This window comes from Python bivittatus, unplaced genomic scaffold (assembly GCF_059951505.1).
Source record: "Python bivittatus isolate LINGU-HERP-01145 unplaced genomic scaffold, Pbiv_v1 ctg000420_np1212, whole genome shotgun sequence".
NCBI lineage: Eukaryota > Metazoa > Chordata > Lepidosauria > Squamata > Pythonidae > Python > Python bivittatus.
Genome location: NW_028277061.1, coordinates 75924 through 219291, shown reverse-complemented (window position 1 = coordinate 219291; position 143368 = coordinate 75924). Strand labels below are relative to the sequence as shown.

General features: G+C 41.1%; 8 protein-coding genes and 1 gene segment (V, D, J or C); 7 read left to right on the top strand and 2 right to left on the bottom strand.

Annotated features, from left to right (window-relative positions):
• Positions 1 to 15706: 15706 nt before the first annotated feature.
• Positions 15707 to 16193, top strand: LOC107326440 (Ig heavy chain V region-like). The segment is given in 2 exon segments: positions 15707 to 15755; positions 15883 to 16193. Coding segments are annotated over 2 exon segments (360 nt in total).
• A 23897-nt stretch (positions 16194 to 40090) lies between these two features.
• Positions 40091 to 45962, bottom strand: LOC107326441 (vomeronasal type-2 receptor 26-like). Its single transcript, XM_088141968.1, has 5 exons — positions 45672 to 45962; positions 44544 to 45407; positions 42950 to 43174; positions 41705 to 41831; positions 40091 to 41004 (listed from the first exon to the last, which is right to left on the bottom strand). Exons 1-5 carry the CDS (start codon positions 45960 to 45962, stop codon positions 40091 to 40093), a joined length of 2421 nt encoding a protein of 806 aa, XP_087998094.1.
• Positions 45963 to 51913: 5951 nt separating this feature from the next.
• Positions 51914 to 58442, top strand: LOC148215862 (vomeronasal type-2 receptor 26-like). The gene is made up of 4 exons (XM_088141966.1): positions 51914 to 52204; positions 53645 to 54061; positions 56150 to 56276; positions 57541 to 58442. The coding sequence occupies exons 1-4, from the start codon at positions 51914 to 51916 to the stop codon at positions 58440 to 58442; spliced, it is 1737 nt and encodes a 578-aa protein (XP_087998092.1).
• Positions 58443 to 60834: 2392 nt separating this feature from the next.
• Positions 60835 to 68079, top strand: LOC148215861 (vomeronasal type-2 receptor 26-like). Its single transcript, XM_088141965.1, has 6 exons — positions 60835 to 60992; positions 61239 to 61268; positions 61629 to 61890; positions 62769 to 63626; positions 65232 to 65358; positions 67178 to 68079. Exons 1-6 carry the CDS (start codon positions 60835 to 60837, stop codon positions 68077 to 68079), a joined length of 2337 nt encoding a protein of 778 aa, XP_087998091.1.
• A 7336-nt stretch (positions 68080 to 75415) lies between these two features.
• LOC148215860 (vomeronasal type-2 receptor 116-like) lies at positions 75416 to 85119 on the top strand. Its single transcript, XM_088141964.1, has 4 exons — positions 75416 to 75706; positions 78914 to 79141; positions 80214 to 80340; positions 84218 to 85119. Exons 1-4 carry the CDS (start codon positions 75416 to 75418, stop codon positions 85117 to 85119), a joined length of 1548 nt encoding a protein of 515 aa, XP_087998090.1.
• Positions 85120 to 94228: 9109 nt separating this feature from the next.
• On the top strand, positions 94229 to 100742 carry LOC148215859 (vomeronasal type-2 receptor 26-like). The gene is made up of 4 exons (XM_088141963.1): positions 94229 to 94519; positions 97113 to 97340; positions 98420 to 98546; positions 99841 to 100742. The coding sequence occupies exons 1-4, from the start codon at positions 94229 to 94231 to the stop codon at positions 100740 to 100742; spliced, it is 1548 nt and encodes a 515-aa protein (XP_087998089.1).
• An 8894-nt stretch (positions 100743 to 109636) lies between these two features.
• LOC148215858 (vomeronasal type-2 receptor 26-like) lies at positions 109637 to 116475 on the top strand. Its single transcript, XM_088141962.1, has 4 exons — positions 109637 to 109927; positions 112235 to 112462; positions 113556 to 113682; positions 115574 to 116475. The coding sequence occupies exons 1-4, from the start codon at positions 109637 to 109639 to the stop codon at positions 116473 to 116475; spliced, it is 1548 nt and encodes a 515-aa protein (XP_087998088.1).
• A 7710-nt stretch (positions 116476 to 124185) lies between these two features.
• On the top strand, positions 124186 to 131762 carry LOC148215857 (vomeronasal type-2 receptor 26-like). The gene is made up of 4 exons (XM_088141961.1): positions 124186 to 124476; positions 125909 to 126766; positions 128418 to 128544; positions 130861 to 131762. Exons 1-4 carry the CDS (start codon positions 124186 to 124188, stop codon positions 131760 to 131762), a joined length of 2178 nt encoding a protein of 725 aa, XP_087998087.1.
• Positions 131763 to 137738: 5976 nt separating this feature from the next.
• Positions 137739 to 142275, bottom strand: LOC148215856 (vomeronasal type-2 receptor 26-like). Its single transcript, XM_088141977.1, has 5 exons — positions 141988 to 142275; positions 140777 to 141640; positions 139789 to 140016; positions 139393 to 139519; positions 137739 to 138643 (listed from the first exon to the last, which is right to left on the bottom strand). Exons 1-5 carry the CDS (start codon positions 142150 to 142152, stop codon positions 137739 to 137741), a joined length of 2289 nt encoding a protein of 762 aa, XP_087998103.1. The 5' UTR covers positions 142153 to 142275.
• Positions 142276 to 143368: the final 1093 nt, after the last annotated feature.

Below are 143368 nucleotides of genomic sequence, written 5' to 3'. Positions count from 1 at the left end.
TACGTTCCAAGAGACCAGACGAAAGAGGTCAGAGGGGTAATAAGGTGCTAGTCTGGCCAACTCAGTTATCTGGTTGAAAGAATTGGAAATGTCGTCAAATATACAACGATTTGGTGCTATGAACTTTGGCGTAGAATTATCAGCTTCCATATATGCAGTGTTTAAATCAATCAATAGATCCTGAGAATTGGGAGTGGCCTGACAGTCCCCTGGGGCTTTAGGAGTAATTGGAATAGACTTCTTGTAAGACCTTGGTGAAGAAAAGATCATGGTTTCTTTGTTGTTCACTGAGGGACAGGAAGTTACATTTTTTCTTATGCTTTGAAGTCTATTTTTTGTGATCTCTAACCTCTCTATGATTGTTGGTTGCTCCATGGAGGATAAGATTCCAAAAGAGTGAAAGAGATCTGCTTCTATTGAATTCTCTAGGAAATTATGAGTTGTAGAGTTCAAAACTTGGGCCCACTGTTCGCCAATAGCTTCTAATGGCTGTTGGAATTCTTTTACAGTCCTGTCTGTTGAGACCAGCTGTGAATGGTTTAATTCCCTTGGCTCAGTCAAAAGTTCCTTATTTGCTGTTTTGATTACTGACGACTGGGAGTAATGCTTTAATTGTTGTATTAACAAAGATGCGTGCTGGGAAGACCTCTTTTGACCATAAGGACTTTTTGTACTTTTGAATTAAAGGGGGCAATTTGGCAGATTTAAATACTAATATTATTTTTGGGGCCCTGTAAGTATAATCAAGGGATTCTATAGATGCAAGATCAGTGAGGTGGGATCTAATATGAAGAAGATCACGGAGATGAGATTTAGCCTGGAATTTATATTTCCAGCTTGGTATTTTCCTTCTATAGAGACAAACTGTTAAACATACCTTATTTGGTTATAAGACCAAGCTTTGAGTGTTGTCTTTACATCCTAGAAAATAGGGTTAGGGTTAGGGTTAGGGTTAGGGTTAGGGTTAGGGTTAGGGTTAGGGTTAGGGTTAGGGTTAGGGTTAGGGTTAGGGTTAGGGTTAGGGTTAGGGTTAGGGTTAGGGTTAGGGTTAGGGTTAGGGTTAGGGTTAGGGTTAGGGTTAGGGTTAGGGTTAGGGTTAGGGTTAGGGTTAGGGTTAGGGTTAACCCTCACTGCTGTTTCTCCAGGAGGCTTCACTCTTCTGACCATAGGGTGGATCTCAAAGTGACTCCTGCGTTCTTTGTTTAAGTGTCGGAGAAGGCATCTGATGCTCCTGAAATATTTGATCTATTTTTGCATGAAATTTCTTCATTTCAGCAATGAGACAAGAGAGTTGAGGTTCGATTTCTTTCATGTTCTCAAAGATACGGTTCAGTTTGTGCAGTCAGGTCAAGATGAGACTGCACATCTAACACTTCCTTTTTCTCTGTCTCTGTCTCCTTCTCTTTTCCCTCCGACCCTGACACTCCATTGGGTAGAGATATGTACTGCACCTTTAATTGCCCCGTCCCAGATCTTCGGTGTTTGTTTGCTTCCATGGTACAGACTTGGATTCAATTCCGTCCTCCAGTTCAAACAAACTCACATTTGTCTCCCAGAGGAGAAAAGCAATTTGCTTGGCTGAGGGCAAGCTCCCACTGATGAGCTCGACTTTCAACATTTGAGGTAAAAAAGTCTGCTATTTTAGATTGCTTACAAGCTGGCAGTGATATCGGCTCCTCCGAATTCCTTGATCGCTTGCCAGGAGCCATTCATTCATTCTTTCACCTTGTTTTAAATAGGAGGATAAGTATAAAATAAGACAGATAGGTATTTAAAACAGTAGATTAAAAGAAAGAAATTTTAAAAAATAGTCTTCTGTAAGAGCTCTTTACTGCGGTTGCTGCCTTGTCGCCATCTTCCCTATTGGCAAAAACCAACAAGCCATGCTATGCAATCTTTCATTATTTGACTTTCTTGGAGTGGACACGATTCTTATTGTCAACCTTTCATTACATACAAACTCAAATCTACTTCTGCTCTCTTTGGAAATTAGTTTCATAAACTTTCTGGAATGGCTCTCTGCTACCGCATATCTCTAAAACATAAATAGAGCCAAAAGTGATCCTCAAGCAAAGACCTCTGTATTTGAAGCCATAGTCAGTTGTGTGATTTTCCCATGGAATACCCTGTTCCTTAATAATCAGTCCAAAAAAGGGGAGATTAAGAAGAGGAGTGTTGTCAATCATTTTCACTTGACAGTGAAACTGGGGACAGGTTTAAAAAGAGAATTCCGTTTGGCAAATTAATTTCTTTATATAAGAGAACTGTGTACAGCATCCATTACATTTAAAGCTGGGAAGGAGGAAGAAAGAGAATAGAAGCTTTTGGAAAAGAAGGAAGGGGAAGCCAGAGGAGGAGGAGGAAGAAGAGTTTGGAGAAGGAGCAGGAGAAGTAGAGACTGTGATAACTGGTAGAGGAAAAGGAAGAGCAAGGAATGAGATTTCTTTCAGAGATAGACCTATTTCCTGAAACAGATGTCCATAGTACATTGAAACTGTGAAAATAAAGAGGGTCATTCATTCTTGGATGCAGACTACTGTAGATTGCCAGAGTTGTATCCGTCATTGCCAAGCTGACAAAAATCTCACAGGAAAGAAATGGCAAGGCACTTCTTTATTATTGCCTAAAAACCTGCCTGATTGTGTGTCTGCAGTCAGCAAGACTTAAGTTCACCTATGATATTCACCTTATATTTATACAGTTTCCATCTGGATTTATGCAAAATCACCATCACTTTCAGTTCCCATTTAAACCCTCAAAGCTCCCCATCTCATATAGACAGGTTCACCTCACAGAAGCCCTCAGAGATCCAGCCCTTCCTCCACTATGGTGTCCTCCTTTACAGTTCTCCTCACGTTGGCTGTCTTCTGTTCCCGTGCGTTCGTTTTGCTTTATTTTTTTTTAATTTCTTTAGCTTCTTTAATTCAAGTGAAGCTGTACTTTTTAACAATGGCTGTGATTTTGTAACTCTGATCTGATCCTGTTCTTCCTTCTCTGTTTAGGAGGCCTCTCCCAAGTAATCCTAACCCAGTCAGATCCAGCACTGAAGAAGCCGGGAGAAGCCCATAAACTGACTTGTGCTGTCACTGGATTCAATGTCAACAGCTACACTATGGCTTGGATCAGACAGAAACCTGGGAAAGGCCTGGAATGGCTTGTAAGCTATTACAGCTCTGGTAGCAACGATTATTCCCCAACCATCCAAGGACGATTTACTGCCTCCAAAGACAGCTCCAACTTCTACCTGCAAATGAACAACCTAAAAGCCGAGGACACAGCCGTGTATTACTGTACAAGAGACACAGTGAAATGAGTCCTAGGAGATCTCATGCAAAAATTCTTCATTGTATTAATAAAGTGTCTCCAAAGGGGTCAGAAGGGAACCACTAAATGGATTGCTCCACATTTGGAAGGAAATCAACAAGGGGTGGAGAAATAGGAAACCAAAATAACTATTCCAGGAAATTATATTATTCGTCCATATTGAATGTGGTTCAACAGCTTTCACTTATTGACGTCTAGCTAGGCTGCTGTGGTTTTCATTTTGCAATGCAAGATGGCATGTGAAACTATACTCATTTTAATCTTCATCCTTAAACCCATACTTTCATTAGGGTTTGATCTTGGTTCCTCCCCCCCTCCCTTCCCTGGGAATTTTAAATGAACAATCATTCTCTGCCTTGGAATCAGTCTTGGCTCCAGATGACAGCCAGGAGAAATCAGGGCTGTTTTTCTTGGCAACATTCTTGGAAGTGGCCTGCTTTGTTCTCTTCCGAAAGCTGAGTTCAAGCGCCTGGTCCACAGTCAACCAGATGCCTTAGTGCATAAGCTGGGACTAAAACTCATGGTCTCCCAGTGTCCAGACCTTTCCTGAAATATTTTGAATTGCAAGGAATTCCCTTTGTTCCAGTTGCTTCCAAATTATGTTATATTTCTTGAAGGTGTGTAGAACATCTGCACAGTCTAGCAAAACAAAACCTAGGAAACCATGATATGTAAAATAATTTTCAGATGGTAAACCACTTCATAGTTCAGAGACACCTGTAGCAACCATGCTTGCCTTTGAATTTTCGACTATGGCAGTTCAGTAGTTTTTCTTCTCCCCCCCCCCCTTTTTTTCCCCCATATAATGAAGATCTAATTTTTATTTTCTGAATCAGGGTGAAGTATAGTAAATGGGGCATGCGTACAGCATGAGTACAGTGTTCAGCACCCCCGGCTAATTGAGGGTGTTTTGGAGGAAGGAGGGTGGTTCAGGTTAAGGCTTTGTTCTCAGTAGGTTTCCCAAAAAGAGGTGTCCTCAGTCATTTTCTAAAGCACCAGCTGGTATAAACAGTGAGATTTCATGGAAAGCAGGAACACTCCTATGCAGTGTTCTCATACATAAGGTGTTTAATTCACAACGTTGACTTGGTTACAAAGTGGAGCAGCAACAGTACTTAAAGTACAACTCAACCAGAAGTTACTGGAGTTTGTGAACTTACTTGGAAAGCCTAGTCAAGAGCTGAGGAGAACTCTTCCAAAGAAACACTTTGACATTCTTCCCCAATGTGATCTGTGCTTGCAGTTCTTGAAGGGAGAGCAGAAACTGTCTATGAAAGAGAGAAGGTCTGTTGTCATGAGGGTAGCATGTAACATCTTTGACATGTTTCTTCCCAGCTGTGCTCCAATGTGGGAAAGGTTATTATTCTTGTATGGGTGTGGAATTAACTTTGAATCTAAGGCTTAGTATCTGTTAACTGGAGTGTGGTATCAGGGCTAGCTACAAGCCATGCTATGCAATATTTCATTATTATACTTTCTTGGAGAGCTCATGCTTCCTATTGTCAAGATTTCATTACATACAAACTCAAAACTACTTCTGCTCTCTTATGAAATTGATTTCTTACATTTGCTAGGAAGGGTCTTAGCTACCCCATATCAGTAAGACATCAGTATAGCCAAAACTGATTTTCACACAAGGATCTCTGTACTTGAAGTAATACTCAGCTGTGTGTCTTTCCCATCAGCTATCCCGTTTCTTAATAATTGAACCAAAATAGTGGAGAATAAGAAGAGGAGTGCTGTCAATCCTTTTAACCTGACAGTGAAACTGGGGGCAGGTTGAAAAAGGGAATTCCTCTTGGCAAATAGATTTCTTTATATCAGAGAACTGTATATAATCTTCACTATAGTTAAAGTTGTTGAAGGAGGAAGAAACAGAATAGAAGGAGGAAAAAAGAGAATAGAAGAATTTGAAAGAGGAAGAAGGGGAAGACAGAGGAGAAGGAGTAGGAGAGTAGAGACATTGATAACTGGTAGAGGTGAAGGAAGAGCAAGGAATGAACATTCTTTTTAGACATAGACATATTTCCTTAAACAGATTTCCATACATTGGAACTGTGAAAATAAATAAGATTATTCCTTCTTGGATGGAGATCACTGGCGATTTCCAGAGTTTTATACTTCGTTGCCAAGCTGACAAAAATCTCACAGGAAAGAAATGGAAAGCCACTTACTTAATATTGCCTAAAAAAATGCACAATTTTTTTCTCTGCAGTCACCAAGAGTTAACTGTGCCTATGATATTCATGTCACATTTATAGAGTTTTCATCTGGATTTATGCAAAATCACCATTACTTTCATTTCTCATTACCCTCAAAGCTTCCTATCTAACATAGAGAGGCAGGTTCACCTCGCAGAAGCCCTCAGAGATCCAGCCATTCCTCCACTATGGTTTCCTTCTTTCCAGTTCTCCTCACGCTGGCTGTCTTCTCTTCCCGTGTGTTCATTCTGCCATTTTCTTTTTCTATTTCTTTAGGTTGTTTAATTAAAGTGAAGCTGTACTTTTTAACAATGGCTGTAATTTCCTAACTGATCTGATTTTGTTCTTCCTTCTCTGTTTAGGAGGCTTCTCCCAAATAGTCCTGACCCAGTCAGATTCCATGCTGAAGAAACCAGGAGAAGCCCATAAACTGACTTGTGCTGTCACTGGATTCAATGTTAACAGCTACTATATGGTTTGGGTCAGACAGAAACCTGGGGAAGGCCTGGAATGGCTTGTAAGCTATTACAGCTCTGGTAACAACAATTATTCCCCAAACATCCAAGGATGATTTACTGCCTCCAAAGACAGTTCCAACTTCTACCTGCAACTGAACAACCTAAAAGCCGAGGACACAGCCGTGTATTACTGTGCAACAGCCACAGTGAAGGGAGTCCTAGGAGATCTCATGTAAAAAGTCTTCACTGTATTATAAAGTGTCTCCAAAGGGGTCACCAGAGAACCACTAAATGGATTGCTCCACATTTGGAAGAAAATCAATGAGGGGTGGAGAAATAGGAAACCAAAATAATGATACCAGCTAAAGATATTATTCATCCATATTGAATGTGGTTCAACAGCTTTCACTTATTGACCTCTAGCTAGCCTGCCATGGTTTTCATTTTGCAATGCATGATGGCATGTCAAACTATACTCATTTTTGTCTTCATCTGTGACAACCGCCCTTGGGGCTGGTACATCTCTCTCTCTGGGTTCTTTCAGTTACTGGTTGAGTGCAATGCCAAAACGACTCAAGAAACAAATGAATACTTTCCAAATGAGGGTTTTTACTCACTGCTCAAAAAAAGGATTGAATACAAAAAAATTAAGCTGCAGATTAAAACTTGCTCAATGAAAGCAAACAGTCCCATAAAGATAAAAAGCAGGAAGATAAGTCCTTTTCCGCCTGAGCAGTCTCACGTGAAGTAGCCTTCCAAGCGAGCCGTTTCTCCCTCGCAGGGATGAGATTAAGGCTTGAGGTCTGCAGCTTCCTTGAGGAAAGTTGATTCCGCAGATCAACAAAGATACAAAGCCGATGTCTCCCCCAAAGCTCCCTCCATCCTCCTTCTATAGCCCCTGGGCTTATCTTAAGTACTCTTTTCAGGCTGGCCCCCACCCTCCTTTACAGGTGACAACAATTAAGGATACTGCTTTGATTTTAATTAACAAAGGTTTCAAAAGTTACAAATCAACATACAACTGGGATTCCTCCACAAGATCTTATCTAGTTACAACAATTTATAGCTTACTAACATCTAAATCTTGCCTTTTTTTTTCTCCCCGGTGATAAAAGCCTTATTCCCATCACTTCAAAGTGAGTCAGGAAGCTTCTTCATCTACTAATTTGGACAAAGAAATATACATAAAAACAGGTTAGTTCCCATAATCCCAGACCTCCGTCACATCATCCTTATACCAATGCTTTCATCTGGGTTTGATCTGGGCTCCTTCCCCTACCCTGTTTCCCTGGGAATATTAACCGAACAATAATTGTCTGCCTTGGAATCAGTCTTGGCTCCTGATGACAGCCAGGAGAAATCAGGGCTGTTTTTCTTGGCAACCTTCTTTGAAGTGGCCTGCTTTGCTGTCTTCCGAAAGCTGAGTTCATGCGCCTTCTCCAAGGTCACCCAGCTGCCTTTGTCCATAAGCTGGCACTAAAAATCATTGGGGCCCCGTGTCCTGAGCTTTCATGACATATTTTGAATTTCAAGGAATTTCCTTTGTTCCAGTTGCTTCCAAATCATGTTATATTTCTTGAAGGTGTGTAGGACATTTGCACAGTCTAGCAAAACAAAACCTAGGAAACCATGATATGTAAAATATTTTTCAGATGGTAAACCACTTTGTAGTTCAGAGACACCAGTAGCAACCATGCTTTCCTTTGAATTTTGCACCACGGCAGTTCAGTAGTTTTTCTTCTCCCCATTTTTTTCCCATATAATGAAGATCTAATTTTTATTTTCTCATTCAGGGTGAAGTACAGTACATGGGGCATAAGTACAGCATGAGTACACCGTTCAGCACCCCAAGGTAATTGAGGGTACATGAGAGGAAGGAGTGTCATTGAGGCTAATGCTCTGTTTTCAGTAGGTTTCCCAAAAAGACGTGTCCTCAGTCATTTTCTAAAGCACGAGCTGGTATAGACAATTGGATTTCATGGACAGTAGGAACACTGCTCTGCACCCTTCTGATAAGGAAGATGTGAAGTACAGCACACTCAGTTACAAAATGGAGCAGCAACCGTGCTTACATTAGAACTCAACTTGATGTTAATGGAGTTTGCGAAATGATTGGAAAGCCTAGTCAAGAGCTGAGGAGACCTCTTCCAAAGAAACACTTTGAAGTTCTCGCCCTAAGTGATCTCTGTTTGCAGGTCTTGCAGGGAGAGTAGAAACTCCCTTTGAAAGAGAGAAGGTCTGTGGTTATGAGGGTAGCATGTAACATCTAGGACACTTTTATTCCCAGGTGTGCTCCAATGTCGGGAAGATGATTATTCTTGTATGGGTGTGTTATGGATGGTAGGAGTGGGGAAGATTCCAGAATGGAAGTTCAAGGTTGTCAGGTGGAGGAAGAGGCATTCCAGAGCAAGTTAGTCCTCAGCCTAAATAAGAGGGTGGGAGGATTAAGAGGACGAGCCTGGCCCCTCCCTAGAGTCTCATAGGGTATATCCACTAGTTGTTTTAGCACAGGTTTAGTTTGGCGAGACTCTGCCTGTTAGGTGTAAGCTAATAAAGGGATTGAACTGTACTGGATTGCCTCCTTGTTGTCCTCTGTTTGAACCTGAGAGTGTGTAATCAACTTAGAAACTAAGCCTTAGTATCTTTTAACTGGCATGTGGTATCAAGGGTTACTTCTAGTTATGCTGCATTCGTTTTCCTTATTCTACTTTCTTGGAGTGCTCATGATTTTTATTTTCCAGCCTTCATTACATAAAAATAAAAATGACTTCTCCTCTCTTATTGAAATTAGTTTCCTAATTTTTCTAGAATGTATCTTATCTACCCCATTCCTCTGAGACCTCAATAAAGCCAAAAGTGATCCTCACACAAAGTCCTCTGTGCTTGAAGCAATAGTCAGCTGTGTCATTTTCCATTGGGATACCCTGTTCCTTAATAATCAAACCAAAAAAGGGGTGATTAAGAAGAGGAATGTTATCAATCCTTTTAACCTGACAGTGAAACTGGAGTCAGGTTGAAACAGTGAGTTCCTCATGGAAAATACATTTCTTTATAAAGGAGAACTGCGTATAGGGTTCCCTATAGCTAAAGTTTGTGAAGGAGGAAGAAAAAGGAAAGAAGCATTTGAAGGAGAAAGAAGGGGAAGCCAGAGGAGGAGGAGGAGGAGGAGGAGTTGGAGAAGGAGCAGGAGAAGTAGAGACAATGATAACTGGTAGAGGAAAAGGAAGAGCAAGGAATGAGATTTCTTTCAGAGATAGACATATTTCCTGAAACAGATTTACATACATTGAAACTGTGAAAATAAAGAGGGTCATTCATTCCTGGATGCAGACCACTGTAGATTTCCAGAGTTGTATCCTTCATGGCCAAGCTGACAAAGCCTCACAGGAAAGAAATGGCAAGCCACTTCCTTAGTATTGCCTAAAAAATGGCACACTGTGTCTCTGCAGTCACCAAGAGTTAACTGCGCCTGTGATACTCATCTCATATTTATAGTTTCCATCTGGATTTATGCAAAATCACTGTCATTTTCACTTCTCATTGAAACCCTCAAAGCTTCCCAGCTCATATAGACAGGTTCATCTCAAAGAACCCCTCAGAGATCCAGACATTCCTCCACAATGGGGTCCTTCTTTCCGGTTCTCCTCATGCTGGCTGTCTTCTCTTCCCGTGCGTTCGTTTTGCCATTTTATTTTTCTATTTCTTTAGCTTCTTTAATTCAAGTGAAGCTGTACTTTTTAACAATGGCTGTGATTTCTTAACTCTGATTTGATTCTGTTCTTCCTTCTGTGTTTAGGGGGCCTCTCGCAAATAGTCCTGACCCAGTCAGATCCAATGCTGAAGAAGCCAGGAGAAGCCCATAAACTGACTTGTGCTGTGACTGGATTCGATATCAACAGCTACTATATGGATTGGGTCAGGCAGAAACCTGGGAAAGGCCTGGAATGGCTTGTAAGCTATTACAGCTCTGGTAGGAACTATTACTCCCCAACCATCCAAGGACGATTTACTGCCTCCAAAGACAGTTCCAACTTCTACCTGCAAATGAACAACCTGAAAGCCGAGGACACTGCTGTCTATTACTGTGCAAGACACACAGTGAAAGAGATCCTAGGAGATGTCAGGCAAAAACTCTTCCTGTAATTACTGAAACATCTCAAGAGGGGGTGCCAGAGAACCATTCAAAGATTTCCTTTCATAAGGAAGAAAATCACCCAGGCAGAGAGCGGTGGGATAAAAAAGCAAAATAAGTATCCAAAAAAGACAGACTATTCACCCATCATTAAAGTGGTTGAACAACTTTTGCTTGTTAGCCTCCAACTGGACTGCTGTGGTTTTCAGCAGGTTTTTCCTTTTCAGCTGCAAGAGGACATCTCATAATGTGTTCCTTTTCCTTTTCATGCTTCCACCAAGCAGTGCGCATGTCTGTTTTTCCATGTGAAGTTTTATCACTCATTCAGCATTGGGAATTACAGGATCTTTCCTCTCCTGCAGTTTCCCACTAATCAAGCTATAGTGAAGAAAAGTGTTGTGGATTGCTATGAATTATCCCCAAACCTTTGTGGTTGTAAGATCTAGATTTCTTTATAAAACATGAAAAAATGCTCGGTGTTGGTTTATAGAAATATGTTTTCTTTGAATCCTCAACTGTGGCACCTTAGTGGTTGTTCTTCTACCTATTTTCTCTTCATGAAGATGATCCCACTTGTATCTTCTCAATCATGCTGAAATATCATAGTTCAGGTCATCAGGAAATTGTTCTCCTCCCCATGTTAATTGAGGGTGGATGGGAGAAAATAGAGAGCCCAACTGGGAAAGTGACAGTGAGTGGAAAAAGTGTGTTCCTTTTGGGAGATTAAGTTCCCAGTAAGGAAAATTCATGCACCCGCACAGTCTCTATGCTATTCCATGTTGATAAAGGAGGAGGAGGAAATAGAGTAATAGAAGAAGTTTCAAGAAAACGGAGAAATAGATGAAACAATTATATAAGGAGGAGGAAGAGAAAGGAGAAAGGAGGGAGGGAGGGAGGGAGGGAGGGAGGGAGGGAGAAGAGTTAGAGGGGAAAGTAGGAGGAGAAATAAATGTATAATGAAAGGATACATATTAGATCATGTTTAATATGGTTCAACAGCTTTCACTTACTGACCTCCAGCTGGCCTGCTGTGTTTTTCCTTTTAAAAAGCAAATTCCTCTTTGCAAATCAAATTCTTTATATTGGAGAACTTTTTATACTCTACACTATACTTAATGTTGGTGAAGGATGCTGAAAAAGAATAAAAGCAGTAGAAAGAGAAAGAAGGAGAAGCGAGAGAAGGAGAAGCGAGAGAAGGAGAAGGAGAAGGAGAAGGAGAAGGAGAAGGAGAAGGAGAAGGAGAAGGAGAAGGAGAAGGAGAAGGAGAAGGAGAAGGACGGACAGTTATAACTGTTAGAGAAGAAGAGGAGGTAATGAGAATTCTTTCAGAGGGAGACATTTTTTTCCTGAAACAGCCTTTCGTACATTGGTGTTGTTCCCAGACTTATCCTAAGAAATTCTTCTCAGTTACATCTAACTTACTGGGGAGAGAAAATGGGCCCCATTTCAAAGTTGTCGTTCCCAACTTTTCCCTCTGTTTGAAAATAAGCAAAAAAGGATGGTGGGTTATCTCCTTCCATGATGAACAGCCATACCTCGGTGAGGAAGACACTGCTTGGAACAGAATAATGGGCACTGCCTGTCTGGAGAGCAGGTGGTCATTGCTGTCAATGCCAGGGAGCGCCACAACAATTTCCCTAATTGAGATTAGGGAAAAATCCCACCAGGAGGCAGTAGAGAATCACTGGATAATTTGGATGGTATTGTGAGTAAAAACTACATACAAGCAGCAGAACACTCCATATTTTAGAAAAGGAAGACAAAAGAAGAACCAAGTTTAGATGTCACTAACCCTTATTTTTTAAAGATAAAGAGTGCTCCAAGAAAAGTCCCCTCTTGGTTGCTTCTGTGGCTCCCAAGGATCAACAGCAGCTTTTTGCATGCACTCTTGTTCCTGAAATCTTGAGCATCTCTCTCTCTGAAAATATTCCTCCTTTTAAGAAGCATTTTGAAAGAAGCTCAAATTTACAAATCCACCCATTTTAACTAAAGATCTCAAAGTATCTCAGCTTCATGAGGAGATGACAATGAGGGTCTCTGGATATTTATATCATACATGCTTGGAAATTGGGATAAGTTTGTGGGTGTCTTTTGCAGGGCTGTGAAATTAAAAAGGTCAAGCCTTATATTTTTTTCGTGGAGACCACCAGAGAATCCCAGAGTTGTATCCTTCATTGCCAAGCTGAAAAACATCTCTGAGAAAGGAAATGGAAGCCACTTCCTTAGCATTGCCTAAAAATCTGCCCGATTGTGTGTCTGCAGTCAGCAAGACTTAAGTTCACCTATGATATTCACCTTATATTTATACAGTTTCCATCTGGATATATGCAACATCGACATCACTTTCACTTCTCATTCAAACCCTGAAAGCTTCCCAGCTCATATAGACAGGTTTATCTCAAAGAACCCCTCAGAGATCCAGCCCTTCCTCCACAATGGGGTCCTTCTTTCCAGTTCTCCTCAAGCTGGCTGTCTTCTCTTCCCATATGTTAATTTCCACTTTTTTCATTATTTCTTTCGTTTCTTTCATTCAAGTCAAGCTGCAGTTCTGAATAATGTCTGAGATTTCTTCTTTCTTTCTTCTTTCTTCTGGTATAATTTGGTTCTTCCTTCTCTCTTTAGAAGGCCTCTCCCAAGTAGTCCTGACCCAGGCAGATCCAGCACTGAAGAAGCCAGGAGAAGCCCATAAACTGACTTGTGCTGTCACTGGATTCAATGTCAACAGCTACTGGATGGATTGGATCAGGCAGAAACCTGGGAATGCCTTGTAATCTATCACAGCTCTAATAGCAAGTATTATTCCCCAACCATCCAAGGACGATTTACTGCCTCAAAAGACAGTTCCAACTTCAATCTGCAAATGAACAGCCTAAAGGCCGAGGATACAGCCATGTATTACTGTGCAAGAGACAAAGCGAAGGGAGTGCTAGGAGATCTTATGCAAAAATCCCTCATTGTATTAATAAAGTGCCTCCAAAGGGGTCACCAGAGAACCACTAAATGGATTGCTTCACATTTGGAAAGAAATCAACAAGGGGTGGGAGATTAGTAAACCAAAATAGCTATACCAGAAAATGATATTAGTCGTCCATATTGAATGTGGTTCACCACCTTTCACTTATTGACCTCCAGCTAGCCTGCTGTGGTTTGCCTTTTGCAATGCAAGATGGCATGTCAAACTATTCTCATTTTTGTCTTCATCCTTAAACCAATGCTTTCATCTGGGTTTGATCTGGGCTCCTTCGCCCCCCCCCCCCAATTTCACTGGGAATTTTAAATGAACAATAATTGTCTGCCTTGGAATCAGTCTTGGCTCCTGATGACAGCCAGGGGAAATCAGGGCTATTTTTCTTGGCAACATTCTTTGAAGTGGCCTGCTTTGCTGTCTTCCGAAAGCTGAGTTCAACTGCATGGTCCAAAGTCACCCAGCTGCCGTTGTCCATAAACTGGGACTAAAACTCACGGTGTCCCAATATCTAGTCTTTTCACGAAATATTTTAAATTGCAAGGAATTACCTTTGCTCCCATTGCTCCCAAATTGTGTTATATTTCTTCAAGGTATGCAGGACATTTGCACATTCTAGCCAAACAAAACCTAGGAAGCCTTGAGAGGTACAATTCTTTTCAGATGGTAAAGCAGTTCGTAGTTTAGAGACACCATTAACAACCATTCTTTCCTTGGGATTATCTACGATGACAGTTCAGTAGTTTTTCTTCTCCCCATTTGTTCTATGTGATGAAGATCTTATTTTCATTTTCTCATTTCAGGTGAGGTACAGTACATGGGGTCATGAGTACAGCATGAGTACACTGTTCAGCTCTCCAAGGTAATTGAGGGTACATGAGAAGAAGGAGTGTCGTTCAAGCTAAGGCTCTGTTCTCACTACGTTTCCCAGGAAGATGTGTCCTCACTCATATTCTTCAGCACCAGCTAGGATAAACAGTTGGATTTCATGGAAAGCAGGTGAACCCCTATGCAGCCTTCTCATAAATAAGGTGTGTAATACCAAACAATGACTTACTTACAAAGTGGAGCAGCAACTGTGCTTAGATCAATAACTACATGTTACTGGAGTTTGCGAACTTATTGGAAAGCCTAGTCAAGAGCTGAGGAGACCTCTTCCAAAGAAACACTTTGAAGTTCTCGCCCTAAGTGATCTCTGCTTGCAGATCTTGCAGGGAGAGCAGAAACTCCCTTTGAAAGAGAGAAGGTCTATTTTTATGAGGATAGCATGTAACATCTAGGACACTTTTCTTCCCAGCTGTGCTCCAATGTGGGGAAGATGATTATTCTTGTATGTGTGTGTTATGGATGGCATAAGCGGGGAAGATTCTGGAATGGAAGTTCAAGGTTGTCAGGTGGGGGAAGAGGCATTCCAGAGCAAGTGAGCTGTCAACCCACAATAAGAGGGTGGGACGATTAAGAGGATGAGCCTGGCCCCTCCCTAGATTCTCACGGGGTATATCCACTAGTTGCTTTAGCACAGGTTTAGTCTGGCGAGACTCTGCCTGTTAGGTGTAAGCTAATAAAGGGATTGAACTGTCCTGGATTGCCTCCTTGTTGTCCTCTGTTTGAACCTGAGGGTGTGTAATTAACTTAGAATCTAAGGCTTAGTATCTTTTAACTGGCATGCGGTATCAAGGGTTGCTTCTAGTTATGCTGTGTACTTTTCCCTTATTCTACTTTCTTGGAGTGCTCACGATTTTTATTGTCCAGCCTTCATTACATAAAAATCAAAAGTACTTCTCCTCTCTTATTGAAATTAGTTTCCTGACTTTTCTAGAATGTGTTTTAGCTACCCCATTCCTCTGAGACCTAAGTAAAGCAATAGTGATCCTCACACAAAGTCCTCTTTGCTTGAAGCAATAGTCAGCTGTGTCATTTTCCATTGGGATACCCTATTCCTTAATCATCAAACCAAAAAAGGGGAGATTAAGAAGAGGAATGTTATCAATCCTTTTAACCTGACAGTGAAACTGTGGTCAGGTTGAAACAGTGAGTTCCTCAATGAAAATACATTACTTTATAAAGGAGAATTGCGTATAGTGTTCACTATAGCTAAAGTTGGTGAAGGAGGAAGAAAAAGGAATGAAGCATTTGAAGGAAAAAGAAGGGGAAGCCAGAGGAGGAGGAGAAGGAGTTGGAGGAGGAGAAGGACCAGGAGAAGTAAAGACAGTTATAATTGGTAGAGGAGAAGGAAGGGGAAGGAATGAGAATGCTTTCAGAGCTAGACATATATCCTGAAAAAGATTTACATACTGTACATTGAAACTGTGAAAATAAAGAGGGTCATTTATGCTTGGATGCAGATTTCCAGAGTTGTATCCTTCATGGCCAAGCTGACAAAGCCTCACAGGAAAGAAATGGCAACCCACTTCCTTAGTATTGCCTAAAAAACTGGACGATTGTGTCTCTGCAGTCACCAAGAGTTAACCGCCTGTGATATTCATCTCACATTTATACCATTTCCATCTGGATTTATGCAAAATCATGGTCACTTTCACTTCTCATTGAAACCCTCAAAGCTTCCCAGCTCATATAGACAGGTTCATCTCAAAGAACCCCTCAGAGATCCAGACATTCCTCCACAATGGGGTCCTTCTTTCCGGTTCTCCTCATGCTGGCTGTCTTCTCTTCCCGTGCGTTCGTTTTGCCATTTTATTATTCTATTATTTTAACTTCTTTAATTCAAGTGAAGCTGTAGTTTTTAACAATGGCTGTGATTTCGTAACTCTGATCTGATTCTGTTCTTCCTTCTGTGTTTAGGAGGCCTCTCGCAAATAGTCCTGACCCAGTCAGATCCAGCGCTGAAGAAACCAGGAGAAGCCCATAAACTGACTTGTGCTGTGACTGGATTCGATATCAACAGCTACTATATGGATTGGGTCAGGCAGAAACCTGGGAAAGGACTGGAATGGCTTGTATACTGTTACAGCTCTGGTAGCAACTATTACTCCCCAACCATCCAAGGACGATTTACTGCCTCCAAAGACAGTTCCAACTTCTACCTGCAAATGAACAACCTGAAAGCTGAGGACACAGCCATCTATTATTGTGCAAGAGACACAGTGAAGTGAGTCCTAGGAGATCTCATGCAAAAACTCTTCATTGTAGTAATAAAGTGCTCCAAAGGGGTCAGAAGGGAGCTACTAAATTGATTGCTTCACATTTGGAAGAAAATCAAGAAGGGGTGGAGAAATAGGAAACCAAAATAACTATACCAGGAAATGATATTATTCGTCCATACTGAATGTGGTTCAACAGCTTTCACTTATTGATGTCTAGCTAGGCTGCTGTGGTTTTCCTTTTGCAATCCTAGATGGCACATCAAGCTATACTCATTTTAATCTTCATCCTTAAACCCATGCTTTCATTAGGGTTTGATCTTGGCTCCCCCCCCCCTTCCCTGGGAATTTTAAATGAACAATAATTGTCTGCCTTGGAATCAGTCTTGGCTCCTGATGACAGCCAGGAGAAATCAGGGCTGTTTTTCTTGGCAACCTTCTTTGAAGTGGCCTGCTTTGCTGTCTTCCGAAAGCTGAGTTCATGCACCTTCTCCAAGGTCACCCAGCTGCCTTTGTCCATAAGCTGGCACTAAAAATCATTGGGGCCCCGTGTCCTGAGCTTTCATGACATATTTTGAATTGCAAGGAATTTCCTTTGTTCCAGTTGCTTCCAAATCATGTTATATTTCTTGAAGGTGTGTAGGACATTTGCACAGTCTAGCAAAACAAACCTAGGAAACCATGATATGTAAAATATTTTTCAGATGGTAAACCACTTTGTAGTTCAGAGACACCAGTAGCAACCATGCTTTCCTTTGAATTTTGCACCACGGCAGTTCAGTAGTTTTTCTTCTCCCCATTTTTTTCCCATATAATGAAGATCTAATTTTTATTTTCATTGTGTCAATGACACATTATTTTCATAAGTGTCATTGAGGCTAATGCTCTGTTTTCAGTAGGTTTCCCAAAAAGACGTGTCCTCAGTCATTTTCTAAAGCATGAGCTGGTATAGACAATTGGATTTCATGGACAGTAGGAACACTGCTCTGCACCCTTCTGATAAGGAAGATGTGAAGTACAGCACACTCAGTTACAAAATGGAGCAGCAACCGTGCTTACATTAGAACTCAACTTGATGTTAATGGAGTTTGCGAAATGATTGGAAAGCCTAGTCAAGAGCTGAGGAGACCTCTTCCAAAGAAACACTTTGAAGTTCTCGCCCTAAGTGATCTCTGCTTGCAGGTCTTGCAGGGAGAGGAGAAACTCCCTTTGAAAGAGAGAAGGTCTGTGGTTATGAGGGTAGCATGTAACATCTAGGACACTTTTATTCCCAGGTGTGCTCCAATGTCGGGAAGATGATTATTTATTTATTTTATTTCATTTCATTTCATTTTCTTTATTTATTAAATTTTTCAACTGCCCATCTCCCCCCAATGGGGGAACTATAGGCAATTCACAACAAACGTTAAAAACATAAATATAAATACATAAAACATTAATTAAAAACATTACTAAAAAGGAGAAGGAGAGTATATATTATCCTTGTATGGGTATGGAATTAACTTAGAGTTGAACGCTTAGTATCTGCTAACTGAAGTGTGGTATCAAGGCTAGCTACATGCCTTACTATGCACTATTTCCTAATTCTACTTTCTTGGAGTGGACATGATTCTTACTGTCAACCTTTCATTACATACAAACTCAAACCTACTTCTGCTCCCTTAGGAAATTAGTTTCTAAACTTTTCTAGAATGGCTCTCTGCTACCCTATATCTCTAGGACTTCAATACAGCCAAATATGATCCTCACACAAAGACCTCTGTACTTGAAGCAATAGTTACCTCTGTATGTTCACATGGGATACCCAGCTTCTTAATAATCAATCCAAAAAAGGGAGATTAAGAAAAGAAGTGATGTCAATCCTTTTAAGCTGACAGTGAAACTGGGGACAGGGTGAAAGAGTGAGTTCCTCTTGGCAAAGACGATTCTTTGTATCAGAGAACTGTGTACAGTGTTCACTATAGTTAAAGATGTGGAAGGAGGAAGAAACAGAATAGAAGCATTTGAAAGAGAAAGAAGGGGAAGCCAGAGGAGGAGGAGGAGGAGGAAGAGGAGTTGGGGAAAGGGAAGGATAGACAGTGATAACTGGGACAGAAGGAAGAGCAAGGAATGAGAATTCTTTCAGATATAGACATATTTCCTTAAACAGATTTCCATACATTGGAACTCTGAAAATAAAGAGGGATATTTCTCCTTGGATGGAGACCACTGGAGATTCTCAAGTTGCATCCTTCATTGCCAAGCTGAGAAAAATCTCAGAGGAAGGAAATGGCAAACCACTTCCTTAGTATTGCCTAAAAACCTGTGTGATTGTGTCTCTGAAGTCACCAAGAGTTAACTTCACCTATGACATTCACCTCACGTTTATACAGTTTCCAGCTGGATTTATGCAAAATCACCCTCACTTTCACTTCTTATTTAAACCCTCAAAGCTTCCCACCTCACCCAGACAGATAGGTTACTGTCACAGAAGCCCTCAGAGACCCAGCCATTCCACCACTATGAAGTCCTTCTTTCCAGTTCTCCTCATGCTGGCTGTCTTCTCCTCCCGTGCGTTCGTTTTGCCATTTCCCTCCCTTTTTTTCTTTAGATTCTTTAATTCAAGTGAAGCTGTAGTTTTTAACAATGGATGTAATTTCCTAACTCTGATCTAATTCTGTTTTCCTTCTGTTTAGGAGGCCTCTCCCAAGTAGTCCTGACCCAGTCAGATCCAGTCCTGAAGAAACCGGGAGAAGCCCATAAACTGACTTGTGCTGTCACTGGATTCAATGTCAACAGCTACTATATGGCTTGGATCAGACAGAAACCTGGGAAAGGCCTGGAATGGCTTGTAAGCTATTACAGCTCTGGTAGCAACGATTATTCCCCAACCATCCAAGGACGATTTACTGCCTCCAAAGACAGTTCCAACTTCTACCTGCAAATGAACAACCTAAAAGCCGAGGACACAGCCGTGTATTATTGTGCAAGAGACACAGTGAAGGGAGTCCTAGGAGATCTCATGCAAAAACCCCTCATTGTATTAATAAAGTGTCTCCAAAGGGGTCACCAGAGAACCACTAAATGCATTGCTCCACATTTGGAAGAAAATCAACCAGGGGTGGAGAAATAGGAAACCAAAATATATGTGCCAGGCAAAGATATTATTAGTCTGTATTTAATGCGGTTTCAACAAGTTTCACTCACTGGCCTCCAGGGAGCTTGCTGTGGCTTTCTTATTCCAGTGAAAGATGCCATGTCAAACTGTTTTCATTTTTGCCTTCATGTTTACATCTATGCTTTCATCTGTGTTTGATCCACGCTCTTATTTTGTGTTCTGGTCCCCATACCCCCCTTCTCTGGGAAAGTTAAGTGAATAATAATTAATTTCCCCCTTCAAATCAGTCTTGGTTCCTAATGACTGCCAGGAGAAATTATGGCATTTTTTTTTCAGCAACATCTTCTAAAGGGGCCTGCTTTGCTCTCTTCCTGAGATGGATATGGTCCAATGTCACTCAGATGGCTTTGTGCATAAGCTGGGACTAAAACTCATGGTGTCCCCGTGTCCAGAGTTTCATGAAATATTTTGAATTACTAGGAATTTCCTTTGCTCCAGTTGCTTCCAAATTTTCTTACATTTTTTTAAGGTATGTAGGACATGTGCAAATTCTTGGAAAACAAATCCTAGGAAGCCATGAAATGTAAAAGCACTTGATAGTTCAGAGACACCAGTAGCAACCGTTCTTTCCTTTGAAATTTCCACCATGGCAGTTCAGTAGTTTTTCTTCTCCATTTCTTGCTCCATGTGATGAAGACCTTATTTTAATTTTCTCATTCAGGGTGAAGTACAGTCCATGGGGCATGAGTACTGCATGAGTACACTGTTCAGCACCCCAAGGTATTTGAGGGTGCATGGGAGGATGGAGTGTGGTTTTGGCTAAGGCTCTGTTCTCAGTAGGTTTCCCAAAAAGACATGTCCTCACTCATTTTGTACAGCAGCAGCCTGGATAAACAGTTGGATTTCATGGAAAGCACATGCACCCCTCTGCAGCCTTCTCATAAATAATGTCTGTTACACAAGACAATGATTTAGTTACAAAGGGGAGTAGCAACCATGCTTAGATTACAACCCAACCAAAAGTTATTGGATTTTGTGGACTTACTTGGAAAGCCCAGTCATAAGCTGGGGAGACCTCTTCCAAAGAAACACTTTGAAGTTCTCCCCCTAAGTGATCTCTGCTTGCAGATCTTGCAGGGAGAGTGGGAACTCCCTTTGAAAGAGAGAAGGTCTGTTGTCATGAGGGTATCATCTATGACACTTTGCTTGCCAGCTATGATCCAAGGTGGGAAACATGATTATTCTTGGATCGGTGTGGAATTGACTTTGAATCTAAGGCTTAGTACCTGTTACCTGGAGTGTGGTATCAAGGCTAGCTGCAAGTCATGCTATGCAATATTTCCTTATTGTACTTTCTTGGAGTGGACATGATTCTCATTGTCAAGCTTTCATTACATACAAACTCAAACCTACTTCTGCTCTCTTAGGAAATTAGTTTCATAATTTTTCTAGAATGGCTTTCTGCTACCGCATTTCTCTAAGACTTCAATACAGCCAAAAGTGATCCTCAAGCAAAGACCTCTGTATTTGAAGCCATAGTCAGTTGTGTGATTTTCCCATGGAATACCCTGTTCCTTAATAATCAGTCCAAAAAAGGGGAGATTAAGAAGAGGAGTGTTGTCAATCATTTTCACTTGACAGTGAAACTGGGGACAGGTTTAAAAAGAGAATTCTGGTTGGCAAATTAATTTCTTTATATAAGAGAACTGTGTACAGCATTCATTACAGTTAAAGCTGGGAAGGAGGAAGAAAGAGAATAGAAGCTTTTGGAAGAGAAAAAAGGGGAAGCCAGAGGAGGAGCAGGAGGAAGAAGAGTTTGGAGAAGGACGGGAGAAATAGAGACTGTGATAACTGGTAGAGGAAAAGGAAGAGCAAGGAATGAGAATTCTTTCAGAGATAGACCTATTTCCTAAAAGAGATCTACATACATTGTAACTGTAAAAATAAAGAGGTTTATTCCTTCTTGGATGGAGAGCACTGGAGATTTCCAGAGTTTTATCCTTCATTGCCAAGCTGAGAAACAATTCTGAGGAAGGAAATGGAAAGCCACTTCCTTAGTATTGCCTAAAAAACTGCACGATTGTGTCTCTGCAGTCACCAAGAGTTAACTGCGCCTATGATATTCATCTCACATTTATACAGTTTCCATCTGAATTTATGCAAAATCACTGTCACTTTCACTTCTCATTGAAACCCTCAAAGCTTCCCAGCTCATATAGACAGGTTCATCTCAAAGAAACCCTCAGAGATCCAGCCATTCCTTCACAATGGGGTCCTTCTTTCCAGTTCTCCTCACGCTGGCTGTCTTCTCTTCCCGTGCGTTCATTTTGCCATTTCCCCCACCCCATTTCTTTAGCTTCTTTAATTCAAGTGAAGCCATAGTTTTTAATAATGGCTGTGATTTCATAACTCTGATGTGATTCTGTTCTTCCTTCTGTGTTTAGGGGGCCTCTCGCAAATAGTCCTGACCCAGTCAGATCCAGCGCTGAAGAAACCAGGAGAAGCCCATAAACTGACTTGTGCTGTGACTGGATTCAATGTCAACAGCTACTGGATGGCTTGGATCAGACAGAAACCTGGGAAAGGCCTGGAATGGCTTGTTGATTATTACAGCTCTGGTAGCAACTATTATTCCCCATCCATCCAAGGACGATTTACTGCCTCCAAAGACAGTTCCAACTTCTACCTGCAAATGAACAACCTAAAGGCCGAGGACACAGCCGTGTATTATTGTGCAAGAGACACAGTGAAGGGAGTCCTAGGAGATCTCATGCAAAAACCCCTCATTGTATTAATAAAGTGTCTCCAAAGGGATCACCAGAGAACCACTAAATGGATTGCTCCACATTTGGAAGAAAATCAACCAGGGGTGGAGAAATAGGAAACCAAAATAACTATTCCAGGAAATGATGTTATTCATCCATATTGAATGTGGTTCAACAGCTTTCACTTATTGATGTCTAGCTAGGCTGCTGTGGTATTCCTTTTGCAGTGCAAGATGGCATGTCAAACTATACTCATTTTGTCTTCACCCTTAAACCAATGCTTTCATCTGGATTTGATATGGGCTCCTTCCCCCACCCCGCTTCCCTGGGAATTTTAAATGAACAATAATTGTCTGCCTTGGAATCAGTCTTGGCTGCTGATGACAGCCAGGAGAAATCAGGGCTGTTTTTATTAGCAACATTCTTGGAAGTGCCCTGCTTTGCTCTCTTCCAAAAGCTGAGTTCAAGCACCTGGTCCACAGTCAACCAGATGCCTTAGTGCATAATCTGGGACTAAAAATCATGGTGTCCCAGTGTCCCGAATTTTCATGAAATATTTTGAATTGCAAGGAATTTCCTTTGTTCCAGTTACTTCCAAATTGTTATATTTCTTGAAGGTGTGTAGAACATTTGCACAGTCTAGCAAAACAAAACCTAGGAAACCATGATATGTAAAATAATTTTCAGATGGTAAACCACTTCATAGTTCAGAGACACCTGTAGCAACCATGCTTTCCTTTGAATTTTCGACTATGGGAGCTTAGTAGTTTTTCTTCTCCCCCCCCTTTTTCCCCATATGATGAAGATCTAATTTTTATTTTCTCAATCAGGGTGAAGTATAGTAAATGGGGCATGAGTACAGCATGAGTACAGTGTTCAGCACCCCCGGCTAATTGAGGGTGTTTTGGAGCAAGGAGGGTGGTTCAGGCTAAGGCTTTGTTCTCAGTAGGTTTCCCAAAAAGAGGTGTCCTCAGTCATTTTCTAAAGCACCAGCTGGTATAAACAGTGAGATTTCATGGAAAGCAGGAGCACTCCTATGCAGTGTTCTCATACATAAGGTGTTTAATACAAAATGTTGACTTAGTCAGTCAGACCTAGTTACAAAATGGAGCAGCAACAGTACTTAAGGACAACCCAACCAGAAGTCACTGGAGTTTGTGACCTTACTTGGAAAGCCTAGTCAAGAGCTGAGGAGAACTCTTCCAAAGAAACACTTTGACGTTCTTCCCCTATGTGATCTGTGCTTGCAGTTCTTGAAGGGAGAGCAGAAACCGTCTATGAAAGAGAGAAGGTCTGTTGTCATGAGGGTAGCATGTAACATCTTTGACATGTTTCTTCCCAGCTGTGCTCCAATGTGGGAAAGCTTATTATTCTTGTATGGGTGTGAAATTAATTTTGAATCTAAGGCTTAGTATCTGTTAACTGGAGTGTGGTATCAGGGCTAGCTACAAGCCATGCTATGCAATATTTCATTATTATACTTTCTTGGAGAGCTTATGTTTCCTATTGTCAAACAATACAAACTCAAAACTACTTCTGCTCTCTTATGAAATTAATTTCTGACATTTGCTAGGAAGGGTCTTAGCTACCCCATATCTGTAAGACATTAATACAGCCACAAGTGATCCTCACACAAGGACCTCTATACTTGAAGTAATACTCAGCTGTGTGTCTTTCCCATCAGCTATCCTGTTCTTTAATAATTGAACCAAAAAAGTGGAGACTAAGAAGAGGAGTGTTGTCAATCCTTTTAGCCTGATAATGAAACTGGGTCAGGTTGAAAAAGGGAATTCCTCGTGGAAAAATATTTCTTTATATCAGAGAACTGTATATAATCTTCACTATAGTTAAAGTTGTTGAAGGAGGAGGAAAAAAGGGAATAGAAGAATTTGAAAGAGAAAGAAAGGGCAGACAGAGGAGAAGGAGTAGGAGAGTAGAGACATTGATAACTGGTAGAGGTGAAGGAAGAGCAAGGAATGAACATTCTTTTTAGACATAGACATATTTCCTTAAACAGATTTCCATACATTGGAACTGTGAAAATAAAGAAGATTATTTCTTCTTGCATGGAGACCACTGGAGATTTCCAGAGCTTTATCCTTCTTTGCCAAGCTGAGAAACCTCTCAGAGGAAAGAAATTGAAGCCACTTCCTTAATACTGCCTAAAAAACTGCACGATTGTATCTGTGCAGTCACCAAGAGTTAACTGTCCCTATGATATTCATCTCCCATTTATAGAGTTTCCATCTAGATTTATGCAAAATCACCCTCACTTTCACTTCTCATTTAAACCCTCAAAGCTTCCCAACTCATATAGACAGGTTCATCTCAAAGAACCCTTCAGAGATCCAGCCATTTCTCCACAATGGGATCCTTCTTTCCAGTTCTCCTCATGCTGGCTCTCTTCTGTTCCTGTGCGTTCGTTTTGCTTTATTTTTTTTAAATTTCTTTAGCTTCTTTAATTGAAGTGAAGCTGTACTTTTTAACAGTGGCTGTGATTTTGTAACTCTGATCTGATCCTGTTCTTCCTTCTCTGTTTAGGAGGCCTCTCCCAAGTAGTCCTGACCCAGTCAGATCCAGCGCTGAAGAAACCAGGAGAAGCCCATAAACTGACTTGTGCTGTCACTGGATTCAATGTCAACAGCTACTGGATGGCTTGGATCAGACAGAAACCTGGGAAAGGCCTGGAATGGCTTGTTGACTCTTACAGCTCTGGTAGCAACTATTATTCCCCATCCATCCAAGGACGATTTACTGCCTCCAAAGACAGTTCCAACTTCTACCTGCAAATGAACAACCTAAAAGCCGAGGACACAGCCGTTTATTACTGTGCAAGAGACACAGTGAAGGGAGTCCTAGGAGATCTCATGCAAAAACTCTTCATTCTAGTAATAAAATGTCTCCAAAGGGGTCACCAGAAAACCACTAAATGGATTGCTCCACATTTGGAAGAAAATCAACTGGGGTGGGGAAATAGGAAATGAAAATAAATATATCAGGCAAAGATATTATTCATCCGTATTTAATGTGGTTCAACAGCCTTCATTTATTAACTTCCAGCTAGCCTGCTGTGGTTATGCAATGCATAACCTTTTGCAATGCGCTATGCCATGTCGAACTGTGTTCATTTTTGTCTTCATGCTTATATCAAAGCTTTCGCCTAGGTTTGATTTGTGGTCCTGGCTTCCCCCCTCTTCTTCTTTTCCTTCCCTGTGAATGTTAAATGGACAATAATGATCTGCCTTGGAATCAGTCTAGGCTCCAGATGACAGCCAGGAGAAATCAGGGCTGTTTTTCTTGGCAACATTCTTGGAAGTGGCCTGCTTTGTTCTCTTCCTAAGGCTGAGTTCAGGTGCCTGATCCAAGTCACCCAGCGACCTTTGTGCATAAGCTGGGACTAAAACTTATGGTGTCCCAGTCTCCAGACTTCTTATGAAATATTTTGAATTGCAAGGAATTTCCTTTGCTCCAGTTGCTTCCAAATCATGTTATATTTCATGAAGGTATGTAGGACATTTGCAAATTCTAGCAAAGCAAAACCTAGGGAACCATGAAATGTAAAATTCTTTTCAGATGGTAAAGCACTTCGTAGTTCAGAGACACTAGTAGCAACTTTGAATTTTCCATCATGGCAGTTCAGTACTTTTTCGTCTCCCTGTTTTTTTCCCATATGATGAAGATCTTATTTTTATTTTCTCATTTAAGTGAGATACAGTACATGAGGGCATGGGTACAGCATACGTACACACTTCAGCACCCCAGGGTAATTGAGGGTGCTTGGGAGAAAGGAGTGTCATTCAGGCTAAGGCTCTGTTCCCAGTAGGCTTCCCAAAAAGAGGTGCCCTCAGTCATTTTCTGAAGCACCAGCTGGTATAAACAGATGGATTTCATGGAAACCAGGAACACTTCTATGGAGCCATCTGATAAGACAGATGTGAAATACAACACACTTTGTTACAAAATGGAGCAGCTACTGTGCATAGAGTACAACCCAAGCAGAGGTTATTTGAGCTTGTGGACTCACTTGGAAAGCCTAGTCATGAGCTGAGGAAACCTCTTCCAAAGAAATACGTTGAAGTTCTCCCCTTCAATGATCTCTCCTTGCAGATCTTGCAGGGAGAGCGGAAACTCCCCTTGAAAGAGAGAAGGTCTGTTTTTAGGAGGGCAGCATGTGAAATGGATGATGCTTTTCTTCCCTGTTGTGCTCCAATATGGGGAAGATGATTATTCTTGTATGGGTGAGGAATTAACTTAGAATCTAAGCCTTAGTATCTGCTAACTGAAGTGTGGTATCAAGGCTAGCTACATGCCTTACTGTGCACTATTTCCTTATTCTACTTTCTTGGAGTGGACATGATTCTTATTGTCAACCTTTCATTACATACAAACTCAAACCTCCTTCGGCTCTCTTAGGAAATTAGTTTCATCCCTTTTATAGAATGGATTTCTGCTCCCCCGTCTCTAAGACATCAATACAGCCAAAGGTGATCCTCAGACAAGGCCTCTTTACTTGAAGCAACAGTCACCTGTCTAATTTTCCCATGTGATAGCCTGTTCCTTAATAATCAAACCAAAGAAGGGGAGATTAAGAAGAGGAGTATTGTGAATCCTTTTCACCTGATAGTGAAACTGGGGGCAGGTTGAAAAAGTGAGTTCTGCTGGCAAATTAATTTCTTTATATAGGAGAACTATGTATAATGTTCACTATAGTTAAGGTTAGGGATGGAGGAAGAAACAGAATAGAAGCATTTGAAAGGGAAAGAAGGGGAAGCCACAGGAGGAGGAGGAGGAGTTGGAGAAGGAGCAGGAGAAGTAGAGACTGTGATAACTGGTAGAGGAAAAGGTAGAGCAAGGAATGAGACTGCTTTCAGAGATAGACATATTTCCTGAAACAGATTTCCATACACTGAAACTGTGAAAATAAAGAGGGTCATTCATTCTTGGATGCAGAACACTGTAGATTGCCAGAGCTGTATCCTTCATGGCCAAGCTGACTAAAACCTAACAGGAAAGAAATGGCAAGCCACTTCCTTAATATTGTTGAAAAAACTGCACAATTGTGTCTCTGCAGTCACCAAGAGTTAACAGGGCCTATAATACTCATCTCACATTTATACAGTTTCCATCTGGATTTATGCAAAATCACCATCACTTTCACTTCTCATTTAAAGCCTCAAAGCTTCCCATCTCACACAGACAGGCAGGTTCACCTCACAGAGGCCCTCAGAGATCCAGCCATTTCTCCACAATGGGGTCCTTCTTCCCAGTACTCCTGATGCTGGCTGTCTTCTTTTCCCGTGCGTTCATTTAGCATTTTTAAAAAATTTCTTCAGCTTCTGTAATTGAACTGAAGCTGTCCTTTTTTACAATGGCTGTGACTTCCTAACTCTGATCTGTTCTGTTCTTCCTTCTGTGTTTAGGAGGCCTCTCACAAATAGTCCTGACCCAGTCAGATCCAGCACTGAAGAAACCAGGAGAAGCCCATAAACTGACTTGTGCTGTGACTGGATTCGATGTCAACAGCTACGCTATGGATTGGGTCAGGCAGAAACCTGGGGAAGGCCTGGAATGGCTTGTATACTATTACAGCTCTGGTAGCAACTATTATTCCCCAACCATCCAAGGACGATTTACTGCCTCCAAAGACAGTTCCAACTTCTATCTCCAAATGAACAACCTAAAAACCGAGGACACAGCCGTGTATTACTGTGCAAGACACACAGTGAAGGGAGTCCTAGGAGACCTCATGCAAAAACCCTTCACTGTATTAATAAAGAGTCTCCAAAGGGGTCACCAGAGAACCACTGAATGGATTGCTTCACATTTTGAAGAAAATCAACAAGTGGTATGCGATTAGCCAACCAAAATAAATATACCAGGAAAAGATATTAGTCATCCATGTTTAATGTAGTTCAACAGCTTTCACTTATTGACGTCTAGCTAGCCTGCTGTGGTTTCCTTTTCCAATGCAAGATGCCATGTCAAACTATACTCATTTGTGTCTTCATCGTTATGCCAATGCTTTCATCTGGGTTTGATCTGTGATCCTTCCCCCACCCCCCATCCTTGGGAAAGTTCAGTGAATAATAATTAATTTTCCAACTTCAAATCAGTCTTGGCTCCTCACACAAAGTCCTCTGTACTTGAAGCAATACTCAGCTGTGTTACTTTCCCATTGGATACCCTGTTCCTTAATAATCAGTGCAAAACAGGAGAGATTAACAAGTGGAGCATTGGTAATCCTTTCAACCTGACAGTGAAACTGGGGGCAGGTTGAAAAAATGAATTCCTCTTCACAAAGTGGTATCCTCACTTTTTGTTCTGCAAATATTCCTTACCCCAAACCAGGTTTACATTATTTAAATGCACACAGGTGATTCCATAGGAATACAACTCAAACTTGTGAATCACTCTGAGATGAAGACTTACTATACCTAAGTTCTCAAAGCTAAGAATATGTCTCCTACTCAGATACTATATAGTATAAGTAATATCAGTCCTGTTAATGCCAGGGTGAAATCTGCTTAAGAATCAGATGTGCAATGACACTCAAGAAATATAGTATATGTGAAATATACTATGTATGTCTCTCTGTATGTGTATGTTCTTCATTAACATACTGTAGATGATTACAAGAGATGGTGGTGCCAAGCCAAAATTAATTTATCTTGAAAAAAAGGAGTTTTCAGTTGCAGCAGGTTTGTCTACACTTTGAAGAGAAGAGACCCAGGAAATCTCAGGATTGTAAGTTTGATGGGGAACGTGGTAAATCAATGTGTACACCTCCAGATTTATCCTGAACTGTAGTACAGCATTCATTATTAAACATGGCACCATGGAAGGAGTATTAAAATTAAAATTTTATTAAAGACAGGTATTCTCCACTAAACTGACTGGAAATTAAACATTCTCTCTATTTCTAAAATCCTGCTCTCCAGACTTTAAGTCTGAGACCTTGGGATGAATTTATAGTCTGAATGGAAGGACCCTGTTCTCATAATATAGAGACTATGCAAATTGGTGGACCTGTTTCACACCCTTAAATGCAGCCCTTAGAAATTCACCTCTGCAGAAGGAGCCAAGAAATTAGCTTCAAGAGACAACAGCAGCGTCACAGTTAGGATGTTTTGCATCTTCCTTCTCTTCTTCTTCAGTCTTTCAGGTAGATGCTCTCTCATAACTGAAAAATGACAATTGATAATCTCTCCTTTTTACGTTTCCCTCTGATCCCCTCTTTATCATTGTTTCTTAGGTGGTCACTCAGAGGTTCAGTTGGTGGAGACTGGAGGGGGTATGGTAGCCCCTGGAGGTTCCCTCCGCCTAACTTGCAAAGCATCTGGATTCAACTTTGCAAGCCATGACATGGATTGGGTTCGTCAGGCTCCAGGACAAGGACTGGAATGGGTGGCTAAAGTTAATGGTGCAGGAAATAGCCAATGGTACCACTCCAAAGTCAAAGGAAGATTCACCATCTCCAGGGACAATTCTCAAAGTTTAGCTTTTCTCCAGATGAACAACTTGAAGCCTGAAGACTCTGCCTTGTATTATTGTACAAGGGACACAGTGACTCCATCTGCCTTCCAGCTTGTACAATTCCTCCGGGGTCCCTTGAGAGGAGAAGTTGAGAGGATGGGGCACAAACATACACCCTCTGCCACTGGATTGGACCTATCATTAAGCAAACCAGAAAGCCAGCAGAGCCACAGAAAGGAAAAGTGGGTGGAAAATAAGGAAGACTTCACCCATCTTCTGAAGGCAGGGTTGGGTATTGGAGGGTTCTGGCAGGGAAGGAGGGGAATAAAAGACAAAACAGATTTTCCAAGAAAAGATACATGTTTTGTGAGCCTCCACAGCTGCCATTTCCTGGCCCCAGTTTAGCCTGTTGAGGTTTCCAGAAGATTCTTCCTTTTGCAAGAGCAGATCAAAATGTGGTACTCAAGTTGTATCCAGTAGCAATGGCTGCTCTTAGTTCTTCCTGATGTCCAACAAGGAGGCCTCTCAGAGATGCTTCTGATTCAGTCAGATCCAGGGCTCTGGAAATAACAAAAACAAAAAGAAGAATCACATTGTCTTGGGCCATCACTGGGTACAGTCTTAACAGTTCCTTTTTTGGATTGGATCAGAGAGAAACCTTGCAGAAAACTATACTGGCTTCTTCACCATGATACCACTCAGAATATATTTTATGTATTGTTGTATAATTTTCTACAATCCAAAGTAATGCAAATCCCACTTAGTTGCTATGCAACTTTCCCTAATGCAGAGGCAAACAGTCTCTTTTAGTTTGATGGAAAGAAATTACTGTCATGACCACTTTTAGAAGGAAAGAAAATGATGGTAAGGATCTTCTTGTTGTACTTCCCTTTGTGTTATTGTGGCCTGAATATGCCTGCGTACTGCCAAAACTTTCCTTGGGCAATCATGTCCTGAGAAAGTGGCAGCCTTTTATTTCCAAAGATTATCGTCAAATACCCCAGGAAGATTTGATTAGAGAATTCAACTCATGGGGCTTTTTCAGAAGGCATGGAGTGAAGAAGAGATATGAACTGGGGGAGGGAGGGGAATCAACCTCTTCCATTAGAATATCTGTTTGGATTTCACACCAGTAACAAAGTTCAAATAGAAAACAGTGGAATTCAAAAGCATCTTGAGAATGAACCCAAAGGAACCCATCAAAGAGAGACTTAGAAGAAAGATTTTGCATAGTATAAGAGAAGAGTTAGGTAAGTATGAACTCAACTGATGGAGAGAATATCACAGTTCACTCTCTTGAATTACTAGGACTTCTCATATTACGTTAGAAAGTTCTCAAAAACTGACCCCCAAATTCTCTTTCATCTAAAAGTCAAAAGAAGGCACCAGAGGTTCAAGTATTACAAAATGACAGTAATGTTTAAGGTTTCTGCTTTTAACAGTGCTTAAGAGCAGGGCTAAATTCAAGGATCTGAATCAGAGGACTAATTAAAATAGAGGCACTGAAGAAAAATCTCGAGGAGTGTAAACTTGAAGATTTTCCAAACAATGCGTACTTGTGGTCAGTCTCAGTTGAACTCCATTTGATCTCTTCACTGGTGGGGAGTGATCCAGTAATACTGAAGATGCCTTGTTCTGTAAATATTCCTTACCCCAAAGTCAGGTTTATATTATTTAAATGCACACAGATGATTCCTTAGGTGTACATCTCACACTTGTGGATGACTCTGAGATGGAGACTTGCTGTACATAAGTTCTCACAGCTGAGAAAATGTCTCATAAGGGGATATCATAAATAGTTTCAGTCTTATTAATGCCAGGGTGAGGTATGCTTAAGAACCAGATGTGCAAAGATACTCGAGAATTATATAATTTCCATACGTCTCAATATGTGTGTGTGTCTCTGGGCGTGTGTGTTTGTGTGTGTTCTTCATTAATACAGATGATTACAATTTGGTGGTGCCAAGCCAAAATTAAATTATCTTGAAAAAATAAAGGAGTTTTAAATTGTAGCAGGTCTCCCTACACCTTAAGCAGAAGAGACCCAGGAAAACAGGACAGCCAGTTTGGTCTAGTGGTAAGGTACCAGGATAGAAACCAGGAGACTGTGAGTTCTAGTCCAACCTTAGGTAGGAAAGCCAGCTGGGTGACCTTGGGCCAGTCACTCCTTCTCAGTCCAACTCACCTTACAGGGTTCTTATGGGGGGGGGGGGGGAATAGGAGGAGGAAGCAATATTTAACTATGTTTGTCACCCTTAGTTATTTATAAAAATAATAAAGGGATAAAGAAAAAAAACTTTTAAAAAATCTCAGGATTGTATGCTTGATGGGGAACGTGGTAAACCAATGTGCACACCTCCAGATTTATCCTGAACTGTAGTACAGCATTCATTATTAAATATGGCACCGTGGAAGGAGTATTAAAATATCCAAACCCTGAAATGTAACATTAGATTTGTGCGAGTAATACAGTAATTGCTCCATTTTATTAAAGACCAGCATTCTCCACTAAACTGACCAAAAATTAAAAATTCTCTTGAATCCTAAAATCCTGCTCTCCAGACCTTAAGCTTGAAGTCTTGGGATGCATTTATGTTCTGACTGCAACAAACATGTTCTTAAAATATGGGGAGTATGCAAATTGATTGACCTCTTTCACACCCTTAAATGCAGCCCTTAGAAATTCACCTCTGCAGAAGGACCCAAGGAATTAGATTCAAGAGACAACAACAGTGTCACAGCTAGGATGTTTTGCATCTTCCTTCTCTTCTTCTTCAGTCTTTCAGGTAGATGTTCTCTCATAACAAAAAGATGACAATTGAAAAACTCTCCTTTTCAAGTTCCCCCCTGATCCCCTCTTTATGTTTCTTTCTCAGGGTGTCACTCAGAAGTTCAGTTGGTGGAGACTGGAGGGGGTATGGTAGCCCCTGAAGGTTCCCTCCGCCTAACTTGCAAGGCATCTGGATTCACCTTTGCAAGCCATGAAATACACTGGGTCCGTCAGGCTCCAGAAGAAGGACTGGAGTGGGTGGCTGGAATTAGTGGTGCAGGGAGTAGCCAATGGTACCACTCCAAAGTCAAAGGAAGATTCACCATCTCCAGGGACAATTCTCAAAGTTTAGCTCTTCTCCAGATGAACGGCTTGAAGCCTGAAAACTCTGCCTTGTATTATTGTACAAGGCACACAGTGACTCCATCTGCCTTCCAGCTTGTACAATTTCTCCAGGGGTCCCCTTGAGAAGAGAAGCTGAGAGGAAGAGGCTCCACCTTGCAGCCACTTCTTCTCAACTTCTCCTCTCAAGGGACCCCTAAAAATATTGTACAAGGCCCACCCTAGCAGCCTCTGCCTCAGGAGTGCAGCTGTCAGAAAGGGAGCAGTTCTCCTAACACAAACCACAAAGCCAGCAGAGTCACAGAAAGAAAAGTTGGGTGAAAAATGAGCTGAGCATTGATATAATTGTTGCACAGTCAGCCTGGGATAATGTTTATTTCTTCATTTAGTTCTGGATCAAGTTTGTACTTGATCACTAAACTCATCTGGTGACTCATGATTAGGATTATCTTGTGTATCTCAACCCAACATATATGTCAAAGTTGCAGGTGTGGAGTTCAAATGAAGGAAGACTGACAGATAAGCTAACTTGAGCTCTTGGAGAAAAGACCGGATGTAAAATCTGGCAAATGATTATAAACAGCTAAATCTATCCATCTATCCATCTATCCATCCATCCATCCATCCATGGTTCTTTTCATGTTATGACCAGGTGTTGAATTTGCTTTTTTGGTGTAGCACCTGCACCATATTTACTGGGAGAACAGAATGACCCGGATGTCCTCCAAGTCTACCTTCTGGGGCTGACATGACTTTCCAGTGTCTGAAATGATCCCAACTAGATGCAGAGGACAAAATACAGAAATGCATGCAAACAAATCCTTAATAATGTACTAAGTTCTAAAGCAGATTGTAATGCAAGTAATGAGCAAGAGGAACACAGAATATAATTGACACAAGACCTGTGCAAGACAAAAATAAAGATTCTCATTGAAGAATAGGTTGGCTACTATATTTTGATGGTCCTAGTTTTTGATCTCATTGTTCCCATTTTGATTTATGCAAATCTGACCTTACTTCCTCTTCCCTTTAAAACCTTCAAAGGATCCCACCTCAAACAGATCTCCAGGCTCACCTCACAGAAGCCATTCTAGCCATTCCTCCACTATGCAAACCTTCTTTCCACTTCTCATCAGACTAGTTGCCTTTTCTTCCTGTGTGCTGTTTTTAATCCCTTAATTATTTCAGGCAGTCCATTTGAGTTGCATTTGTTAACAATGTTAGCTATTTCCTAACCCTCATCTTCTCTAAGTGGGTGGCCTCTCAGAGATAGTTCAAACCTAGTTAGTTCTATTGCTGCAGAAACCAGAAGATGCCCATAAACTGACTGAAGACTCTACTCTGTAATGTTTAAGCCCAGTGCACAGGGTTGTATAAGGAAACCTCTCAACTTTGAAGAAACCTGGGAGCAAGTAGGGCTGTCTGGAGCCCAAATTGTGGAATTGGAGGTGGGGGAGAGAAAGGGAGAAGGGAGAGGGAGGGCCAGATAGCCAAGTCTTCCCCACCTCTGTCACAACCATCAACCTGTGTCCTGCAAGTTGCTCAACACAAGAGGAAGACAACACACTTGGCTAAAATGTTGCCAAGTGTAGTGAGCTGTGTTTGACTTGTAGAATAAGTACAGTAAATTGTTTGAGAAGATACAAAAGGAGAAGCCAAGCCATCAGTCACAGGCAGGTGGTTCTTTGTAGGACTGGTAGGATATGGGATTCTTTGATTCTTCCAAACTATCAGATTAGTAGTCCACACGCTGATTTATGCAAAGCCAGAATCATGTTTGTTTCTGTCAGGCCTAGCCCAAGGAACTACAGGAGACCATGCAGATTCAGTTCAGCAATGTTTATTAGCTACAACCTCTAGCAAGAATCTTCCCAGACTGAAACCTCAGTTCCCAAAGTCAGCCAATCAAAACAGAGTGAATTCCTCAGGGAGGTGCCAGCCTCATCCTCTTATCTCTTCCTCGCCCCTCAGGAGACGAAAGAGCATGCTTCCCTCCCTGAGTTTGGCCTTCATAATTCCATTCCATTACCGTTTCCCATTTAAATTCTCAAAGCCTCTCATCTCACACTAAGTTTGGGTACAAACCACACAGAGTTTCTCTGAGGTTTAGCTGGTGCTTCTACTATGTCAACTTTCTTTCTATTACTCACTGCAGTGGGTACCTGCTCATGTACGTTGCGTTGGGCATTTCAGAACTTTCTGATAATAACATTTAGTTCTATTTAATAATGAGAGTTCCCACCCCACCTTTTCCATTTCTATTTATTCTTTCCAACCAGGTGGTTTTGCAGATACAGTTCTCACACAGTCAGACCAAGTGGTGAAAACGCCTGTGGTGGCACAAGTCAATGGCGTACATTGACTTGTGCCACCACTGGTTTTGATATTTACAGCTATTTTATGGACTGGATTAGGCAGGAACTTAGAAAAGGACTGGAACGGTTTGTTAGTTATCACATCCCAATATATAATTATTGTTCCCCTGACATTCAAGGGGCATTTGCAGCCTCAAAGAAAGGCTTCAAATTTAATCTGCAAATGGATCATTTAAAGGAAGAAGATACAGCCACCTATTATTGTGTAAGGAACACAGTGAAAGAGATCAAGCGAAGAATCTTTATGGTGGCTGGTGTGGGTCTTCCGGGCTGTGTGGCCGTGTTCTGGAAGTTTTGTTTCCTAACGTTTCGCCAGCACCTGTGACCGGTGTCTTCAGAGTGCAGGAGCACAGACAGGAGCAGTTCTCTCTGTGCCCAGGGTGATGTGACCCTTTTTTGGGTATTTATAGAGATCTGAGGGGGGGAAGAAAGGGGGGGCTTGGGGTGGGGGGGGCTTGGGTTACTGAGTGGCTGCTTGTTTTGGTGTCACATCTGTGTGTATCTTCCTGGGGATTAGGCAGGGTTTTTTCTTCTATTGAATTGCTAAAAAGGGGTTGCTGGGGGTGATTAGCAAGTTCATTGTGTGAACTGTTCACACGTCCTGGTGGTTGAGCTGAGTTCGTTGACCTTTTGCAGGCTGTATTTTTCAGGATTGGTAGCCAGGTTTTGTTGATTTTTAGACTCTCCTCTTTTTTATTGAAACTGTGCTGGTGTTTGTGAATCTCAATGGCTTCCCGGTATAGCCTGGTATAGTGGCTGTTGGTGTTGTCCAGTATCTCTGTGTTTTCAAAAAGGATTTTGTGTCCAGTGTGCTTGAGAGCATGTTCAGCTACTGCAGATTTTTCTGGCTGCTGTAGTCTGCAGTGCCTTTCGTGTTCTTTTATCCTGGTATGGATGCTGCGTTTTGTGGTCCTGATGTATACTTGCCCGCAACTGCATGGTATGCGGTATACTCCTGCGGCGGTGAGGGGATCCCTTTTGTCTTTTGCTGATTTTAGCACTTCTTGTACTTTTCTCGAAAGCCTTCGACAATACAAATCTTTATGGTGTCAAATTTTGAAAAAAATGGCTCCAAAGAGGGCAATCGGTAACTGTTGAATGAATTAGAGAGCATTCAGCAAGCTTTTCAAGCGAAAACAGGTGAACCAAGGAAAGAAAGCATCTCATGTTTTTTTAGAGATCAGCAGCTGTTGTTCTTTCACCCATGTCCAGATCATTACAAGCCTGCCAGGTTCTTCCTGTTCGGATCTGTGACAACGAATGGAAATAGTTCCTCTTTCAATCACATGCTTCCATCTCAGCAATTTTAAGATCGCCATGTTGTAAAGCATTTTCTGTTCTTTAAAAATCCCAGAGAAATCAGAAGTATCTCAGGGGAAGACATCATCATCACCATAATTTTTAAAATTTATTTATTATTTAATTTGTATGCCACCCATCTCCCCCAATGGGTGACTCTGGGCGGCTCATAATAAGGCTGACTGTGTGACCAAGCATAATAACACTTTACATCTACAATGAGGTTACATTTATGTTGTAAGTGAATAAGAATTTGTTTTTGCCAGAGGTCTACACAGAAATTCTATGAGACTTGATCTTCTGATATCTTGTTTAACTTGGAATGGGGAAGTGTGTGGGTATCAGTAAGAGCGGGTGTTAACTGCTTCTTTCCTTTGCAGACTGCTTTACCTCCATGGCAGTAGATCTGTGGTAGCTACAGGTATCTCACTACACACACACACACACACACACACACACACACACACCTTCATGGCAACTCCTGGACAAGTTCCTGCATTTTTTTGGCAAGGATTTTGGAAGTGGTTTGCCAATGCCATCTTCTTCCTAGTGCTGATAGAGAGGGACTGGCCCAAGGTCACTCAGCTGGCTTCATGCCTAAGACAGGACTAGAACTCACTCTTGAAAAAAAAAAAAAAGTGTCTTGTCAAATGTTTGGGTTCCTCTTTTATCCCAAAAGACATGCAAATATGTAGAGTTGTCTCTCCATTCTTGTCATATACTTTTCCACATCTAGTTATGCCCATAAACACAAGCTGTTCTACTTCTGCTTCCTTCATCAACAATCCATTAGCAAAGCCAGAGAACAAGGGGGAAAAAATTATCTTTGGACTTCAGTTTCTTCTCTTTTTAACAACAGGGAAAGGTATTTGTTTAAAGCTATTCCAGAAGAAATACATGTTAACACTGAATCTTCCTGAAATAAACATTTTGTATTATCATTCTAGGAGTGCAGTCTGCAGTACAATTGGTGGAGTCTGGAGGAGATGTGAGAAGACCTGGAGACTCCCTCCGTCTCTCCTGCCAAGTCTCTGGATTCACCTTCAGCAGCAAATGGATGAGCTGGTTGAGACAGGATCCAGGGAAAAGACTGGAATGGGTTGCAAGGTTACGATATGATGGAGCAGAAGTCAACTACTTGGACAAAGTCAAGGGACGCTTCACTATCTCCTGGAACAGTGCCAATAGCCAGCTGCATCTGCAAATGAACAGCCTCAAACCAGAGGACACGGCAGTCTATTACTGTGCAAGATACACAGTGAGAGGAAGTGAATCTGAAGCCAAGCAAAAACCATCTCTTGTGAGAAGAAATTCACTGCAGAAATAAGAAGTCCCTCTTGTCTCTCTAAGAAAAAGCCCATTATAGTGGCACACATTGAACAAACTAAACACCTGACAAATCTGCTCCCAATGAAGAACGTCTAAAGATTCAACTCTTATCAGAAAATTCCTATTATTACTAAGGAGATGACCAAACCATGTTCACATTAAATGTGTCTTCAAAGGTCCTTCTTCTTTCCTTGTCACATTAAAAAAAAAAAAAGCAATTGCTTGATTTTCATGTCATCTCAAGGGTTGGCACATCAATATCACAACCCTTTGTCATTTTCATGTCATTGACACACACACATACCACAAAGGGCTCTGCTTGGAAGGATAGACTGCATACAATATGGCTTCCTACTTTCTGAAATCAGATATATCCCAATATATTTTGGATCCAACCTTTTCAAATTCAAGTGCACTGTTAATATTCTTACTTGTGTATCACAAAGAACAGTGTTCAAATCACACTCCAGCACAAACACACATCCATGACAAAACAAAGACACCATCAGTTCAAGGATTTCAGGTAAGAACTGTTCATTGAGAGAAAAGACAAAAGAAATCTATCTCTTCGTTATCTCTTCAACTGCCTTCCTGAATCTTCTCCTTCTGAAAATACAGGCAAATATAAGAGGATGAAGGCCTTTTCAGCTGCATTTTAACAGCTTTGCTTAAAATGGTTTCCAGTTAAAGTGAGTTACCTCCTCTCTGCGTGTGTTTGTGTATATGTGAGAGAGAGAGAGCACCCAAACAAATATATGTTAGGAAATCTGAAGTAAGAGTTCTTTACTATCTTCCTTATCAATGGCAATTTACAAATTAAAACTTGCTTGATTGAATAAATATTGAGAGCTGTTCTAAGCAAAAGAAGGCTTTGGCTTGGCTTCCAACCCACTTTTTATTGTTTCCCTCACAGTAGTAGGTAGAGGAGAGTCTAAAAATCAATCTTTGTGACTGCAAATTGAGAGCGGGGATTATTTTAAACCTGGTATTTACTTCTGCAATCAGTCTTACATTAAGCAGCTTTTTCCTCGCATCCTTGGCTGGTTAAGATCAGAATATAGGATAAAATAATGTTTAGAGAAGCACATACATTTAGCAATCACTTGGTCAATGGCTCTTTTATCCTGTAACATATGCAAATATGTGGACAATTTCCTCTACAGCCTTGTCATATAGTTTCCCTGTCCACAGTCTCAAGCTGCTGTGTCTCTGATTCCTTTCTACTCTGTCTATAGCAAGGGAAAAGTAGGGTAGAAAATGATTCTGTTTCTTCTCTGCTTAGCTGTTTTACAAGGTAATTTCTTGTTTGTCCAAGAGGACAAATACATGCTAACTTTGAAATTTCCAGAAACAAACTTTTTGCATATTTGTTCCAGGGGTGCAATCTGTGATTAAATTGGAGGAGTCTGGAGGAGATGTGAGAAGACCTGGAGATTCCCTCAGTCTCTCCTGCCAAGCCTCTGGATTCACCTTCAGCAGCTACTGGATGCGCTGGGTGAGACACTATCCAAAGAAAGGACTGGAATGGGTTGCAGAGATAGGTACAACCTCATCTCCAATTAGGTACTCAGATAAAGTCAAGGGACGGTTCACCATCTCCAGGAATGATTCCCGCAACCAGCTGTATCTGCAAATGAACAACCTCAAGCCAGAGGACACAGCAGTCTATTACTGTGCAAAAGACACAGTGAGAGGAAGTGAATCTGAAGCCAAGCAAGAACCTTGTTGTTGTTGTTCCAGGAAACCCTCTGCTCTGCTACATTTGTTTGGTCTCCAAAGGATAACACTCAGAGAATGGTGACAGGCTAATGCTCTTCTCCCATTCACATAAACCAGGAACAGTTTACTGTAGATAAAATCTGTGACACTGACTCTCTAGAAAGAAACTTTGTTCATGAACTATTTCTTCTTTTTACACTCCCGTCATCTTTGTAGTCCTCATAGTTGCATTTCAAATTAATTTTGCCCTGGTCTCTGTTTCCAATGTACCCTTGATGAAAAAAAAATCACCAGTTATGTTCTCTCTCTCCAAGACCCAAAATCTTGTGATTTTCAGAGCCTCTCTCAAATGTCAAAGAATCAACTCTTTTCATTCCTACCATTCTGAAGTTGGCATGACAGGAAGACTATAGTGAATCCTCTAAGATGTCTTCTATGAAATAAGAAAATGCCCTCCCCACTAATTTTTGCAAACAAAATGGGACACTTTATTATTGCCCATGAGTGTGATGTGATTTTTAAGAATATAAAAAATGGGAATGGCTATATTTAATTGAAAGAAAGCCCTACTTAATCCAATATTGTATTACTCACAGTGACCAATCAGACCCCAGGGGAGTTTGCAAGAAGGGTTGGAGACCTTCCGCTCTCTCTCTCCATTGCTCCCTTACAAGTGATAGTTTGAGACATGGTGCCCCCACATTTAAGGTATCCATCTTCAAGCTGATAGTTTATGTATCTTAATCAGGGCTGTTAATTTTTTGCCTTCTTATTTGTTCTCTGTTGTTCAGTTCAGGCCTCAACAAAATTATGTAGCATTTAGGGAAAAAGATACACCCCAGTAATGCAGCACTGGAAGTCAAGATGGAGAAGACCTCCACAGCCACCATGGCTTTTCCCTTGGTACTTAGGTAGGTTGGCACAAAGGAGACCCACACACTGCAGAAGGCCAACATGCTGAAGGTGATAAACTTGGCTTCATTAAAAATGTCTGGAAGTTTACGAGCTTGGAAGGCCACAATGAAGCTGGCAAGGGCCAAGAGACCCAGATAGCCCAGAACACAGGAAAACATGAAGACTGACCCTTCATTGCATTGCAGAATGATTTCTTCAGTTGCTGAGTGTACATCTAACTCAGGGAATGGAGGTGAGGTTGTTAACCATGCAATACAAATGCTTGCTTGAAAAGAAAAGCAGGAAAGGACAATAGAGTTAGTAAGTCTTTTTCCCATCCACTTCCTCATGCTGGAGCCTGGCTTTCTGGACATGAAAGCCACAATTACATTGATGGTTTTAGCTAGTATGCAAGACACAGCCACAGAGAAGATGGTGCTAAAAATTGGTTGTCGGAAGAAGCAGGTTGCCCTCCCTGGTTGGCCCAAGAAAAGCAAAGAAGAGAGGAAGCAGAGTAGGAGGGAGGCAAGGAGAATGTAAGTGAGATCCTGGTTGTTGGCTTTGATAATAGGGGTATCTCTGTGCTTAATAAAAGTTGCAAATACCAAGACTGTGAGGAAGAAGAAAGAAACAGCAAGAGATGCTAAAGTGATGCCCAGTGATTCTTCAAATGTCAGGAAGCTTAATTGTTTGAAAATGCATTGGGTTTGCTCCTTGCTTGGGTATTGATCTTGTGGACATTTGAAGCAGTCATTCATGTCTGGAAAGAAAAAGAAAACCTAATTTCTCACATTTTACTTTCACCCAGGCCTTTGGCAAGGAAGAGTGAGACCCCTCACTTCATCACACTTGCCGTCTTTTATCTTTATTTTTTATGCTTCATTGACTTTATTGTAATTCCTTTGTTTGATTGTTGAGAGCCATCCAGAGTCACTGGGAGTTAGGTGGCATACAAGTTTAATACATTTTTATTACTGTTATTGTTATTGTTATTGTTATTGTTCCATGTACAAGTTGTTACTGATATGAAAATGAAGGTTCCTATAGCCTAAATCAGGGAGGTCAAAAAGACAAGGTGGTGATTGTGGTGGTATGATCAAATACCATCAAACTTTTTTTTTTTTCCATTGTATTACATGCAACACCTATAAAAAGAATGGGTTTTCAGGTGTGTAATCATAGCTACCATCTTGACCTTGCAACCCTCAGCAGATGCCCCAGTCCTAAAAGAGTTTTTCTAGCAACTCTCTTGTTCATCCATTACTTTTCTGTTGATAGTTTTCATGCAAGAGAACCCCAAGCTATTCTCCTTCAGTTTTTGCTCGATCATATGATTTCTTTCTTTCTTTCTTTCTTTCTTTCTTTCTTTCTTTCTTTCTTTCTTTCTTTCTTTCTTTCTTTCTTTCTTTCAATTTAGTCTGTGAGATTACAGGAGAAAAGCAGATGATTACATGACCTACCATTCTCATTTGAAATCTTTCCTTCTGAGCATGGAGTACAATCATAACAACAAAATTTCTCCCCTTCCTTCCTTTTCTTATGGTAACCAGGATGGCAGAATTCGTTGCAGACTGAAAGAGGCATCACCTACTCATTAAAATGATACAAGTTTAAATGGGATTATGTGTATATACATGTATGTATAAATACATACAATCGTACCCAATAAACACTATTCCCTTTGAGAGTAAGCAATGTTATGCAAAGCAGAAAAAAAAGTGTAGGTAGCAGAAGAAATTAGATGAAGGAGATAAAAGAAAACAAAATCTAACTAAATCTCATTTATACCAACATTATTTACTATATTCACACCCTTCCATCTTTTCAAACTATCCTTATTTCCACCATCTCCATGCACTTATCCATACATTGCCTTAGGGGAGAAAAATCACTTCTCTTTTCAGAGTTCTTATCCAAGCCATCTTGCCTGGACTTTCTCAATCTTCCTCTCCCTCTTCACCCATTCACTCTTCCTTCAGATATTTCTTTTGTGGTTCAATGCTCAGTCATTCTCTCTACATCACCAAACCAGCTCAAAATAATTCCTTCATACTGGTTACTCCCTTTTGCATTTCATCCATATTGCTTCATCCCTCATGACTTCTTTTTTACTAGAAAGAATTTTAAAGTATCATATTCCTACTCAATTCAATTTACTGATACGTTTCTCCTGACATACTCAGCTCTCATCTCCATAGAACACAATCGGCAGAAACACACTCTTTTACAAGATCACTTTCATTTCTTTCAACAAAAAAATCATTAATTGCAACATGCCACATTTTATCCAATACCTTCTTATCAGCATTTGTATGTCTCAGAAGGTCACCATCCATTAGTAAACATTCAACCCACGTACACAAATTTCATCTTTTTTTAATCATTTATATATAGCTTGTTAGATCTGTTCATCTAAAAATCAAGACTCTGTCTCTTAAAACTTAGTGATGAACCTAGAAAAAAATTACAAGGTTCTCCCAAACACTATAATATTTCAGTTACATGGGACATGAAAAATATTCACTCTTCTAAGTTGTGAGAACCATAAATAATTAAGCACCTCAGATTGTATCTAAATTTAGTCTTATTGAGAAGCCTGATCATGAACACTGACATTCTGCTTCTGCAGAAAGAGCAATGGATTGAATTCAGATATATATTTGGAGAAAAAAAGAAAGATACCCCAATATTTCCAGAATCAATACCTGGTTAAAATTTCTGTGCCACACAATAATCTTTTCATTGATTGATTCATTTCTTTCCAGAGCTTTGGGATCTACTTTTCCAATCTTTATTCTCTGGAAGGAATTATTAGGAAGAATGACCATTCTGATTATCTCAAATCCAGCTTCCATTTCTTTGTTTTCATTAAAGGACAAGGTATCTCCTGCGGAATTGTTGAATGAAATCCTATGAAGGAATGGGTGGAGCTATTTGGAAGGGACAAAAGAAGTCTCAGGACACAACGTGTAGAAAGCATTGTGCTCATTTCCAACATTGTGCTTTCAACATTGTGACAAGGTGCTAATTTTTTATTAATACTGAAGCCACTTCCATACCATCTTAAATATATAGCATTTCCTGGGTATCTCAAATATAATTGCAGGACAGTTATTAAGGCAGGAATGATTCAATTGTTGTGTTGCTGGAGATTCAATAACAAGAGTAATTGAAATACACTATATATTTTAATTTGACTTTCAGACAGGATTTAATATTTGTGGGTGTCCGTGTTCTTTTGAACTAAATGTGTACTATATGGAAATTAACATGTGGACAATAAAATGGTTTCTATGTGCCATTCTTATCACTAAAAGGCTGGTTCCTTCACCACTGGAAAGATATATACATGCCCCCTGTTACTCAGCAGGCCAGCAGTGGCCGTAGAGAGGCTGGTGGGAGCCATGGCAGGCACTACAGAGCATAGTTGGGCTGGCGGAGGCTGCTAGAGAGCATGGGCTGGTGGGGGGGATGCAACGGAGTACAAGATCTAGCAGGAGAAAAAGCGGTGGGAGCAACTTATGGGAGCGACTTGTGACTTTCATTGCTGGCTTTCCCACTGACTTTGCTTGTGGGAAGCCAGCAGGGAAGTTTGCAAATGGCAGCCACATGACTGCACTTGCTGCAACTTTGTAATCACGAGCTAGGCTCTAAAGTACCAGATCACAATCATGTGACTGCGGGGATCCTACGACAACCAGAATTCTGAGGATTGGTCATAAGTCTCCTGTGTTCAGCACCGTCATAACTTTGAACCGTCTCTGAACAAGTGGTTATAACCTGAGGACTACCTGCATTTCCTACCTTGTAATATCTTACCCTGTGCAACACTCTTTCTCTGGAGGTATGTATGGCCCCCACTCTTTTCACTTTTCACAAGCAAATAAAATTTTATTTCAGCAAGCCTTTCACTCCAGCTTTTCTAATTGTTGGCTTTCATCATATTTATGTGGGATTGCATTTGTGTTATAACACTGTAGTTGACTATGCTCTGTCCCTGAAGTACTTGAGATGGGGGGAGGGGGTTACAAGTCTTGTTAAATAAATATTTTAAATGAACAGATGAATATGTTTTTTACTCTCAAGAAGACTCACAATGATCTCTGATATATTTTCATGTCACCAACAAAAGGAAATACATAGTAGGAGAGGAGGGGACCAAAAAGCATTTCCCATTCTAATTATAGAAATAAATATAAGCCCCATGTCAGTGATAATACACATGAGGTATTTTTATCAAATTCACTGAGGAAAAAGCTACAAGAAGTACTCTAAAAGGTAAAGGACTGGAAATATCACCTGCCAAGGCTCCAATTCTTGAAACTGTACTTGTCGCACTCCTAACTTCATCCTCGGTATCCCCATAGAAGTAATTATGGTGTGTAAAGTATGCGCCACAACGTAGACAGCATTGTAGATGCTGTAGCTGTGGCCACTCATATGCATTTCAAACACTGAATTTGGAAGGCTCTCCACATCCTCTTCCCCTGTACATGTTCCATCAGCCTTTTCAAATAGGGCAGAATTTGAGACTACGCAGTCAAAGGCTTGCTCCCAGAAGTCCTTCAGAAAACCACTTCCATGAGTCCCGTCAAATGTCATGGCCTGAATAAATTTCCTGAAGCCTACAACATCTTTTGAGTGAATGGTGAAGGAAAGGGCTCCTTGGAACAACTGGAAATCCCAGCCTTTTTGCAGGCCTGTTTCTATGAAGTCAATCTGTGTGGTCATGATCCACACCTTTCCAACCGATGCAGCTCCCTTATTTTCAGGGATTCCTAGAAAAATAAAAGTTCTCAGCCATATCAAGGCCATAGATTCTCCATAGAGGATAAATGTAGTTGTTTTATTATCTGTAAGGACTACATAAATATTAGCAACTATACCATTAAGTTCCTCAAAGATTTTCCAGTGGAATCTGGCTTGCTCTGGGATTCTTTTTGTGAAAGCTGAGCAAATTCCATTTTTGGAAAACGTTGGTTCTAGGGCTTTCAAGAAATGATCTCCACTGTCATCATTCACAATGAAAAGGCCCACCCATGTCCATCCAAAATGTTGGAGCAAAGACACAATTGCCTGATATTGAAAGGCTTCATTGGGAATCATGTGATAAAATGCCTGAGTTGTGTAAATTTTCTTCTGGGGATATGACCCATATGTGAGCTAAAAGAAAATGTTTAGACATTGTTGAATGAATTTGGAATATTCTACATGCAGTTAAAGGACTATCTAGCTACAGGGAAACTTAAATATAAGAATACATTGATTTTTTTCTTTTCCTGGTTTAAGGAATATAATGTAATTTCTGAGGATGTTCTGTGACTTTTCCCCTACCTTATTCTGAACCAAATGCTCCATCCCAAAGTGAAAAAAGAAGAAAAAAAATAGCAACTGACAACAGCTGTCCATCCAATGGATAGATCATACCTGTGGAATCTTGTAGAGACTCAGAATGTCTGCCATATGGAAAGAAGTATCAGATCCAAGTCCCCCAATGATGGCTACAAGGTTCTTCTGGGTGTCACACTTGTAGTTTGGGACAAATTGATGCAATTTGAAGAGGAGGTCCAGAGTGGTCCGATAAGTCATTGCTGCATCATAGTAGCTGTCATAAATGTGGAAACCAAGCGTAACATTTGGCAAAATCTTGGAATTCTCATTGATCTCCTTGACAGCAAAAGCCAAGGCAAGGGTGTGCTGGTAATACTTGGTCATCATACTGAAAATGAGGTTAATGTACTGTTTCAGAAGTTTATAAATACCATCATTTCTAGGTAAACATACAGCTATGTATGTTCGTCACCCATAATGGCTTATTTGTACAAACAAGACTCCCCCCCCCCTTAGATAGTTATCTGCCCATTTTTGACCACATTATGCAACTGTTTATCACACTCTAGACAATGAAAACTTAAGACATTATTCAGAAATTTCCTTCCTAAACCAAGGAGAATAAAGAAATAATAGCCTGATGTTCTAAAGCCTAATACATCATGTCATTAGCAATTCTTTCTTCAGGTTTTCACATCTGACTTTTGTAGTGGAAAAGAACTAATGCTCTGATATATTTCAGATTCCACATAACTCCAGCCTGGCGAGTCACTCATATTTATAGTAATATTACATTACATTCACAGTTTTATTATTTTTTCGCTTTAATACAGTTGTGCAAGACTAAAGCTGGATTCCTGTTGATATATTAACAACAACACACTTTCTTTGGCAACAGTATGAAAGTGGATTGACCTTTCCTCCTACTGGGATTCCCTCCCCCCCCAACTTCTCAGTCTAGCCTACAACCTTTGGATTTCTTGCTTGTCTCCAATCCAATTGTTAACCAGGTCTTGTCCTGCAATTCTATTTTCCCTTTTTTGGGGGGATAGTTGTAGAAAGATGGAGCTGGTTTGATGTACATTTATAGATCTATCAAAATATGGTCCTATTTAAAAAGTACTTTAAATCAACCTTATGTCCTCCATCTTCATGTTTCTGGGTGCAAATTCAGCATAATCAGGGTTTCCCTTTCAAATTAATCTGCAAATCTGCTAATCCCTATTTTTTTTTTTAGTCTAAAGAATTAGAGAAAAATCCAACATTGCAATAAACTTTATAGTATGTACATGTGTGAGCCCAACAAGGTAGACCAGACTAAGAAACCAATGACATATAGGTGAGGAATATACTTTTACTGTAACAATAGCAGAATCCTGCAAGTCTGAATGTGCTCCCCCCCCCCCCGCCACCCTCACTTTACCTTCATGTGAACTAGGGAGCAGCTTGTCTGAGATGCTATCTCAAGTTACTTTCTTGGCCTTGGCTCAAGCCACTCTTATCTTAGCAGCTCTTCCTCCAATCCTTCAAGGCCATTCCCTATTCCCTCTATAACATGACTGAATGTGAGTTTTTAAGAAAGTTTTAACTTCTGCTGAAAGTTTCCTTGGCAGGAAAATAGAGAATCCATCATATTTTTAAAACGTTACTTTAGGAAAGACTTGACAGGAAGGAACACCCATGAGAAAGACCAGCCTATCCAAGCTTTCCATCAAGCATTCAATATTTTTTATAAAGAATTCTTAGGGTTTGCAATATGGATGAGATCATGTAAAGCAGATGTAAATAAACAAATAATATAAATAAATAAAATAAAATAAAACATAAAATAAACCCTTACTTTGGAACCTCAAAAAGCTTCTTGGAAGGATTCTCTTTAAAAAACATTTCAAGAGCAATATACACAATTTGAGAAACAATCCCACCAATGGTGAGGCCACCTGGTTGGTACCATTCATGTGGGACAAGCAGGGATTCGTTTTGAGGGCAGCTCAGAGAATTTACTTTGCAGGCTTGAAGCAGTGATAGCACCACTGGGCTCCACAAGCAAGCAGCCAAGGGGCTCTTTAGCTGCAGATTATCTTGGATCAACCCACTACAACAACCTGTCATGATTAATACCAAGCTCTGTCAAGACTGCTTCTTCAAATGATATGCAGAAGCCTAAATTCAAAGCATTGCCAATTTAGTACTTAACCCCCAGAATGTAAAGCCAGCTCAATGTCATTTTTCTTCAAGAAGTGGGTAGAAGTTCTGGAAGAACCTCTCCTTGTCCTATCCTATATCTAAAAAACACAGGGATTTAAAAAAAAAAAGTTTTTAGATTTGCTTATTTGCTTCTGAAAGACAGTGAGCATTTGAGAGAGATGGGCAAATTACTATAATTAGCATGATTCCAATGGGTGATATTTAGTACTGTGACACTAAGTTATTATACCACTTTTTTCCTCCCCAGATCTGAACTGAAGTTACCTCTGCTCCTTCATAGCCAACAAGCAAGAATAAGGCACAACTCAGAGTTCAGAAAATCTAGGGTACATTGTTCCTGATTGGCCCCAACATGTGTGCTTCTTTCTCCCTGTCCATTTCCCCCCTTTTCATACACTCCTTCTATTTTAGAGCCTGCCACCTGCCTTTTCCTGCTCCCTTATTAATCCAATAAACATGATGGACATTTGAAGGGCCAGTCAATGTCTAAAGTCATAGGTAACATTAATCCATGACTTGTTAGAGCCACCATTTATTGAGCATGTAAGAGACAAACCTTAATGTCACTTGCCAATGATCAAAGTTTGTTTGGCCATTCTCTCTCTCTCTCTCTCTCTCTCTCTCTCTTTCTCTTTGCTTTGCACAACTGTCTCCTTCATTTGAAATTGTGATGGGTGCACAAGCTTAACTTCAAATAAGCTAGGGAACCACAGAAAAGCCATGCTTCCTTATATAGGGGTGACCATGGGAGACATTCATAGCAGGAAAATGCAGGCACAATTATGCAATCAAAACACTGTTCCTTTTGTATGTGTGCCAACATCAGACACACATACATGACTGCATGATTGCAGCTCCCTTCATGCCTTTTTTTACCCTTCTACCCAAACACTGGTTATTCATTCATCCAACTAAGCCACAGATGCCATCAGTTAACTAACAAAAACCTGTGGTTCCAAATTGCTCTGAAACAAACTAGAGTTTATTCCTTGACTGTCCTTGAGCATCGGGCTATCCCAAAAGGAAGTAATCCACATTATGGCTAAGAGAAATATATCAACACAGTTGATGGGAGTTTAGCAGTAATTCCATTTTAATTTGTCTAACTACTATAATGGCATGCAAGAACTGTGGCTGGTAGAGATCTGTAACTTTTTTCACACATGGATTTTTAGTGGTTTTCCAGAGCAAACATTAAAAAATACCTCTCCGCAGAGCTCAGTTCTTGGAGGTTAGATGGATAAAAATACTAAATTTTCTTGGCTTTTGAACTTCCAGTTAAGCTTAAAGTCTTCATTCCAGAGAACAAAGATGGCTTAATACTGCTTAGATAGCATACCTACTATAGGACATGTCAAAAGATGATCAGAGCCTCTCTCTTTTGTATATGCAGTCAACATTGATGTGCAAACAAAATGGCTGAGGCTTTGACCATGGTGATGAAGCCACCATCTTGCTCTTTATGTTCCTCACCCCCAAAATTGAAACAACATTATAAAAATATACAGCAGGCCCCAATGACATTTATATTTCATTTAATTTCATTCATATTTTAATTTCAGGTATCGCTTAATCAAAATTAAGTGTTAAGAAATTATATATTTAGTCTTCTAATTAATCATTTCCTCCTTCGGTGATGCCAAAAATAATATTCTGGTAATAATATTAAGGACCTTAAAATGCTTCTAACAGCCTGCAATCAAATTATCAAATTGTGGAATACACAATTTCCACAAGCCAGCTTCTAGCATTTCCACCTCTTCTCATAATGTCCTATGAGTCACTCATAATATCCTATAAGTCACTTTCTTTTTTCCCCATCTCATCCCCAGTTGTCTGTTGTATTCACCATGTTCTCACTTTACTATGGACACCTTCATTCCTTCCTGGGTTCCTACCTTCCTTCTGGAATATACAATGTCTGATTCCATGAGAATCTGAAACCCCATTTTTAGAAATAAATAGGCAGCAAGAGGAGAAGAAAGAGGAATAATTAACAGTTTATTAGCATAGTAAGCTATGTATCAATCTAATAGCAATTATAAGCTTTAGAATGCCCACAGAGGGATTCATAAGGAAGGAACTGGTGGAGGGGACTGATGATTTGTGCAGGATTTCACCATTACCTAAAAAGTTGGACCACTTTCGTACATGATTTTTCATATCGCACATGCACACAAAATGGAGAAACCTTGCAGAGTGACACTGCTTTTATGATTTTTTTATGAAAAGACTAGATCCACTGAATACCTCTGTCCATTCATTATAAAGTTATAATAGTGCGGTCTGAGGATCTGATGATGACTGAAATAAGGTGTGACAAAAAAAGCAAATGATGAGGAATGAAGGGTTTGTAGATGGCACGAGATTGTCTAATCCTTCTGTACTGCTTAGGTAAACTATAGAAAACAGACCTTCATTCTGTTTGGAACAATTAATTACATGTAAAAATTAAGGCATTAGGCTAGAAACGAGAAGACTGAGAGCTAAAACTCCCACTTTAGGCACAAAGCCAGCTGGGTGACTTGAATCAGTCATTCTTGCTCAGCCCTAGGAAGAAGGAAATGGCAAGACCCTTCTGAAAGTGTTGAGAAGAAAATTGTAGGGCAGGGACCTGTCCAGGCAGGCAAAAAGTGACTTGAAGGCACATATTTCCACGTATGCTGAAGGTATCTGATGCCGTCACCACCTTGCCTTGATGTTTTGAGAGGATTGAACCAAACCATGAAATTAGAGGGTTATTTCAATGAATCATTTGATGGAAAGCCAATTGTGAAGAAAGTAGAATTTGTTAATTTAAGTAAGTTCAAATAGGTGAAGGGATTGGTCCAAGATCTTCCTGCAGCATTTTCTACATATTTTTAAATGTTTCCTTCCCAAAAGACACATACCAGGAGCCCCAATCCATTTATCTATGAAGTTGTGATGTTAAACAGCAAAGGGAGGGGGGAAAAAGGGGGGGGGGGAAACCTGTTTATAATGAAATGATCCACCTGGTGACAGAAGATAATTACAGGGGAGAAAATTATTTTTTTCTTTGTGACATTACAAGCTTGATGCATGACCAAAACTTGATATAAGGTCCTCTTTAGATTCCATTTGGCACAGGATTAGGAACAATCCCTCTGTTTTGATCCTGTTTTGAATGTCACCCCTTTATTGTGTGGTTGGTAGGTCAGAACTGCACAGCATGGTTATTGTTCAGGATCTAGTTTTCTAGTAATTCTCTTGACATTCATGATGCTTCTTCAATGGGTTAGCAGCTAGTGAGAAGACTGATTAGAGGAGGACTCCACTTACAAAGATTCCTCTCTGTCTGATATCATAAGCTAATTCCAAAGCGTTTCTATAGCACATCAGCTGGTTACAATGCAGTGCCCCACAACAGATCCTCTCCCTGTTCCTCATGAGCGGTATCAGTCAGGTGGCCTCCTCATAGGGGGCATGTTCTCTCAGATCCTCTATATTTTATACGAAGTTCACTACATGGATCACCCCTTGCAGGAGCAAAACTTGGATCTTCCAGTGTAAGGAGCTCTATTTTCCACTCGAACTTTAATGTAAAGAAGGGTTTCTACCACAGTTTACAGTTGGTGTTTGAAGAATTATAATGATTACATGGCAGTGATAGAAATGATACCCTTCATTAACTTTGTAGAAGGCATAGATAGCATGAAGTGTAAGGGCTGATCTCAGAATGTCCCCATATTTTCAAGAGGTCAGTTTTCTGATTGTTACTGAGAATTATTATAAAAGGGAGATCCCCTTGACAGTTTGAAGAAAATAGCTTGGGTGTAGTACCTGATATATATCCTTTCCAGAATTCTGATTAAGTAATATTATATTGCAAATAAATGATATCACCACCACACTGGTCTATCTTCCTATTTCATGCAGATTGCAAGAAGCATATTGGAATGAATAAAATCACATGATTACACCATCCCATGAATATAGAGAAAGGTGGGTTTTCAGAGGTAGAAACTACTGTAAGGCATAAAAATGGGCAGAGTTTGCTTTATTTTAGAAAGGAAATATAAAGTTGGATTGAACGAGAGTTCAATAAAATGAGCATTTCTATTAGCAGAATACAAAGGTGAAAATTTCTAAAACTGCAATTCGTTGACAGCATGGTGACCAAGTTCTACCAGCACCTCCTGGCCTTGGAGTTTGCTGTAAATGAGATCAATGAGGATCCCCACTTTCTCCCCAATGTCACCCTCGGATTCCATATTTATGATAGCTACTATGATGCCAGGATGGTCTACCGCAATATCTTGGATCTACTCTCAAAAGCTGACCGGTTTGTCCCCAACTTCCAATGTGGGATGGAGAAAAACCTCATAGCTGTCATTGGGGGGCTCGGCTATGATACTTCCCTCCACATGGCAGACATGTTACATCTCTACAAAATTCCACAGGTAAAACATTTCAGAGGGAAGGGGCAGTTGGGCATATTGACATGCCTCCTATTTATTCTTTCCCTTGTGCCCAAACCTGTGGCAGAATTGGTGGGACATGCCTGAATGAAAGAGGAATTCATTAGTGCACTCATATCTAAAGAGTCCAGTAGTCATTTCCTGTTCTTTGCTACCTTAGTGTTTCTCATCTCAGGTTGGTCAACTGCTTAATTTTCTGCTCCACCTCTTAGCTTCTAGGCTACAACCAAGAAGAAAATTGTTGGGGGAATCCCTCTCTTCCTCTTTATGCTTTTCTGCACACATCATTTCTGCTCTCTTTTTCTTACTCATCTGTGCATCTCAGTATCTTTTATGTCTTCTTTCAGCCTTATTTAGAACAACTATTCTTTGATTCCTCACCTGCATTTGATGAAATTTGAAACTGCATGATCAGTTTCTCATCTCCTCTACTCAGTAGACCTGAACTTACACCTGCATCAATGACATGGACCCTTACACAGGCTGGCAGTAATATGAGGGAAAGGTATTTCCATGTTCCTCCAGGATGATCTCCAGAGAGCTCTATCTTCCATCTGACCACTATGATAAGTCCATTTTTCAACAATGGGTAGAGGGGACAAGTCCCTGAAATTAAGGAAAAATATGTAGAGTGTCAAAAATAAGAAGGACATGTCTTCCTTTTCTTGAGCAAATATTGCTTCTGTGAGAAAATGAGGTTATAATTATGTAGATATTTCCTCCCAAATGTTCCAGATTCTGGCCTGGAACCTGGAAAAATAGGCTGTACTATATGATCATAGTTATTATAGTACTGTCATACAGAGAAAAAGATGAAAATATTATTCAGATCAATCATCAATGCACAATCATTAAACTGAAGATGTTGTGAAGGAAACATCATGGAAAGACATCTAGCTAAGACATTACAAAGTTTGTTATGAAAAATTCAGTCACAGAGTTCATATGAGGGGAGCATATCGAGGTCATTCTGCTAATTTTAAGGGAAGTATATAAATTAATATTCATTTCCTGTACCAGTTTCTCCTGCATTAAACTCATAATCAGGGAGCATGAAGTTTAGTCATTAAATGATAGAGGTGGGGGGGAAAGAGTGTGGAAAATTTAACCTTTAAAAGTTCAATATTTTAGATACCTAAGATCAAACATACTTCAAAATTAGATACAAGAAAGGTAGAAAATTAGTTGTCCTCTTATGGGAAATATCTAGTGGTCACTTTTCTCTTTTACTGAACAAACTTGGGAAATACTTTTTCCCAGTCCAGTTTTCCATTACATTCATATTCACCAAGCACATTCACCAAAGTTTTATAAGCTCAATTTGCTGCCAATATGTTGTATATAAAAAGGCAGCTATCGAAAATCATCCATCAGTCCATTGACTCTCTTAGTGCTATATTTTTATTTCTTTGCTTTTTGTAGCTTTCCTATGGCTCTTTTCCTCCAGAAAAGAATTATGAAACTGAGACCCCTTCCTTTTACCGCATTGTCCCTAATGAAGCCCATCAAGGTTTCGGCATTATCCATGTGCTACAACATTTTGGGTGGACCTGGATTAGCCTCTTCATTGTGGATGATGAGAGTGGAACACTTTTCCTCCAGCGGTTGCAGTCCTTGTTTTCCAAGAATGGAATCTGTTCAGCCTTCATTGAAAGAACCCCAAAACAAGCTTATGTGCACAACTATAACGAGGCATTGATAATAGCTCAAAAATATAATCTATATGTGACACAAGGAAAATGCAAAGTCTTTATTGTTTATGGAGAAACAACATCATTCATTTGGCTGACCTTGATGATAGAAGCAGTCAGTAGTGAGGGACCTACCCCTGTTGGGAAGGTATGGATCATGACAGCCCAGATTGATTTTGCATTAATGAGCTTCCAGCAAGGCTGGAATTTGCAAATGTTTGGAGGAGCCATTTCTCTGACAGTTCATTCAAATGAAATTCAGGGATTCCATGCATTTCTTCAGCGGCTTCAGCCATATGGGACACAAGAAGATTTTTTTCTCAAGGAGTTTTGGGAACAAGCTTTTGGATGCCTTTTCCCATATTCCACTGGAACATTAACGGTCAATAAGACATGTACTGGAGAGGAGAAGCTGGAGAACCTTCCTGGACCTTTTTTTGAAATGGCCATGGCCGATCACAGTTACAGGATCTATAATGCTGTCTATGCTGTGGCACATGCTTTGCATAAAATCTATTCATCTCAGTCCAAAGGAAAAGCAGGGAGGGGTAACCAAGATGTTTTTCTTCAGAAACTGAGGCCTTGGCAGGTAATTTTTTTTTTCTGAGATGAATTAAGTGGTGCTAAGATATGAAGGATGAGATCATGCAACCTCCATAGGAGCTGAAAATATTTTATTCCTATTGAAACATGCAGTAAGATGTAGATTTACAATGTTTACATTATTACTAATTTATTAGATGTACTGTATATTGTATCTTTTTTTGAGAGCTGAAGGAAACATATTGCATCTCTTGCTTATAGTGTCCACAATACTATAACAATAATGTAAAAGGTTAGAGTATTATATATCTTTAAAAAAAACAGTGCCATACAGAAAACGCAAGGTGGCTAAACTTTTTCCCTTCCTTGTAACTAGCTTCATCCATTTCTTCAGGACATTTCATTCAACAATTCTGCTGGAGATACCATCTTCCTGGATAAGCTTGGAGACATGCCAACTGATTTTGAAATAATTAACTTTATTGTCTTCCCAAACAACTCCTTCCTTAAGCTCAAAATTGGAAGGATAACTCCTTACATTTCTGAAGGGAAATATGTAACTATAAATGAAGATAAGATTGTTTGGCACCAAGGATTTAACCAGGTAAAGTATAGTAGATAACAGGTGTCCCTAGGTTACCATGCATTCTTATGTTCATGTTCAGAAGTAGGAAAAAAACTCTAGTTGTATCCACCCATGATTCCATTTGTGATGATTCCCATCCTAGGAATCCATAGGGAACAAGAATTTAGTCTGACATATTTTAATTTCATTCATTTGATTTTTTTCCTCAGAAATGTAAAATCTTGCCATATATCAAATAAGATCGTGAATCTGTACATCCTAGTATTGACCAATTACTGGACTGATTGATTTTGAAGTTCATATACCTTGTCTTGTCTTGAGGAATCAGTGTGCCATGTAGAGTAATCCATCCTCCATTGTCTCCCCAAATGTAAACTTCTGGAATGGGTTGCACTGAGAGATTCTGAGCAGACCCTAATCAATCAGAGAGCTTACAACTGAGTATGTCTGTCATCTCTCCAAGAACCAAAGACCAGACCAAAAATGTATACCAGACAGGCTCTCATAATACTGTTACTTTGCTGTAAGTCATTTGTTAGGATTCTTTTGCAATATTCCCTGCCTCTAACGCTTTCACAACTCCACCCTTTCCTATATGTATCTTTTCTTTTTCTATTATTGAGGTCAGAGGAGTAGCTTATCCCATATTCTTTTGTCTCATGGTTGTGCCTTATTTACTATACTGATTTTAATTTTTATTAGCCACTTAGAATCATATTTACCAAGACAGACAGACAGACTTGTAAATCTATTAAAATATATGGGAATACAAGCTTTGTGAAGTTATGATTTTGTGCAACTATCTGATGTGTTCCTTTCTAGGCATGTTAGGCACATGGATATGTAGTTATCTATGATTTAGACTGGTTTATCAATTCATTAGAAGAAACCAACATTGTAGGGGAAAGAATATTGGAGTAGTCTATAGAAATTAAATTTAAGAAAATTGGGAATTTTTTGTATCTCTATTTCCACCAGAACCTATATCAGCTCATTCGGTAGTAACTGTCTGAAGTTTGTATCACAGAGCTACTGAATAAGTTAAGAATGAAATAATATTCTTCGCCATTCCTTCATTCCTGAAACCCCTTTTCCTTCTATGGATAGACAAAGCCCATTTCTTTGTGTAACCCAGCCTGCCTCCCTGGATATCAGAAGGCAAAGGAAGAAGGAGTGACATTTTGTTGTTACAACTGTGTTCCATGCCCAGAAGGGAAGATTTCAAACCAGAAAGGTAGGCAATTCCATATGCTCCCAGGGAAATATAGGTAGCCTCCTATATTCTACCCTCCCAAGGAAAAGCCTCTTACTTTTCAGGTTACTAGTGTTATGGGAATCAGCAGGAAGAGGATCTTGGGAGACTCAGAAGGAACATAGAAGACCAAGTTAAGAGAAGATAGAAACAGCTGAGGAAAAAGAGACAGGGAGGAAATTAGGGATAATCTGCAAGAAATAACTAGGGAAATCCAGAAGATTGACATTTCATTCCATTAATCAGGTTTAATGCCAGAGAATCTTGGAATGGTATTAAAGACATATATCTCTAGAGAGTTCATCGGGGGGGATCTATCAGAATTGCTTGAATGCCTTTCTTCCAGGGAAGACAGAAACATCCACCTGCTCTTGGTTTGTCAAGTTCTGAATTAGTGCCTTTTGTCCCTCTGCTCTTTGGGTGATTCACTTTCTGCTCAGATTGAAAGAGCTTGTTTTCAGTGTTTTCAAATAGCTGCTGTTGAACTGCATCAGCTACCACTCCTGTTAGCACTTTCAAAGTTGTTGCCAAGCAGGTAAAAAGCCTGCAGTTCCCGGTTGCTGCAACTTTAGCAGTATCTTTCATTGTCAGGTAGGTTTTGCCAGATGTGAAACAATCTTCAATTTCACCTCCTTGCACTATGTTGTTAACCTGCTTGGCAATGAGTGGGTGCACAGCAGTCATATGGTTCAACCAAAAACCATGCAGTTCATCATCACCTGGTGCTGACCATAAAAATAACTGTTATATAAAGATATACAATTGCATATTATAGTAATGTAGTATAGTATAATTATTATATAAACATAATAAGTACAGAAACACTTCACAAATTACATCTCTCTCTCTCTATAACAGTAAGAAGAAAAATTACTTAGAGAGAGATATCATGCATGATTGTCTCTAGTTACAACTTGAATATGTTCTGGAAAGTTTGCTAAGACTTTAGGAAGAGATTGAGTATTCTTGTTTATGAAAATCATATTACTACACAATTTGTACCAACCTTAAGAAACATAGAAAAGAGGAAGAAAAATATCCAGAAAATCAACAAAGGCATATAGAAACATACTTAACAAAAGACACCTTCAAAACGGGGGGGGGGGGGGGGGGAAACCTACACACTGCAGGTGCAAAGGAAAAGAAGTAGCAGAAGATATGCATTCCTTTTTGAGGCAGCTAGGTCTGTGACATTCAATCAGTGGTACCAGTAAAAAAATGTGTGATTTCTTGTTGTTTTCCCTAGATATGAATGACTGCTTCAGATGTCTACAACATCAGTATGCAAGCGGACACCGTGACCAATGCATTTCCAAAGTTATAATTTTCCTATCCTATGAAGACCCTTTGGGAGCTAGTTTAGCATTTCTTGCTCTTTTATTTTCCCTCCTCACTCTTCTCATGCTAGGAATTTTCATAAAGCACAGAGATACTCCCATAGTCAAAGCCAACAACAGGGAGCTCACCTACACTCTCCTTGGGTTCCTGCTTCTTTGTTTTCTCTGCTCTTTTTTATTCATTGGACAACCTGGGACAATCACCTGCCTTCTCCAGCAAGCAGCTTTTGGCTTCATCTTCTCAGCGGCTGTTTCCTGTCTCTTGGCCAAAACCATCACGGTCATTGTGGCTTTCATGGCCACCAAACCAGGCTCCAGCCTGAGAAAGTGGGTGGGGAAAGGATTGGCCAGATTCATAATTCTTCCCTGTTCCCTTCTTCAAGCAGCTATCTGTGTTGTATGGCTGGCCATCTCTCCTCCTTTCCCAGATCTGGACCATACTATTCTCGTAACTGAAATTATAGCAGAATGCAATGAAGGCTCTGCCAACTTGTTTTATCTTGTCTTGGGGTACTTGAGCCTTCTGTCCATCATCAGCTTCATAGTGGCTTTCCAAGCTAGGAAGTTGCCGGATAACTTCAATGAAGCCAGGTTTATCACCTTCAGCATGCTGATTTTTTGCATGGTTTGGTTGTCCTTCATTCCAGCTTATTTGAGCATTAAAGGGAAGTCTGTGGTAGCTGTGGAGATCTTCTCCATCTTAGCTTCCACTTTTGGACTACTTGGCTGTATTTTCTTCCCCAAATGTTACATTATTGTGCTGAGGCCTGAGTTGAATTCCAAGGAGCACTTTATAAAAAGCAAGACTTAAAAACTATTCATTAATGTGTCTTTTTTTCTGAAGGGTCTGCCTCTGGCATGAAGATCACCTAGGGCTGAATGCCTATCACAAGAGCCCACCAGGTGGCCTTAAGGTTCCCAATAAAAGGCTGTGTGAAGACTCCTACTTACATTAAGAAGAAATTGAAACTACTTCAGCAAGTCTATAAGAGAGAGATGAATTGGGGAGGGATTGCTCCTACCTATATCTTTAAATGAACAGCCTTTCTCTGATTCCTCTTTGTAGGAGTCTATTCTTTGGAACATTTTTGTTTCATTGTTTTTTGGTTTTGTAATATTATTTACAAATAGTGGAAATGTAAGATGGTCAGCTATGGATGGCTATTGGACGTTTAACTCAATTCCCATCAATCAATCAATCAATGACTCAATTAGTCTGAAAGCTTTATTGGAGTCACATTTATGGAATGGTAAAATAGCTCAACAATTTTATAGATATAGTTACATCACCTTTCCCCTAGAAGCTCAAGGTAGTAAGATACGACCATGTAAGGTAGAGAGACAGTGTCTGGCACAAATCTCCTAATGAGCATCCATGACTCAGGGTGGAATTGAACCATGCCTAGGTCTAGGGGAACACCTTAATTCTTATGCTGCACTGGAATCAATGTATGATCATGTTCTCATCCAATATCCAGGTTTGTTGTATTCACCTTGTTCTCACTTTATGATGGACACCTTCCTTCTTTCCTGGGTTACTGCCTTCATTCTGGAACACAAAACATCTGGGTCCATGAGAATCTGAAAAACCTTTTTTAGAAATTAATAGGGAGATAGAGGAGGAGAAAGAGGAATAATTAATAATTTATTAGCATAGGAAGCTATGTATCAATCTAATAGCAATTACAAGCTTTAGACTGCCCACAGAGGCATTCATAAGGTAGCAACGGGTGGTGAGGGACCAATGATGACTGTCGTATTTCACCATTACCTCACAAGCTGAACCACTTTCATACATGATTTCTGTTATCACACATACATACAGAAGGGACAAAGCTTGCAGAGTGACACTTTTTATGTTTTTTTTTTTTTTAGTGAAAAGACTGGATCCCGTGAATACCTCTGTCCATTCAGTATAAAGTTATAATAGTGTTGTCTGAGGATCTGATGATTACCTAAAAGGCAGGCTGATGTACAGCAGGCAACTATGGAGACATCCAAATGGTTCCTTTACCATTTGAGAGAAACTCCAATCCAAATGAGGCAATCAGCTAATGCCCTCCACATGTCTTAAGCCATAAGTCAACCAACAAAGGCATTTGATTGTGGTGGGATAGAAATGTTATGAAGAAGCAAACACAAATGAGGTGTCAAAACAGGGCAAATGACCAGGACTGAAGTGTCTGTAGATGGCATGAGGTTGTCTTATCCTTCTGTACTGCATATAAAATCTATGGAAAACACACCTTCTCTCTCTTTGCATCAATTACACGTAAAAGTTAAAGCATTATTGTAGAAAGGAGAACACTGGGAGTTCGACTCCCACCTTCGGCACAAAGTCAGCTGGGTGACTTGGATCAGTCATTCTCACTCACCCCTGAGGAAGAAGGGACTGGCAAGACCCTTCTGAAAATGTTGGCAAGAAAATTGTAGGGCAGGGACCTGACCAGGCAGTCAAGAAGCGCATTGAAGGCACACATTCCCACATATGCTGAAGGTGTCTGATGCCGTCAATGTTTTGCCTTGATGTTTCGAGAGGATTGAACCAAAATATTAAATTAGAGTGGTTTTTTCCAATGAATCATTTGATGGAATGTCAATGTCAATTGTGATTATGGGGAAAGTAGAAGTTGCTAACTTAGGTCAGTTCAAATGGATGAAGGGGTTGGTCCAAGTTCTTCCTGCAGCATTTTCTACAAATTTTTAAATGTTTCCTTCCCAAAAGACACATAGAAGAAGTCCCAAGCTGTTTACATACTAAGTTGTGACCTTAAACAGAAGAGGCGGGGGGGGAGGGGGGAGGGAGGACTCTGTTTATAATGAAATGATCCACTTGGGGGCAGAAGATAATTACAGGGGAGACAATAATGTTTTTCTTCATGACACTGAAGGTTTCATGCATGAACAAACTTGATATAAGCTTCTCTATACGCACATTTGGCACAGAATTAGGAACAAACCCTCTGTTTTGACTGTTAAGAATGTCACCCCTTTATTGTGTGGTTGGTAGGTCAAAAATGTACAGCATGGCTATTGTTCAGCATCTAGTTTTCTAGTCATTCTCTTGACATTCATGATGCTTCTTCAGTGGGTTGGCAGCTATTGAGAGGGCTGATCACAGGAGGAAATCCACTTACAAAGATTCCTCTCTGTTTGAGATAAGCTAATTCCAACGTGTTTCTATAGCATATCAGCTGGTTACAATGCAGTGCCCCACAACAGATCCTCTCCCTGTTCCTCATGAGCGGTATCAGTCAGGTGGCCTCCTCATAGGAGGCATGTTCTCTCAGATCCTCTATATTTTATACGAAGTTCACTACATGGATCACCCCTTGCAGGAGCAAAACCTGGATCTTCCGGTGTAAGGAGCTCTATTTTCAACTCAAACTTTCATGTAAAGATGGGTTTCTACCACAGTTTACAGTTGGTGTTTGAGGAATTATAATGATTACATGGCAGTGATAGAAAAGTTACCCATCATTAACTTTGTAGAAGAATTATACAGCAAGGATCGTAAGTGCTGATCTCAGAATGAACCCATATTATTAATAAGTCAGTTTTCTGATTCTTACTGAGAATGATTATTACTGGGAGCACCCCTTGACAGTGTAAAGTACCCAAGGTATATCCTTTCCAGAAATCTGATTAAGTAGCATTACTTTGTGTATATATTCATGATTTAAATTATATCATGCCAAACTGGTCTATCTTCCTATTTCAGTCACATTCCAGGAAGCATATTAGAATGAATAAAATCATATAATTACACCATCACATGATTATATATAGAAAGGTGGCTGTTCCGAGGTAAATACAACTGTAAGGCATAAAAAAGGGCAGAGTTTCTGTGTTGTATTTTAGAAAGGAAATATAAAGTTGGATTTATTGAACAAGAGTTCAATAAAATGAGCATTTCTATTAGCAGAATACAAAGGTGAAAATTTCTAAAACTGTTATATGTTGACAGCATGGTGACGAAGTTCTACCAGCACCTTCTGGCCTTGGAGTTTGCTGTAAATGAGATCAATGAGGATCCCCACTTTCTCCCCAATGTCACCCTCGGATTCCATGTTTATGATAGTTACTATGATGCCAGGATGGTCTACCGCAATATCTTGGATCTACTCTCAAAAGCTGACCAGTTTATCCCCAACTTCCAATGTGGGATGGAGAAAAACCTCATAGCTGTCATTGGGGGGCTCGGCTACGATATTTCCCTCCACATGGCAGACATCTTACGTCTCTACAAAATTCCACAGGTAAAACACTACAAAGGCAAGGGGCACCTCTGCATTTTCACATGCCTTCTATTTATTCTTTCTCTTAGCATTGTCAAAACTGTTGTTATAGAATTAGTGGGATGTACCTGAGTGAAAGAGGAATTAATTGGTACACTCATATCTAAAGAGTCCAGTAGTCATTTCCTGCCCTTTGCTAACTTAAGTGTTTAATTGTCTCTGATTGGAAAACTGGAAAAATAGGCTGTGATCTATAACCATAGTTATAATAGTACTGTGATAGAGAGAAAAAGACAAAAATATTGTGTTCAGATCAGTCAGCACTGTAGAGACATTACACTGAACATGTTCATCATGGAGAGATATCTACCTAATTATAACAAAGTTTGTTATGTAAAATTCAATCACATAGTTCCTATAAGGGCAACATATAGAGATCATTCTGCTAATTTTCTAAGTTCATTTAAGCATATAAATTAATATTCATTTCCCATACCAGTTTCTCATGCATTAAACTCACAATCAAGGAGCATGAATTTTAGTCATTAAAATTTAGAGATGGAGTGAAGAGTGTGTGGAATATTTGACTGTTAAAAGTTCAATATTTTAGATAACTGATATCAAACATAATTCAAAACTAGAGACAAGAAAATTACAAAATTAGTTGTCTCCTTATGAAAAGTATTGAGAGGTCCTTTTTCTATTTTACAAAACAGAGAAGGGAAACAATTTTCCTAATCCAGTTTTCCATTATATTCATTTTCACTAACCACATTCACCACAGTTTTCTGAACTGAATTTGCTGCCAACAAGTTGTGTAGAAAAAGGCCCCTATTGAAAATCATCTGTCAGTCCTTTGACTCTCTTACTGATGTCTTTTTATTTCTTTGCTTTTGTAGCTTACCTATGGCTCTTTCCCTCCAGAAAAGAGGTATGACACTGAGACCCCTTCCTTTTACCGCATTGTCCCTAATGAAGCCCATCAAGGTTTGGGTATTGTCCATCTGCTACAACATTTTGGGTGGACCTGGCTTGGCCTCTTCATTGTAAATGATGAGAGTGGAACACTTTTCCTCCAGCGGTTGCAATCCTTGTTTTCCAAGAATGGAATCTGTTCAGCCTTCATTGAAAGAACCCCAAAACAGACTTATGTGTACAACTATAACGAAGCATTAGAAATAGCTCAGAAATATAATCTATATATGACACAAGGAAAATGCAAAGTCTTTATTGTTTATGGAGAAACAACATCATTCATGTGGCTGACCGTGATGATAGAAGCAGTCAGTAGTGAAGAACCTACCCCTGTTGGGAAGGTGTGGATCATGACAGCCCAGATTGATTTTGCATTAATGAGCTTCCAGCAAGGCTGGAATTTGCAGATGTTTGGAGGAGCCATTTCTCTGACAGTTCATTCAAATGAAATTCAGGGATTCCATGCATTTCTTCAGAGGCTTCAGCCATATGGGACACAAGAAGATTTTTTCCTCAAGGAATTTTGGGAACAAGCTTTTGGATGTCTTTTCCCAGATTCCACTGGAACATTAACAGTCAATAAGACATGTACTGGAGAAGAGAAGTTGGAGAACCTTCCTGGTTCTTTTTTTGAAATGGCCATGGCCGATCACAGTTACAGGATCTATAATGCTGTCTATGCTGTGGCACATGCTTTGCATAAAATCTATTCATCTCAGTCCAAAGGAAAAGCCAAGATGGGCAACCAATATCTTCATCTTCAGAAACTAAGGCCTTGGCAGGTAATTTCTCTTCTCTCATATGAATTAAGTGATGCTAAGATATCAAGGATGAGATCATGCCAACTCTGTAGGAACTGAAAATATATTATTCCTATTGAAACATGCAGTAATGTATAGATTTACAATGCTGATTGATACTATTAATTTATTAGATTTATACTGTGTCTTTCTTTGCGGAGCTGAAGGCAACATAGTGCAGCTATTAGTTATACTGTCCACAATATTAAGATCAACAAAATTATAAAAGATGTAGAGTACTAAAAAATCTTTAAAAAAATGTGTCACACAGAAAACTCAAGGTGACTAATCTTTTTCCCTTCCTTGTAACTAGCTTCATCTATTTCTTCAGGACATTTCATTCAACAATTCTGCTGGAGATACTATCTTCCTGGATAAGCTTGGAGAAATGCCAACTGGTTTTGAAATAACTAACTTGGTTGTCTTCCCAAACAACAACTTCCTTAAGCTCAAAATTGGAAGGGTAAATCCTTACATTTCTGATGGGAAATATGTAACTATAAATGAAGATAAGATTGTTTGGCACCAAGGATTTAACCAGGTAAATTGCAATAGATTGCATGTGTTGCCATGAGTTCTTATGTTCATTTCCAGAAGCAGGAACAATTCTGGATGTATCCACCCTTCATTCTGTTTTTGATGAATCCCATCCTAGGAATCCAGAAGAGGCCAGAATTAAGTCTGAAATGTTTTCATTTCTTATATTTGAATTTTTTCCCCTCAGAAATGTAAAATGCTGCATAAACCAAATAACTCCATGAATCTATGCATTCTAGCATTGACCGACTACTGGACTGATTGATTTTTAATTCCTATACTTAGTCTTGTCTTCAGGAATTGATGTGACATGTAGAGAAATCCATCCTCCATTGTCTCCCCAAATGTAAACTTCTGGAATGGGTTGCACTGAGAGATTCTGAGCAGACCCGAATCACTCAGAGAGCTTATAACTGACGCTGTTTGTCATTTCTCCAACAACCAATGATCAGAACTGAAAATGTATACCAGACATGCTCTCATAATACTGTTATTTTGCTTTAGGTCATTCGTTAGGATTCTGTTGGAATATCCCCAGCCTCTGACACTTTCACAACTCTACCCTTTCCTATATCTATCTTTTCTTTTTCTACCATTGAGGTCAGAGGAGTAGCTTATCCCATATTTTTTTGTTTCATGGTTCTGCCTTATTTACTGTATGGATTTTAATTTTTATTAGCCATTAAGGATCATATTTTCCAAAACATAAGTCTATTAAATACAATGGAATGCAACTTTTGGGAAGTTATGATTTTATGGAATTATCTGGTGCATGGATATCTACTTACCTATGATTTATACTGGTTTATCTCTCTCAATTCTTTAGGAGAAACTAGCATTGTATGGGATAGAATATTGGACTAGACTATAGAAATTAAATTTAAGAAAATTGGGAATTTTTTGTATCTCTATTTCCACCAATACCTATATCAGCTCATTCGGTAGTAACTGTCTGAAGTTTGTATCACAGAGCTACTGAATAAGTTAAGAATGAAATAATATTCTTTGCCATTCCTTCATTCCTGAAACCCCTTTTCCTTCTATGGATAGACAAAGCCCATTTCTTTGTGTAACCCAGCCTGCCTCCCTGGGTATCAGAAGGCAAAGGAAGAAGGAGTGACGTTTTGTTGTTACAACTGTGTTCCATGCCCAGAAGGGAAGATTTCAAACCAGAAAGGTAGGCAATTTCATAGGCCCCCAGAGAAATATAGGTAGCCTCCTATATTCTACTCTCCCAAGGAAATGCCTGTTACTTTTCAGGTTACTAGTGTTATGGGAATCAGCAGGAAGAAGATCTTGGGAGACCCAAAAGGTACATAGGAGACCAAGTTAAGAGAAGATAGAAATGGCTGTAGGAAAAAGAGACAGGGAGGAAATTACGGATAAACAGCAGGAAATAACTAGGAAAACTCAGAAGGTTCACATTTCGTTCCACTAATCAAGTTTAATGCAAAAAAAAAAGAAAAGTGAGTAAGATACAGAATGTTGGAAAGTGATTAATATCTCTAGAGAGTTCATCAAGGGGGGATTTATAAGAATTGATTTAATGTCTTTCTTCCAGGTAAGACTGAAATATCCATCTCTTCTTGGTTTGGCAAATTTTGAATTACTACCTTTTCTTTCAGCACCTGAAGAGTTACCTTACATTAAGTTTAGGCACCTCGAAAATTAGAGGGGCTCTTTCCCAAAGAGACAACATAGTCCACAACTGGATAGTGGACAGGGCAAGAGGCTCAGAAAAGACCCTCTGAGTTTCTTGGGCAGTAAAAGATATGGGTAGGGGAGAGAAGTGTACTTTCAAACTTGCAAGATTCTGTCAAGGTAGCTTTATGTTAAAGTAAAATTAGGTCCTCTGCTTGTGCTTTCTATCTGGCTTATCCTGAGATGCCACAGAAGGGGAGGGAGTAAAGTGTGCTGTAGAAGTCCAGCCGGTGGAAATTTCACACTTCTGAGTGCACACACTTCTGAGCACCACATTTCCAGTAGGATATTGACAGGCTGGAGAAGTCTCAGAAGAAAGATATGAAGATGATATAGGGACTTGAGGAAATGGGCTGAGAATAACCTGAAGCATATTTTCAGACAAATAAGGCAGAGAAAGAAATTATCAGAACTGTCTTGTGGGGATAAAAAGGAATTCATCCCACTAGTTAATTAAGGAACATTATGGTTGATTTTGTACCTATGTGAAATGTCATTGTCTCAATTGAATTTCTATGATGTGTTTATGTTCAGGCAACCAAAAATAGATAATTTATTTTCTCACTTTCATTTACATGCAGGCAATAGTTCTATGTAGATTCATAAAAAGGTTACAAATTCTAGTAGCCATTATCTGACCAAAGTTTACCCATACTGCATACATGAATGTAACCATATAAATCCATGGCTTATACCTGCATAATTTATTATTAATATGGTTGGTGATACAGTCAGCCAGAGATTTAGACTGGATTTGCCATTTTTATCCACCTATCAAGGCCTTCCCGAGGATCTGGGATAGGCAGATGTTGTTGTTTGATGGTGTTAAAGGTATCGTTGGAGGATATCAGCTGTTCTAAGTAAAGCTGCCTTTTGCAATTGTCTGAGGGTGATTTTGTCAATGCTAATGGTCTTCAAGAGGAGCTCCAGATGTTTTGGGATTGCACCTAAAGATCCCATAACGATTGTTATTATCTTTGCTTTCTTTTGCCATAGTCGTTTTACTTCTATTTGCAGGTCTTTCTATTTTGTCATTTTCTCCAGTTCCTTCTCTTCTTTTCTGCTGTGTCCAGGTATTGCAATGTCCACTATCCAGACTTTTTCTCTTTCTTATCAACAGTTGTTACATCTGGGGTGTTGTGTGGCAGGTGCTTGTCTGTTTGAAACTGTACTTTGCCACTGTGAAGAAAAAGAAGTACCAGAAAATATAGATTCCTTTTTAAGACAGCTAGGACTGTGACATTCAACCAGTGGTATCAGTAAGAAAATGTTTCATTTTTTCTCATTTTCCCTAGATATGAATGACTGCTTCAAATGTCCAGAACATCAGTATGCAAGCCGACTCCGTGATCAATGCATTCCCAAAGTTATAAGTTTCCTATCCTATGAAGACCCTTTGGGAGCTAGTTTAGCATTTCTTGCTCTCTCATTTTCCCTCCTCACTCTTCTCATGCTAGGGATTTTCATAAAGCACAGAGATACTCCCATAGTCAAAGCCAACAACAGGGAGCTCACCTACACTCTCCTTGGGTTCCTGCTTCTTTGTTTTCTCTGCTCTTTTTTATTCATTGGACAACCTGGGACAATCACCTGCCTTCTCCAGCAAGCAGCGTTTGGCTTCATCTTCTCAGCGGCTGTTTCCTGTCTCTTGGCCAAAACCATCACGGTCATTGTGGCTTTCATGGCCACCAAACCAGGCTCCAGCCTGAAAAAGTGGGTGGGGAAAGGATTGGCCAGATTCATAATTCTTCCCTGCTCCCTTCTTCAAGCAGCTATCTGTGTCGTATGGCTGGCCGTCTCTCCTCCTTTCCCAGATCTGGACCATACTACTCTCGTAACTGAAATTATAGCAGAATGCAACGAAGGCTCTGCCAACCTGTTTTATCTTGTCTTGGGGTACTTGAGCCTTCTGTCCATCATCAGCTTCATAGTGGCTTTCCAAGCTAGGAAGTTGCCGGATAACTTCAATGAAGCCAAGTTTATCACCTTCAGCATGCTGATTTTTTGCACAGTTTGGTTGTCCTTCATTCCAGCTTATTTGAGCATCAAAGGGAAGTCTATGGTAGCTGTGGAGATCTTCTCCATCTTAGCTTCCACTTTTGGGCTACTTGGCTGCATTTTCTTCCCCAAATTTTACATTATTGTGCTGAGGCCTGAGTTGAATTCCAAGGAGTACTTGATAAAAAGCAAGACTTAAAAAAAACCAAAACATTATTCATTGATGGTGTCTTTCTTCTGGAGGGTCTGTCTGTGGCATGGAGATCACCTAGGGCTGAATGCCAATTACAAGATTCCACCAGCTGGGCTTAGGGTTCCCAATAAAAGGCTGTGTGAAAACTCCTACTTACATGAAGAAGAACCTGAACCTTCCTCAGCAAGCCTTTGAGAGAGATGAATTGGGGAGGGATTGCTACTATCTATATTCTTAAATGAAGAGCCTTTTTCTGATTCCTCTTTGTAGGAATATATTCTTTGAAACATTTTTCTTTCATTTTTTTTCCTGTTGTAATATAAATTATCTATGGTGGAAATATAAGATGGTCAACTATGGTTGGCAGTTTAACATGCAACTCAATTACAATCACTCAATCAATCAATCAATCAATCAGAAATATATATATATATATACACACACACACAGACACACACACACACACATATATAGACACATATACACACATATACACACACATGCATACTTACATAAATATGTATGTACGTATGTATGTATGTATTTATTAACTTTGCATGCTGCCCATCTCTCCCAATGGGTGACTCTCAGGAGCTCAAAATTAAAATCAAAAATCCATGAACAATTAAAATAATACCATATCAATCATTAAAATTAATTAATCAATTACAATCAAACTATAAAAACAAACCCTATACCTAAATCCTAACAACCTTCACAATGACGCGGGGGGGGGGGCAATGTCAATTACCCCACAAGCCACTTCCACTGATGGGAGCCCCCATCCAGCCCCCAGGTCTTCTGGGAAAGCCAGGATTTCCTGCTTTTCCTAAAGGCCATGAGAGTAGGGACACACTGCACCTCGGGATGGAGGTTGCTCCACAGAGCGGGGGCCATGGCAGAAAAGGCCCTCTTCCTAGATCTCAGCAGTCAAAATTCTTTGACCAGTGGGGTCTGCAACATGCCCCTTCTTCAAGACTGAATGGGGTGATATAAGAGGGGCAAGAAGGCTCCTCAGGTAACCTGGTCCTGGACATGAAGAGCTTTAAAGGTGATAACCAACAACTTGAATTGGACCCGGAAGCAACCTGCAAGCAAAGCAGCTTGCATAACAGTGGTGTGATATGTCCCCCCCAAGGGAATTCAGAACTGTCCCCACTGCCGCATTCTGTACCAGGTATAGCTTCCGGATACTCTGCAAGAGTAGCCCAATGTAGAGCGCATTGCAGTATTCCAACCTGGAGGTGACCTGGGCATGAGTGACTGTGCAGAGGGCCTCCCGATTGAGGAAGGGGTGTAACTGGTGCATAACATGAAGTTCTTCAAAGGCCCTCCTAGCCACAACTGCCAACTTCTCTTTGAACAGGAGTCGTGAGTCCAAAGACCCCAGATTACGCACTGGGTCTGTCTGCAGTAGTGCGTCCCCATCAAGACTCAAGATGATAAACTCCTAGATCTTGAGGCTCCCATACCCACAGCCACTCCATCTTACCAGGGTTCAGTTGAAGCCTGTTGTCTCCTACCCAGGCCTTACAGCCTCCAGGCACCATGAAATGGTAGCCATAGCATCACTTAGGTCTCCTGGGATGGAGATGTATAATTGAGCATCCTCAGAATACTGATGATACCACATCATATGGTGCTGGGTGAACTCACCCAATGGTTTTATGGAGATGTTAAATAGGAGCAGCGAGAGCACCAAACCTTGAAACACCCCACAAGGTAGGGCTGTGGGTTGGGCCTCTTGCTCCCTCTCAACACCAATTGGGTTTGGCCTTGGAGAAAGGAGCTGAAACACCACAGCACTGTGCCACCCAGCCCCAACTCCTGCACCTGACCCAAAAGGATACCATTCTTGATGGAACTGAAAACTGCCAAGAGTTCAAGAAGAGAAAGGATGGATGCACTACCCCCATCTCGCTCTCGCTGGAGATCATCCAAAAGTGCGACCAATGCTGTTTCTGTCCCATAACTGGGCCTGAAACCTGACTGAAAGGGGTCCACAAAATCAATTTCCTCTAAGATCCACTGAAGCTGCAGCGTGGCCACCTTTTACACCTTTCCTAGAAATGGAAGGTGGGAGACTGGATGAAAACTGTCCAGAAGGGTGGGATCCAGTGATGGTTTCTTGAGGCGGGAGTGGAGCAAACCTCCTTGAAAGGCTTTGGGAACACCCCCTCCTGCAAGGATGAATGGACCACTGCCAGTACCCACCCTAAAGTCACCTTCTCGGTAGTTTTAGCAAACCTGGAGGGAGAAGGATCCAAAATACAGGTAGCCACACTAATAGTGCCAAGGACCTTGTCCACTTCCTCAGAGCCAACGGGATTAAACCATTCCCAGATAACTGGGTAAGACCGCTCCCTGGGCATCTCCACTGGAACAGCCTCGCGCTTGGCCTACACCTCAGAATGGATCTGACCGATTTTGGCTATCAGGTGTTCAGCATATTCCCCTGCACGCCCCTGTAGATATTCCTCCGAGCCCTCTGTACCCAGGAGGGACCGAGTGACCCTGAACAGGGCAGCCAGGCAACACTCTGAGTATGGAATAAGAGTAGAGACATAATGACATTTTGCCGCCCTTCCTGCCACTAGGTAGGCCTTAATAGCAGCTTTACCCCGTGTTCGGTCAGACATGCCCTTAGTTTTCCACCAGCAGTGCTCAAGACATCTCTTAGCCCTTTTTAGCTCTCTTAACTCCTCTGTAAACCACGGGGAGTGCCAGGGGTGATGGGCCAAGAGAGGCTGCATAGGTGTGATCTTTCCAAGGCCCCGGCCACCATCTTATACCAGGCTGCAGCCAGGGCCTCCGCTGGAAAATGCAGCAAGGCCTCAGGAACAACCCCCAGCTTTCTTTGGAACCCTTGCGGGTCCATCAGTCACCGGGGGTGGACCGTTCAAATACGTCCTGCCTCCCTGTTGAGGGGGGAAGCATAGGAGAATTTCACGGCCACCAGGGAGTGGTCTGACCACGACAGAGGGGAGAATATCATTTTCCCCGACCAGATCACGCTGCCACTGCTCCGACAAGAAAACCATGTCTGGAGTGTGTCCACTATCCCGAGTCAGGCAAGAAATGACCTGGGATAGGCCCATGGCTGCCATGGTAGCCATGAACTTCCGAGCCACCTCTGAGGCCAACCCCAGGGATAGTTGATTCAAGTTCCCCAAGACCACAATCCTGGGGATCTCCACTGCCAACCCTGAGATGCCTCCAGCACCTCAGGCAGGGAGGTTACTATGCAGCAGGGAGGCTGTTACAGAAGCAAAACTCCCAATTGATCCCATGTGCCCAACCTCAGGAACAAGGTCTCACATCCAGCAACTTCTGGAACACAGCCCCTGAAGGGCAGCATGTAGGCCTAGATGACCAGTGCCAGACCCCCTCCCCTGCCCTGGGGTCTCGGTTGGTGCCAAACCATAAACCTGACTGGACACAATTCCGAAAGGGCAACACCCCCTTCTGATGTCAGCCAGGTCTCAGTAATGCATGCAAGGTCAGCCTGCTCTTCCCCAATAAGATTGTGAATAAGGGGAGCCTTATTACTGACAGGCCTGCCATTCATTAGCAGCAGCCGAAAGCCCTCTGTAGGCCTGCTGACCAGGGTCTGGCCTTGAGCCCAGTGGACCGGAACACACCACTGGTATAATGCATCGTGGGGGTCTTCCCCTGAAATGGCCTGTCCTCTGCCTCCTGTAATAATGTCCCATTCCCACCGCCACCTGAATACCTGCCTTGAATTGCCCGAGTTGCTCCTCCCCCCACCCTCCTGGCCTCTGACCTAAGGGGCCTGCCATACGGGGGAGAGGGGAATGGTGGGGGGAATGAGCCCCTGTGGCAGTGATCTGCTCTCAGCAGCAACAGGAGCTCAGTCCCCCCCACTTCTCCTTCCCAAAAATGCTCCCTCTTTCAACCAGCCTCTGTCACTGGCTTCTAAGAAGAGGGCCACATCCACTCCTACCCTCTCCTCACCTCACACCTGAGCAGAGGGTAGCACATTCATCCAACTTCCACACAACACAACACATCACCACAACCACTCCAGTCCCCCCAGCCTCTTCTCTAGGGGTAAAGGAAGCCCCTTGCCCTGTTAGGGCATAGAGCCCAAAACACCCAAGGTATTTGGGCCCTCTGGCTCTGGCCTCTGGTCCGCTGTCGCTTTCAGGTCCACCTCAGCCTCGCCCCTGGTGCTCCCATTGCTGCTGTCCCGTTGCCATTGCCAGTGTTCTCAATCCCGGCGCTGCTGCTGCTGAAACAACAGCGTTGGGCTTGGGCCTTAGCTCCGCAGACATTCCCGGCCAAGCTGGATTGACTCTCGGCTCCGGGATCACCACTATCGAGCCTGGGCATTGCTCTCAGCCCAGATGGCATGGCCTCAGCAGCCGCCACCGACACTGTCCCGCCACTGCTTCAAACATAACAGCCACCGTCATCCCCCTAGGCCCAAACTCTCCATGCAGCCACGTTGGCCCCCACTGCCCAAATCCTCTCCTCTTAGTCCTGGGCATCCTTGGAATCCTCAGCCCAGCATCTTTGGCCACACTCACCCTGGATGCCCACCTCCTGTCCTCGACAGCCACACTCGCTGTCCTCAGCATCCTCAGCCCAGCTGCCACCAATGGAACTCTCCTCCCCACCATGATGGCCTGCATTGGACAGAAGCAGTGCCAGGGCATGTCTACATTCTACATTCACCCCACATTCACACATATATCACACACATGCCACTCTCCTCAAGCCCATGCTAGTATGGTTGGGAGCTGATAACTGCTGGTTATGGCTGGGAGCTACGCACTAGGGTGAAGGTAATAAGATACGAGCATGTAAGGCAGAGAGACAGTGTCTGGCAAAAATCTCCTAAAGAGCATCCATGACTGAGGGTAGAATGGAACCATGCCCAGGCCTAGGGAAACACCTTAATTCTTATCCTGCGCTGGAATCAATGTATCGTCTTGTTTTCATCCTACATGCAGGTCTGAGTCTAGCCTAAAAGCCATCTAGATATTCGGCCTCCTCTACGCCAATCTCTGACTGCTGCCTTACCACCTTCTCAAAACCTTCCACAAAATGGGAAGGTTGGACACCGGCTAACAATTGCCACCCCTTAAGCTAGAGCAAAAGAGACCACTCAGAGGTTTAAGAAGAATCGTTCTGGTATGGCCAATTTATGGTGGGATAAATACATATATGTGACTGCTCAGCTTCACATTCTGACTTTTTTTTTTTCCTAGCAGACTAAGCACCTAATTCTCTGTCTGCTGAATTTTCCACAAGCCAGCTGTTAGCATTTCTACCCTTTCTCATATCCTAGGAATTACACATAATATCCTATAAGTCACTCTTTGTTTCCCCCCGTCTCATCCCCAGTTCTCTGCTGTATTCACCATGTTCTCACTTTATGATGGACACCTTCCTTCTTTCCTGGGTTCTTGCCTTCCTTCTGGAATATACAATGTCTGCGTCCATGAGAATCCGAGAAACCATTTTTAGAAATAAATAGGCAGCTAGAGCAGGAGAAAGAGCAAAACATTAACACTTCATTAGCATAAGAAGCTTGTATCCATCTAATAGCAATTACAAGCTTTAGACTGCCCACAGAGGCATTCATAAGGTAGCAACGGGTGGTGGGGGACCGAAGATGAATGCACTATTTCACCATTACATCACAAGCTGAAACACTTCCATACATGATTTCTGCTATCACACATATGTACAAAAGGGACAAAGCTTGCAGAGTGACACAGTTTTCTGTATTCTTTTTTTTTAATGAAAAACTGGATCCTGTGAAAATGTGGGCAAGAAAATTGTAGGGCAGGGACTTGACCAGGCAGTCAAAAAACGACTTGAAAGCAGACATTTCCACATATGCTGAGGGTGTCTGATGCCCTCATTGTCTTGCCTTGATGTTTTGAGAGGTTTCAACCAAAATATAAAATTAGGGGGTTGTTTCAATGAATCATTTGATGGAAAGTCAACTGTGAATTTGGGGAAAGTAGAATTTGCTAACTTAGGTCAGTTCAAAGAGATTAAGTGATTGGTCCAGGTTCTTCCTCCGGCATTTTCTACATATTTTTAAATGTTTCCTTCCCAAAAGACACATAGCAGGAGCCCCAAGCCATTTACCTACAGAGTTGTGATGTTAAACAGCAGAGGCAAGGAAAAAAAAAAGGGGGGGGGGTGGAATCTGTTTATAATGAAATGATCCACTTGGTGACAGAAGATAATTACAGGGGAGAAAATTATTTTTTTCTTCATGACACTGAAGGCTTGATGCATGACCAAACTTGATATAAGCTCCTCTGTAGATTCCATTTGGCACAGGATTTGGAACAAACCCTCTGTTTTGACTGTTAAGAATGTCACCCCTTTATTGTGTGGTTGGTAGGTCAAAAATGCACAGCATGGTTATTGTTCAGGATCCAGTTTTCTAGTAATTCTCTTGACATTCATGATGCTTCTTCAATGGGTTAGCAGCTAGTGAGAAAACTGATTAGAGGAGGACTCCACTTACAAAGATTCCTCTCTGTCTGATATCATAAGCTAATTCCAAAGTGTTTCTATAGCACATCAGCTGGTTACAATGCAGTGCCCCACAACAGATCCTCTCCCTGTTCCTCATGAGCGGTATCAATCAGGTGGCCTCCTCATAGGTGGGATGTTCTCTTAGATCCTCTATATTTTAAACCAAGTTTACTACATGGATCACCCCTTGCAGGAGCTAAACTTGGATCTTCCGGTGTAAGGAGCTTTATTTTCAACTCAAACTTTAATGTAAAGATGGGTTTCTACCACAGTTTACAGTTGGTGTTTGAAGAATTATAATGATTACATGGTAGTGATAAAAAAGATACTCATCATTAACTTTGTAGAAGGCGTAGATAGCATGAAGCCTAAGGGCTGATCTCAAAATTTCCTCTTATTTTCAAGAAGTCAGTTTTCTGATTCTTACTGAGAATGATTATTACAGGGACATCCCCTTGACAGTATAAAGAAAATAGCTTGGGTCTATTACCTGATGTATATCCTTTCCAGAATTGTGATTAAGTAATTTTTTTTGCATATAAATGATATCATACCAAACTGGTCTATCTTCTATTTCATGCAGATTACAAGAAGCATATCAAAATCAATAAAATCACATCATTAGACCATCACATGAATATATAGAAAGGTGGGTTTTCAGAGGTAGAAACAACTGTAAGGCATAAAAATGGGCAGAGTTTGCTTTATTTTAGAAACGAAATATAAAGTTGGATTGAATGAGAGTTCAAATAAAATGAGCATTTGTATTAGCAGAATACAAAGGTGAAAATTTCTAAAACTGCAATATGTTGACAGCATGGTGACCAAGTTCTACCAGCACCTCCTGGCCTTGGTGTTTGCTATAAATGAGATAAATGAGGATCCCCACTTTCTCCCCAATGTCACCCTCGGATTCCATATTTATGATAGCTACTATGATGCCAGGATGGTCTACCGCAATATCTTGGATCTACTCTCAAAAGCTGACCGGTTTGTCCCCAACTTCCAATGTGGGATGGAGAAAAACCTCATAGCTGTCATTGGGGGGCTCGGCTACGATATTTCCCTCCACATGGCAGACATCTTACGTCTCTACAAAATTCCACAGGTAAAACATTACAGAGGGAAGGGGCAGTTGGGCATTTTCACATGCCTTCTATTTATTCTTTCTCTTGGCATTGTCAAAATTGTTGTTATAGAATTAGTGGGATGTACCTGAATGAAAGAGGAATTAATTAGTGGACTCATATCTAAAGAGTCCAGTAGTCATTTCCTGTCCTTCACTAACTTTTTAAAGACTACAGTGTTTCTCATCTCAAGCTGGTCAACTACTTAATTCTCTGCTCCACCTCTTGGCTTCTAGGCTGCAACCAAGTACAAAATTGTTGAGGGAATCCCTCTCTTTCTGTTTTTGCTTTTCTGCACACATCAATTCTGCTCTCTCTTTCTTACTTATGTGTGCATCTCAGTCTCTGTTGCGTCTTCTCTTCAGATTACTTTACAGCGACTTCTCTTTGATTCCTCACCAGCATTTGAAAGCATCAGTTTCTCATCTCCTCTGGTCAGGAGACCTGAATTTACACTTTCATCAATAACATGGACCCTTACACAGGCTGGCAGTAATATGAGGGAAGGGTACCAGAATTAATTACTATATTCATATCTAAAGAGTCCACTAGTCAGTTCCTGTCCTTTGCTAACTTTTTAAAGACTATGTTGTTTATCAACTTAGGTGGGTCAACTGCTTAATTTTCTGCTCCACCTCTTGGCTTCTAGGCAGAGGCCATGTAGAAAATTGTTGAGGAAATCCCTCTCTTTCTGTGTATTGTCGAAGGCTTTCACGGCTGGAATACAATGGCTGATGTGGGTCTCCTGGGCTGTATGGCCATGTTCTGGAAGTTTTGGTTCCTAACTTTAGCAACCAAAACTTCCAGAACACAGCCACACAGCCTGGAAGACCCAGCTCAGCCCTCTCTTTCTGTTTTTGCTTTTCTGCATAGATCATTTCTGTTCTCTCTTTCTTACACATCTGTGCATCTCAGTCTCTTTTGCATCTTCTCTTCAACTTTCTTTATAATGACTTCTCTTTGATTCCTCATCTGCATCAGTTCTTCATCTCCTTGGCTCAGTAGACCTGAAGTTACACCCACATCAATAACACATACAGTTACAGAGGGTGGCAGTAATATGAGGGAAGGGTGTATCTATCCTCCTCCAGGATGATCTCCAGAGAGCTCTATCTTCCACCTTACCACTATGATAAGTCCATTTTTGAACAATGGGTAGAGGGGGCAAGTCCCTGATATTAAGTAAAAATACATAGTATTGCGAAAAATAAGAAGGACAAGTCTTCCTTTTCTTGAGCTCATATTGCTTCTATGAGAAAATGAAGTTATAATTATGTAGATATTTCCACCCAAATGTTCCAGATTCTGGACTGGAAACTGGAAAAATTGGCTCTGATCTATAACTATAGTTATAACAGTACTGTGATACAGAGAAAAAAGACAGAAATACTGTGTTCAGATCAGTCAGCTCTGTAGAGACATTACACTGAACATGTTGGGAAGAAACACCATGGAAAGATATCTACCTAATACATTACAATATATGTTATGTAAAATTCAAACACATAGTTCCTATCAGGGGAGCATATAGAGATCATTCTGCTAACTTTCTAAGTTCAGTTAAGCATATAAATTAATATTCATTTCCCATACCAGTTTGTCATGCATTAAACTCACAATCAAAAAGCATGAATTTCAGTCATTAAAATTTAGAGATGGAGTGAAGAGTGTGTGGAATATTTGACTGTTAAAAGTTCAATATTTTAGATAACTGGGATCAAACATAATTCAAAACTAGAGACAAGAAAATTACAAAATTAGTTGTCTCCTTATGAAAAGTATCGAGAGGTCCTTTTTCTATTTTACAAAATGGAGGAGCGAAACAATTTTCCTAATCCAGTTTTCCATTATATTCATTTTCACTAACCACATTCACCACAGTTTTATGAACTGACTTTGCTGCCAACAAGTTGGGCAGAAAAAGTCACCTATTGAAAATCATCTGTCAGTCCTTTGACTCTCTTACTGATGTCTTTTTTTTTCTTTGCTTTTGTAGCTTACCTATGGCTCTTTTCCTCCAGAAAAGAGGTATGACACTGAGACCCCTTCCTTTTACCGCATTGTCCCTAATGAAGCCCATCAAGGTTTGGGCATTGTCCATGTGCTACAACATTTTGGGTGGACCTGGGTTGGCCTCTTCATTGTAAATGATGAGAGTGGAACACTTTTCCTCCAGCGGTTGCAGTCCTTGTTTTCCAAGAATGGAATCTGTTCAGCCTTCATTGAAAGAACCCCAAAACAAGCTCATTTTTCCAACTATAAAGAATCATTGGAAACAGCTCAGAAATATAATCTACATGTGAGACAAGGAAAGTCCAGAGCCTTTATTGTTTATGGAGAAACAACGTCATTCATTTGGCTGACCTTGATGATAGAAGCAGTCAGTAGTGAGCAACGTACCCCTGTTGGGAGGGTGTGGATCATGACAGCCCAGATTGATTTTGCATTAATGAGCTTCCAGCAAGGCTGGAATTTGCAAATGTTTGGAGGAGCCATTTCTCTGACAGTTCATTCAAATGAAATTCAGGGATTCCATGCATTTCTTCAGAGACTTCAGCCATATGGGAGTCAAGAAGATTTTTTTCTCAAGGAGTTTTGGGAACAAGCTTTTGGATGTCTTTTCCCAGATTCCACTGGAACATTAACGGTCAATAAGACATGTACTGGAGAGGAGAAGCTGGAGAACCTTCCTGGACCTTTTTTTGAAATGGCCATGGCCGATCACAGTTACAGGATCTATAATGCTGTCTATGCTGTGGCACATGCTTTGCATAAAATCTATTCATCTCAGTCCAAAGGAAAAGCCAAGATGGGCAACCAATATCTTCATCTTCAGAAACTAAGGCCTTGGCAGGTAATTTCTCTTCTATGAGATGAATTAAGTGATGCAAAGATATCAAGGATGAGATCATGCCAACTCCGTAGGAACTGAAAATATATTATTCCTATTGAAACATGCAGTAATGTATAGATTTACAATGCTGATTTATATTTTTATTAATTTCTTAGATTTATAGTGTGTCATTCTTTGAGGAGCTGAAGGCATCATAGTGCAGCTATTGGTTATACTGTCCAGAATATTAACATCAGAAAAAATATAAAAGATCTAGAGTAGTAAAAAACTTTTTAAAAAAATATGTCACACAAAAAACTCAAGGTGACTAATTTTTTCCCCTCCTTGTAACTAGCTTCATCCATTTCTTCAAGACATTTCATTCAACAATTCTGCTGGAGATACCGTCTTCCTCGATAAGCATGGAGAAATGCCAACTGGTTTTGAAATAACTAACTTGGTTGTCTTCCCAAACAACTCCTTCCTTAAGCTCAAAATTGGAAGGGTAAATCCTTACATTTCTGATGGGAAATATGTAACTATAAATGAAGATAAGATTGTTTGGCACCAAGGATTTAACCAGGTAAATTGCAATAGATTGCATGTGTTGCCATGAGTTCTTATGTTCATTTCCAGAAGCAGGAACAATTCTGGATGTATCCACCCTTCACTCTGTTTTTGATGAATCCCATCCTTGGAATCCATAGGCAACAAGAATTAAGTCTGAAATATTTTAATTTCATTCATTTGATTTTTTCCCTCAGAAATGTAAAATGCTGCCATATACCAAATACATCCATGAATCTATGCATCCTGGCATTCACTGATTACTGGACTGAATGATTCTGAAGCTCCTGTACCTTGTCTTGTTTTGAGGAATCAATGTGATGTGTAGAGCAATACATCCTCCATTGTTTCCCCAAATGTAATCTTCTGGAACGGGTTGCATTGAGAGCTTCTGAGCAGACCCGAATCATCCAGAGAGCTGACAACTAACCCTGTTTGTCATTTCTCCAAGAACCAAAGACCAGACCTGAAAATGTATACCAGGCAGACTCTCATAATACTGTTACTTTGGTTTAAGTCATTCATTAGGATTATGTTGGAGTATTCCCATCCTCTAACACTTTCACAACTCTACCCTTTCCTATATCTATCTTTTCTTTTTCTACCATTGAGGTCAGAGGAGTAGCTTATCCCATATTCTTTTGTTTCATGGTTGTGTCTTATTTACTGTATGGATTTTAATTTTTATTAGCCACCAAAAATCATATTTACCAAGACATGTAAATCTATTAAATACAATGAAATACAAGGTTTGAGAAGTTATGATTTAATGGAATTATCTGGTGCATTTCTTCCTTGGCATGTCAGGCCCATCAATATCTAGTCGCCTATGATTTATATTAGTTTATCTCTCTCAATTCATTAGGAGAAACCAGCATTGTATGGGATAGAATATTGGACTAGACTGTAGAAATTAAATTCTTGAAGATCAAGATTTTTTTGTATCACTATTTCCATTAATACCTACGTAAGCCCATTCAATAGTAACTGTTGGAAATTTGTATCACAGGGCTACTGAGTAAATTAACAATGAAAAAATATTCTTCACCATTCCTTTGTTCCTGAAACCCTTTTCCTTCTATGGATAGACAAAGCCCATTTCTTTGTGTAACCCAGCCTGCCTCCCTGGATATCAGAAGGCAAAGGAAGAAGGAGTGACGTTTTGTTGTTACAACTGTGTTCCATGCCCAGAAGGGAAGATTTCAAACCAGAAAGGTAGGCAATTTCATATGCCACCAGGGTAAATATAAGTAGCCTCCTATATTCTACCCTACCAAGGAAATGCCTGTTACTTTTCAGGTTACTAGTGTTATGGGAATCAGCAGGAAGAGGATCTTGGGAGACCCAAAAGGTACATCGAAGACCAAATTAAGAGAAGATAGAAACTGCTGCAGGAAAAAGAGACAGGGAGGAAATTAGGGATAATCAGCAGGAAATACCTAGGGAAACTCAGGATGTTCACATTTTGTTCCATTAAAGAGGTTTAATGGAAGAAAAAAAAAGTTATGAGTAATATATAGAATGTTGGAAATGGATTAATGGTTCTGGAGAGTTCATCAAGGTGGGATCTATTAGAATTGCTTGAAAGTCTTTCTTCCAGGTAAGACTGAAATATCCACCTCTTCTTGGTTTGGCAAATTTTGAATGACTACCTTTTCTTTCAGCACCTGAAGAGTTACCTTACATTAAGTTTAGGCACCTCGAAAATTAGAGGGGCTCTTTCCCAAAGAGACAACATAGTCCACAACTGGATAGTGGACAGGGCAACAGGCTCAGAAAAGACCCACCGAGTTTCTTGGGCAGTAAAGCAGATGGGTAGGGGAGAGAAGTGTACTTTCAGACTTGCAAGATTCTGTCAAGGTAGCTTTACGATAAAGTAAATTAGGTCCTATGCTTGTGATTTCTACCTGTCTTATTCTGAGATGCCACAGAAGGGGAGGGAATAAAGTGTGTTGGAGAAGTCCAGCCAGGGGAAATTTCTGTGCACACTTCTGGGCACCACATTTCCAGTAGGATATTGACAGGCTGGAGAAGTCTCAGAAGAAAGATATGAAGATGATATAAGGACTTGAGGAAATGGGCTGAGAATAACCTGAAGCGTATTTTCAGACAAATAAGGCATAGAAAGAGATTCTCAGAACTGTCTTGTGGGGATAAAAAGGAATTCATCCCACTAGTTAATTAAGGAACATTATGGCTGATTTTATACCTATGTGAAATGTCATTGTCTCAATTGAATTTCTATGATGTATTTATGTTCAGGCAACCAAAAATAGATAATTTATTTTCTCACTTTCATTTACATGCAGGCAATAGTCTGCACAGGTCTAATAGTCTAAAAGGTCACAAATTCCAGTAGCCATTATTTGACCAAAGTTTACCCATATGGCGTATATGAATGTAACCATATAAATCCATGGCTTATACCTGCATAATTTAGTATTAATATGGTTGGTAATACAGTCAGCCAGAAGTTTAGACTGGATTTGGCATTTTCATCCACCTGTCAAGTCCTTCCCAAGGACCTGGGATAGGCAGATGTTGTTTCATGGTGTTAAAGGTATCGTTGCAGGATATAAGCTGTTCCAAGTGAAGCTGCCTTTTGCAATTGACTGAAGGTGATTTTGTCAATGCCGATGGTCTTCAAGGGCTGCTCCAGATGTTTTTGGGATTGCACCTAAAGATCCCATAACAAGTGTTATTATCTTTGCTTTCTTTTGTCATAGTCATTCTACTTCTATTTGCAGGTCTTTGTATTTTGTCATTTTCTCCAGTCCCTTCTCTTCTTTGCTGCTGTCTCCAGGTATTGCAATGTCCACTACCCAGACTTTTTTGTCTTCCTTATCTTGTTGCTACTTTGTCATGTTTGTAGTCAATATTCTTGCAGCAATATTCTTGTAGCAGGTAACTACATGGTCCACTGTTTCTTCACCTTCTTTGCAGAGGCAGTATTTGCTGTCTCTTGCTGTCTTCTCCATACTGCCTTTATATACATTTGTCCTTAAGGCTTGGTCTTGTGCAGACAGAATTAACAACTCTGCCTCTTTCTTCAACTTATCTGCTCTTAGTCATTGCAAGGTTTTGTTGTTATCTGCTTTGCCTGCTAGTTTGTGTGTGTGTGTATGTTTATGTGTGTGTGTTCTGGCCATGTAATACTTTACCTTACCATGTCTCTTTTCTATTCTTCATTTGATCTTTCTTATAGGCCAGTTTGGTCTCTTTGATATTCAGTAAGCCTTCATGGTGTACTAACGTCAGGACATCTTCACTGTCCTTCAAATATTCTTCCAATGCCCTTTCTTCTTCTTCAACTGTCTGGTGTACTTGCAACATGCCATGTACACCTATGCTCCTTGGTAAGAGGAGTCTGTCAATGTCACTGCATGAATGAAAGGCATGATTTATTGTCATTATTTTTCTGGTCCTTCTATCCAGGGCTTTTAGTTCAGCTTGATTCCAGTCCACCATTCCACCTGTATATCTAATAACTGTAATTGCCCAGGTGTCAATTGCCTTGATGGTATTTCCACCACAGAGTTTGGACTTTAAGATCTTCTTCACTCTTCTGATGTATTCACTACTGACCTTCTTCTTGACTTCAGGGTGCTTGATATTGTCAGCCTGAAAGATGGCCAGGTATTTGTAGTGATCTTCTTCATCCAGACTCTTGATGTTATGTCCATTGGGCAACTTGATTTCTTCAGTATTCACAATTTTTCCCCTGTTGGTGGTCAGGGTGGAAGGTCTCCAGCCAAAACTCCATTGCAATATCTTGGCTGTATATTTGGACAGTGTTAAGCAGCAATTCCATTTCTGATGGTGTTTTTCATAAAGCTTCAGATTGTCCATGTAAAGGAGGTGAGATAACCTGGCAGATGTTTTTGATGTTTGATAGCCGTGCCCTGACTTGTTCGGTATTGTTGGCATAGGAATCGATGCAATGAAAAACAGTAGCGGTGATAGTGAGTCTCCTTGAAAGATTCCTCTCTTGATGTTAACCTCTCCCAGTCTATTGCATTGTCCAGCAACTGTATCTTCCATTGTGCCATGGATCTTTGCACAAAGCTTCTGATGTTTCTACTGACTCCTGTTACTTCTAGGCACTTGTTTATCCAATCCTGTGGCAGGGAATCAAATGTCTTCTTGTAATTAATCCAAGGTACATTCAAGTTGATCTTCCTTCTCTTACAGTTTTCCAAAATCATCTTGTCAATTAGGAGGTGATCTTTTGTTGCTCTTCTGTTTGCAGTTTCCTTTCTGTTCAGATGGAAAGAGCTTGTTTTCAAACAGGTGCTGTTGGACTGCATCAGCTACCCCGCCAGTTAGCAATTTGAAAGTTGTTGGCAAGCAGGTAATTGGCCTTTAGTTGCCTGGTGCTGCCCCTTTTGCTGGATCTTTCATTATCAGGTAGGTTTTGCCAGGTGTGAAAAAATCATCAATTTTACCTGCTTGCAGTATGTTGTTAAAGTGCTCAGCAATGAGTGGGTGCAGAGCAGTCAGATGGTTCAACCAAACACCATGCAGTTCATCTTCACCTGCTGCTGACCATAATATCATTATGTATAATTACATAATATATTTATTATATTATAAACATAGTAAGTAGAGAAAATCTTCATGCACGATATGTCTCTCTAAATAATAATAATAATAATAATAATAATAATAATAATAATAATAATAATAATAATAATAATAAGGATTATTATGTAGAGAGAGATAACATGCATGAAGATTTCTTCTAATTATGACCGGAATATGATTTGGAAAGTTTTCTAAGTCTTTAGGAAGAGATTGAGTATTCCTTGTTTCTGAAAAATATATTATTACCAAATTTATATCAACCCTAGCAAACATAGAAAAGAGGAAAGAAAAACATCAATGGAGGAAATATATAGATCTGCACAAAAAAAAAAAGAAAAGAAAAATACTTAATAAAATGCAGCTTCAAAACAGAAAAAAATCACACATTCCAACTTCAAAGGAAAAGAAGTACCAGAAAATACACATTCCTTTCTGAGGCAGCTAAGACTGTGACATTCAATCAGTGGCATCAGTAAGAAAATGTGTGATTTCTTGTTGTTTTCCCTAGATATGAATGACTGCTTCAAATGTCCAGAACATCAGTATGCAAGCGGACACCGTGACCAATGCATTCCCAAAATTATAACTTTCCTATCCTATGAAGACCCTTTGGGAGCTAGTTTAGCATTTCTTGCTCTCTCATTTTCCCTCCTCACTCTTCTCATGCTAGGAATTTTCATAAAGCACAGAGATACTCCCATAGTCAAAGCCAACAACAGGGAGCTCACCTACACTCTCCTTGGGTTCCTGCTCCTTTGTTTTCTCTGCTCTTTTTTATTCATTGGACAACCTGGGACAATCACCTGCCTTCTGCAGCAAGCAGCGTTTGGCTTCATCTTCTCTGTGGCTGTTTCCTGTCTCTTGGCCAAAACCATCACAGTCATTGTGGCTTTCATGGCCACCAAACCAGGCTCCAGCCTGAGAAAGTGGGTGGGGAAAGGATTGGCCAAATTCATAATTCTTCCCTGCTCCCTTCTTCAAGCAGCTATCTGTGTCGTATGGCTGGCCATCTCTCCTCCTTTCCCAGATCTGGACCATACTACTCTCGTAACTGAAATTATAGCAGAATGCAACGAAGGCTCTGCCAACCTGTTTTATCTTGTCTTGGGGTACTTGAGCCTTCTGTCCATCATCAGCTTCATAGTGGCTTTCCAAGCTAGGAAGTTGCCGGATAACTTCAATGAAGCCAAGTTTATCACCTTCAGCATGCTGATTTTTTGCACAGTTTGGTTGTCCTTCATTCCAGCTTATTTGAGCATCAAAGGGAAGTCTATGGTAGCTGTGGAGATCTTCTCCATCTTAGCTTCCACTTTTGGGCTACTTGGCTGCATTTTCTTCCCCAAATTTTACATTATTGTGCTGAGGCCTGAGTTGAATTCCAAGGAGTACTTGATAAAAAGCAAGACTTAAAAAAAACCAAAACATTATTCATTGATGGTGTCTTTCTTCTGGAGGGTCTGTCTGTGGCATGGAGATCACCTAGGGCTGAATGCCAATTACAAGATTCCACCAGCTGGGCTTAGGGTTCCCAATAAAAGGCTGTGTGAAAACTCCTACTTACATGAAGAAGAACCTGAACCTTCCTCAGCAAGCCTTTGAGAGAGATGAATTGGGGAGGGATTGCTACTCTCTATATTCTTAAATGAAGAGCCTTTTTCTGATTCCTCTTTGTAGGAATATATTCTTTGAAACATTTTTCTTTCATTTTTTTTCCTGTTGTAATATAAATTATCTATGGTAGAAATATAAGATGGTCAACTATGGTTGGCAGTTTGACATGCAACTCAATTCCAATCAATCAATCAATCAATCAATCAATCAATCAATCAATCAATCTGAAAGATATATAGATAGATAGATATAGATAGATAGATATATTAACTTTGCATGCTACTCATCTCTCCCAATGGGTGACTCTCAGCGGCTCAAAATTAAACCAAAAACCAATGAACAATTAAAATAATACCATATCAATAATAAAAATTAATCAATCAATTAATTAATCAATTACAATCAAACTATAAAAAGAAACCCTATACATAAATCCAAACAACCTTCACGATGATGGGGGGAAATGTCCATTAACCCACAAGCCACTTCCACTGATGGGAGCCCCCATCCAGCCCCCAGGCCTTCTTGCAAAGGTAGGATTTCATGCTTTTTTAAAGGCCATGAGAGTGGAGGCACACTGCACCTCAGGATGTAGGTTGTTCCACAGAGCAGGGGCCACCGCAGAAAAGGCCCTCTTCCTAGATCTCAGCAGTCAAAATTCCTTGACGGATGGGGTCTGCAACATGCCCCTTCTTCAAGACCGAATAGGGTGGGCTGATATAAGAGGGGCAAGACGGCTCCTCAGATAACCTGGTCATGGACATGAAGCACTTTAAAGGTGATAACCAACAACTTGAATTGAACCCAGAAGCAAACTGGCAACCAATTCAGCTTGCATAAGAGTGGAGTGATATGTCCCCCCCTGATGAAATTCAGAACTATCCCCGCTGCCACATTCTGTACCAGATATAGCTTCCAGATACTCTGCAAGAGTAGCCCAATGTAGAGCGTTGCAGTATTCCAACCTGGAGGTGACCTGGGCATGAGTGACTGTGCAGAGGGCCTCCCAATCGGGGAAGGGGCATAACTGCTGCACAACACAAAGTTACACAAAGGCACTCCTAGCCACAGCTGTCAACTGCTCTTTGAACAGGAGTTGTGAGTCCAAAGGACCCCAGATTATGCACTGGGTCTGTCTGCAGTAGTGCATCCCCATCAAGACTCAAGATGATAAACTCCTAGATCTTGAGGCTCCCATACCCACAGCCACTCCATCTTACCAGGGTTCAGTTGGCCTGTTGTCCCCCACCCACGCCTTACAGCCTCCAGAAACTGTGAAATGCAGCCATAGCATCACTTAGGTCTCCTGGGATGCAGATGTATAATTGAGTATCATCAGAATACTGATGATGGCTAATTGTATGGTGCTGGATGATCTCACCCAATGGTTTTATGGAGATGTTAAATGGGAGCACTGAACCCTGAGATACCCCACACAGTAGGGGCCATGGCTTGGACCTCTCGCTCCCTATCAACACCAATTGGGTTCGGCCTTGGAGAAAGGAGCTGAAACAGCACAGCACTGTGCCACCCAGCCCCAACTCCTGCAGCTGACCCAAAAGGATACCATTCTAGATGGTACTGAAAACTGCCAAGAGGTCAAGAAGAGGAAGGATGGACGCAGTAGCCCCATCTCGTTCTTGCCAGAGATCAACCAAAAGTGTGACCAGTGCTGTTTCTGTCCCTTAACCAGGCCTGAAACATGAGTGATGGGGTCTGGATAATCGATTTCTTCCAGGATGCTGTGAAGGAAAAAGGTGATGCACAACCACCTTTTCCACCTTTCCTAGAAAGGGAAGGTGGGAGACTGGATGAAAATTGTCCAGAAGGGTGGGATCTGGCAAGAGTTTCTTGAGGAGGGGATGGACCAAAGTCTCCTTGAAAGTCTTCAGGAACACCCACTCCTGCAAGGATGAGTTGACCACCACCAGTACCCACCCTAAAGTCACCTCGTTGGTGGTTTTACCCAACCAGGAGGGACAAGGATCCGAAATACAGGTAGCCGCACTAATCACCCCAACGACCCTGTCCACTTCCTCAGGACCAGCAGGATGAAACTGTTCCCAGATAACTGGGTAAGACCCCTTCCTGGGCTTCTCCACTGGAACCGGCTCACGCTTGGCCTCCAAATGAGAATGGATCTGACCGATTTTAGCTGTCAGTTGTTCAGCAAATTCCCCTGCACGCCCCTGTAGATAGTCCTCCAAGCCCTCTGTACCCAGGAGGGACCATGTGACCCTGAACAGGGCGGCCAGGTGACACTCTGAGGTTAGAATAAGAGCAGAGACATAATGACATTTCGCCAGCCCTTTCTGCGACTAGGTAGGCCTTAATAGCGGCTCTAACCTGTGTTCGGTCAGACTCGTCTTTAGTTTTCTGCCAGCAGTGCTCAAGATATCTCTTAGCCTTTTTCAGCTCCCTTAACTCCTGTGTAAACCACAGGGAGTGCCAGGGGTGATGGGCCAAGACATGCCGCACAGGTGCGATGTTTCCAAGGCCCCAGCCACCTCCTTATTCCAGGCTCCACCCAGGGCCACCACTGGATCATGTAGCAAGGCCTCAGGAACAACCCCTACCTCCCTTTGGAACCCTTGCAGGTCCTTCAGTCACTGGGGGTGGGCCACTCAAATATGTCCTGCCTCCCTGTTGAGGGGGGAATCATTGGAGAATTTCACGGCCACCAGGGTCTGGTCTGACCACGACAGAGGGGATAATGTCAAATCCCCCACCAGATCATGCTGCCACTGCTGTGACAAGAAAACCATGCCTGGAGTGTGACCACTGTCCCATGTCAGGCCAGAAAAAGCCTGGGATAGGCCCACGGCTGCCCTGGTACCCATGAACTCCCGAGCCACCTCTGAGGCCAACCCCAGGGATGGATGATTAAAGTTCCCCAAGACCACAATCCTGGGGATCTCCACTGCCAACCCTGAGATGCCTCTAGTAGGTTGCTATGCAGCAGGGAGGCTGGAACAGAAGCAAAACTCCCAACTGATCCCATCAGGAACAGCAACAGGGTCTTACATCCATCAGCTTTTAGAACAGACCCCCTGAAGGCCAGCAGAGATTCCTAGATGACCAGTGCCAGACGCCCTCCCCTGCCCTGAGGTCTCAGTTTGTGCCAAACCATAAACCTGACTGGACAAAATTCTGAAAGGGCATCACCCCCTACTGGTGTCAGCTAGGTCTCAGTAATGCATACCAGGTCAGCCTGTTCCTCCCCAATAAGATCGTGAGTAAGGGGTTCCTTATTACTGACCGATCTGACATTCATCAGCAACAGCCGAAAACCCGGGCCTCTGTAGGCCTGCTGACCAGGGTCTGGCCTTGAGCCCAGCGGGCCGGAACACACGACTGGTATAATGCATCATGGGGGTCTTCCCCTGAAATGGCCTGCCCTCTGCCTCCTGTAATAATGTCCCATTCCCGTCACCACCTGAATACCTGCCCAGAATTGCCCAAGTTGCTGTTCCCCCTGCCCCCGTGGCCTCTGACCTAAGGGGCATGTCATACAGACGGAGAAGGGAATGGGGGGGAATGAGCCCCATGGTACTTCAGCTATCTGCTCTCAGTGCCAACAGGAGCTCAGTCACCCCCACTCCTCCTTCCCAAAAATACTTCTTTCAACCGGCCTCTGTCACTGGCTTCTAAGAAGAGGGCCACATCCACTCCTACCCTCTCCCCACCTCACACCTTGGGCAGAGGGTAGCACATTCATAGAACATCCACACACCCCATCACCACAATCACTTCACTCCCCCTGGCCTCTTCTCTAGGGGTAAGGGAAGCCCCTTGCCCCATTAGGGGCTAGAGCCCAACACCCAAAGTCCTAATGTTTCTCAGGTGTCCGGGTATTGTGGTCCCTCAGCCTTTGACCTCTGCTCCGCCGTCACCGTTGGGTCCACCTCAGCCTCATTCCTGGTGTTCTTATCGCTGCTGTCCACCGCAGTTGCCAGTGCTGTCACCGCTGGTGTTGCTGCTGCTGAAAGCAACAGCGTTGGGCTTGGGCCTTAGCTCCACAGACATTACTGGCCAAGCTGGATTGACTCTTGGCTCTGCGATCACCACAATCGAGCCTGGCCATTGCTCTCAGCCCAGATGGCATGGCCTCGGCAACCGCCACCAACACTCTCCTGCCATTGCTTCAAACGTAACAGCCACTATTATCCCCCTAGGCCCAAACTCTCCCCGCCGCCACATTGGTCCCCACTGCCCACATCCTCTCCTGATAGTCCTGAGCATCCTCGGCATACTTGGACCAGCATCTTTGGCCACACTCACCCCCGTTGCCCACCTCCAGTCCTCGACAGCCACACTCACCATCCTCAGCATCCTCAGCCCAGCTGCCACCATCGCAACTCTCCTCCCCACCGCGATGGCCTGCATCGGACAGAGGCAATGCCAGGGGGTCTCTACAGTCTACATTCACCGCACATTCACACATATATCGCATACGTGCCATTCTCCTCAACCCCATGCTAGTATGGCTGGGAGCTGAAAACTGCTGGTTATGGCTGGGACGCAAGGCACTAAGGTGAAGGTAATAAAATACGAGCATGTAAGGCACAGAGACAGTGTCTGGCAAAAATCTCATAATAAGCATCCATGACCGAGGATAGAATGGATCCATGCCCAGTCCTAGTGAAACATCTTAATTCTTAGGCTGCACTGGAATCAATGTATGATCATGTTTTCATCCTACATCCAGGTCTGAGTCTAGCTTAAATGTCATCTACATATTTAGCCTCCTCTATGCCAATCTCTGACTGCTGCCCTTCCACCTTCTCAAAACCTTCAACAAAATGGGAAGGTTGGACACTTGCCTGCCCTTAAGCTAGAGCAAAAGAGACCACCCAGAGGTTGAAGAAGAATCATTCTGGCATGGCCAATTTATGGTGGGATAAATCCATGTATGTGACTGCTCGGCTTCACATTCTGACTTTTTTCTTTTTCCTAGCAGACTAAGCACCTAATTCTCTGTCTGCTGGATTTTCCACAAGCCAGCTGTTAGCATTTCCACCCTTTCTCATAATATCCTATAAGTCATGCTTCTTTTTTCCCCGTCTCATCCCCAGTTCTCTGCTGTATTCACCATGTTCTTTATGATGGACACCTTCCTTCTTTCCTGGGTTCCTGCCTCCCTTCTGGAATATACAAACTCTGAGTCCATGAGAATCCGAGAAACCATTTTTAGAAATAAATAGGCAACTAGAGCAGAAGAAAGAGCAAAACATTAACACTTCATTAGCATAAGAAGCTTGTATCCATCTAATAGCAATTACAAGCTTTAGACTGCTCACAGAGGCATTCATAAGGTAACAATGGATGGTGGGGGACTGAAGATGAATGCAGTATTTCACCATTACCTCACAACCTGAAACACTTCCGTACATGATTTCATCTATCACACATATGTACAAAAGGGACAAAGCTTGCAGAGTGACACTGGTTTTATGTTGTTGTTTTTTTTAATGAAAAGACTGGATCCTGTGAATACCTTTGTCCCATCAGTGTAAAGTTATAATGGTGAGGTCTGAGGATCCAATGATGACCTAAAAAGGAGGCTTATGTATAGCATGGGGACCTCCAAATGGTTCCTTTTCCATTTGAGAGAGACTCCAGTCCAAATGAGGCAATCAGCTAGTGCCCTCCACACGTCTTAAGGCATAACTCAACCAACAAAGGCATTTTTTTTAATAGTATTTTACTGAAATTTTTAAGATTACATAGTTAAAAGTTAGAAATGAAAAAGAGAATTGAAAATACAAATTATAAAGAAAAGGAAAAGAAAAGGTGAGATAAAGTAAAGGAAAAGAGAAAAAAGACATGAAAAATAGATAGCTTCCAATCTATCTCTGGTCTTAAGAATAATATAAGTGTCATAAGTGCTAGTTTTTAATACATTAAGTAGAAATCATTCTTTGTCAAAGCGTATCCCATTACATTTATAATCTAATCTTCAAATCCCCATGTAAGCTTCACCCCACTTGCATTTTGCAAATAGTCCAATGGTTTCCATTCTTTAAGGTAATAATTATTTGAATTTTTCTTTTAATAAACAAGTCAGTTTATCATTTTCTGCCATTTCCATCAGTTTTAACAACCATTCTTGTATTGTTGGTAGTGTCTGGGTCTTCCAAAATTGTGCATAAAGGAGTCTTGCTGCGATAATCATGTATTGAAAAATTCTAATAAGATGTTTTCCTATTTGGAGATCCATTATCCCCAACAGGAATAATTCTGGTTTAAATGGAATCTGTATTTGTAGTATGCTCCGCATCAAGGTTTGTATTTGGGTCCAGAATTTCTTTGCAATTTTACATGTCCACCACATGTGGTAAAACGACCCTTCTTGTTGGTTACATTTCCAACAAACGTTGGAAATTGTCCCATACATCTTTGATAGTCTTTGGGGTGTCATGTACCTACAATACAACATTTTATAAAAATTTTCTTTCAAATTATAACATAAAGTAAATTTTAATCCTTTAGACAACATATTTCCCCATTGGTGCATATGTATATTATGTCCAATATTTTTTGCCTATTTAATCATGCATTCTTTAACTTGTTCTTCAACCATTTCTTCTCTCAACAAAAATTTATACAATGGCTGGTGTGGGTCTTCCGGGCTGTGTGGCCGTGGTCTTGAAGTTTTGTTTCCTAACGTTTCGCCAGCACCTGTGACCGGCATCTTCAGAGTGCAGGAGCACAGACAGGAGCAGTTCTCTCTGTGCCCAGGGTGAAGTGACCCTTCTGTGGGTATTTAAATGTGTGCCTTCAAGTTTAAATACCCACAGAAGGGTCACTTCACCCTGGGCACAGAGAGAACTGCTCCTGTCTGTGCTCCTGCACTCTGAAGATGCCGGTCACAGGTGCTGGCGAAACGTTAGGAAACAAAACTTCAAGACCACGGCCACACAGCCCGGAAGACCCACACCAGCCATCGTATGCTGGCCGTGAAAGCCTTAGACAATACAAAAATTTATACATTTTTGCTATTAAGTGTTCATCTGTTTCAGCGAACAAAGGCATTTGATTGTGGTGGGATAGAAATGTTATATAGAAACAAACTCAAATGAGGTGTGACAAACAGGCAAATGACCAGGACTGAAGGGTCTGTAGATCACACGAGGTTGTCTTATCCTTCTCTACTGCATACATAATCTATAGAAAAGAGACCTTTTTCTTTGCAGGAATTACTTACATGTAAATGTTAAGGCATTACGTTAGAAACAAGAAGACTGGGACTTCAACTCCCACCTTAGGCACAAAGCCAGCTGGGTGACTTGGATCAGTCATTCTCGCTCACCCTGAGGAAGAAGGGACTGTCAAGACCCTTCTGAAAATGTTGGCAAGAAAATTGTAGGGTAGGGACTTGACCAGGCAGTCAAAAAGAAACTTGAAGGCACACATTTCCACCTATGCTAAGCGTGTCTGATGCCCTCATTGTCTTGCCTTGATATTTTGAGAGGATTGAACCAAAATATAAAATTAGGGAGTTGTTTCAATTAATCATTTGATGGAAAGGCAATTGTGAATTTGGGGAAAGTAGAATTTGCTAACTTAGGTCAGTTCAAATAGATGAAGGGATTGACCCAAATTGTTCCTGCAGGATTTTCTACATTATTTTAAATGTTTCCTTCCCAAAAGACACATAGCAGGAGCCCCAAGCCATTTACCAATTGAGTTCTGATGTTAAACAGCAGAGGCAGGAAAAAAAAAAGGGGGGGGTATCTGTTTATAATAAAATGATCCACTTGGTGACAGAAGATAATTACAGGGGAGAAAATTATTTTTTTCTTTGTGACATTACAAGCTTGATGCATGACCAAAACTTGATATAAGGTCCTCTTTAGATTCCATCTGGCACAGGATTAGGAACAATCCCTCTGTTTTGATCCCGTTTTGAATGTTACCCCTTTATTGTGTGGTTGGTAGGTCAAAACTGCACAGCATGCTTATTGTTCAGCATCTAGTTTTCTAGTAATTCTCTTGACATTCATGATGCTTCTTCAGTGGGTTGGCAGCTAGTGAGAAGACTGATTAGAGGAGGACTCCACTTACAAAGATTCCTCTCTGTCTGATATCATAAGCTAATTCCAAAGCGTTTCTATAGCACATCAGCTGGTTACAATGCAGTGCCCCACAACAGATCCTCTCCCTGTTCCTCATGAGCAGTATCAGTCAGGTGGCCTCCTCATAGGGGGCATGTTCTCTCAGATCCTCTATATTTTACATGAAGTTTACTATACGGATCACCCCTTGCAGGAGCTAAACTTGGATCTTCCGGTGTAAGGAACTCTATTTTCAACTCAAACTTTAATGGAAATATGGGTTTCTACCACAGTTTACAGTTGGTGTTTGAGGAAGTATAATGATTACATGGCAGTGATAGAAAAGATACTCATCATTTACTTTGTAGAAGAAGTGTACAGCAAGGATCGTAAGTGCTGATCTCAAAATGAACCCATATTATTACGAAGTCAGTTTTCTCATTATTACTGAGAATGATTATTACCGGGAGCTCCCCTTGACAGTGTTAAGAAAATAGCTTTTCCATAGTATCCAAGGTATATCCTTTCCAGAAATCTGATTAAGTAGCATTACTTTGCATATATATTCATGGTTCAAATGATATCATGCCAAACTGCTCTATCTTCCTATTTCATGCAGATTGTAAGAAGCATATTAAAGTGAATAAATCACATAATTAGACCATCACATGAATATATAGAAAGGTGGGTTTTCAGTGGTAGAAACAACTATAAGGCATAAAAATGGGCAGAGTTTGCTTTATTTTAGAAAGGAAATATAAAGTTGGATTGAATGAGAGTTCAATAAAATGAGCATTTGTATTAGCAGAATACAAAGGTGAAAATTTCTAAAACTGCAATATGTTGACAGCATGGTGACCAAGTTCTACCAGCACCTCCTGGCCTTGGTGTTTGCTGTAAATGAGATCAATGAGGATCCCCACTTTCTCCCCAATGTCACCCTCGGATTCCATATTTATGATAGCTACTATGATGCCAAGATGGTCTACCGCAATATCTTGGATCTACTCTCAAAAGCTGACCAGTTTGTCCCCAACTTCCAATGTGGAATGGAGAAAAACCTCATAGCTATCATTGGGGGGCTCGGCTATGATATATCCCTCCACATGGCAGACATCTTACGTCTCTACAAAATTCCACAGGTAAAACATTACAGAGGGGAGGGGCACTTGTGCATTTTCACGTGCCTCCTATTTATTCTTTCTCTTGGCATTGCCAAAATTGTTGTTATAGAATTACTGGGATGTACCTGAATGAAAGAGGAATTAATTGGTACACTCATATCTAAAGAGTCTAGTTCTCAGTTCCCATCCTTTGCTAACTTTAATGTTTCTCATCTCTGGTTCTTCAATGGCTTAATTTTCTGCTCCACCTTTTGGTTTCTAGGCTGCAACCAAGAACAAAATTGTTGAAGGAATCCCTCTAATCCTGTTTTTGCTTTTCTGCACAGATCATTTCTGCTCTCTCTTTCTTACACATCTGTGCATCTCAGTCTCTTTTGCATCTTCTCTTCAGCTTTCTTTACAATGACTTCCCTCTGATTCCTCACCTGTATCAGGTCTTCATCTCCTCTACTCATCAGACCTGAAGTTCCACCCACATGAATAACACATACAGTTACAGAGGGTGACAGTAATATGAGGGAAAGGTGTATCTATCTGCCTCCAGGATGCTCTATCCTCCACCTTCCCACCACGATAGGTCCATGGGTGGACTTGGGGGCAAGTCCCTGATATTAAGTAAAAATATGTAGGCTGCCAAAAATAAGAAGGACTTTCTTTACTTGAGTTCATATTGCTTCTATAAGAAAATGAAGTTATAAAAATGTAGATATTTCCACCCAAATGTTCCAGATTCTGGACTGGAAACTGGAAAAATAGGCTGTGATCTATGACCATAGTTATAATAGTACTGTGATAGAGAGAAAATGGCAAAAATACTGCGTTCAGATCAGTCAGCACTGTAGAGACATTACACTGAACATGTTGGGAAGAAATACCATGGAAAGATATCTACCTAATATATTACAAAATTTGTTATGTAAAATTCGAACACATAGTTCCTATCAGGGGAGCATATAGAGATCATTCTGCTAACTTTCTAAGTTCAGTTAAGCCTATAAATTAATATTCATTTCCCATACCAGTTTGTCTTGCATTAAACTCACAATCAAGGAGCATGAATTTCAGTCATTAAAATTTAGAGATGGAGTGAAGAGTGTGTGGAATATTTGACTGTTAAAAGTTCAATATTTTAGATAACTGGGATCAAACATTTCAAAACTAGAGACAAGAAAATTATAAAATTAGTTGTCTCCTTATGAAAAATATCTAGAGGTAGTTTTTCTATTCTACAAAACAGAGAAGGGAAACAATTTTGCTAATCCAGTTTTCCATTATATTCATTTTCACTAACCACATTCACTACAGTTTTCTGAACTGAATTTGCTGCCAACAAGTTGGGCAGAAAAAGTCACCTATTGAAAATCATCTGTCAGTCCTTTGACTCTCTTACTGATGTCTTTTTATTTCTTTGCTTTTATAGCTTACCTATGGCTCTTTTCCTCCAGAAAAGAGGTATGACACTGAGACCCCTTCCTTTTACCGCATTGTCCCTAATGAAGCCCATCAAGGTTTGGGCATTGTCCATGTGCTACAACATTTTGGGTGGACCTGGGTTGGCCTCTTCATTGTAAATGATGAGAGTGGAACACTTTTCCTCCAGCGGTTGCAGTCCTTGTTTTCCAAGAGTGGAATCTGTTCAGCCTTCATTGAAAGAACCCCAAAACAAGCTTATGTGCACAACTATAAAGAAATGGTGGAAATAGCTCAAAAATATAATGTACATTTGACACAAAGAAAATCCAAAGTCTTTATTGTTTACGGAGAAACAACATCATTCATTTGGCTAACCTTGCTGATAGAAGCAGTCAGTAGTGAAGAACCTAACCTTGGTGAGAAGGTGTGGATCATGACAGCCCAGATTGATTTTGCATTAATGAGCTTCCAGCAAGGCTGGAATTTGCAAATGTTTGGAGGAGCCATTTCTCTGACAGTTCATTCAAATGAAATTCAGGGATTCCATGCATTTCTTCAGAGGCTTCAGCCATATGGGAGTCAAGAAGATTTTTTTCTCAAGGAGTTTTGGGAACAAGCTTTTGGATGTCTTTTCCCAGATTCCACTGGAACATTAACGGTCAATAAGACATGTACTGGAGAGGAGAAGCTGGAGAACCTTCCTGGTCCTTCTTTTGAAATGGCCATGGCCGATCACAGTTACAGGATCTATAATGCTGTCTATGCTGTGGCACATGCTTTGGATAAAATCTATTCATTTCAGTCCAAAGGAAAAGCCAAGATGGGCAACCAATATCTTCATCTTCAGAAACTAAGGCCTTGGCAGGTGATTTCTGTTCTCTCAGATCAATTAAGTGATGCTAAGATATCAAAGACGAGATCCTACAATCTCCGTAGGAAATGACAATGATTTATTCCTATTCAAACATACAGTAATGTATAGATTTACTATGCTTATTTATGTTATTATTAATTTATTAGATTTATAGTGTGTCTTTCTTTGAGGAGCTGAAGGCAACATAGTGCAGCTATTGGTTATACTGTCCACAATACTAAGAGTAACAAAATTATAAAAGATCTAGAGTCCAATTTTTTTTTAAAAAAAAATGCATCACACAGAAAACTCAAGGTGAATAATTTTTCCTCTCCTTGTAACTAGCTTCATCCGTTTCTTCAAGACATTTCATTCAACAATTCTCATGGAGATACAGTCTTCCTGGATAAGCTTGGAGACATGCCAACTGGTTTTGAAATAACAAACTTGGTTGTGTTCCCAAACAACTCCTTCCTTAAGCTCAAAATTGGAAGGGTAACTCCTTACATTTCTGATAGGAAACATGTAACTATAAATGAAGATAAGATTGTTTGGCACCAAAGATTTAACCAGGTAAAGTATAGTAGATAACAGGTGTCCCTAGGTTACCATTCATTCTTATGTTCATTTCCAGAAGCAGGAACAATTCGGAATGTATTTACCCGTTAATTAGTTTTTAATGAATCCCATCTTCAGAATCCATAGGCAACAAGAATTAAGTTTGAAATATTTTAATTTCATTGATTTGATTTTTTCCCTCAGAAATGTAAAATGCTGCCATATACCAAATACATCCATGAATCTATGTATCCTAGTATTGACTGCTTACTGGACTGAATGATTTTGAAGCTCCTGTACCTTGTCTTGCCTTGAGGAATCAATGTGATGTGTAGAGTAATACATCCTCCATTGTTTCCCCAAATGCAATCTTCTGTAATGGGTTGCGTTGAGAGCTTCTGAGCAGACCCAAATCACCCCGAGAGCTTACAAATGACCCTGTTTCTCATTTTCCAACAACCAAAGACCAGACCTGAAAATATATTCCAGGCAGGCTCTCATGATACTGTTACTTTGCTTTAAGTCATTCATTAGGATTCTGTTGGAATATTCCGAGCCTCTAACACTTCCACAACTCTACACTTTTCTCTGTCTATCTTTTCTTTTTCTACCATTGAGGTCAGAAGAGTAGCTTATCCCATATTCTTTTGTTTCATGGTCGTGCCTTATTTACCGTGTGGATTTTAATTTGTATTAGCCACCAAGAATGATACCTACCAAGACATGTGAATCTATTAAATACAACGGAATACAATGTTTGTAAAGTTATGATTTTATGGAATTATCAGGTGCATTTCTTTCTAGGCATGTCAGGCCCATCAATATCTAATTGACTATGATTGATACTGGTTTTTCTCTCTCAATTCATTAGGAGAAACCAGCATTGTATGGGATAGAATATTGGAGTAGACTATAGAAATTAAATTCTTGAAAATCAAGATTTTTTTGTAACACTATTTCCATTAATACCTACGTCAGCCCATTCAATAGTAACTGTTGGAAATTTGTATCACAGGGCTACTGAGTAAATTAACAATGAAAAAATATTCTTCACCATTCATTTGTTCCTGAAGCCCTTTTCCTTCTATGGATAGACAAAGCCCATTTCCTTGTGTAACCCAGCCTGCCTCCCTGGATATCAGAAGGAAAAGGAAGAAGGAGTGACGTTTTGTTGTTACAACTGTGTTCCATGCCCAGAAGGGAAGATTTCAAACCAGAAAGGTAGGCAATTTCATATGCCACCAGGGAAATATAGGTAGCCCCCTATATTCTACCCTCCCAAGGAAATGCCTGTTACTTTTCAAGTTACAAGTGTTTTGGGAATCAGCAGGAAGAAGATCTTGGGAGACCCAAAAGGTACATAGAAGACCAAATTAAGAGAAGATAGAAACTGCTGCAGGAAAAAGAGACAGGGTGGAAATTAGGGATAATTAGCAGGAAATAACTAGGGAAACTCAGAAGGTTCACATTTTGTTCCACTAATCAAGTTTAATGGAAGAAAAAAAAAGTTGTAAGAGACATAATATTGGAAAGGGATTAATATTTCTGGAGAGTTCATCAAGGGGGGATCTATTAGAATTGCTTGAATGTCTTTCTTCCACGTAAGACTGAAATATAAATGAGAGGGTCTTTTTCCCAAAGAGTCAAGGTGTAGAAAAGAGGTAAATGGAAAAGTAAACCTAGGAGATAGGAGTGTTTAAATGAAGTAAGCAATGGAATAAGCGGTAAGTAGGAAGCTGTAAGAGAATGTGGGAAAGACCTTGGGAAACTGGTAATGTGGGAATGTGGGAAACCTTTTGCAATTGACAGAGGATGGTTTTGTCAATGCTGATGGTTTTCAAGAGGGGCTTCAGATGTTTTGGGAGTGCACCTAAGGTGCCCAGAACTATGGGTAGTATCTTTGCTTTCTTTTCCCATAGTCTTTCTACTTCTGTTTGCAGGCCTCTCTATTTTGTGATTTTCTCCAGTCCCTTCTCTTCTTTTCTGCTGTCACCAGGTATTGCAGTGTCTGTTTGAATTCTGAAGTCCCGGAACAGATTAGCTTCTTCATTTTCAATTACCTCATCTGTTTTAGGTCCCACCAGTTCCTTCTTGCAGGCCAAAGGTATTTCTTGCAGATATTCCAATGCACAATTGTTGCTACTTTGTCATCTTTGTAGCCAATCTGTGTGATATTCTTTGAAATACTCAAGAGATTGAGTATTTCATGTTTCTGAAAATTACAGTATATTATTACCAAATTTGTATCAACCCTAGCAAACATAAAAAAGAGGAAGAAGAATATCTATGCAGGAAATCAAGTGATCTGCAAAAACTAAGACATAAAGAAACATACTTAACAGAATGCACCTTCAAAACAGAAGAAAAAAATAAACCTACACTTTGCAACTGCAAAGAAAAGAGGTACCATAAGATACACATTCCTTTTTGAGGCAGCTAAGACTGTGTCACTGGTTGTGACATTCAACCAGTGGTATCAGTAACAAGATGTGTCATTTCTTCTCATTTTCCCTAGATATGAATGACTGCTTCAAATGTCCAGAAGATCAGTATGCAAGTGGACACCGTGACCAATGCATTCCGAAAATTATAAGTTTCCTATCCTATGAAGACCCTTTGGGAGCTAGTTTAGCATTTCTTGCTCTCTCATTTTCCCTCCTCACTCTTCTCATGCTAGGAATTTTCATAAAGCACAGAGATACTCCCATAGTCAAAGCCAACAACAGGGAGCTCACCTACACTCTCCTTGGGTTCCTGCTTCTTTGTTTTCTCTGCTCTTTTTTATTCATTGGACAACCTGGGACAATCACCTGCCTTCTCCAGCAAGCAGCTTTTGGCTTCATCTTCTCAGCGGCTGTTTCCTGTCTCTTAGCCAAAACCATCACGGTCATTGTGGCTTTCATGGCCACCAAACCAGGCTCCAGCCTGAGAAAGTGGGTGGGGAAAAGATTGGCCAGATTCATAATTCTTCCCTGCTCCCTTCTTCAAGCTGCTATCTGTGTTGTATGGCTGGCCGTCTCTCCTCCTTTCCCAGATCTGGACCATACTACTCTCGTTACTGAAATTATAGCGGAATGTAATGAAGGCTCTGCCAACCTGTTTTATCTTGTCTTGGGGTACTTGAGCCTTCTGTCCATCATCAGCTTCATAGTTGCTTTCCAAGCTAGGAAGTTGCCAGATAACTTCAATGAAGCCAAGTTTATCACCTTCAGCATGTTGATTTTTTGCATGGTTTGGTTGTCCTTCATTCCAGCTTATTTGAGCATCAAAGGGAAGTTTATGGTAGCTGTGGAGATCTTCTCCATCTTAGCTTCCACTTTTGGGCTACTTGGCTGCATTTTCTTCCCCAAATGTTACATTATTGTCCTGAGGCCTGAGTTGAATTCCAAGGAGCACTTGATAAAAAGCAAGACTTAAAAACTATTCATTGATATCTCTTTATTCTGGAAGATTTGCCTCTGGCATGGAGATCATGTAGGGATAAATGCCTATCACAAGAGCCCACCAGCTGGCCTTAGGGCAGCATGATATCAAAGCATTTTATTCAAGAAGGATGGATAACAAAAGTTGCTTACACACTATCAAGTCCAGTTGCCATGACTCAACCTTCAGTTCCTTACACCATATAGACAGAATCTTGCCAGACTAAATTTATACTACTGAAACTCTGGGAGATGGACTCATTGTCCTGTGTCAGATTCAGCCAGCACAGCATGGTGAACACACTGCTCAGCTTCGCCTAGTCAATTTCACCGCCCCAGGTGCTGGCAGCGAAAAAGGGGAAGTTACCCAAACAGCGAACTGATTGCTGACAGGTGGCAGCAGTTAACTCCAGCTTCCCTCGGGCGCTGCAGACAAAACCCAACCAAGGCAACAACTGCACAACCAATAGACAGCAAACAAGAAGACAAAAGAACCGGACTGAATCTGCCATTTGGGCGAGGGGGGATTACTGCAGGGAATTGGTAATTAGGCAACAGGGTAAAGCACGGGAATGGGGAAAGTATAAAATACCATGTAAGCTATGCCAAGCCAACCCTGGCTTTGTCTGTACCTACCTACGTTACACTCTAGTAAACTTCTTTGCTGAACGTGTGTGTCACGAGAGTTTCTTTGGAGCTAAACGGGGTAAACCTTACATCCTGAACATCTTATGCTTCCCACGCTCCCCCTGCAGACTGTGTTTCTCTTCCTGGAATGCACCCCCTCCTCCTGATAGCTTTGTTCTCTGTTGCCATCCACCACATCACCGTCTTCTTTGTAGATACATTCCATCACAAGGAGTGATGAAGGCTTTAAGTGCCCTTCCCTATAAGCATTGACTAGGGAAGGATAAGGATTTGCCCATTCAGGAAGGACTAGAAGCGCAATAAAACAGTCCCCTCCATTCCCAAGCTTAGAAGCTGATGGAAGAGAAACATGGATAATGGCATCCAATGCTGCTAAGACATCTAAAAGGACCAAGCAGGAGTACAATAAGAATTACAGTTGGATTCCAGTTACTGATATAAGGCTGAATTGAATCCAGTTCCTCATCCCCACTTAGGGATGGACTGAAGGCAGCAATATCACAACATTATTACCTTTCATTGCAACTTATTTTGATACACCAAGAGTGGCATATCAGCACGTGAGTGATGCAAGACCAGTTAGGGTCTCACTTCCAGAGCAGAGAACAAAATCAATTTGATTTCAAGAGAGGTTAAATTAATCTCACAGTGATTCTATTCAACCGCTTTCATTATCTTTTCAATCCTGCTTTCAGCTCATAATGTCACTGAGTGCAATGCCCACAGTACTGCCTCATACAGAGTACATGCCAAGGATTTATTACAGGCCTGTTGAGGCCTGAGTTGAATTCCAAGGAGCACTTGATAAAAAGCAAGACTTAAAAACTATTTTTTGATCTGCCTTTATTTTGGAAGATCTGCCTGTGGCATGGAGATCATTTAGGCCTAAGTGCCAATCACAAGAGCCCACCAGCTGGCCTTAGGGTTCCCAATAAAAGGCTGTGTGAAGACTCCTATTACATGAAGAAGAACCTGAACCTTCCTCACAAGCCTTTGACAGAGAGATGAATTGGGGGGGATTGCTCCTACCTATGTCTTTAAATGAACAGCCTTTTTCTGATTCCTTTTTGTAGAAATGTATGCTTTTGTAATGTTTTTGTTTGATTATTTTTTCCTCTTGTAATCTTATTTATCTATGGTTGACTATGTAAGATGGTCAACTATGGTTGGCAGTTGGATGTGCAACTCAATTCCAATCAATCAATCAATCAATCTGAAAGCTTTATTTATTTATTTATAAAATGTGTATGCCGCCTATCTCCCCCACTCTCAGCAGCTCACAATTAAAACCAAAAACCCTCGAACAATTAAAATAATACCATATCAATAATTAAAATTAATAAATCGATTAAAACAAAACTATAAAAACAAACCCTATATATAAATGCTTCAACATTCAAGATGATGGGGGGGGGGCAAAGTCAATTACCCCACAAGCCACTTCCACTGATGGGAGCTCCAGGCCTTCTGGTAAAGCCAGGATTTCATGCTTTTCCTAAAGGCCATGAGATTTTGGGCACAGCACATCTTAAAAGATAGGCTGTCCCACAGAGTGGTGGCCACTGCAGAAAAGGCCCTCTTCCTAGATCCCACCAGTCAAAATTCCTTGACTGGTGGGGTCTGCAACATGCCTCTTCCCCCAGAAATAGTGGGGCGGGCTGATATAACAGGGGTGAGATGGCTCCTCAGATTACCTGGTCTGTGACATGAAAGGCTTTAAAGCTGACAACTAACAACTTGAATTGGACTCAGAAGCAAATTGGCAACCAATGCAGCTCGCGTAACAGAAGTGTTATATGTGCCCCTGGAGGCATTCAGAACTTTTCATGATGCTCCATTCTACACCAGCTAAACCTTCCAGATACTCTTCAAGGGTAGCCCCATGTAGAGCACATTGCATTAATCCAACCAGGAGGTGACCGGGGCACAAGTGACTGTGTGGAGGGTGTCCTGATCAAGGAAGGGGTGTAACTGCCACACAACATGAAATTGCACAAAGGTCCTACTAGTCATGACTGCCACCTGCTCTTCGAACAGGAGTTGTGAGTCCTGGAGGACCCCCAGATCACGCACTGGGTGTGTCTGGGGTAATGTGACCCCCTCAAGAACCAAATATGTTACACTCCTAGATTTTGAGGCTCCCCATATCCACAGCCACTCTGTCATACCAGGTTTCAATTGAAGCTTTTGTCCCCCATCCAGGCCCCTACAGCATTCATGTACTGTGAAACAGTAGCCAAAACATCACTTAGGTCACCCTGGATGGAGATGTTAATTAAGTATCGTCAGCATACTGATGATACCTCATCCCATGGTGCTGGATCATCTCACCCAACGGTTTCATGGAGATGTTGAATAGGAGCGGTGAGAGCATCGAACCCTGAGACACGCCACAAAGTAGGGGCCATGGGCTGGACCTCTCACTCCCTATCAACACCGATTGGGTTTGCCTTGGCGAAAGAATCTGAATCAGAACAGCATTGTGCCATCCAGCCTTAACTCCTTCAGACGACCCCATGATCAATGGTATCGAAAGACGCTGAGAGGTCAAGAAGAGCAAGGATGGATGCACTATCCCCATCTCACTTTTGCCAGAGATCATCCAAAATTGCAACCAATGCTGTTTCTGTCCCATAACCGCACCTGAAACCTGATTGATAAGGGGTCAGAGAATCTGTTTTCTCCAGGATCCTCTGAAGCTGCTGTGCGATGACCTTTTCCACCACCTTTCCTAGAAAGGGAAGGTGGAAGACTGGATAAAAATTGTACAGAACGGTGGGATCCAGTGATGGCTTCTTGAGGCGGGGGTGGACCAAAGCCTCCTTGAAAGGCTTCGGGAACACCCTCTCCTGCAAGCATGAACTGACCACTGCCAGTGCCCACCCTAAATTTACCTTCTTAGTGGTTTTAACCAACCTGGAAGGACAAGGATCCAAAATACAGGTAGCTGCACTAATAGCCCCAAGGACCTTGTCCACTTCCTCAGGCCCAACAGGATTAAACCATTCCCAGATAACTGGGTAAGACCACACCCCAGGCATGTCCACTGGACCTGCCTCACGCTTGGCCTCCAACTGAGAATGGATCTGAGCGATTTTATCCATCAGGTGTTCAGCAATTTCCCCTGCACGGACCTTTAGATAGTCCTGCAAGCCCTCTCTACCCAGGAGGGATCGATTGACCCTGGACAGGGCTGCCGGGTGACATTCAGAAGATGCAATAAGACTTCATAAGAAATAATGACATTTTGCCACCCTTACCACTACTAGGTAGGCATTAATAGTGGCTCTAACCCATGTTTGGTCAGACTCGTCCTTAGTTTTCCGCCAGCGGTGCTCAAGACATCTCTTAGTCCTTTTTAGCTCCCTTAACTCCTCCATAAACCATAGTGAGTGCTGGGGGTGATGGGCCAAGAGAGGCCACACAGGTGCAATCTTTCCAAGGCATCAGCCACCTCCTTATTCCAGGCTGCACCCAGGGCCTCCACTGGACCATGTAGCAAGGCCTCAGGAACAACCCCCAGCCCCCTTTGGAACCCTTGCAGGTCCATCAGTCACTGGGGGTGGACCGTTCAAATGCGTCCTGCCACCGTGTTGAGGGGGGAAGCATTGGAGGATTCCATGGCCACCAGGCTGTGGTCTGACCATGACAGAGGGGATAGTATCAAATCCCCCACCATATCACGCTGCTTCTGCTCTGACAAGAAAACCATGTCTGGAGTTTGACCACTGTCCTGAGTTGGGCCAACGATGACCTGGGATAGGCCCATGGCTGCCATGGTAGCCATGAACTCCTGAGCCACCTCCGAACCCAACATCAGGGATGGCAGGTTAAACTTCCCCAAGACCGCAAGCCTGGGCATCTCCACTGCCAATCCTGAGGTGCCTCCAGCAGCTCAAACAGGGAGGTGGCTATGCAGCAGGGAGGGTAGTACAAAAGCAACATTTCCAACTGATCCCATGTGCCCAACTGCAGGAACAGGGTCTCAGATCCAGCAACTTCTGGAGCAGAGCCCCTGAAGGCCAGCAGAGATTCCTGGATGACCTTGCCACACTTCCTCCCCTGCCCTGGGATCTCAGGTAGTGCCAAACCCTGAACCCTAAATCTGGCTGGACACAATAATACATGCCAGGTCGGGCTGCTCCTCCCCAATAAGGTTGTGAATTATGGGGGCCTTATTATTGACCAACCTGGCATTCATCACCAGCAGCCGAAGGCCTGGGCCTCTGTAGGCCTACTGACCAGGGCCTGGGCTCAAGCCCAGAGGGGCGGAACACACCACCGGGACAACTCATTGGGAACATCTTCCCCTGAAACGGCCTGCCCTCTGGCTCCCGTCATAACATCCCATGCCTGTTACCACCTGAATACCCACCCTGAATTGCCCAAGGTATTCCTCCCCCACCCTCCTGGCCTCCAAACTAAGGGGCCTGACATAACCACAACCATATGGGGATCAGGAGAATAAGTGGGGGGTTATTAAGCCCCTGTGGCACTTAGCTATCTGCTCTCAGTGCCTACAGGGGCTCAGTCACCCCAATCCTCCTTCCCAAACATGCTCCCTCTCTCAACCAACCTCTCTCACTGGCCAGTGAAAACAGGGCCACATCCACTCCCATTCTACCTCACACCTGGGCAGAGGGTAGCACATTCATCCAACATTGTTCTCAATGTTGGGGCTGCCGCTGCTGAAACCAACAGCTTTGGGCTTGGGCCTTAGTTCCACAGACATTCCCGTCCCAGCTGGATTGACTCTGAACTCCAGCATCACCACACCCGAGCCCGGGCATCGCTCTCGGCCCAGACGACGCAACCTCGGCAGCTTCTCAGCCAGTACTCTTCTGTCGCTGCCGCAACCATCACAGCGACCATCACCCCCCTGGGCCAAGTGCCGGCCACCGCCACACTCGCCCCCATTGCCCATGTCCTCCCCTTGACAGCCACACTCGCCGTCCTCAGCGTCTTCAGCCCAGCTGCCGCTATAGCAACTCTCCTCCCCACCGCGATGGCCACATTGGACGAAGGTAGCACCGGGGGTTCTCTACATTCTACGTTCACCCCACATTCAAAGATAAATCACATACCTGCACTCTCAACCCCTTGCTGCTATGTCTGGGAGCTACGCTTTAGGTGTCCACTTCCTGCCGCCCTCTGGAATCCCTAGACTCCCTTATTGGAGTCACATTTCTGAAGTGGTAAAATAGCCTAACAACTTTATAGATATAGATACATAATCTTGACCCTAGAAGCTGAAGGTAATAAGATACAACCCTATAAGGCAGAGAGACAGTGTCTGGCAAAAATCACCTACTGAGTATTTATCTTATTTATTCAACTGAGGGTAGAATTCAACCATGCCCAGTCCTAGTGAAACACCTTAATTCTTATGCTGCACTGGAATCAATGTATCATCATGTTTTCATCCTGCATCCAGATCTGAATCTAGCCTATCAGCCTCCTATATGCCAATCTGTGACTGCTGCCCTACCACCTTCTCAAAACCTTCCCTCAAATGGGAAGGTTGGACACAGGCTAACAATTTCCAGCCCTTAAGCTAGAGCAAAAGAGACTACTCAGAGGTTTAAGAAGAATAATTCTGGCATGGCCAATTTATGGTGGGATAAATCCAGGTATGTGAGTGCTCGGCTTCATACTCTGCTTTTTTTTTTCCTAGCAAACTAATTGCCTAATTCTTTGTCTGTTGAATGCTCCACAAGCCATCTTCTCGCATTTCCACCCTTTCTCATAATACCCTATAAGTCACTCTTCTTTTTCCCCCATCTCATCCCCAGTTCTCTGCTGTATTCACCATGTTCTCACTTTATGATGGACGCCTTCCTTCTTTCCTGGGTTCCTGCCTTCCTTCTGGAATATATAATGTCTGGGTCCATGAGAATCCAAGAAACCGTTTTTAGAAATAAATAGGCATATAGAGCAGGAGACAGAGCAAAACATTAACACTTCATTAGCATATGAAGCTATGTATCAATCGAATAGCAATTACAAGCTTTAAACTACCCACAGAGGCATTCATAAGGTAGCAATGGGTGGTGGGGGACTGAAGATGAATGCAGTATTTCATGATTACCTCACAACCTGAAACACTTTCGTATATGATTTCTGCTGTCACACATACGTACAAAAGGGACAAAGCTTGCAGAGTGACACTACTTTTATGTATTTTTTTTTAGTGAAAAGACTGGATCCTGGGAATATCTCTGCCCCATCAGTATAAAGTTATAATAGGGTGTTTAGAGGATCCGATGATGACCTAAAAAGCAGGCTTATGTATAGTGGGCAACCATGGGACCTCCAAATGGTTCCTTTACCATTTGAGAGAAACTCCAGTCCAAATGAGGCAATCAGCTAGTGCCCTCCACATGTTTTAAGCCACAACTAAACCAAGAAAGGCATTTGATTGTGGTGGGATAGAAATGTTCTGTAGAGACAAAGTCAGATGAGGTGTGACAAACAGGCAAATGAGCAGGATTGAAGGGTCTGTAGATGACACGGGGTTGTCTTATCCTTCTCTACTGCATATATAATCTATAGAAAAGAGACCTTCTTTCTCTTTGTAGGAATTAATTACATATAAAAGTTAAGGCGTTATGCTAGAAACAAGAACACTGGGACTTCAACTCCCACCTTAGGCACAAAGCCAGCTGGGTGACTTGGATCAGTCATTCTCGCTCACCCCGAGGAAGAAGGGACTGGAAAGACCCTTCTGAAAAAAAAAACGACTTGAAAGCACACATTTCCACCTATGCTGAAGGTGTCTGATACCCTCACTGTTTTGCCTTGATGTTTTGAGAGGATTGAACCACAACATTAATTAGGGGGTTGTTTCAATGAATCGTTTGATTGAAATTTTGTTGTGAATTTGGGGAAGTTAGAATTTGCTAACTTAGCTCAGTTCAAAGAGATTAAGAGACTGGTCCAAGTTCTTCCTGCAGCATTTTCTACATATTTTTAATTGTTTCCTTCCCAAAAGACACATAGCAGGAGCCCCAAGCCATTTACCTACGGAGTTGTGATGTCAAACAGCAGAGGCAGGAAAAAAAAAGGGGGGGGGATTTGTTTATTATGAAATGATCCACCTGGTGACAGGAGATAATTACAGGGGATAAAATTATTTTTTTCTTTGTGACATTACAAGCTTGATGCATGACCAAAACTTGATATAAGCTCCTCTGTAGATTCCATTTGGCACAGGATTAGGAACAAACCCTCTGTTTTGACTGTTAAGAATGTCACCCCTTTCTTGTGTGGTTGGTAGGTCAAAACTGAACAGCGTGGTTCTTGTTCAGCATCTAGCTTTCTACTAATTCTCTTGACATTCATGATGCTTCTTCAGTGGGTTGGTAGCTAGTGATAAGACTGATCAGAGGAGGAGCTCTTACAAAGATTCCTCTCTGTTTGAGATAAGCTAATTCCAAAGCGTTTCTATAGCACATCAGCTGGTTACAATGAAGTGCCCCACAACAGATCCTCTCCCTGTTCCTCATGAGCGGTATCAGTCAGGTGGCCTCCTCATAGGCAGGATGTTCTCTCAGATCCTCTATATTTTATATGAAGTTTACTACACGGATCACCCCTTGCAGGAACTAAACTTGGATCTTCCGGTGTAAGGAGCTCTATTTTGAACTCAAACCCAAACTTTAATGTAAAGATGGGTTTCTACCATAGTTTACAGATGGTGTTTGAGGAATTATAATGATTACATGGCAGTGATAGAAAAGATACTCATCATTAACTTTGTAGAAGGCATAGATAGCATGAAGTGTAAGGGCTGATCTCAGAATTTCCCCATATTGTCAAGAGGTCAGTTTTCTGATTGTTACTGAGAATGATTATAAAATGGAGATCCCCTTGACAGTTTGAACAAAATAGCTTGGGTGTACAGTAGTCCCTGATCTATATACTTTCCAGAATTCTGATTAAGTAATATTATATTGCAAATAAATGATATCATACCAAACTGGTCTATCTTCCTATTTCATGCAGATTGCAAGAAGCATATTAGAATGAATAAAATCATATCTTTACACCATCACAAGACTATATAGAACGGTGGGCTTTCAGAGGTAGAAACAACTGTAAGGCATAAAAATGTGCAGAGCATCTTGGCTTTATTTTAGAAAGGAAATATAAAGTTGGATTGAATGAGAGTTCAATAAAATGAGCATTTGTATTAGCAGAATACAAAGGTGAAAATTTCTAAAACTGCAATATGTTGACAGCATGGTGACCAAGTTCTACCAGCACCTCCTGGCCTTGGTGTTTGCTGTAAATGAGATCAATGAGGATCCCCACTTTCTCCCCAATGTCACCCTCGGATTCCATATTTATGATAGCTACTATGATGCCAGGATGGTCTACCGCAATATCTTGGATCTACTCTCAAAAGCTGACCGGTTTGTCCCCAACTTCCAATGTGGGATAGAGAAAAACCTCATAGCTATCATTGGGGGGCTCGGCTATGATATTTCGCTCCACATGGCAGACATCTTACGTCTCTACAAAATTCCACAGGTAAAACATTTCAGAGGGAAGGGGCAGTTGGGCATATTGACATGCCTCCTATTTATTCTTTCTCTTGGCATTGCCAAAATTGTTATTATAGAATTACTGGGATGTACCTGAATGAAAGAGGAATTAATTGGTACACTCATATCTAAAGAGTCTAGTTCTCAGTTCCCACCCTTTGCTAATTTTAGTGTTTATCTTCTCTGGTTGGTCAACTGTTTAATTTTCTGCTCCACCTTTTGGTTTCCAAGCTGCAATCAAGTAGAAAATTGTTGAAGAAATTCCTCTCTTCCTGTTTCTGCTTTTATGCACAGAACATTTCTGGTCTCTCTAGACTGCCAAAAATAAGAAGGCCAGGCCTTCCTTTTCTTGAGCTCATATTGCTTCTATGAGACAATGAAGTTATAATTACATAGATATTTCCACCCAAATGTTCCAGATTCTGGACTGGAAACTGGAAAAATAGGCTGTGATCTATAACCATAGTTTTAATAGTACTGTGATAGAGAGAAAAAGACAAAAATATTGTGTTCAGATCAGTCAGCACTGTAGAGACATTACACTGAAGATGTTCATCATGGAGAGATATCTACCTAATACATTACAAAGTTTGTTATGTAAAATTCTATGACATAGTTCCAATCAGGGGAGCATATAGAGACCATTCTGCTAATTTTCTAAGTTCAGTTAAGCATATAAATTAACATTCATTTCCCATACCACTTTGTACTGCATTAAACTCACAATCAAGGAGCATGAAGTTTAATCGTTAAAATTTAGAGATGGAGTAAAGGGAGTGTGGAATATTTGACCATTAAAAGTTCGATATTTCAGATAACTGGGATCAAACATAATTCAAAACTAGAGACAAGAAAATTACAAAATTAGTTGTCTCCTTATGAAAAATATCTAGAGGTCGTTTTTCTATTTTACAAAACAGAGAAGGAAAACAATTTTGCTAATCCAGTTTTCCATTATATTCATTTTCACTAACCACATTCACCACAGTTTTATGAACTGAATCTTCTCCCAACAGGTTGTGCAGAAAAAGGCACCTATTGAAAATCATCTGTCAGTCCTTTGACTCTCTTACTGATGTCTTTTTATTTCTTTGCTTTTGTAGCTTACCTATGGCTCTTTTCCTCCAGAAAAGAAGCATGAAACTGAGACCCCTTCCTTTTACCGCATTGTCCCTAATGAAGCCCATCAAGGTTTGGGCATTGTCCATGTGCTACAACATTTTGGGTGGACCTGGGTTGGCCTCTTCATTGTAAATGATGAGAGTGGAACACTTTTCCTCCAGCGGTTGCAGTCCTTGTTTTCCAAGAATGGAATCTGTTCAGCCTTCATTGAAAGAACCCCAAAACAAGCTCATATTTCCCAGTACGAACAGACGTTGGAAACAGCTCAGAAATATAATCTACATGTCAGACAAGGAAAATCCAAAGTCTTTATTGTTTATGGAGAAACAACATCATTCATTTGGCTGACCTTGATAATAGAAGCAGTCAGTAGTGAGCAACGTACCCCTGTTGGGAAGGTGTGGATCATGACGGCCCAGATTGATTTTGCATTAATGAGCTTCCAGCAAGGCTGGAATTTGCAGATGTTTGGAGGAGCCATTTCTCTGACAGTTCATTCAAATGAAATTCAGGGATTCCATGCATTTCTTCAGCGGCTTCAGCCATATGGGACTCAAGAAGATTTTTTTCTCAAGGAGTTTTGGGAACAAGCTTTTGGATGTCTTTTCCCAGGTTCCACTGGAACATTAACGGTCAATAAGACATGTACTGGAGAGGAGAAGCTGGAGAACCTTCCTGGACCTTTTTTTGAAATGGCCATGGCCGATCACAGTTACAGGATCTATAATGCTGTCTATGCTGTGGCACATGCTTTGCAGAAAATCTATTCATTTCAGTCCAAAGGAAAAGCCAAGATGGGCAACCAATATCTTCATCTTCAGAAACTAAGGCCTTGGCAGGTAATTTCTCTTCTATGAGATGAATTAAGTGATGCAAAGATATCAAGGATGAGATCATGCCAACTCCGTAGGAACTGAAAATATATTATTCCTATTGAAACATGCAGTAATGTATGATTTACAATGCTGATTTATATTTTTATTAATTTCTTAGATTTATAGTGTGTCATTCTTTGAGGAGCTGAAGGCATCATAGTGCAGCTATTGGTTATACTGTCCAGAATATTAACATCAGAAAAAATATAAAAGTTCTAGAGTAGTAAAAAACTTTTTAAAAAAATATGTCACACAGAAATCTCAAGGTGACTAATTTTTCCTCTCCTTGTAACTAGCTTCATCCGTTTCTTCAAGACATTTCATTCAACAATTCTCATGGAGATACTGTCTTCCTGGATAAGCTCGGAGAAATGCCAGCTGGTTTTGAAATAACTAACTTGGTTGTTTTCCCAAACAACTCCTTCCTTAAGCTCAGAATTGGAAGGGTAAATCCCTACATTTCTGATGGGAAATTTGTAACTATAAATGAAGATAAGATTGTTTGGCACCAAGGATTTAACCAGGTAAAGTATAGTAGATAACAGGTGTCCCTAGGTTACCATTCATTCTTATGTTCATGTTCAGAAGCAGGAAGAATTCTGGATGTATCCACCTTTCATTCTGTTAGTGATGAATCCCATCCTAGGAATTCACAAGAGACGATAATTAAGACTGAAATAGTTTCAGTCCTGGTTTACCAAGAATGGCAATATTTGCATTTTTTTCCTCAGAAATGTAAAATGTTGCCATGGAATAAGTCCATGAATCTATGCATTCTAGCATTGAGCAACTACTGGACTGATTGATTTTGAAATTCCTATACCTAATCTTGTCTTGAGGAATTGATGTGACATGTAGAGAAATCCATCCTCCATTGTTTCCCCAAATGTAGACTTCTGGAATTGGTTCTGCTAAGAGCTTCTGAGCACACCCGAATCACCCAGAGAGCTTATAACTGACCATGTTTATCATTTCTCCAACAACCAAAGACCAGACCTGAAAATGTATACCAGGCAGGGTCTCATAATATTGTTACTTTGCTTTAAGTCATTTGTTAGGATTCTGCTGGAATATTCCCAGCCTCTAATACTTTCACAACTCTACGCTTTCCTCTATCTATCTTTTCTTTTTCTACTGTTGAGGTCAGAGGAGAAGCTTATCCCATATTCTTTTGTTTCATGGTTGTGTCTTATTTACTGTATGGATTTTAATTTTTATTAGCCACCAAAAATCATATTTACCAAGACATGTAAATCTATTAAATACAACGGAATACAAGGCTTGTGAAGTTATGATTTTATGGAATTATCTGGTGCATTTCTTTCTAGGCATGTCAGGCCCATCAATATCTAGTTGAGTATGATTGATACTGGTTTTTCTCTCAATTCATTAGGAGAAACCAGCATTCTATGGGATAGAATATTGGACTAGACTATAGAAATTAAATTCTTGAATATCAAGATTTTTTTGTATCTCTATTTCCATCAATACCTACATCAGCTCTTTTGGTAGTAACCATCTGAAGGTTGTACTACAGAGCTACTGAATAAATTAACAGTGAAATAATATTCTTCAACATTCCTTCGTTCCTGAAACCCCTTTTCTTTCTATCAATAGAAAAAGCCCATTTCTTTGTGTAACCCAGCCTGCCTCCCTGGATATCAGAAGGCAAAGGAAGAAGGAGTGACATTTTGTTGTTACCACTGTGTTCCATGCCCAGAAGGGAAGATTTCAAACCAGAAAGGTAGGCAATTTTATATGCCACCAGAGTAAATATAGGTAGCCTCCTATATTCTACCCTCCCTAGGAAAAGCCTTTTAGTTTTTAAGTTATTAGTGTTATGGGAATCATCAGGAAGAAGTTCTTGGGAGACCCAAAAGATACATAGAAGACCAAATTTAGAGAAGATAGAAACTGCTGCAGGAAAATAGACAGGGAGGAAATTAGGGATGAGCAGCAGGAAATAAGTAGGGAAACTCAGAAGGTTCACATTTTGTTCCACTAATCAAGTTTAATGGAAGAAAAAAAAAGTTGTAAGATACATAATGTTGGAAAGGGATTAATATTTCTGGAGAGTTCATCAAGAGGGGATCTATTAGAATTCCTTGAATGTAAGGAATTCTTCCACATAAAACTGAAATATAAATGAGAGGTTCTTTTTCCCAAAGGGTCAAGGTGCAGAAATGAGGTAAATGGAAAGGTAAACCTAGTAGATAGGAGAGTTTAAATGGAGTAAGCAATGGAGTAAGCTGTAAGTAGGAAGCTGTAAGGGAATGTGGGAAAGACCTTGGGAAACTGGGCAGAGAGGGTTCCAAGGAACAGTCTGGTGAGAGCCAGCATAGTCCACAACTGGATAGTAGACAGGGCAAGAGGCTCAGAAAAGACCCTCCGAGTTTCTTGGGCAGTAAAGGAGATGGGTATGGGGAAGAAGTGTACTTTCAAACTTGCAAGATTCTGTCAAGGTAGCTTTACAATAAGGTAAAATTAGGTCCTCTGCTTGTGATTTCTATTTGGCTTATCCTGAGATGCCACAGAAGGGGAGGGAAAGAAGTGTGTTGGAGAAGTCCAGCCAGGGGAAATTTCTGCGCACAACTCTGGGCACCACATTTCCAGTAGGATATTGACAGGCCGGAGAAGCCTCAGAAGAAAGATATGAAGATGATTTAGGGACTTGAAGAGATGGCCTGAGAATAACCTGAAGCATATTTTCAGACAAATAAGGCAGAGAAAGAAATTCTCAGAACTGTCTTGTGGGGGAAAAAAGGAATTCATCCTACTAGTTAGTTAATTAAAGAACAGTATGGTTGATTTGATACCTATGTGAAATGTCATTGCTTCAGTTGAATTTCTATGACGTGTTTATGTTCAGGCAACCAAAAATAGATAATTTATTTTCTCACTTTCATTTACATGCAGGTAATCGTTCTATGTAGATTCATAAAAAGGTCACAAATTCCAGTAGCTGTTATCTGACCAAAGTTTACCCATACTGCTTACATGAATGTAACAATATAAAGCTATGGCTTACACCTACATAAATTATTATTAATATGTTTGGTCACACAGTCAGCCAGAAGTTTAGACTGGATTTGGCATTTTTATCCAACTATCAAGGCCTTCCCAAGGACCTCAGATAGGCAGATGTTTGATGGTGTTAAAGTTATTATATTATAAACATAGTAAGCAGAGAAAATCTTCATGCACAATACGTCTCTCTAAATAATAATAATAAGAATGATTAAGTAGAGAGAGATATCATGCAAGAAGATTTCTTCTATTTATAACTTGAATATGATTTGGAAAGTTTGCTAATTCTTTCGGAAGAGATTGAGTATTTCTTGTTTCTGAAAATTATATTATTACCAAATTTGTATCAACCCTACCAAACATAGAAAAGAGGAAAGAAAAACATCAGTGGAGGAAATAAATGGATCTGGACAAACAAAAGCATAAAGAAAAATACTAAACAACATGCACCTTCAAAACAAGAAAAAAAAAAAAAGAAACTATACATTGCAAAGGAAAAGGAAAAGAAGTACCAGATGATATAGATTCCTTTCTGAGGCAGCTAGGACTGTGACATTCAACCAGTGGTATCAGTAGGAAAATGTGTGATTTCTTCTCGTTTTCCCTAGATATGAATGACTGCTTCAAATGTCCAGAACATCAGTATGCAAGCAGACACCGTGAGCAATGCATTCCGAAAATTATAAGTTTCCTATCCTATGAAGACCCTTTGGGAGCTAGTTTAGCATTTCTTGCTCTCTCATTTTCCCTCCTCACTCTTCTCATGCTAGGAATTTTCATAAAGCACAGAGATACTCCGATAGTCAAAGCCAACAACAGGGAGCTCACGTACACTCTCCTTGGGTTCCTGCTTCTTTGTTTTCTCTGCTCTTTTTTATTCATTGGACAACCTGGGACAATCACCTGCCTTCTCCAGCAAGCAGCTTTTGGCTTCATCTTCTCAGCAGCTGTTTCCTGTCTCTTGGCCAAAACCATCACAGTCATTGTGGCTTTCATGGCCACCAAACCAGGCTCCAGCCTGAGAAAGTGGGTGGGGAAAAGATTGGCCAGATTCATAATTCTTTCCTGCTCCCTTCTTCAAGTAGCTATCTGTGTTGTATGGCTGGCCGTCTCTCCTCCTTTCCCAGATCTGGACCCTACTACTCTCGTTACTGAAATTATAGCGGAATGCAACGAAGGCTCTGCCAACCTGTTTTATCTTGTCTTGGGGTACTTGAGCCTTCTGTCCATCATCAGCTTCATAGTGGCTTTCCAAGCTAGGAAGTTGCCAGATAACTTCAATGAAGCCAAGTTTATCACCTTCAGCATGCTGATTTTTTGCACGGTTTGGTTGTCCTTCATTCCAGCTTATTTGAGCATCAAAGGGAAGTCTGTGGTAGCTGTGGAGATCTTCTCCATCTTAGCTTCCACTTTTGGGCTACTTGGCTGCATTTTCTTCCCCAAATGTTACATTATTGTGCTGAGGCCTGAGTTGAATTCCAAGGAGCACTTGATAAAAAGCAAGACTTAAAAATTGTTCTTTGACGTGTCTTTATTCTGGAAGATTTGTCTCTGGCATGGAGATCATATAGGACTGAATGCATATCAGAAGATCCCACCAGCTGGCCTTAGGTTTCCCAATAAAAGGCTGTGTGAAAACTCCTACTTACATGAAGTAGAACCTGAACCTACTTCAGCAAGCCTTTGAGAGAGAGATGAATTGAAGAGGGATTGCTCCTCCCTATCTCTTTAAATGAATAGTCTTTTTCTGATTCCTCTTTGTAGGAATATATTCTTTGAAATATTTTTGTTTCATTTTTTTTTTGCTGATGTAATATTACTTATCTATGGTGGAAATATAAGCTGGTCAACTATGGTTGGCAATTTGACATGCAACCCTATTCCAATCAATCAATCAATCAATCAATCAATCAATCAATCTGAAAGATTTTTTCATTTATTTATTAATTTTGCATGCTGCCCATCTCCCCCAATGGGTGACTCTCAGTGGCTCACAATTTAAATCAAAAATCCATGAACAATTAAAATAATATCATATCAATAATTAAAATTAATTTATCAATTACAATCAAACTATAAGAACAAACCCTATACATAAATCCTAACAACCTTCACGATGACCGGGGGGAGGGGGGGCAACGTCAATTACCCCACAAGCCACTTCCACTGATGGGACCCCCTATCCAGCCCCAGGTCTTCTGGGAAAGCCAGGATTTCATGCTTTTCCTAAAGGCCATCAGAGTGGGGGCACACTGCACCTCGGGAGGTAGGTTGTTCCACAGAGTGGAGGCGATTCCAGAAAAGGCCCTCTTCCTAGATCCCACCAGCCAAAATTCCTTGACTAGTGCGGTCTGAAACATGCCCCTTCTTCCAGACAGAATGGGTGGGCTGATGTAAGAGGGGCAAGATGGTTCCTCAGATAACCTGGTCATGTGACATGAAGGGCTTTAAAGGTGATAACCAACAATTTGAATTGGACTTGGAAGCAAACTTGCAACTAATGCAGCTCGCATAATGGTGGTGTGATATGTCCCCCCCCTCCAGGGCCATTCAGAACTATCCCCACCACTGCATTCTGTATCAGCTACAGCTTCCAGATACTCTGCAAGGGTAGCCCAATGTAGAGCACATGTGCAGAGGGCCTCCCATTCGAGGAAGGGGAGTAACTGCTGGACAACATGAAGTTGTGCAAAGGCCCTCCTAGCCACGACTGCCAACTTCTCTTTGAACAGGAGTTGTGAGTCCAAAGAACTCCCAGATTATGCACTGTGTCTGTCTGTGGTAGTGCATCCCTGTCAAGTCTCAAGATGATAAACTCCTAGATCTTGAGGCTCCCCATACCCACAGCCACTCCGTCTTACCAGCATTCATTTGAAGCCTGTTGTCCTCCACCCAGGCCTTACAGCCTCCAGGCACTGTGAAATGGTAGCCATAGCATCACTTAGGTCACCCGGGATGGAGATGTATAATTAAGTATCATCAGAATACCGATGGTACCTCATGATATGATGCTGGATGATCTCACCCGATGGTTTTATGTAGTTGTTAAATAGGAGTGGCAAGAGCACTGATCCCTGAGACACCCCACAAAGTAGGGGCCATGGGTTGGACCTCTAGCTCCCTATCAACACCAACTGGGTTTGTCCTTGGAGAAAGGAGCTGAAACAGCAGAGTACTGTGCCACCCAGCCCCAACTCCTGCAGCTGACCCAAAAGGATACCATTGTCGATGGAACTGAAAACTGCCAAGAGGCCAAGAAGAGGAAGAATGGATGCAGTACCATTATCCCGCTCTCGCCAGAGATTATCAAAAAGTGCGACCAATGCTGTTTCTGTCCCATAACTGGGCCTGAAACCTGATAGATGGGGGTCCAGATAATCAATTTCCTCCAGGATCTTCTGAAGCAGCCACGTGGCCACCTTTTCCACCTTTCCTAAAAAGGGAACGTGGGAGACTGGACGAAAATAGTCTAGAAGGGTGGTATTTAGCAACAGCTTCTTGAGGAGGGGATGGACCAAAGCCTCCTTGAAAGTCTTCAGGAACACCCCCTTCTGCAAGGATGAATTGACCACCACAGGTACCCACCCTAAAGTCTACTCCTTGGTGGTTTTAAGCAACCAGAAGGGACAAGGATCCAAAATACAGGTAGCCGCACTAATCACCCCAACGACCCTGTCCACTTCCTCAGGACCAGCAGGATGAAACTGTTCCCAGATAACTGGGTAAGACCCCTCCCCAGGCATCTCCACTAGAACCGCCTCATGCTTGGCCTCCAACTGAGAATGGATCTGACCGATTTTAGCTGTCAGGTGCTCAGCAAATTCTCCAGCATACCCCGGTAAGTTGTCCTCCGAGCCCTCTGTACCCAGGAGGGACCGAGTGACCCTGAACAGGGTTCCAGGTGACACTTTGAGGATGCAATAAGAGCAGAGGTGTAATGACATTTCGCCAGCCGTTTCTGCCACTAGGTAGGCCTTAATAGTGGCTCTAACCCGTGTTCGGTCAGACTCGTCCTTAGTTTTCTGCTGGCGGTGCTCAAGATATCTTTTAGCCTTTTTCAGCTCCCTTAACTCCTCTGTAAACCACGGGGAGTGCTGGGGCTGATGGGCCAAGAGAGGCCGCACAGGTGTGATCTTTCCAAGGCCCCAGCCACCTCCTTATTCCAGGCTGCAGCCAGGGCCAGCACTGGACCATGTAGCAAGGCCTCAGGAACAACCCCTACCTCCCTTTGGAACCCTTGCAGGTCCTTCAGTCACCAGGGGTGGACCATTCGAATATATTCTGCCTCCCTGTTGAAGGGGGAAGCATAGGAGAATTTCACGGCCACCAGGGAGTGGTCTGACCACGACAGAGGGGAGAATATCATTTTCCCCGACCAGATCATGCTGCCACTGCTCCAACAAGAAAACCATGCCTGGAGTGTGACCGCTATCCCGAGTCAGGCCAGAAATGACCTGGGATAGGCCCATGGCTGCCATGGTAGCCATGAACCCCCAAGCCACCTCCAAGCCCAACACCAGGGATGGTTGATTCAAGTCCCCCAAGACCACAATCCTGGGGATCTCCACTGCCAACCCTGAGATGCCTCCAGCACCTCAGGCAGGCAGGTTGCTGTGCAGCATGGAGGCTGTTAGAGAAGCAAAACTCCCAACTGATCTCATGTGCCCAACCTCAGGAACAAGGTCTCACATCCAGCAACTTCTGGAACAGAGCCCCTGAAGGGCAGCATGTGGGCCTAGATGACCAGTGCCAGACCCCCTCCCCTGCCCTGGGGTCTCGGTTGGTGCCAAACCATAAACCTGACTGGACACAATTCCGAAAGGGCAACACCCCCTTCTGATGTCAGCCAGGTCTCAGTAATGCATGCAAGGTCAGCCTGCTCTTCCCCAATAAGATTGTGAATGGGGGGGGGGGCTTATTACTGACAGACCTGCCATTCATCAGCAGCAGCCGAAAGCCCTCTGTAGGCCTGCTGACCAGGGTCTGGCCTTGAGCCCAGTGGACCGGAACACACCACCGGTATAATGCATTGGGGCCGGGGTCTTCCCCTGAAACAGCCTGCCCTCTGGCTCCCATTCCCGCGACCACCTGAATACCTGCCCGGAATCACCCAAGTTACTCCTCCCCCCTCCATCCTGGCTTCTGACCTAAGGGGCCTGCCATACGGGGGAGAGGGGAATGGGGGGGAATGGGGGGGGAGTGAACCCCTGTGGCACTTCAGCTATCTGCTCTCAGCACCTACAGGGGCTCAGTCACCCCCACTCCTTCCCCAAAAGTCTCCCTCTCTCAACCGGCCTCTGTCACTGGCTTCTAAGAAGAGGGCCACATCCACTCCTACCCTCTCCCCACCTCACACCTGGGCAGAGGGTAGCACATTCATCCAACTTCCACATACCCCATCACCACAACCACTCCAGTCCACCCAGCCTCTTCTCTAAGGCTAAGGGAAGCCCCTTGCCCTGTTAGGGGATAGAGCCCAAAACATCCAAGGTATTGTGGGCCCTCCGGCTCTGGCCTCTGCTCCACCATCACTTTTAGGTCCACCTCAGCCTCGCCCCTGGTGCTCCCATTGCTGCTGTCCCATCGCCATCGCCAGTGTTCTCAATCCTGGCACTGCTCCTGCTGAAACAACAGCGTTGGGCTTGGGCCTTAGCTCCACAGACATTCCCTGCCAAGCTGGATTGACTCTCGGCTCTGGGATCACCACTATCGAGCCTGGGCATTGCTCTCAGCCCAGATGGCACGGCCTCAGCAGCCGCCACCAACACTGTTCCGGCACTGCTTCAAACGTAACAGCCACCGTCATCCCCCTAGGTCCAAACTTTCCCCACCACCACTTTCGCTCCCACTGCCCAAATCCTCTCCTCATAGTCCTGAGCATCCTCGGCATCCTCAGCCCAGCATCTTTGGCCACACTCACCCCCGATGCCCACCTCCTCTCCTCGACAGCCACACTCGCTGTCCTCAGCATCCTCAGCCCAGCTGCTGCCAACGGAACTCTCCTCCCCACCACGATGGCCTGCATCGGACAGAAGCAATGCCGGGGCATCTCTACATTCTACATTCACCCCACATTCACACACCTATCACACACGTGCCACTCTCCTCAAGCCCATGCTAGTATGGTTGGGAGCTGGTAACTGCTGGTTATGGCTGGGAGCTACGCACTAGGGTGAAGGTAATAAGATATGAGCATGTAAGGCAGAGAGACAGTGTCTGGCAAAAATCTCCTAAAGAGCATCCATGACTGAGGGTAGAATGGAACCATGCCCAGGCCTAGGGAAACACCTTAATTCTTATCCTGTGCTGGAATCAATGTATCATCTTGTTTTCATACTACATCCAGGTCTGAGTAGAGCCTAAATTTCATCTACATATTTAGCCTCCTCTACACCAATCTCTGACTGCTGCCCTACCACCTTCTCAAAACCTTCCCTCAAATGGGAAGGTTGGACACAGGCTAACAATTGCCAGCCCTTAAGCTAGAGCAAAAGAGACCACTCAGAGGTTTAAGAAGAATCGTTCTGGTATGGCCAATTTATGGTGGGATAAATCCATGTATGTGACTGCTCGGCTTCACATTCTGACTTCTTTCTTTTTCCTAGGAGACTAATCTCCTAACTCTCTGTCTGCTGAATTTTCCACAAGCCAGGTGTTAGCATTTCCACCCTTTCTCATAGTATCCTAGGAATTACTCATAATTTCCTATAAGTCACTCTTCTTTTTTCCCCATCTCATCCCCAGTTCTCTGCTGTATTCACCATGTTCTCACTTTATGATGGACACCTTCCTTCTTTCCTGGGTTCCTGCCTTCCTTCTGGAATATAAAATGTCTGGGTCTTTGAGAATCCGAGAAACCATTTTTAGAAATAAATAGGCAACTAGAGCAGGAGAAAGAGCAAAACATTAACAATTTATTAGCATATGAAGCTATGTATCAATCGAATAGCAATTACAAGCTTTAAACTACCCACAGAGGCATTCATAAGGTAGCAACGGGTGGTGGGGGACCGATGATGAATGCCATATTTCACAATTACCTCACAACCTGAAACACTTTCGTACATGATTTCTGCTATCACACATATGTACAAAAGGGGCAAAGCTTGCAGAGTGACACTGCTTTTATGTATTTTTTTTTTTTAATGAAAAGATTAGATCCTGTGAATAACTCTGTCCCATCAGTATAAAGTTATACTGGTGAAGTATGAAGATCTGATGATGACCTAAAAAGCAGGCTTATATATAGCATGTGTCCCTGGGGACATCCAAATGCTTCCTCTACAATGTGAGAGAAACTCCAGTCCAAATGAGGCAATCAGCTAGTGCCCTCCACAGGTCTTAAGCCATAACTCAACCAACAAAGGCATTTGATTGTGGTGGGATAGATATGTTCTGTAGAGACAAAGTCAGATGAGGTGTGACAAACAGGCAAATGACCAGGACTGAAGGGTCTGTAGATGGCACAAGGTGGTCTTATCCTTCTCTACTGCATATATAATCTATAGAAAAGAGACCTTCTTTTTATTTCCAGGAACTAATTACATGTAAAAATTAAGGCATTACGCTAGAAAAAAGACTGGGCGTTCGACTCCCACCTTCGGCACAAAGCCAGCTGGGTGACTTGGATCAGTCATTCTCGCTCACCCTGAGGAAGAAGGGACTGGAAAGACCCTTCTGAAAATGTGGGCAAGAAAATTGTAGGGCAGGGACCTGACCAGGTAGTCAAAAACGACTTGAAGGGACAGATTTCCACCTATGCTGAAAGTGTCAGATGCCCTCATTGTCTTGGCTTCATGTTTTATGAGGATTGAACCAAAATATAAAATTAAGGGATTATTTCAATAAATCGTTTGCTGGAAAGTCAATTGTGAATACGGGGAAAGTAGAATTTGCTACATTAGGTCAGTTCAAATAGATGAAGGGATTGGTCCAAATTCCTCCTGCAGGATTTTCTACATATTTTTAAATGTTTCCTTCCCAAAAGACACATAGCAGGAGCCCCAAGCCATTTACCTACAGAGTTGTGATGTTAAACAGCAGAGGCAGAAAAAAAAAAAAGGGGGGGGGGAACCTGTTTATAATGAAATGATCCACTTGGTAACAGAAGATAATTACAGGGAAGAAAATTATTTTTTTCTTCATGAGATTGAAGGCTTGATGCATGACCAAACTTGATATAACCTCCTCTGTAGATTACATTTGGATTTGGAACAAACCCTCTGTTTTGACTGTTAAGAATGTCACCCCTTTCTTGTGTGGTTGGTACGTCAAAAATGCACAGCATGGTTATTGTTCAGGATCTGGTTTTCTAGTAATTCTCTTGACATTCATGATGCTTCTTCAGTGGGTTGGTAGCTAGTGATAAGACTGATCAGAGGAGGAGCTCTTACAAAGATTCCTCTCTGTTTGAGATAAGCTAATTCCAAAGCGTTTCTATAGCACATCAGCTGGTTACAATGAAGTGCCCCACAACAGATCCTCTCCCTGTTCCTCATAAGCGGTATCAGTCAGGTGGCCTCCTCATAGGCGGGATGTTCTCTCAGATCCTCTATATTTTATACGAAGTTTACTACACGGATCACCCCTTGCAGGAACTAAACTTGGATCTTCCAGTGTAAGGAGCTCTATTTTCAACTCAAAATTTAATGTAAATATGGGTTTCTACCACAGTTTACACATAGTGTTTGAAGAATTATAATGATTACATGGTAGTGATAAAAAAGATACTCATCATTAACTTTGTAGAAGGCATAGATAGCATGAAGCCTAAGGGCTGATCTCAACATTTCCCCATATTTTAAAGAAGTCAGTTTTCTGATTCTTACTGAGAATTATTCTTACAAGGAGATCACCTTGACAATATGAAGAACATAACTTGGGTGTAGTACCTGATATATATCCCTTCCAGAATTCTGATTAAGTAATTTTTTTTTTGCATATAAATGATATCATACCAAACTGGTTTATCTTCCTATTTCATGCAGATTGTAAGAAGCATATTAAAATGAATAAAATCACATCATTACACCATCACATGAATATATAGAAAGGTGGGTTTTCAGTGGTAGAAACAACTATAAGGCATAAAAATGGGCAGAGTTTGCTTTATTTTAGAAAGGAAATATAAAGTTGGATTGAATGAGAGTTCAATAAAATGAGCATTTGTATTAGCAGAATACAAAGGTGAAAATTTCTAAAACTGCAATTCGTTGACAGCATGGTGACCAAGTTCTACCAGCACCTCCTGGCCTTGGTGTTTGCTGTAAATGAGATAAATGAGGATCCCCACTTTCTCCCCAATGTCACCCTCGGATTCCATATTTATGATAGCTACTATGATGCCAGGATGGTCTACCGCAATATCTTGGATCTACTCTCAAAAGCTGACCGGTTTGTCCCCAACTTCCAATGTGGGATGGAGAAAAACCTCATAGCTGTCATTGGGGGGCTCGGCTACGATATTTCCCTCCACATGGCAGACATCTTACGTCTCTACAAAATTCCACAGGTAAAACATTACAGAGGGAAGGGGCACTTGTGCATTTTCACGTGCCTCCTATTTATTCTTTCTCTTGGCATTGCCAAAATTGTTGTTATAGAATTAGTGGGATGTACCTGAATGAAAGAGGAATTAATTGTTACACTCATATCTAGAGTCTAGTAGTCAGTTCCCATCCTTTGTAACTTCAGTGTTTATTGTCTCTGGTTGGTCAACTGTTTAATTTTCTGCTCCACCTCTTGGCTTCTGGGTTGCAACCAAGTAGAAAATAATAGAAGGAATTCCTCTCTTCCTGTTTTTGCTTTTCTGCACAGATAATTTCTGCTCTCTCTTTCTTACTTATGTGTCAGTCTCTTTTGTATCTTTTCTTCAGCTTTCTTTACAATGACTTTCTATGATTCCTCACCTACATTTGAAAGTGTCGGTTTTTCATCTCCTCTGCTCAGTAGACCTGAAGTTACACTCCCATCAATAACATGTACCCTTACACAGGCTGGCAGTAATATAAGGGAAGGGTATTTCTATGTTCCTCCAGGATGATATCAGTAGAGGTCTCTCTTCCAACTTACCACTATGATAAGTCCATTTTTGAACAATCGGTAAAGGGGGCAATTCCCTGATATTAAGGAAAAATGTGTAGACCGACAAAAATGGGAAGGATTTCTCTTCCTTCTCTTGAGTTTGCATTGCTTCTCTGAGAAAATGAGCTTACAATTATTTAGGTATTTCCTCCCAGCTGATCAAGAATCTGGACTGGAAAGGAGAAAAACAGTCTGTGCTATATAACCATAGTTATAACAGTACTCTGATACACAGAAAGAGGGAAATATATTTTTCAAATCAGTCAGCACTGTACAAACTTAAAACTGGAGATGTTAGAAGGAAACATCATGGAAAGACATGTAGCTAACATATTACTAATTTCGTTATGAAAAATTCAGTCACATAGTTCATATGAGGGGAGCATATAGAGACCATTCTGCTAATTTTCTAAGTTCAGTGAAGCATATAAATTAATATTAATTTCCCCTACCACTTTGTACTGCATTAAACTCACAATCAAGGAGCATGAAGTTTAATCATTCGATGATAGAGATGGGGGGTGGGGGAGAGTGTGGAAAAGGTAAACTTTAAAAGTTCAAAATTTTAGTTAATTGGAATCAAACATACTTCAGAATTACGGACAAGAAAGTTATAAAATTAGTTTTCTCTTTATGGGAAATGTGTAGAGGTCACTTTTCTATGTTACTAAACTCAGATGGGAAACACTTTTTCCCAGTCCAGTATTCCATTATGTTCATTTTCACTAAGCACATTCACCACAGTTTTATGAACTCAATTTCCTGTCAACATGCTGTGTATAAAGAGGCACCTATTGAAAATCATCCGTCAGTCCACTGACTCTCTTGCTTCTGTATGTTTATTTCTTTGCTTTTTGTAGCTTACCTACGGCTGTTTTGCTCCAGAAAAGAAGCATGAAACTGAGACCCCTTCCTTTTACCGCATTGTCCCTAATGAAGCCCATCAAGGTTTGGGCATTGTCCATGTGCTACAACATTTTGGGTGGACCTGGGTTGGCCTCTTCATTGTAAATGATGAGAGTGGAACACTTTTCCTCCAGCGGTTGCAGTCCTTGTTTTCCAAGAATGGAATCTGTTCAGCCTTCATTGAAAGAACCCCAAAACAAGCTCATATTTCCCAGTACGAACAGACGTTGGAAACAGCTCAGAAATATAATCTACATGTCAGACAAGGAAAATCCAAAGTCTTTATTGTTTATGGAGAAACAACATCATTCATTTGGCTGACCTTGATGATAGAAGCAGTCAGTAGTGAGCAACGTACCCCTGTTGGGAAGGTGTGGATCATGACGGCCCAGATTGATTTTGCATTAATGAGCTTCCAGCAAGGCTGGAATTTGCAAATGTTTGGAGGAGCCATTTCTCTGACAGTTCATTCAAATGAAATTCAGGGATTCCATGCATTTCTTCAGCGGCTTCAGCCATATGGGACTCAAGAAGATTTTTTTCTCAAGGAGTTTTGGGAACAAGCTTTTGGATGTCTTTTCCCAGGTTCCACTGGAACATTAACGGTCAATAAGACATGTACTGGAGAGGAGAAGCTGGAGAACCTTCCTGGACCTTTTTTTGAAATGGCCATGGCTGATCACAGTTACAGGATCTATAATGCTGTCTATGCTGTGGCACATGCTTTGCAGAAAATCTATTCATTTCAGTCCAAAGGAAAAGCCAAGATGGGCAACCAATATCTTCATCTTCAGAAACTAAGGCCTTGGCAGGTAATTTCTCTTCTATGAGATGAATTAAGTGATGCAAAGATATCAAGGATGAGATCATGCCAACTCCGTAGGAACTGAAAATATATTATTCCTATTGAAACATGCAGTAATGTATGATTTACAATGCTGATTTATATTTTTATTAATTTCTTAGATTTATAGTGTGTCATTCTTTGAGGAGCTGAAGGCATCATAGTGCAGCTATTGGTTATACTGTCCAGAATATTAACATCAGAAAAAATATAAAAGTTCTAGAGTAGTAAAAACTTTTTAAAAAAATATGTCACACAGAAATCTCAAGGTGACTAATTTTTCCTCTCCTTGTAACTAGCTTCATCCGTTTCTTCAAGACATTTCATTCAACAATTCTCATGGAGATACTGTCTTCCTGGATAAGCTCGGAGAAATGCCAGCTGGTTTTGAAATAACTAACTTGGTTGTTTTCCCAAACAACTCCTTCCTTAAGCTCAGAATTGGAAGGGTAAATCCCTACATTTCTGATGGGAAATTTGTAACTATAAATGAAGATAAGATTGTTTGGCACCAAGGATTTAACCAGGTAAAGTATAGTAGATAACAGGTGTCCCTAGGTTACCATTCATTCTTATGTTCATGTTCAGAAGCAGGAAGAATTCTGGATGTATCCACCTTTCATTCTGTTAGTGATGAATCCCATCCTAGGAATTCACAAGAGACGATAATTAAGACTGAAATAGTTTCAGTCCTGGTTTACCAAGAATGGCAATATTTGCATTTTTTTCCTCAGAAATGTAAAATGTTGCCATGGAATAAGTCCATGAATCTATGCATTCTAGCATTGAGCAACTACTGGACTGATTGATTTTGAAATTCCTATACCTAATCTTGTCTTGAGGAATTGATGTGACATGTAGAGAAATCCATCCTCCATTGTTTCCCCAAATGTAGACTTCTGGAATTGGTTCTGCTAAGAGCTTCTGAGCACACCCGAATCACCCAGAGAGCTTATAACTGACCATGTTTATCATTTCTCCAACAACCAAAGACCAGACCTGAAAATGTATACCAGGCAGGGTCTCATAATATTGTTACTTTGCTTTAAGTCATTTGTTAAGATTCTGCTGGAATATTCCCAGCCTCTAATACTTTCACAACTCTACGCTTTCCTCTATCTATCTTTTCTTTTTCTACTGTTGAGGTCAGAGGAGAAGCTTATCCCATATTCTTTTGTTTCATGGTTGTGTCTTATTTACTGTATGGATTTTAATTTTTATTAGCCACCAAAAATCATATTTACCAAGACATGTAAATCTATTAAATACAACGGAATACAAGGCTTGTGAAGTTATGATTTTATGGAATTATCTGGTGCATTTCTTTCTAGGCATGTCAGGCCCATCAATATCTAGTTGAGTATGATTGATACTGGTTTTTCTCTCAATTCATTAGAAGAAACCAGCATTGTATGGGACAGAATATTGGACTAGACTATAGAAATTAAATTCTTGAAAATCAAGATTTTTTTGTATCACTATTAACATTAATACCTACGCCAGCTCATTCAATAGTAATGGTCAGAAATTTGTATCGAAGGGCTACTGAGTAAATTAACAATGAAAAAATATTCTTCACCATTCCTTTGTTCCTGAAACCCTTTTCCTTCTATGGATAGACAAAGCCCATTTCTTTGTGTAACCCAGCCTGCCTCCCTGGATATCAGAAGGCAAAGGAAGAAGGAGTGACATTTTGTTGTTACAACTGTGTTCCATGCCCAGAAGGGAAGATTTCAAACCAAAAAGGTAGGCAATTTCATATGCCCCCAGGGAAATATAGGTAGCCTTCTATATTCTACCCTCCCAAGGAAAAGCCTCTTACTCTTCAAGTGACTAGTGTTATGGGAATCAGCAGGAAGATGTTGGGAGACCCAAAAGGTACATAGGAGACCAAGTTAAGAGAAGATAGAAATGGCTGTAGGAAAAAAAGACAGGGAGGAAATTACAGATAATCAGCAAGAAATAACTAGGGAAAATCATAAGATTCACATTTTATTCCATTAATCAGGTTTAATGCCAGGAAAATAAAATGGTGAGTAGGATACAGAATCTTGGAATGGTATTAAAGACATATATCTCCAGAGAGTTCATCAAGGGGGAATCTATTAGAATTGCTTGAATGTCTTTCTTCCAGGTAAGACTGAAATATTCACCTCTTCTTGGTTTGGCAAATTTTGAATGACTACCTTTTCTTTCAGCACCTGAAGAGTTACCTTACATTAAGTTTAGGCACCTCCAGAATGAGAGGGACTCTTTCTCAAAGAGTCAAGATGCAGAAATGAGGTAAATGGAAAGGTAAACTTAGCAGAGAGGAGAGTTTAAATGGAGTAAGTAATGGAGTAAGCGGTATTTAGGAAGGTGTAATGGAATGTGGGAAAGACCTTGGGAAACTGGGCAGAGAGGGTTCCAAGGAACAGTCTGGTAAGAGCCAGCATAGTCCACAACTGGATAGTAGACAGGGCAAGAGGCTCAGAAAAGACCCTTGAGTTTCTTGGGCAGTAAAAGATATGGGTAGGGGAGAGAATTGTACTTTCAAACTTGCAGGATTCTGTCAAGGTAGCTTTACGATAAAGTAAAATTAGGTCCTCTGCTTGTGTTTTCTATCTGGCTTATCCTGAGATGCCACAGAAGGGGAGGGAATAAAGTGTGTTGGAGAAGTCCAGCCAGGGGAAATTTCTGCGCACACTTCTGTGCACATTTCCAGTAGGATATTGAAAGGCTGAAGAAGTCTCAGAAGAAAGATATAAAAATGACATAGGGACTTGAAGAGATGGCCTGAGAATAACCTGAAGCATATTTTCAGACAAATAAGCCAGAGAAATTCTCAGAACTGTCTTGTGGGGAAAAAAGGAATTCATCCCACTAGTTAGTTAAGGAACATTATGGTTGATTTTATACCTATGTGAAATGTCATTGTCTCAGTTGAATTTCTATGATTTGTTTATGTTCATGCAACCAAAAATAGATAATTTATTTTCTCACTTTCATTTACATGCAGGTAATCGTTCTATGTAGATTCATAAAAAGGTCACAAATTCCAGTAGCTGTTATCTGACCAACATTTACCCATACTGCATGCACGAATCTAACAATATAAATCCATGGCTTATACCTGCATAATTTAGTATTAATATGGTTGGTGATACAGTCAGCCAGAGATTTAGACTGGATTTGGCATTTTTATCCACCTGTCAAGTCCTTCCCAAGGACCTGGGATAGGCAGATGTTGTTTCATGGTGTTGAAGGTATCGTTGCAGGATATAAGCTGTTCCAAGTGAAGCTGCCTTTTGCAATTGACTGAAGGTGATTTTGTCAATGCCGGTGGTCTTCAAGGGCTGCTCCAGATGTTTTTGGGATTGCACCTAAGGTGCCCAGAACTATGGGTAGTATCTTTGCTTTCTTTTGCCATAGTCTTTCTACTTCTATTTGCAGGTCTTTGTATTTTGTGATTTTCTCCAGGTTCTTCTCTTCTTTTCTGCTGTCTCAATGTCTTGCAATGTCCACTATCCAGACTTTTTGTCTTTCTTATCAACAAATACTAAGCCTGGGATTTTGTGTGGGAGGTGCTTGTCTGTTTGAATTCTAAAGTCCCAGAACACTTCAGCTTCTTCATTTTCGTTTATTTGTTTTGTGGTCCCACCAGTACTTGCTTACAGGCCAATGATATTTCTTGCAGATATTCCAATGCACAATTGTTGCTACTTTGTCATGTTTGTAGCCAATCTGTGTGATATTCTTTGAAATACTCAAGAGATTGAGCATTTCATGTTTCTGAAAATTACAGTATATTATTACCTAATTTGTATCAATCCTAGCAAACATAAAAAAGAAGAAGAAGAAGATCCATGCAGGAAATCAGCTGATCTGCAAAAACAAAGGCATAAACAAACATACTTAGCAAATGTCACCTTCAAAACAGGAGAAAAAAATAAACCTACCGTTGCAACTGCAAAGGAAAAGAAGTACCAGAAGATACACATTCTTTCTTGAGGCAGCTAAGACTATGACATTCAACCAGTGGTATCAGTAAGAAAACATGTGATTTCTTCTCATTTTCCCTAGATATGAATGACTGCTTCAAATGTCCAGAACATCAGTATGCAAGCAGACATCATGACCAATGCATTCCCAAAATTATAAGTTTCCTATCCTATGAAGACCCTTTGGGAGCTAGTTTAGCATTCCTTGCTGTATCATTTTCCCTCCTCACTCTTCTCATGCTAGGAATTTTCATAAAGCACAGAGATACTCCCATAGTCAAAGCCAACAACAGGGAGCTCACCTACACTCTCCTTGGGTTCCTGCTTCTTTGTTTTCTCTGCTCTTTTTTATTCATTGGACAACCTGGGACAATCACCTGCCTTCTCCAGCAAGCAGCGTTTGGCTTCATCTTCTCAGCGGCTGTTTCCTGTCTCTTGGCCAAAACCATCACGGTCATTGTGGCTTTCATGGCCACCAAACCAGGCTCCAGCCTGAGAAAGTGGGTGGGGAAAAGATTGGCCAGATTCATAATTCTTCCCTGCTCCCTTCTTCAAGCAGCTATCTGTGTTGTATGGCTGGCCATCTCTCCTCCTTTCCCAGATCTGGACCATACTACTCTCGTTACTGAAATTATAGCGGAATGCAATGAAGGCTCTGCCAACCTGTTTTATCTTGTCTTGGGGTACTTGAGCCTTCAGTCCATCATCAGCTTCATAGTGGCTTTCCGGGGTAGGAAGTTGCCGGATAACTTCAATGAAGCCAAGTTTATCACCTTCAGCATGCTGATTTTTTGCACGGTTTGGTTGTCCTTCATTCCAGCTTATTTGAGCATCAAAGGGAAGTTTATGGTAGGTGTGGAGATCTTCTCCATCTTAGCTTCCACTTTTGGGCTACTTGGCTGCATTTTCTTCCCCAAATGTTACATTATTGTGCTGAGGCCTAAGTTGAATTCCAAGGAGCACTTGATAAAAAGCAAGACTTAAAAACTATTCATTGATATCTCTTTATTCTGGAAGATTTGCCTCTGGCATGGAGATCACATAGGGCTGAATGCCTATCAAAAGATCCAACCAGCTGTCCTTAGGTTTCCCAGTAAAAGGCTGTGTGAAAACTACTTACATGAAGAAGAACCTGAATCTTCCTCAGCAAGCCTTTGAGAGAGAGATGAATTGGAGGGGGATTGCTCCTCCCTATCTCTTTAAATGAACAGCCTTTCTCTGATTCCTCTTTGTAGGAATGTATGCTTTTGTAATGTTTTTGTTTGATTATTTTTTCCTGTTGTAATCTTATTTATCTATGGTGGAAATGTAAGATAGTCAACTATGGTTGGTGACTGGACCAGCACCTCAATTCCAATCAATCAATCAATCAATCAATCAATCAATCAATCAAGCAGTCAATGAATCTGAAAGCTTTATTGGAGTAACATTTTAGGAATGGTATAATAACTCAACAGTTTCATATATATAGCTATGTAATCTTTCCTCAGAAGCTCAAGGTAATAAGAAACTACCTTGTAATGTAGAGGACAGTTTCTGGCAAAAATCTCCTAGTGAGCAGAAAGTACTTGGAAGAAATGCACATAGGTAGCAGCAAATACCCAAGGCTGAAAGAGGCCGTCAGCTGAAAGAAGTCCCTGATAACAGTTTATGTCTTTGCACCAGATACCACTTCAGACTGCTCAAAAAAAGTCAAGACTACCATGAAACTGAATTACTATTGGGAAAAATGCTTTGTAAATGCATCACAGCTGCCAGGCAGCTGTGCTTCCTGTCCATCTTTCCTTAATAAGGTTTGGTGACAAGGACTTTTTTTTTTCCTTCCAAGCTGTCACTGCACAGAATTGAATGATGATTGATGATGATGATGTACTATTAAGTCAATATTTACTCTTAGAGACTAATAAATAAATTTTCTCCATGAAGATCTGTCCCTAATGTTGTCTTTCATTCGTGCACCCTTCCAACAGTGCACCCATCACTACTAAAACTAAGTCCATCTACTTTGCTGCTGGTTATCCTCTTCTTTTTCCTTCCACCTTTCTCAACATCAGAGCCTTTTCCAGAGAGCTGGATCTTTGCATAATGTACCCAATGTAGGACAAAATGAGAGTCGTTATTGGTGCCTTGAGTGAGAACTCTGGGTTAATTGGTTGGATGGTCCACTTCTTTATTTTCTTGGCTATCCACAGTTTATTCCAGAGTCTTCCTCAACACCTAAGTTCAAAACATCAATACTCTTTCTATTTTGCTTCTTCAAAGTCCAACATTCACTTCCATAGAGTGTCTGTCAGGTCTGCGATGTTCAAGCCCCAATACAGACAAATCTCTTGAAATCCAAAGTAGATTCAGAAAAGATTTCATTTATTGGAGGATACATGCAGCTCTAAGCAAAGCATTGCTAAAACTAAAGCCCGCGTAATTTTCCCTCTACTTTTACCCCCCTTGTCCCCCCTTCAATCTAGGTGCCACTTTTGGTTCTCACAGAGGTGTGACCTTGTGCATTCCTAGCCCCAATAACACATCTTCTTCCTGGCCTTCAATCTTCCTCTGGCTCTGTCTTCTTTCACTCCCCCCGCCCCCCAGTGCGAATGGCAGAATCAAAGCAAGCTAAGAAAACATTCCCTAAAATCAAAGTATACAAATGGCATTTACTATACTAATAAAACAGTCCTCCAGTTGATACATATTTTGATTGCTGCAGATTCTGACAGTGTCACAGGGATGACAGTGAATGGGTCGACTTTAAATACAGGCTTAACAGCGATAGTTGAAGCTCCATGAAAAATGGTCTACCTTGAGAAGATTGCTAGAGGGAGTATAAGGCATTTTTATACTTGACAGAACTGCAGCTCAGTTTTTGTTATAACATTGCTCTGAATCCAGTTTCAAACCTCTTCCTAGATAAACAGCAAGTTACAGTAATTGCAACTCATGGTGTTAAAAAAATGACATGACACTTCCACTGGTCTTTTGTCAACAGTTATGGCAATAAAATGGAAAGAGATAGGTATTTCTGACAAATTAAAATTAGTTTGGAAAAATTGAAAGATTTGTTTCTTTAAGATTTTGTTGTCAGGAGGTTTTATTGTTCTGAAACTTGTTGGTTTTTTAAAATATTGTCTGAGAAACCAGTAATTCTGCTATGGTGCTTTCTTCACCTCACTATACATTCTGCTCTATTTCCTCCATCTTTTTTGCCCCATGGTGTCATTTAAATGCCAAGGATCCATCAGAGGCCTAATAACATGGAGGAAAGTAAGATAGGAAACAGGACAGAAGCTAACTTTGGATCAAAAAAATAAAAACAGGAGAATATAATGAAATAAGGATGCCTAAGTTGTGGGTTGCATTCCTCTAAGGTAGAGTGATGGCCACAAATTCTGATCATCCTAACAAGGCATTTAAGAATGGTAAGGATGATAAAATTACATGTGAGCATTGTGATGCCATTATGATGGCACAGCTTGTAAGATCAAAAGCGATCCTTCAGAAACATGAGAGAAAAATAGTGATTTCAGTCCTAGCTCTACTCACTGTGAATTTCCAAAATACATGTGGATAGCATCTGTGGGATTTTTGTGGAAACCTTGATTGATGTTCTAGGCCCATAGACCAAAGCAGTATAGTTCTTTAAATCATAATCTCATAATCCCCTCTTGGCTGCTTTTTCTTCTAATAGCAACCTAACCATATACTTAGATATGAAGCAGACAGGTTTTCAATATTTTTTTCCCTTATCATCTGTTCCCTGCCATTTAATTCAGGACTCAATACAATAATATAGCATTGTAGTGGCAATGTGGAAGATCATTGTTATTTCAAAGAGTTTACGTGGCATAGTTTGATTTCTCCTGCACATATTAAGAAAGCTCACTTTGAATCATAATAATGTTTAGCTGGCTTGTTTTTCACTTTATTTAGAAATGGGGGCAGGGGGAGCAAAACCCTCAGGATTGTCTAGGTTAAGCACTAGCTTCTCTATACAGTTCCCAGATTCTGGAATCTTTCAATGAGCAGGTATCACATCTGGTGAAGGTCACTTTCAGGGCCCCTGACTCCAAAACAGAGTCATGGGATTGCAGTGCCAGACTTTGATAAAAAGCCCTGGCATTGCCCTGGAATCGGGAGTGTGGACACAGGCCTTGGGACTAGGTGCTGTGTTATCTAAACCATCTTGGGGTCTCCCCGCTGTCACCATAGGGTAGCTCTCAGCAGTAGGCGAAAAGGTTTATCATCTTGCTTGATATGTTATGTTTTTATATTATGCTTATGTATTTCTGTTTGAATCTGTTTGCTAGAGTTAACAATAAAGCTTAAAATCTCCTCACCTACTGGTGTGTTCATTGTCTCTGGATCTAAAAGAACTAAAAGAACCAATTGCCTGGGCACCTGATCACCACCTTGGCAATTGGCAAAACAAGCATTTAGGGGAAAAGATATATCCTGGGAATCCACCAGTGGAGGACAAGATGGAAAAGACCTCCACGGCCACCATTAAGGCAGTATGTGATTGAGCATTGAGGTCCAGACTTAAGGGGCAATTGTTTAATAACAAAAGGGGCAGCCCCCACAAATGCCTTGCCCCCCTCCACTGCATGGGGGGATATCTGAGCCATTACCTTCTGGATTGGATACAGAGAGTGAGCAGATTCTGTTCAGAGAAGTTAGTCCCAAGGATACTGGGTTATACAGATAGAAGTAGAGGTAGAGATAGAGATAGAGATATATAGAGATGACAGAGATGACAGAGATGATAGAGATGATGGAGATAGAGGTAGAAATGATAGAGGTAGAGAAGAGGGGGGGGGACCATCTAGCCCAAATGACTGGGGGAACAGCCAGATCTTCAAGGCCTTATGAAAGTCTGAGAGAGTCAAGGCCATCCTGATCTCTGGAGGGATGGTGCTGCATCAGACAGATACTGCCACAGAGAATACATGTCTTCAGGGTCCAAAACGATGGCACTATTTAATGGGAAAGACCTGGAGCATCCCCTCTCTGCTAGATCTGATAGTGTGAGCAAAGACAATGGAACACAGGTGGTTCTCAGAATACTTTGGCTCCATGTCATGTAGGTGAACAAGCACTTTGAATGATACCCAGGAACCTGTTGGCAAGCCATATAGTGCCTACAAAACAAGGGTTATATTGCTGATGCTGTTACCTACCAGCAGGTAGGCAGCAATATTGGGGTATTCTTCAAAGGCAGCCCCAAGTAGAAGTTGTTGAAATAATCTAAAATTGGCCTGAACAAGTCATAAGTCACTGCTGCTCCAAAAGGATCTGCAAGTACCAGACCAGCCGCAGATATTCTTGGCTATGACCTGCCCCATCCAATCCTATGACAGCTTCCAAACACTGAATAAGGACCTCCAGAGCATCTCCAGATCAGCCTTGAATTGAAAAATGTAACCTGGCATAATTTGTAACTTCATCCTAAACTTACTGGTGACCGCTTATTGTGGGTTCATGTAAATGTGGCATAGTGAAGAGAAAGAACTACCACAGTCCCTGATTCAGCCTCAAAAATTAGCCTCAAAAATTTACTTAATTTTTGCTGCTGATAGCCGTCCAGAGTTCATATGTTAGATGGGCAGCCATGTTAATTTTCCAAATGAATAAATAAAAGCCAAGCCCTATAATATAAGTTATAGGAGTCTCAGACCCAGCCCAAGAACAACAGTGAAACAGTCCAAATGAGTTAAATTCCTTACACGATGTTGATGAAGATTCTCAGTCATCCAGGTGGAATTGGACAAGCAGCGAAACGTATCAAACCAAAAGAAAAGTCCAGTTGCCATGACTCAACCTCCAGTTGCTTACACCATATAGACAGAATCTTGCCAGACTAAATTTATACTACTGAAACTAGTGGATATACCCTGGGAGTTGGACTGGTTGTCTTGAACATCTTATGCTTCCCACGCTCCCCCTGCAGACTGTGTTTCTTTTCCTGGAATGCACCCCCTCCTTCCTGATAGCCTTGTTCTCTGTTGCTATCCACCACATCACCCTCTTTGTAGATACATTCCATCACAAGGAGTGATGAAGGCCTTAAGTGCCCTTCCCTATAAGTATTGACTGGAATTGCCCATTCAGGAAGGACTAGAAGCACAATAAAACAGTCCCCTCCATTCCCAAGCTTAGAAGCTGATGGAGGAGAAACATGGATAATGGCATCCAATGCTGCTAAGACATCTAAAAGGACCAAGCAGGAGTACAATAAGAATTACAGTTGGATTCCAGTTACTGATATAAGGCTGAATTGAATCCAGTTCCTCATCCCCACTTAGGGATGGACTGAAGGCAGCAATATCACAACATTATTACCTTTCATTGCAACTTATTTTGATACACCAAGAGTGGCATATCAGCACGTGAGTGATGCAAGACCAGTTAGGGTCTGACTTCCAGAGCAGAGAACAGAATCAATTTGATTTCAGGAGAGGTTAAATTAATCTCACAGTTATTCTATTCAACCGCTTTCATTATCTTTTCAATCCTGTTTTCAGCTCATAATGTCATTGAGTGCAATGCCCACAGTACTGCCTCATATAGAGTACATGCCAAGGATTTATTACAGGCCGATTGAGAGAGACAGCTAGTGAGAGGACAAGACAGAAGAAGAACCTGGATCAAGTGAAGAAAGACCACAAGGACAAAATGCTCAGAATATAGGTTATCTTAAAATATCAGATTGTAAATGGCTATTAGATCACAATCCTGATGGTAGGATTTCAAATGCAAGAAACAAGAAGCTTCTCAATAAAAGAAAGATAGCTTTCAATCATACAATATCAGAAAATATATCATCTTGGGACTTTGATGGAAACTTTGATTTAGGTTAGGGGTATTCAGATGAAGCCAGACTGGCTTTTCCAATCATGGAGTTCTCCTAACTTCTTGATGAAAATATTAACACCGATGTAGAGTACAAACAGAGAAAATGTAAAGTGGTTAATTATTTCTTTTTCTTATCAGTTGCTCCCTGCTATTTAATTCAGGTCTCAACAAAATGATGTAGCATTTAGAGAAAAAGATGCAGCCCAGTAATCCAGTAGTGGATGCCAAGATAGAGAAGACCTCCACAGCCACCATGGCTTTTCCCCTGGTGCTCAAGTAGGTGGGAACAAAGGAAACCCACACGCTGCAAAAGGCCAACATGCTGAAGGTGATGAACTTGGCTTCATTAAAGCTGTCGGGCAGTTTGCGGGCTCGGAAAGCCACAATGAAGCTGGCAAAGGACAGCAGGCCCAGATAGCCAAGGACACAGTAGAACATGGACACTGATCCTTCACTGCAATACGCAATAGCTTCCTCAGGTATGGAGTGCATGTCTAAGTCAGGGAATGGGGGAGAGGTTGACAACCAAGCAGTACAAATGGCTGTTTGAGGCAGAGAACCCAAAAGGACAATGGAAAGGGCCAGTCTTTTCCCCAGCCACCTTCTCATGTTGGACCCTGGCATGGTGGCCATGAAAGCCACCACCACCATGATGGTTTTGGCCAAGACACAAGAAACAGCCACAGAGAAGATGATGCCAAAAGTGGGTTGTCGAAGGAGGCAAATCATTTTCCCAGGTTGGCTGAGGAATAAGAAAGCAGACAGGAAGCAGAGCAAGAGGGAGACAAGGAGAGTGTAGGTGAGGTCCCGATTGTTGGCTTTGACTATGGGGGTGTCTCTGTGCTTAATGAAAATCCCAAGTACCCAGATTGTGATGAGGGAGAAAGAAAAAGCAACCGAGGCCAAGCTGATTCCTATAGGCTCTCCATAAGACAAAAAGGTAATTGTTTTGGGGAAGCATCCATTCTTTTCTTGGTTTGGATACTGATCATCTGGGCATTGGAAACAGTCACTCTCATCTGAAAAGCAAAATGAAGGAAGTTGCATTTTAATTTTCATTCATGAGTAAGAGAGTGAAGACTCCCTAGTTTATCATTCATATTGACCACAGCATCCTGTGCTGGGTTCACAATGTGTCCATGGCTATAAGATAGATAGATAGATAGATAGATAGATAGATAGATAGATAGATAGATAGATAGATAGATAGATAGATAGATAGATAGATAGATAGATAGATAGATAGATAGATAGATAGATAGATAGATAGATAGATAGATCGATCTTCTCATGCCCCATTTAAATAGAAAAAATCATCATCCCCAGTATGTTCTTCCTTCAATCCACCACTCAATACATACAAATGCTGCTGACAAAGGAGCAGGTAGGCATCTGCACAACTATATTACATTTAATTTTTAAATATCTCTTGCAACTGCTAAGGACCAGATGATTTTTATTATGTCCTGATACGTAAAACCATAAAACTCAAAGAAAGTGTACTTTCTTTTTCATGTGACTATACCTCTTGCAAGACTAGAATTACTTTCAAAGGACAACTGGCCTTCTTTTGGGAAAGATGGGGAGAAACACATATTTTTTTCAGACAGCATTCTTGTTTTGCCATTCAGGTTCAGGAAAAGAAAAGGAAGAATGAGTGCAGATGCTTAATAGCTAGCAACTGGATCATTCTATGCATTACGTTCCAAACTTACTGTTTTTAAAATGTGTCTGCCCACTTTGAAAACTTGAGGATATTTCAACCTACCTGTCTTATTGGAGATCTGGCCTTCTGGGCATGGGACACAATCATAGCAGCAGAAGTTTTGCCCTTCTTTCGCTCTTTTCTCATAACCAGGCTGACAGAGATCATTACACAGAGAAATGGGAAGGACCTATCCATAAATAAGAACAAAGTTATAAAGCCAGCAATTTCGTTCTTTTTTAAAAGAAACCTTCCAGTTGCTACACAGAAAAAACAACAACATTAAAATAAATAATAAAAATCCCCTGTGTTCCCCACTAATAATGCCAGGAGCTGTGATAATTATTAACCTTTTTTTGGAATTTACTATTGTGTTTATAGTTTGGTAAATTAATCTTCATGGGTTTTACGATAACAAGAAAGGAAATTTCCAGAACCAGACTGTTGCAAAATCCAAACCTGATTAAACTTTTTGTGCCATGTGATTCTATCCCCATGAATGGTTAATTCTTTCCCTTTTGGAGATCCTACATCAATCCTTCCAACTTTCACCCTCTGGAAGGAGACATTGGGAAAGGTGACCAAGTTGATGATGTCAAATCCTCCTTCCAGTTCCCCGTTATCATTCAAGGACACTTTTTCTCCTGCTGAGTTGTTGAATGAAATACCTTGAAGGAATGGGTGGAGCTACAGGGTTGGAAAAAGAAATCAAAGGAGATCGAAAAAGAAAAGGAAAAGGATCACATTTATTTATTTTGGTTGGACAAAAGCCCACTGAGAACATCAGGAGAGACTCTATCACTAGCCTCCTGGGAATGTCTATGCTCTGCCATGGGACACTAATGTAAAGAAAGAAGTCAACTACAGCCTTTGACAGAACATTCAACGTTCTAGATGACAGGAAGATTGCACTACCATCTCAGCTGATTTACAGATCTTGCTGAGAAACCACATGGTTCCCAGAACTGAAGCACCACCCTCCTCTCCTCTTACGCAATCCCACATCTGCAATTCAACTTGAATTTTCCTAGCTTTCTATCTTCCCTCCAGATTATTACAATTCCTCAGTTTTTAGGAACTGTCCGAATAAAAAGTGGTAGTAGATTGTAGGGCTGTAGAACAGCTTGTTTGTTAATGTAGAAATGGAGCATCTAACATTCTAAGGAGTGACCAAACGTTAAAACTGGAATGTATGGTTGAGATTGTATTAGAGGTCTATCATGATACAATGTGAATAATACTCTATATCTGATATAGCTGTAGTCATGAAACCTTTGAGAAGACATTTGTAGCTGCCTGTACAGTGAATCTATCCTTCCCTGATCCTCATAACAAACAGAGAATATGAAACCAGAAAAGAAAAAAAAAATCAAAGAACAAGATGTAAAACCAATATGATAAACTATTTCTCACAAGGTTTGAATTTTTTTTTTTCCATGGCAATTACCTGCCAGGCTTGCACATCATGACATAAAGACCTTTTAGACTCCCCAAAATGTCTTGTGCTGGATCTGAGTAAGGAGATAGCATGCAAAGCATGTGCCAAAGCATAGACAGCATTATAGACACTATAGCTGTGTCCAGTCATCTGCATCTCAAAAAGAGGTCCAGGAAGATTCTCCACCTTCTCTCTCCCAGTACACGTGTCATTGTCCAACATAGTGTCCAGGGGATCTGGAAAGATACAGTCAAATGCTTGTGCCCAGATGTCCTTCAGAAATTTATCTCCTTGGGTCCAAGAGGGATGTATGACCTGAACAAAATCCTTGAACCCAAAATGTTCTCCAGGATGAATTGTAAAGGAAATGGCACCCTGAAATACCTCAAGATCAAACTGCCTTTGTGTTCCCGTCAATAAGAAATCAATCTGGGCAGTGATGATCCACACTCTTCCAAAGAATATACTTCTTTCACTAGTAGGATCAAGCATAAATATAATAGTATTCAGCCATGAAAGTGTCAAAGATTCTCCATAGATGATAAATGTACTAGTTTTGTTATCTGATAAAGTGATATAAATATTGGATGCTAATTCAACCATATCACTTAACTTATCCCAGTGCGTTTTCTGTGGCATCATTTGTGTACAAGCTGAACAGATTCCATGTTGAGAAAGCAGTGGCTCCATTGTCTGCAAGAAATGCTCTCCTCCATTACTGTCAACAACAAGTAGTCCAACCCACGTCCACCCAAAATGTTCAAGAAGTCGAACAATCCCCATGTATTGTGGAGATTCATTAGGGACCATGTAATAAATGGGCGAGTTCTTAGTCCTCTGAATGTTCAGAGGGGCATATGAACCATATGTGAGCTAAAAGGAAATGTACATATATTACCCAAATGGTATGAAAAATGTGATTATGTCATTCTGTCTGTTCTTTTAAGATATCTATTTTAAACCAACTTCCACATGCTTGAAATATAATTGAAGACACCAGAATTTTTTCCCCCAAATCACATCATTATGGCTCCAGTTATGGATTTATCAATTCTATCTATCCACCCATCCATCCATCCATCCATCCATCCTATCTATCATCAATCCATTTTGAATCTCCTCTGTTTCTGCCTTGGATCATATCATACCTGTAACAACTATGAAAGAAGAGGTTTTCTTGTTTTTTGTTTTTAAATTTCCCCCCTTGTTCCCCAACTTACCTGTGGAATCTTGTAGGCACCTATAATGTCTGCCATATAAAATGAAGTATCAGAACCAAGTCCTCCAACAATGGCAATAAGATTTTTCTTCTTTGCGTCACATAAGTAGTTGGGGAGAAATCTAGTTGATTTGAAAAGTAGATCCAGGGTGGTCCGATAGGTCATTCTTGCATCATAGTAGCTGTCATAAATGTGGAAGCCAAGGGTGACATTGGGTAAGATCAGGGGATTCTCATTGATCTCCTTCACAGCAAAGGCTAGGGCAAGGGCATGCTGGTAGAATTTTGTGACAACACTGGAAAGAAAACAATTTAAATATTTTGTGCTACAATAGGTGAAATTGTTCTTTCTGACAGCCCAGAATTTTGTTCAGTTTATATTGTTTGAAGGGAGATTTGCTGTTTTTGTTGTTGTCATAGCTATTTCTGATTTCATTATATACTTCTTTCCATTCTTTCTAAATGCCAGGGATAAGATGGTTTACAATGAAATCTTGCTTTGTTTTAGAGGAATCTGATCAGTCTGTCACCATTTTCTTGATGCTCTAAGACCCTTTCTTAAAGTTCAGAATGGACTACTTATGTTTTGAAGGGAGCCACAGAAATGGTGGCTGGAGTGAGAAACTGAGAGTTTTCTCATTCCTACTTCTCCAAATTTCCTGTTCTGAAGTTTCTGACTTCTTCTCTTATACAGCTGTACTACAAATCCACAGAAATGGAATGGAATTATGAATAAAACAAAGTGAATATTTTCAATCATTACACCTAAAATATGTGATTCATTCATATCAACTAGACATGATACAATCCTAGAAGAAACCAAATTTTGCCCACATTTTTGCAGCTCACTTTCTTGCTTGCAATACAGTATTTCTTAATTTTCTTCCATCCTTACAAAAGGAAGAGAAAAGAAATTCCATGGAGTGACTTTCTGAACATATGCACAGATTTCCTCTGCAAACAGGGAGTTACTTTGATAAAAGAAATGATATTCTAACTACTTTCAAGGACATTGGAAGGAATTTGAGTTCAATTCCAGATTGCTAGGTTTTCCTGAAAACTATTTTCCTCTTTTAATAAAATTAAACTAATACAAGAATATATTCAAATAGGAATGAAAAACAGGGGAATATGAGTATAATTTAAATCAATCCATGAATCAGTATTGCCCAGTGCCTAATTTCAAACCAATACATTTTTATCTATACTTGAATAGAACAAGTAAGACAGTCACCTTCTTAGAAGCCATCCATCTTCTACAACCCATGCAAGATAACTCAGGGTATCTTTAATTATGATTTATGGAGTCAACCATTATTGCTTACCCAGTAAGCAAGACCCCAAACCTTTATTTTCCTTTCAATATCCTGCACTCATTTAAA

Coding starts and splice junctions, on each gene's coding strand:
- LOC107326441 (XM_088141968.1), bottom strand. CDS start 45,962: ATGATGACCAAGTATTACCAGCACACCCTTGCCTTGGCTTTTGCTGTC. Junction 45,408..45,671: donor GTCTCTACAAGATTCCACAG/GTATGATCTATC, acceptor ATTTTCTTTTAG/CTCACATATGGGTCATATCC. Junction 43,175..44,543: donor AAGAATTGGAGCCTTGGCAG/GTGATATTTCCA, acceptor CCTTCCAAATAG/CTCCACCCATTCCTTCATAG.
- LOC148215862 (XM_088141966.1), top strand. CDS start 51,914: ATGGTGACCAAGTTCTACCAGCACCTCCTGGCCTTGGAGTTTGCTGTA. Junction 52,205..53,644: donor ATCTCTACAAAATTCCACAG/GTAAAACATTTC, acceptor TGCTTTTTGTAG/CTTTCCTATGGCTCTTTTCC. Junction 56,277..57,540: donor GAAGATTTCAAACCAGAAAG/GTAGGCAATTCC, acceptor TGTTTTCCCTAG/ATATGAATGACTGCTTCAGA.
- LOC148215861 (XM_088141965.1), top strand. CDS start 60,835: ATGCAGTGCCCCACAACAGATCCTCTCCCTGTTCCTCATGAGCGGTAT. Junction 60,993..61,238: donor CAAAACCTGGATCTTCCGGT/GTAAGGAGCTCT, acceptor ACCCCTTGACAG/TGTAAAGTACCCAAGGTATA. Junction 65,359..67,177: donor GAAGATTTCAAACCAGAAAG/GTAGGCAATTTC, acceptor CATTTTCCCTAG/ATATGAATGACTGCTTCAAA.
- LOC148215860 (XM_088141964.1), top strand. CDS start 75,416: ATGGTGACCAAGTTCTACCAGCACCTCCTGGCCTTGGTGTTTGCTATA. Junction 75,707..78,913: donor GTCTCTACAAAATTCCACAG/GTAAAACATTAC, acceptor CCTTGTAACTAG/CTTCATCCATTTCTTCAAGA. Junction 80,341..84,217: donor GAAGATTTCAAACCAGAAAG/GTAGGCAATTTC, acceptor TGTTTTCCCTAG/ATATGAATGACTGCTTCAAA.
- LOC148215859 (XM_088141963.1), top strand. CDS start 94,229: ATGGTGACCAAGTTCTACCAGCACCTCCTGGCCTTGGTGTTTGCTGTA. Junction 97,341..98,419: donor GGCACCAAAGATTTAACCAG/GTAAAGTATAGT, acceptor TTCTATGGATAG/ACAAAGCCCATTTCCTTGTG. Junction 98,547..99,840: donor GAAGATTTCAAACCAGAAAG/GTAGGCAATTTC, acceptor CATTTTCCCTAG/ATATGAATGACTGCTTCAAA.
- LOC148215858 (XM_088141962.1), top strand. CDS start 109,637: ATGGTGACCAAGTTCTACCAGCACCTCCTGGCCTTGGTGTTTGCTGTA. Junction 112,463..113,555: donor GGCACCAAGGATTTAACCAG/GTAAAGTATAGT, acceptor TTCTATCAATAG/AAAAAGCCCATTTCTTTGTG. Junction 113,683..115,573: donor GAAGATTTCAAACCAGAAAG/GTAGGCAATTTT, acceptor CGTTTTCCCTAG/ATATGAATGACTGCTTCAAA.
- LOC148215857 (XM_088141961.1), top strand. CDS start 124,186: ATGGTGACCAAGTTCTACCAGCACCTCCTGGCCTTGGTGTTTGCTGTA. Junction 124,477..125,908: donor GTCTCTACAAAATTCCACAG/GTAAAACATTAC, acceptor TGCTTTTTGTAG/CTTACCTACGGCTGTTTTGC. Junction 128,545..130,860: donor GAAGATTTCAAACCAAAAAG/GTAGGCAATTTC, acceptor CATTTTCCCTAG/ATATGAATGACTGCTTCAAA.
- LOC148215856 (XM_088141977.1), bottom strand. CDS start 142,152: ATGACCTATCGGACCACCCTGGATCTACTTTTCAAATCAACTAGATTT. Junction 141,641..141,987: donor GTGCCTACAAGATTCCACAG/GTAAGTTGGGGA, acceptor ATTTCCTTTTAG/CTCACATATGGTTCATATGC. Junction 140,017..140,776: donor ATGATGTGCAAGCCTGGCAG/GTAATTGCCATG, acceptor CCAACCCTGTAG/CTCCACCCATTCCTTCAAGG.